Source organism: Lepisma saccharinum, chromosome 2, assembly GCF_977018435.1.
Source record: "Lepisma saccharinum chromosome 2, izLepSacc3.1, whole genome shotgun sequence".
In the NCBI taxonomy this organism is placed as follows: Eukaryota; Metazoa; Arthropoda; class Insecta; order Zygentoma; family Lepismatidae; genus Lepisma; species Lepisma saccharinum.
The window spans coordinates 118,525,981-118,652,757 of NC_139230.1; the positions used below are offsets into that span (position 1 = coordinate 118,525,981).

The 126,777-nt window shown below is 38.8% G+C and overlaps 1 protein-coding gene across 1 annotated transcript; it reads left to right on the top strand.

Annotated features, from left to right (window-relative positions):
* The first annotated feature begins 20,329 nt into the window (after positions 1–20,329).
* LOC145984479 (chymotrypsin-like protease CTRL-1) lies at positions 20,330–117,692 on the top strand. Its single transcript, XM_083118138.1, has 7 exons — positions 20,330–20,382; positions 60,281–60,356; positions 67,512–67,686; positions 104,742–104,917; positions 105,764–105,862; positions 113,909–114,045; positions 117,441–117,692. The coding sequence occupies exons 1-7, from the start codon at positions 20,335–20,337 to the stop codon at positions 117,606–117,608; spliced, it is 879 nt and encodes a 292-aa protein (XP_082974264.1). The 5' UTR covers positions 20,330–20,334; the 3' UTR covers positions 117,609–117,692.
* The last annotated feature ends 9,085 nt before the right edge of the window (positions 117,693–126,777 follow it).

Genomic DNA, 126,777 nt, shown 5'->3' on the forward strand with positions numbered 1-126,777 from the left:
AGTGGGATCAAACAGTACAACACATTGCCTAAAGAATTTGTGTGGGTTGACGATGTCAGGAAACTTATAGATTGGTTGCTAGTAATAGCTGGTGAAGAAAATGCCGGTAACCACAATTTTTACAATGAAAAAGTTGGAATTATGGACATGATAAGCACCAAATTGTCTAATTTTATAGTAAATGACAGTAAGGGGATTGGATATCTTATCAAAATTATTAATACTCTACCACCTAAATTTTGGAATATCTCTGAGGCTCGGGGGCTAGTTAATGACATTATAAACAAGTTGCCATTTGAGTTACACATACCAAGCTATCAGTATTGTGGTCCAGGTTCCAAACTAGACCATCGACTAAACAGAGGTGACCCTGGTGTTAATCCTCTAGATGCTGCTTGTAAAGACCATGACATAGCATACAACACACATACCGACCTTGACAAGCGACATGTGGCAGACAAAAAATTAGAAGAAACTGCTTTTGGTAGATTTGTAAGCAAAGATGCTTCTTTGGGTGAGAGAATAGCAGCATTGGGGACTACCATAGCCATGAACACCAAACAAAAATTGGGGTGGGGGTTGTAATACATTAACTAAAATAGCTACAATTTAATTGTGATAGTTAATCCCAGAATATGTATATAATAAACCAAAAATAAAGGCCAAGGGTGTTATGTATCAAATACCTTATGCAGGTCTTAAATCTCTTAAAACTATTGATAGTCTTCTAACCAAAAAGCAGCTCAAGAAAAAAAGTTCTTGTCTTGCCAAGGGACATGGTATGAAATTATTACTTAGTACTACACAATTAAAAAAATTACACCAATCTAGAAAAAAATCACATATAGGTGGATTCATATTTAGTATCCCAGCTATTTTAGCAGCTCTCGGCGCAGTTGGCAGCTTGGCTGGGGGATCAGCTGCTATAGCAAAAACAGTAATAGATGCCAAGAAGAATAAAGCAGAATTACATGAACAAAAGCGCCATAATCTGGCCATGGAGAAACAAGGCAAAGGTGTTAAGAAAGTTATGAATAAGTTAAAAAAAAACAAGAGCCACTTACCAACCAAGATATTGAAGCTTTAATAAAACCACTAGGCATCAAACATTTTAGAGGAGTATACATGTCTGATTCTTTACCAGAACAACCACTCAAAAAAGAGTGTGGCATAGTTAATTTGGATAAGTACAAAAATCAGGGCACTCACTGGATTTGCTATCTTAAATATTTAAACAATGAGGCATTTGTGTTTGATTCATTTGGAGGTGTTCCACCTGAGAATTTAGTAAAATATCTAAAATCAACTAATCTTTATTATAATAATACCCGTATTCAAAATTTCAAAGATATTAATTGTGGACATCTATGTTTATCTATTCTTAGATATCTGTCTCAAATAAATAAACCATCAATTGAAAATTTTCAAAAAGCTTTGTGGTATCTAAAACATCATGGGAGTATTCCATCTCACTAGCCAAAATTCAATATTGAAACTCAAATTACATGATGATATAGTTTATCCCAAAACAATAGCTCTTAGAGCATTCTATGGCATGTATTTGATCCCTTATATTACACACCACAACAACACAATCACAGTTGGTGACCAAAAAATTGTCATCACTCCAGGCCAGTATAATTTGTCTACTATTAATGCTCAGTTACCTAGAGGTATATTTTTAACTCAAAATTCTCTCACTCACAGAGTAGAAATTGTGTCTGCTACAGAAACAGTAGATCTGGGTACTATAAGAGAGCTATTAGGATTCGAGAACAACACAAAACTTGAACCAGACATTAAACACACTGCTATTAATATACCTAAATTCCTAGCCAACGAAACTTTGAATATTCACTGTAATATGGCCGAGGGTATGATCACCAAATCAAATGGCATAGGCACTCACAAACAAACTGGCATTATTGCAACATTCAAACCTAACTCTTGAATTTATGGAACCGATCATCTATACTCCATCACCAACATTATATTTTCCTGTGTGCCATAATAGAATAGATTATATTGAGTTGATGGTCACTAATGAAAAAGAAGAATTAGTTGATTTTTGCTGGAGCCACAACAACTGCTATCATAGAAATTAATATTTAAATAAAAATACATACAAAAAAAAAATAAAATAAAATGGAAAATATTGAGAGTTATGAGCTACAATCATTCCCCCCAAACCGGAGGACCTTTGCAAATTTAAATCAAGCCAACACAGAGATTGAGGTTGACCTTGATGTAGGAGATGGATTTATACACCCTCACAGAGCAGACCTCTATATCAAGTTTGATGTTGTAAAGCTCGATGGTACAGATTATCCGGCTAACTCAAATATAAGATTGGTAGACAATTTTGTGCCACATCTGTTCTCTGAAATTGAGATCAGAAAACATGGTGTTGTTATAAACAGGGTAGACTACCCTGGTATTACCTCTACAGCTTTGGCCACACTAAAATTATCTAAAACCGAGGCCTCATACTACAAAATAGGTGGATTTGAGGCTGGTGATAAGATAATATCTAAGAGTCACACAGTATTGTGTCCTATGCGCTCGTTGCCAGGATTCTTCTCAGATTACAAAGATATTATGTGGAAGGGTGGTTTAAGAATTACATTTCGAAGAGCTGCAAATGATAATAATGCTTTGATGAGGTACAGTTCATTAAACTCTACTGGGGCAGCTCTGCCTAATACCCTACCTGATGAAGGCAAATGCCTTATTCAGACTATGGAGCTAAGAATTCCAGTAGTTGAATATGAAGCTAGTTATGCTCTTAAATACAAAGCAGATATACTAAAAAATCCACAGGTGCCTTTACAATTTTATACATATCAATGTGTGCAGAAGCCTGCCACTGGTAGCTATTATGAATTTGATGCTACAAACTCATTCTCCAGTATACAATACGACATGAGAGATTTTGTGGTGATACTGTTTCAAACCGGAAGACACAATAATCAAGAAAAAAATTCAAGTAAGTTTGATAACTGCAACATCAAGAACATATATCTTAAAAATGGCAGAAATGAGGTATTCCCTAGAGAAAGTTATAATTTAAACATGTCCAAGGATGATTTCCTCAAATTATATGAAGCATTTACAGCATACAAAAGGGTCACAATTGGGAATACTGACATGTATTACTCACCAGATGAATTCAAAGCACAGAGACCCATGTTTGTCATCAACACCTCAAAAAGAAAACAAGTTGTGGTTAATGACAGGACAAACATTAAAATTATCTGTGAATTCCATGATACACTTCCTGATGATACCATATGTAGTGTTATTCTTATAGGTGAAAAATCATATGTTTATGATGTAAGAAATGAGAGAGTGACAGAGCAATTCTAGAAGAGTTTTGCATATTATATTTTCTTAGTATTAGATAAACAAGTTGTACCTGGTCTTAAATTAAAATATTTAGAATGTTACAAGTCAACATATTAATTCTCTGAACTTAAACCGGAAGTGGACCGGAAGTGGACCGGAAGTAGACCGGAAGTAGACCGGAAGTGGACCGGAAGTGGACCGGAAGTAAATATGTGTGGGTAAATATTTGTGGGTGTGTGTGGGTAGGTGTGTGTGGGTGTGTGTGGGTGTAGTTCTTAAGAGCATCTTGGATTAGTTTTAAGTATAGTTAAAACAATATTGAGAAAAGCCATATTTTTAACAAATTTATAAACAGCAATTTTAGCAAATTTAGGTTTAGCCACATCAATTTGAGAGGGGTCATCTTTTCTCGGAAGCTTTTTTTTACAAAAATCGTAGGTTTTACACAGTAGCAATGAAATTTTATAGACATTTTGCCTTAGTTTTAAGTATTTCTATTCAGTCAAAACACCTCTTCATTTATCGTCCCAGTTATAGTACCAATTACATTACTAACAAACCTTCCTCTTTCGATGCCCCTGACGCTGAATAAACACCAGGTGGTCCCGATCGAAACCAGACAGTTGAAAGTTCAAGTGGTAGTGCTTGTGAAAGTGCAAGTTGTAGTGGTATCGGTGAACTTGTAAGTAACAAATCATCCTGTTTCGGTGCTCCTGATGCTGAACAAACACCAGGTAAGCCTATTGACATATCAGTACATCCTTGTGATCCTGTGAATGCAATACCACATAACAGAACAGAATGTGATGTAAGCTTGAAATTAGGACCGTACCAACCAATCCTGGTGGTTTTCCCTAGAAGTAGAATAGATGGGAAAGAAAGGGCTTTTCAATCTAGGTGGTTTCACAGTTACAAATGCTTGGAATATAGTGTAGCTGTTGACTCTGCATTTTGTTTTTACTGCAGAGTTTTTGATTCAAACAATGCATCAGTGAGAGGGCACCTTGATCAAGTATTCATGACACGAGGTTTTAAAAACTGGCATAGAGCAAACGAATGTTTTCGAAGTCATGAAAAATCTAAAGGACACCAGAAAAGCTTAAGTTCCTGGTCAAACTACCATAAAAATAAACCAATTGACTTCCAATTAGATGAGTGTAAGTAGGCTTTTCTTTCAAAGCAAGAACAAACGAGACTGCAAAATGGACAAATCATGGAGACGCTAATAAACATAATTCTTTGTCTTATAAAAGGAGGCTGCCCATTGAGATGTCATACTGAGAATAAAGAAGCATACGACAGGGGTTTATTTCCAAATATGACCCCATTTTGAAAGAACACTTAGTGAACGGGCCAAAAGATTGCACTTACTTAAGTCCACAAATTCAGAATGATCTAATCCGTAGTTTGAAAAATGTACTTGTAAGGAAGCTGAAAATGTCATTACTTGGTACAAACGTGTCCATTATCGCTGATGAAACTAGTGATTGTGGTCATCATGAACAGATGTCTATAGTTTTTAGATTTTTTGATGTCATTAAGCAGTTACCTGTTGAGCATTTAGTGGCTCTTCGTAAGTTATTTTCTGTAGATGCACAGACAATTTTTAATACGTTAGCACTAGTAGTGTCAAAGTTTGGTGTTGATTATCAAAATGTTCTTTCAGTTTGCTTCGATGGAGCCTCAACAATGTCTGGGACACTATCTGGGGTGCAAATGAAGTGCAAAGAAAAGAACAGTTCAATAATGTACGTTCACTGTTATGCTCATTGTTTGAATCTTGTACTTGTGGACTCATTTAACTCTCGACCTGAAAATAGAGTAGTTTCAGATTTTTTCGGAACAATTCAATTCCTTTACTCTTTCATTGAAGGTAGTTCGACAAGGCATGCAGTTTTTGAAAGTGTATGCCTGGAAATTGGCCTAAGTTTAAGAACACTGAAGTCCTTGTCAACAACGAGATGGGCGTGCCGTGCTGAAGCTGTTTCTGCAGTGAAAAGGAAGAAATCACTCAAAACAGTCATCAGGGTGATGCGAGAGCTAAAGGGAATGGACTAAAACAACAAGTCAGATCGCTTGAGTTCGTCTTTTGTCTCACAATTCTGCATCCAGTCCTACAAATGATCGTGAAGGTTAGCAAGTTACTCCAAAGTTCAGATGTAAATCTACTTTCGGCTGTATCTAGCGCAGGGGCGGCGCGTGCCTTTCCAGTCAGGCAGGGCACATATTTCTTTTGGGTGGGGAGGGAGGCAGTTAACCTCTATATTCCTCTTTAAGGTTTTTGAGGGGAGTTTCTTGATATGGAGTAAGTAAATTGTTCGAACAATTTGGAATAAAATGTAACATTCTGATCAACATATCTCTCCAAAGAGCATTAAATACTCACTACGTAGGAGTACGAAAAATCAGCAACATATGGAACAAATTACATGAATAAAAAAAAACTCGAATACTGACGTCGGAACCCTATACGCTTGCGTTAACTAAACTTTTGGTAGATACTAGAATGATTAGGAAAATGTTACACTGCAGTTTCTCTTCCATTTTCAATGAATTGAAAGGCGTAGATATTAAAGTTTCTACATGATTCAATGTCATATTCACCAAGTATCCACTAATATCAATGACTAAGTAGGAAGATGATGCAGCGTTAAGTTCAGTTACAACACTTTACATTGGCCATGTAGCCCCAAAAAGTTCCTTTATACTTACGAAGATATTCTGCATGTCAAGTTGCTGGAACACAGACACAATTACACAAATAAATAAACACGTACAGTAACTATAAAATCGCGAAAAACTAATTATTTCATAAGCGACCAATACGCACAGACATGGACGTCCGCAGGATTTTTTCCAGGGAGGGGCAAGCAAGGCAATTTTTTCCAGGGGGGGGGGGCAAAGGACACATATTTTCCTCCAAAATAGTGATGCCCCCTCAAATAACACTGTTTCAGTCTGAAATTATCATGTTTCTTCAACGAATTTATAATAATTAACATAAATTACTGTGATTGAAATGAAATTATGTGTGAATTATATAATTTTTAGGTACACATTCATTTTCCAGGGGAAAACCGTGGCCCCCCCCTTGCCCCCCCTTCCGGACGCCCATGCACACAGACGGAACGCAACGCAAACTCACACACTAACTCTAATCCAAATCTGTATTACAATGGGAAGAAAGGAGCATCTTTTTGAAAATACGAGGGACTATAGGTGAGCCCAACTTAAGAGTTCAGTATGGGGCTTATGGCAACAGCGTTGACGCATGGTGCGCAGTACAAGAAAGCTCCAGCGCGCATCGAGCGTCTGCTGTAGTACATAACTAATTATAACTAATTAATATAACTATAATTTAACTATAAAAAAGTGCAGTCGCGTGGAATTATTATGCATTATTCTTTACCAGATTCACAACAATAAAACACTTAAATTGTGAAAATTCAAAGTGACGTAAACAAGTGCTGTGCAAATTGTAAGGCTCTTTTTTTTAGTTCCGATATCTTTTCTGTTATTGACGATCGTCTTATTAAAATTCTTAGTTTCACAACACTGATGTTCCGACATAATTTCTCAGGTTAAGATGAAATTAAACTTGCAATTTAATGTAATATCAGCACGTTCAGCATCAAATTCCCCATATATTTAAATGGGAGAACAATTGCCCATCAAATGAAAAGCGTGGGGTCACAACAGGAGGTGCTGGCACCTACAATAGTTTGCTTTGACCAGGAACGTACAAGAATGCATGACTTTGTGGGAAGCTGTTCATTCTTGCAGCTGTGGGACCCGAACCAACATGTGTCTCCAACGGGTATCAAACCCGCGACCCCTTGATTACGAGGCGACGACGTTACCACTGCTCCATCGGGGAGGCCTCTTTCACATTTTTCGGTGCACTGTCTCATTTGAAACGGAACACTGTTCATTATAATACCGGCATATACCAAAGAACCCCGGTCGTCGCATTTTAGTTAAGGGATTAGGGTTCCATACCCGGTGGAGGCATATAAAGGTTCGTATCTCACATAAAACCGTAAGTCCGTCCAGTCCCAATTAACATATCTGTGCAGAATAGTGAATTTAAAACTCAATTAATCAATTACTAGAGGTTTGAAATAGATGAAGTTCTGTTGTATTTGTGTGAACAATGATAACAGAAAGAAAGAGATAGACATTGGAAATATTCAATCTAATGTACTCTCGCTTTGTGTCCATCAGTTAACGTTATTGCCTTTCAAGCAACAAGTCCCGGATTAAATTTACTTAGGTATCTCATAAATCTATTCCCTATTTATGCATTTGCGTCAAACCTGGAAAAGAAATGCTCTATCATTTTATGTTCTTTTAATATAATGCTATGGAAGAGCAAGTGAACCGGGGGTATTCTCGCTAGATCCGCCAATGCATACAATATGCCTGTTTTAACAGAAAAATTCCCCAAAACGAGAAAGCGCACACACAAATAACAAATTTCTTGACCTGACCCCAAGACGGAAGCCTATTCACGAACTTTTGCCTGGCCATTCCCCACCCCCTTCCCTCTTCCCAACACGTGTTTGCAGCGAGTGGCAACAGGCGGACGGCTGTTATTTTTGCCTCCCGAAATCGCGCTTAACATAAGAAAGGAAAGCGCATTTTTTGAATGTTCTGAATTGTAATAGTAGGTATAGACCATCAAAACCTTACATTTCCTCTCCTTTTTGCATATTTATTATTTTCTATTCGCATGTTAAGGACTTTTGTTTCTGACAGAATGGGGGTGGGGATCTCAAAAGTAAAAGCCCAAAACAGCCCATACTGAACTCTTAACTTGGGCTCCTCTATAGTTTGTGCAATAAAAAGTGTTGTCAACTTTTCAGGTCGCCGGAACAAGCGCGAAGAAAAGCATTCGAGGGATTTTTTTCTATCTTATTGCTGCAAGCTGGAAGAACGAATGAACTGCCTGCCAAGCGTTGGAAACACTGAAAGGTGAACGAGGCAAACATGAATGGGCAGGGCACCTCGTTCACTGCCCAGAGACGGCTATGAATTTTGCGCTTTTCCATTGTGAGGGGACCGTCCCTTGCCTATGCTACAGCGCCTGTAAATGTTTGGATCAGTCAGTGACGTCACGTCTCCGGGCAGAGCTGAAATTGGAATCTCTCCAACAGGACGGAGAAATATATTAACCTCGCATAGGGTGCATACCCTGTAAGGCTGGTTGCATCAACGTAGGAGTTGAGGGAAAAAACAAAACAAATATTTACGCGTATATACCGATCGTCTCTTCAGATGAACTTTTTATGTTAAAATTGTTTTGGGGCAGTGCTTTAGTTGCCCTTTATGTAGCATCGCCACTGATCTAGCGTCAGATCGCTTCAAAATTCTGTGCAATCCATGAGAAATTCATCTCAATTCATGGATAGTCTGGAGATTTCAATTCCTCCAGTGAAGAGGCGCAAAATTGCAAAGACTCTTGACGAATTAGTCAGCTCGCAGTATTTGTACGAAACAAAGGAAGAGGAGATGAGAATTTCTTCTTATCTCTTTTAGACTCAGTTGTTTGTGGTATTGATGAGAGATTTCGTCAAGAAACTGTTGGGATCATCATTGCCATGGGAAATCTGGTTGACTTGAATGTAACGGATGAAGAAATAGCCGTCTTAGCTAGAACATTCAAATTGTCCGGCGACGAGTTGGCAGCAGAAATAAGACTTCTGAAAGGAAAATCCTATTTACCTAAGGGAAGTTGTTCTTCTGTTACGCTACAGGAGTGGTATGAGTGGTTGGAGAAAGAAGAGAGAAAGAAGATATTTACTGCATACTACTCTGTACTACAGCGCTTTTCTTCTATACCTGTCACAAGCAGCACGTGTGAGAGAGCTTTCTCCAAGCTTATCCAAGTTAAAACTAAATTAAGAGCAACTCAGAAGCAGGATAGATTGGAAGCCCTGCTCTTGCTATTAGTGGAACAGGAAAAGGCTTCGTCTATTTATGTAAATGAAGTTATTGATGAGTTTAAGAACATGTACCTTTTGACAGACGTCTCTTGCTATAGATGACGAGTATTTTGATGTATTTGTTTGTAACATTTATGAATTTTTTGTGTGTGTATAATTTCTATGCAATTTGATTATTTTTCTACTACATATATTCAGAAATTTTCAACACTGTCATTTAGTGAATTTATATTCCTTTACAAAGATCAGTGCAATTAAAGAGCCAAGTAATTGTATTGCAAAATATGCTATTGAAAAGGTACAAGACTTCATTTTTCTTTTGTGCACACCTAAATATAAAGTTCTAGCTACGCAAATACATCACGTACGAGAAGATCAAGTGTTATGTATATTATACAGTGATCAGAGGCAAGGCGTCCAGTCATCGGGAGATGCGGTGATGATAAGGCAAAATAATAAAATATATTGCACTTTAAATATTTTCGAGAAGTAAAAAATAAGTCAGAATATTCGCATATTTGTGCGAATTAGTGAAGTGACATCATGAAACAGCTACAAATACGCAAGAGATTCTCTAAGCTTAGTGCATCAGAACGAGAGCCATCATGCCCAACCGTCCCGCTATGTTTCCTATTGAGTGGAATGATATCAGGGGACCAACCTTATCGCAGAATTATTCGAATCCAAGGTCCATCGACCGCAAGTATCCCCCGTTCTTGTAGGTCTGGTCACAAGGGGCCCTTTTTTCAGCACCCCTGTTTACAACCACGGCAGTGTTTCTGTGAAGTCATCAAGATGAAATTTCTCGGAGTGTCTGCTATTTCCAGCTCTTGTTTTTAAGAGAAAAGACACGCATTGAAGAGCATCTCAACAAAACTTACCCAGAATACATGAAAGTAATGGTGCATAGAAAAAATATATGTGGGCAAAAAGAAAAAAAATACCCATTGTTAAAGGTACTTTCTACTGTTACGGCGGGCGCCCTACATGCTGACAAGGGAAGGGGGGAGGGGGACACCCAGCAGACCAATCGGAGAAGAGCGGTGGCGCCGAGAGTTACGACGCCGAGTGGAGGAAGTTCTGCCCACACATCGTTCTGCAACGTTTCTTATCGCGCTGCATTGGTCGCTTCCCCGCTTACATTACATGGCGTAGTGGTAACGTCTTTGCACTATAGTCAAAGGGGTTCCAGGTTCGATACCTAGGGAAACAACAACTCAAACTTTATGCATTACGTTTAATCGTGACTGCGTTAAATAAAAAAAGCCAACGATAGACTAAGTGGGAAGCGAACCCTCGACCCCTTGGTTACAAGACACCAAAGTCAGCCATCTTGTTTTCACCATGGACTTTCACGTATTTCTTCAATTGGGACTAGTTTTCATCAGGTGTACAGCTTCATTAGAAATTTAAACTGCAATGACACAAAGTTTCATTGTAAAGGATTGGAGAAAAGTAAAATTATTGATCATATTTTTAATACTGAGAATGTGATTGACCTTCAAAGTATAAAATGTCCAAAGATGCAAAAACTTAAAGTGTACCAGGGTGGGTGTTGCGTGTATCACACAAACAACAACTTTTCATCTGAAGCTGGTTGCGCTTTCAGGAATCTTCAACGACATATTTCATGGTACACTTCTGTTCACTAAAAGTGGCACACTCGTTTGAGTTGAAGTCCAGCTTCGTAGGCGATCGTGTATGGCAGTACAGCCGAAGTAAGTGTATGGAAAGCAGCAGTGTTGCTTACTATCAAACATCTTAACCACATGCAGAGATTTTTTTGTCACTCAGACTAAAAAAAAAGGATTAATGGAAAGATTGCAGCACAGCTTAAATATTAATTAACTGGACTGTCCACGTCTACAATGAAAGTAATGTAAATGCAAAAAATTCGTGAAAAATATATTTAAAAAATGCATTTTTGACTTTCGTGAAGAAGTGGTTATCACAATGCGTTAGAATGCCAAGGCCGCAGGTTCGAATTTGGCCTGAGCATGGGTGTTCTTTTTGAGTCTCTTTTCATCGTTGCGAGTAGCCGAAAATGGAACAAAAGCAACACTAAATAACGAAAAGAAACAAAAACGCAATTAGAATAAGCATGGCGGAAATAGTGCTGTTGTAATTCCTTAAAATGATTCAAAAAACGAAAGAAAAGAAATCTTTCGGAAAAAGTGTTATCCTAGCCCGGGAGATAGCTTGAAGAATATATAAGCTCTTTTTCCCATCCAATTTGGCAAACAGCATCGCAAAGTCTGCACTGAATATACGATGGGAAAAATAATAGAAATCCCAAAGCAAGAAGAGTTTATGTCACAGCCAGGGAGGCACATGAGAGGAGGTAACTCCCCCCCCCCCCACACACACACACATCAGTCATCCAGGCTATTAACAATAAGTCAATGGTTTTCCTCTCGTTTAACTTTAACAGTAAATGGAATTCTTGTAAAATAAAAAAATCTTGGACTTTCCTTTTTTACACGTGCACGTTGGTTTCGTAATGGAGCACAAAAATAGAATTATGACAATCCAGAATAATGACTAGTTAAAAAATAATATAATATATGTGCCGTTGGTTAATAAGATTCGTCGTCACATAGCAGAATCTGCTATATTGAGGGAAACTAGATGACTATGAACATTTACGGGTGGAAACACGAACCTTCCACAAAAGCACGACTTCCCAAAGTCTTCATTCATTTTCATGCACAAGCTTGACTTGTATTCTGTCAGCAATGTGCACAGCATACAAATGTGCAAAGCATTCTTGCCACTGATATTTTTTCTGTCAGATAACACATTAAAGACGTTAATACTCTATGGAAGCGAGATCATGCGAGCAAAGAAGCTGATAGGATGAAATCCCTGATTTTAATCCTTTCGCTCAATTCATTCACTGTTGCTTATCGTATTTTATACCCATGCATTAGAGACTCGTTCAGTTTTATTCGGAAATATTCATATTCTGATGGCGACTTTTTCCTATCTGTCTATTGCGTACTAAACATTTCATCATTTTCCGCCAGGGCCTCCCTGATGGCGCAGTGGTAGCGTCGTCGTCGCCTTGTAATCAAGGGGTCCCGGGTTCGATACTAGGTGGAGGCACATAGTGGTTCGGATCCCACTTTAAGCTGTATGTCCAGCCCCGATTAGCCATACTGTGCATAAAGTGGACCTAAAACACCAAATATGTCAGTCAATCAAAGTCATATTTCGGCAGAAAGAAAATGGTAGTGGCAACCTTGAATGTTATGCGGGGCTGCAAGCATACAAGATAAAATTTCTGTTTCTTGAGAGTTTGTAGATTTGAAATCAGACCTAAATGTACAAAATGTTATCAACAAAATCGTTCACGTTGATGTTCTGTACATAACGTGAAAGTTCGCAGGTCGTTCACGGCAAAATCTTGGTTACATGTATATCCACATACGTATATGTTATTTAAAATCTTTATTGATTGAAGTGGGTAGATGGTATCCCCTCAGGCTTGGAGACTTTATGCAAAGCATCCCCTCAGCTACCCCCAAAGTTTAAAAGTAACTTCTCCCACTAACAATTTTCACTTTGATTGTTGATCTTTACACATTGGTATTCTTAAAGTATGAACATCTCATACAGCATGGCATGTTGCAAGGTAATTCTTTTAGAGAACACAAATACAATGAAGAGAAATGAGAAAACAATCTACATTAACTCTTATGTGTAATTTACCTTGCTCCTTTTGCGTAACAAAGTTGTCAATCACATCCCCGAAATCGAATTTTTACGTCACATAACTATGGCCAGAGAGTATTGTTTTGGAAATAAATTCCAGTGAGTGGAGAGAAGTTTCAGTCACTGCTCTTGAAGCACCGAGATATTTGTATAAATTACACATGTAGTCACTCCAAATAAAAAATTAGCAATTAGAGAGGGGATGCGGTAATCAGGCACCCTTTAAATAATACCCTTGAGAAGCATTTTTACTTTTAAAAAAATAAATGCTGGACAAATAAAAACGGACATCTGAATTGCAATTACTTATGAATTAAGCTCTCAGTTAAATATTGAACAATTAAACATTCATTACTGAACATTTTCCATACTTTTCCGTTTATTATTTATTTACTTATTTATTTATTTACTCGTATATACTTAATTGGAACACCTAGTAGGCTCACAATCAATTTCATGAACTTTTGTTTTAATTTGTTGATTTTCAATTCCTGTTGATGTTATTTTGTTTATATGCTCTAATGTCTATAGAGCCATGCATTTTGGTTCATAGTAACCATAGTAACAGATATTATTGACATTGTCATTGTTGGCGTTTTTCTTGCAAGTGTATTGTAAGTTTGTAGCTTAAAAATGAGACGTGAAGAGGTAGTAAAAGCAGTAGCTCTTCGTGATGATGGTGTCTTACTGTGCGCTATATTGTTAGGGTGCTAAATATAGCACGAAGTACTACCCATGAAGTTCTCAGAAGGTATGATGCAACTGGTTCCTACGGTAGAAGACCGGGTTCCGGTCGGAAACGAAGCACAACGCGAAGATCGTTTCATGCGTATCGACTTCAAATATTGTGGCACAGAGTTTGAGAAATGTTCATAGAGCTGTGGTTTCTTCACGAACAGTTCGTAGAAGACTGAATGAAAGTGGTTTATCATCTTGGAAGTCGGCTACAGGTCCCAAGTTGTTAACACGTCACCGAAGCCAAGACTGGAATTTGCTACACAACACTCACATTGTAATGTGGAGCAGTGGGAAAAGGTTTTATTCTCCGATGAGTCAAAATTCAACCTACGTTCATCAGACGGGCGTGAACATGTGTATAGAAGACCTAATGAGCGTTATGAGCAATGTTGTTTCGTTGAAATAACACCCTTTGGAGGCGGTGGTGTCATGGTCTGGGGAGATATCTCTTTACAGGGACGTACAGAGTTGGTTCTTGTAGAGAATGTGGCAATGACAGCTCGCAGGTATATTACAGAATGTTTGGCAGATCATGTAGTACCATATGCACCATTCATAGGCCCGGAGTTTGTTTTTATACATGACAATGCGCGTCCTCACATTGCGAATATTGTCAAGGAGTACCTGGACGAAGTTGGGATTACGCGATTAGAATGACCACCACAAAGTCCGGACCTAAATCCGATAGAGCACGTCTGGGATCAACTGAAACGACATATCAAAAACCGCGCAATAGTTCCAGTACTCGTCCCTATTCATTTGTGTTTGCTGTTCCGGCTATTGACTGAAATCACTTTAGACACTCCCAATATTACTACTACTACTATTAAAATATGTCAATAACCTGACTACCCCTACAAGAATTTCTTTCGACGTCTATGACTATGTACTACACAAATGTACTACCGACCGAGAAAATGCATTGTAGTTTTTGAATACCCATTCGTGCAAAGGCACGAAATATGCCTAATGTGCACAATGCTAGTAATCATACACATAGCAATAAGACATATCTGACTACAGACAAGAAACCATGCGACTTGTGTTCATTTACCCCTCAACAAGCCTGTGTAGCGGAAACCGAAGAAATCGTAAGTTGCCGGTCACTTTCATGGAAAGTGCCTGCTTTTGTTCTTCCATTTTTTCTTTAACTTGTCACCTGTAAGCAACCTGTATTTTATGTACGTATTCTTCTGTATCTAATCTTTACAATGGTATAAGATACATATTACCATTTTCGTTGAATAACCCTGTCACTAAGAACAAAAGGTATCATATCCTTAGTGGTGCGTTTCCAATACTAACTGCATGGGGAAAGTACGGACAGCGCATTGTATATTGCCAGGTATAGCGTTGCTATGGCGACAGCGCCGGAAGTGACGTTCACTAGACCAGCCTATAGCGCCTTTCTTCAGTCTCTTCGTCTGTGTAATTTCTAGTAACTCGGATTTTAAATTAAGTTCGTAATGTTCACATTGTAGTAAAAAATGTTAGCAACCTGAAATTTTTGTATTTTCGATAGAATTTGCTCACCCAATTTTCAGAACTTCTCATCGGACGGAAATGTATGGGCGTTTACCGTGGAAAAATGTTGCCCCCCCCCCCAGCCCTCCGTTTGACAGATTGACCCTGACAAGTCTTGCGATGACTGCTTAAAAATGTCACGCTTAGCCACTGACAGTGGTAGCTAGCTGCAAAATTTATATCTGTAGTCTAGCTGTATCGGCGCTACATTTTTAAAATTGTAGCCGTAGCTTCACTATAAAATTCTTTTAGCTATAGTTCTTCTCGACGTTTTGAGGTAATGTTCTTTATGTGACAACGTCTACTATTACACCGTCCCACTTCCACTGAAATCGTGAAATCATAACCCGCTACGATCCCAGGGCGGTCCATGGTGAAATCGTATCGGGCTATGATGAAATCGTATCGGCCTATGGTGAAATGGTATCGGCCTATGGTGAGTTCGTATGGGGCTAAGGTGAAATCGTAACGGACTATGGTGAAATCGTAGCGGGATCTCGTGAAATGAACGTAGTTCAAGTTTCGGCCGCCGTAGCGCTGCTTGCATTCTGTGTTGCCATCGTCATTCATCCAGGAAATCTTAACTTCCAAAACATGGATCGTACAGTCAATGGCAAACATAATGGTACGCAAATTGTCCATAACTATTTTCATTGTTTTTTTTTCCACATCCTGTTTCGTTTTAAGGAATGGGATTCTGTTAATGCAAAGCATATGTTGTCCTCTGCCTATTGACTGATATTGATAGATTGAATAAAAATGATGGTGGACAATTCTCCTACTATTTCTTTTGCCGTTGATTGTACATGTTGCACACACACAATCCAAAATCATCTTACTTTGTGCGCAAATATTTCACTGGTTCAAAATGGCCATTTGTTGTTGGAAATTGCTCTATTTTCATTAAAGAATGGAAATAAACTTTCACAGATTATTTCACTCAAAACTTGCGAACGATCAAGCTGAATATTTTTCAGTACCGGGGAGGGGGGGATCAAAGTTCGTTTGGGTCCCCCTTATATGGGGCCCAATGTATAACTTTTAACATTACTTCATTTTGCAACAAAATTTTTATTTGTGTGAAATTAATTTAAGATTATTTGTTAGGTCCTCATTTCCTCAGACTCCGAATTCGAATTATTTATTTCATTTAAGATTTTTTTAAAAAATTCACACCAGAACTTTGCCTTCAAAGAGGTTCTACATTACACAGAATTCTCTTCTGGAATCAATCATGTGGCGTCTATCACTGAATTTTTAAAGTGCCAACATGTTTGTGCGTTTACTCTCAGTATTTCTTCTTTCGAACATTCAGTAAATTATGTAGTATGTTATGATTTAAACTTTTATAGGTATAGCATCCTCTTCTTGTGGTGGCCTTCCATCGAATATGAAACCTCTTTGCCTAACAGGATGCCTCGGCAGTTTCTAACCAAATTTAAGGACAATGCAGCAATATGGACTTGTTCTCTTCGCTCTTGAACTTGTGAAGAAAGAGAGCAACGGAACGACTTCTAGACTGTAGAAAGAAAACACGGTTCTTGGTCTGCAAATTGCTATGCTTGAATTGTAATATTTAATCACGAGCACCTTTTCAATCATAAAAATACTCATTCTAATATTTAGAAACTATGTGTATATAAATCTTATAATTTCAGTATTTTATTTCACTTCATAATTATTATTATGTTATTCATTGTTCCAGATTACTAAATATATATGTGTACTAAAGACAAAAGCAACAAACATTAGATACCTATGTTCAAAAATTTATACGTAAATTATTCTCATATACAGGGTGTGGCAAAACAACATCAACAACGCTAGTAGTATATATTGATTCCTTCTGCGGAAGACCTTGTCCAAGGCCAATCGATACCATAGCCTATTTTGGCCAAAATAAAGCTATATTTTCATATCGTCTGGTGGATTTAGCTAATTTCTAGGTGTAGCAAATTATCTAACCATGCTACGAATTCTAAAACCCTCGTACTAGGGTGATTAATACAAAATACTCGTATTAGGGTGATTAATATTAGTAGACTATTTTAGTCAAAATTAAGCTATAATTTTATATCTTCTGGTGGATTTAGCTAATTTCTAGGTGTAGCAAATTGTCTAACCATGCTACGAGTACTAAATTCTTGTACTAAGATTTTTGAATATCTAGCTTGTGAATTCTACCCTCAGAGTCATGTGACACTCTGTTGATTGGTTGAGAGTTATTTACTGCTTTGCTTATACCTAAGGTAGTTTCTTAAATATTATTTTGGTTACTAATACTTTTGTGGCATCCTATGTAAGAGACTAATTTATACTAGTCTAGTAAATTAAACAACTAAAATTGTTCTGTGACTCTTTCATTCTTCACATCACATCTTGTCTGCAATAAGAATAACACTACATAAAGTGTTGTCAGGCGGAGGCTCATAGAATTTACATACAATCTTGATATTAGTTCTGTCATTGACTACCACTTGTTTTCTTTTTCACGTGTTAACATTATATTTTTCAAAGCATTAATAGCCTTGCCTATCTTCTCCATTGCCAGTTCATCTTTGTCAAATTTTCCAGTACTCAGGTAATCTCTTGCCAAGAGACCTAATTCAATTTTTTCTGAATCTCCTACGTCCTTAGTAGGTGGTTGTTGGAATACTAGAGTAGTATGAATACTAGAAAATGGTGTAGGAGGAAAATCTGCATAATTTCTAGCAGCAAGTGGCACCAGCTCATTTATGAGATTCTTATTTTGTTCTGTGACACCCTTAATTTCTCTACCAAGACCACTGATAGCATCAATAATTGATTGACCTTGACGTATGTGTTGTTCATAGTATCATCTATCATCATATTTCCAGACGGGTCATTCCACATCAAATCAACGCAAAAAACTAAGATTTTGACACCCACCAACTCGGATTTCGATGAAATTTGGTATACATCTTTCCTTTACTGTTCAAAGAAACCCCCTAAATTTTTTTCAATCTATCTCAAACGGTTGTATCAGTAGTTTCATATCAAGAAAGACGACGAATTATGAAATTATAAATGTCTTCCAATACTGAAATAGGCCACTAGAAACAACGCAACTTGCGGCAGTTCCCACGAATAAAAATAAAAATTAATAACGTCCATTCTGAATAAAGGACAAACACAAAACACCATACATGACTATAATAATAATAAATTATTATTATTATATTTTTATATATTATATATATTCGGGCGTTTTAATTTGACTGTCATCAACAATATTTTGTCGCCCCCTTCCGCTCCATCAGTCACTTTTTCCTCGCGCCGTCACTGTAGCTATGTGACTGATAAAGGCCTCATTACAGTGTACTAGGGTGAGTTAAGAGTCCTTAACACCTCCTGTAAAATGTAATGGAGTTATGCTTGGAACAATGGATAATGGTAGAAACATGTTAGGCTCAGGCAGAAGCACAGTTGTGTGTGCCAAGCAGAGGTCCGCCAACTCAACTCAAACATTTTCAATACAAAACAGCCCCCTCCCCCACTAACCTAATCTCCGATACTGCTTCCTCGTGGTTTCCATAGCCTCCATATACGTATACAAAGATTCACGGCAATCCGTTGGTTCGAACGGGCTCCAGAGGGCTCTGAGTTGAGCTGTTGGCTGAGTCCACTTTATGCACGGATAGGCTAATCGGGACTGGACCTACAGTTTACAGTAGGATTGGAAACACTGTGGGCCTCGACCGGGTATCGAACCCGGGACAAGGAGGCGACGTTACCATTACGCCACCAGGGAAATTCCTGAGAGGGCTCTGAGTAGGGGAGTTTAAATTTTAACCACCACATTTGTATCTGGTAGTGAATATTTCAAATTTCTTCTTGTCAGAATTTGCTTCCCTATGGTCTCCATAGCATCTATACCAAGTTTCACCGCAATCGGATGCTTCAAACGGGCTCCAGAACTCGGAGATGGGGAATTTTAATTTTGATCACCAAGCAGGAATGAGTTGAGTTGGTGTTTTAAGTCCACTTTATGCACAGTAAGGTTAATCGGGACTGGACCTACAGTTTAAAGTGGGATCCGAACCACTATGTGCCTCCACCGGGTATCGAACCCGGGACCCCGCAAGCAGGAATGAATTATTTAATTAAAAATATGTAATTTATACATTTTACACAGTTAATATTAACCAATTCATACTATAAAGTAAGAAAATGATGAAGATGTAATATGTAATTGAGAGCTTCCGCGTAGTCAAATGGCTAGTGGTCTTCCCTTTAGTTCGAGCGGTCTCGGGTTCGATTTCGATGGAAGCCCCCAAAGTTTCGGTGTTGACCCAGGATTGTGTGGATATTTAAAGAGCTACTTGAAAAGTAGCAGCAGGCTCCGGTCTCGAAAGCCAGAAAACAGCGGCGTGGAACTCGACGTGCTGACTATGTATCACCCGATGGAGAAGCTACTTAATTTTCAGGTTCTGGCCCTTAGAGGGCTGTTGCGCCATGGAGAATATATGTTTGACTGAAAATGTAGTTATTACCATTTCATAATGCTTTATATTTGTTGTGGTCTGGATGTAAATTATGGGAGAAGCTGGTCTCATGATTTACTTGCGACAATACCATCGCACGATGTAGCAGCTGTAGTTGGAGAAATGCCATGAGCTAAATGCAAAGGAGGAAAATGTTCATAGACGGGAAGATATCATCAAGTAAACACTGCTGTTGTTCTTGAACTTGTAGGTGGAGGTGACTGTATGGAGATCACATTAGAGATTAGATCGTTACGTAGAATAGATAACATGAGCAACGAAAGTATTGCACAAAGTGGTAAACAGTATTTGGAATACCTACACTTTGTTAAGCTTGAAGCAAGAAAAACAAAAATGTTTTCATTGTAAATTCTTCCTGGATTAGGAGGCACGAGAAAACTTAGAATGAATTCATATTTGCTAATTCCCTTGAGTGACTCTAGCAGAGTTTTCCTTAAAGCTGTTATAATTTATAAATCATTACACATGTTTATCTCTGAGATGGTTAATATAAATAGGGACTTTCATTTAGAGAGGGGCCAGTCTTTGTATTTGAACTTACAATGAAGACATTTCTAAGCTTTGCACTGCTTTGCCTTGAGGCAATTCAGGTGAGTTGGTTTATTTTTTTATTTTTTTTTTGCCGTGTCACTCAAGAAAGTTTATGTACGTTCAGAGGCGTCGCCTGAAGGGGGTTCACGGAGCACACGAACCCCCAACCGAAAACGGAAAATTTTCAATTTGTTTTCTTTTCTGCAGAATAAAACACTACATTTCAATATACTTATTTTACAAAGCTGCTATTTTCGTTCATAAAGTCTTCACAATGCTTAAAATTTCCCAATTTCCTCCGACTGTTGACAAGAAAAGCTCAACAGGTTAGGCAGCGAGAGCCCGAGGCACCTCTGGCGCAGTGAACTCCCTCTGCTGTATTCTTCCCGTTTTCTATCTACCTCGACGGAAGAAGCCGAAAAAAGCAAGGGGGAAAACTGGGTATCGGAGCACGTGCCCTTCCGAAAGAACACTCAACTGATGGCAGCAACTTTCGGAGAATGCCGAAAGCGGCCGAGGTACGTACAAGGTATTTTATTTCTCGTTTCGCTTAGCTTCTGTATTGGAAAAAAGTAAGCAGTCGTCAATATATTATAATGTTTGCATGTATTGTTATAGTAATTCCTAAGATCTTCGATGTTTAAGCTTAATAGCCTATCTTTAATGTCCAATACATTTCTCCAAAAATTAAGGGCGGAAATTTCCTCAACAACGTTACAAATCCTTGTCCCGCACTCACAATTGTTGCTTAATCCTTCAGATAATGTAGTGAAATGAAAAAGAAAGAAGATGAAGACACTGCTAGTAGAAACTAATATTTATCCTGGCACACACGTAAGCGAGTATTTGAAAAGAAATTATAGCCTAATTGTTATAAACTCCTACAGGTAAATTTTAAAACAATAATTTTAAGTTTAGCGAAATGCTTGATTGATTGATTGATTTTCTTTATTGTATTTCGCTTTTTGTGCCACTCTCGGCTAATTTGCGAAGATAGGGATGAGTAATGATATGATGAATGGACACTCACAAACATCCATGCCAGGCCAGGATTCGAACCCAGGACTCCTGGCGTCGTAGCACGATGTGCTAACCACTCCGCCACGGGGGCCGGTTCACGAATTGCAATTCGCATCATGAAGTTTGAGCATTGCCAGAGACTTACTTACCAAGCTGCTGTGAAATTACAAATGGCTTTTGAAATTTAAAAGAAAGAAACCAAACATATTCGTCGATATCAGGGTTAGTGGAAATGGTGGAGGTTAATTCTTAGGAACAGGCAAAAATAATTTCCAATGAGGAGAGAAGTAAGGCATTTTAATAATTAAACGGAAAAAATGTATTGTATACCTTAATAATGTTTACTTGTTTTTGAGGGCATTGACGGACGAGGAGGAGGGTGTGTGTGTTAAGTGGAAACTATAATAATTCACAGTACATGAAAATTGGTTGCGTTTTGTAAATGGATTTTTGGTGGGCGTCGTGGCGGACTTGCTAGCACAGTACAAGGTTACAGGTTCTTATTCTTCATAAAACATGAATTATTATAATTTTTTATTACTTTATTGTTTTACTTTAGTTTATTATTTTTTCCTTGTACTCTAAAATTTATTAACGAAATATATTCTGACTTCACTAGAACAGTTCTGTACCGTTCAAATTTGTATAACTAAAATATAAATTATATTTATACAATTAAGGAGAAAAGGTTTATAAAAAGCAGAGGAATCCTTAACATTCGCAGAAAAGACGCCCAAGCTTTATTTTATTTATTATATATACATACATACATACATACATACATATATATATATATATATATATATATATATATATATATATATATATATATATATATATGTATGTATATATATACAGGGTGTCGCAAAACTCTTTCAACAACGCTTGGGTGCTGGTAGATATCATAAAAACAAGTAACTTTTCCCTATAAAGTTTACCTCAAAAGCGCTTAGTTTCTACGCTATAAGCGCTTAAAATCTATCCTGTACGTATGCAACCCAACACAGCAAACGCTTGCTCTGACATAACTACCAGGGGCGCGTGGCAGGGTTGCCATTAGCGTTCCTCGTTAAGAGAGACTACTTCAAAACAACAACCTGGGAGTCTTGCCTGAGCAAAATCCAAAATATTAATGATACTTGCGATGTTGTAAGAAGCATTGACAGTATTTATAAACGGACCAAGACAAATAATGGACAGCCTGAAATTCAAGATTACGAACTCATTCTAAAATATCTCCATAATTGATTGATTGATTTGGTTTATATTAATTTGCTTTTCTGCCACCTTTGGCTAATCGCGAAGATGAGGATGATAGCTATGATGAAATAACAAATGGCACCATTGTCTAGGCCAGGATTTAAACCCGAGACACCTGGCGGCTTGGCGATCTTTGCTAACAACATCACCACGGAGTGTTTCGTGTATCATGCAATATCAACAATTGCAAGGGACACGTAAGATACGGGAAATCCACTAACGAACAAATGTAAATAATGCGCAAATGTGCAATACGAGTGCCCTTTACAGTTCAGCGCTTGACATAAGTATGCATTTCTTGGCTTTGGTTCTTAATAAGCACTAGTTTTAATGTGTGAATTTTGTTCATGTCTACGCTACGATGCCAGGAGTCTTGGATTCGAATCCCGGTTTGGGTATGAATGTTTGTGAGTGTCCATTCATCAATTTCATCATATCATCACTCATCCCCGTCTTCGCAAATTAGCCAAAAGTGGCACAAAAAGTGAAGTAAAATAAAGCAAATCAATGAATCAATGAATCATTAAATTAAAAGAGCCTTGCAATTATTTCCTTATGATTAATTGATTGGGTGTTTTAAGTCCATTTTATGCACAGTAAGGCTAATTGGGACTGGAGCTACAGTTTAAAGTGGGATCCGAACCACTATGTGTCTCCACAGGGTATCGAACCCGGGACTCCTTGATTTCAAGTCGACGACGCTACCACTGCGCCATCGGGGATGCCTAATGAGACGAACACGATTAGCAATAACGGTAGCACAGAATAATTTTCAAATAAATTGTAATAACATTACAGTCTGCGTGTTCGAAACGAGGCAGCAAACACATCATGTTAACATTTGTTCGTTCGTGGATTTCCCCCATCTTACGTGTCCCATGCAATTGTTGATATTGCATGATACACGAAACACTCCGTGTTGATGTTGTTAGCAAAGATCGCTAAGGCACCAGGTGTCTCGGGTTTAAATCCTGGCATAGACAATGGTGTCATTTGTTATTTCATCATATCATCCTCATCTTCGCGATTAGCCAAAGGTGGCAGAAAAGCAAATTAAAATAAACCAAATCAATCGATCAATTATGGAGATATTTTAGAATGAGTACGTAATCTTGAATTTCAGTCTGCCCATTATTTATCTTGGTCAGTTTATAAATACTGTCAATGCTTCTTACAACATCGCAAGTATCATTAATGTTTTCGATTTTGCTCAGGCAAGACTCCCAGGTTGTTATTTTCAAGTCGTCTCTCTTAACGAGGAACGCTAGTGGCAACCCTGCCACGCGCCCCTGGTAGTTATGTCAGAGCAAGCGTTTGCTGTGTTGGGTTGCATACGTACAGGATAGATTTTAAGCGCTTATAGCGCAGAAACTAAGCGCTTTCGAGGTAAACTTTATAGGGAAAAGTTACTTGTTTTAATGATATCTACCAGCACCCAAGCGTTGTTGAAAGAGTTTTGCGACACCCTGTATATATATATATATATATATATATATATATATATATATATATATATAATAACCCATGGCGCAACAGCCCTCGAAGGGCCTTGGCCAACTCCCGACTGCCATGCTCCCTACCACAATCCTACCTAGAGGTGTGGAGTTCTTCAACCGGCATTGGGGGGTGACATGTGGTCAGCATGTGTTCTTTCTCAATTAGTGGTTGATGTATCAGTGATTCACATTTGGGAAGTCGTGGGTTAAAATTTTGTGGCTCGACATTCTGAGATTATCCGTGGCCTCCTTCAGTCACTCCCGGTGGATGGTGGGGTGATACATTTGATGAACACCTCTTACCACTTTCTAGGGCTTTCCTGCGTTCTGTCTTCTTCGGTCATAACGTCCAGATGAATGACGTAATCAAATCGATCAGCATAGGATTTAGTAGCCTTGTTTAAAACTTGGTAAGCAGTGATATGTTTTAGCTAGTATTGACGTAGAATAGTTGATAGTTGTTGGTAGTGTCAACTTGAAAAGTTTCAGCTCTTCGTGTTTATTAAATTTACTTACTATTTTTGTCCTCAGAAACTCTAGACAAATACGGAGATACTCTTGATACTTGGCTAGTGTAGGGCACTCTAAAAACGGAAGTCATAGCTTCGATTCTTGACTCAGATTTCGCCTTTTTGTATGCTCAATGAATCAGTTGTTCCAAATTTACCGTTTTCTTCTCTGTGATTGTGATCAACAAATTGATTCTCAATGTGTGTGTATCCCCCCGGTCTTGGGGAGGGGGTTAACATTTTATGTGAATTTAGGCTGGGTGTGAACAAGGGGGAGGGGGAGGTAAAATTTTCTCTGAATTTAGGCTGGGTGTGAACACCCAATGATTTACTCCACGGGACGCCACTGTGTACGTTAGTTAAAATATACGGTACGTCTTCTAGGGCAATACATTCCCTCATCTGTTACAAACAGTGCATGAATTATGCTTTTTGCTTTGGGGTGAGAGGAGCTGCCAATTGCTGAATTCAGGTGTAAACAGGAAATGCACATTTGCAAAAATCTCAGCTCTCTTTCTTGAAGATATATAAATGCATATTATTGTTATTATTGTCCTCCTCCGTGGCCGTGCGGTATAAGGCGCTGTGCTTTGGGCTCCGACTGCGGAATGGCATGGGTTCGGGTCCGCCTGGGTTCAGTCTCTGGGTTCTCGGCCTGTGTATGGGACCGGTGGCAACCCACCACCGTGAGGAAATTGGGGGAGCTAGGAGTGAGTAGCATAATGCTTGATTCACATCTACGCTCAAGCAACACTCAGGTCACTATTCCCTAACGCTCCGCTTAAAGTCAAAGGGTATCCACACCAGCGGTCAAGCTTTCGCTCCGGTCAAGGTACGATCAACGTGAGTCTGGTGTTGGTTTCTTCACCGAGCACACCGATTTTTCTGTATAAAAAGCCTGCCAATTGTGTTAAGTACAATGATTAAGATATTTTCAACGACGGACTTGTCTGTTACCACATTGGCATTAATAAGAAGAAAATAAAGGAGAAAGAGAATTGCGAAAACGGAGGTTGATTTATACGCGTATAGTTGATTTACTTCGCATTTCTACCAGTTTTGACTAATGGCGATGATGAGAATGTGTTGTGATATGACGAAATGGATGAAGGGACATCACAAAGAACACCCATGCCAAGGCCGGGATTCGAACCCGGGACCACTCGGCCACGGAGGTCGGCTATTAAAATGTACTACTGTTTATCGATATATTTTCGGTTTATTTGCAGCTACAATGTGCAAAACTGTAAATGTCAACAGTAGTAAACACTACTTTGTCGGTCTAGGTTTGGCATGAACATTTTTCGGCCTTATTGTTTCATATCGACATTGCTGGCCATTTCTTTTGTCAGAACGTTTCCGACACAACAAGTGACAGATAAACTTCAGGTTCTAAGCCTAGTTTCAAGGACCCAATTGTTACGCACATCGTGTGAAAAGTCGTCTTCCTTGACTTAAAAAAAGGAATAATTTTGCTTAGTATTCCGTAAACGAAGAACAAGTCCGTCTAGATATTAAGAATGATTTTTTTTCCTTGGCAGAAGATTGCCCAATAGACTACCTCCTTTCCTCTTGCACACACACACAAATGACAATATGACCGTCAACAGGTTAGTTTTTGGTCGTTACAACTAGTGCTTATGGAACATATTTGTGGTTAGCCCCTATTGAATTTTTTTCATTAGCTATAATTGTAATTTGGTTGTTTCGGTCAGTCTTTTCTTAAATTTCTTTTATTCGGGTTTATGAAACCACATATTTTGACCGATGTTTTACAAACCGAATTGAGAGGAAAATATTTTGGATTTTTTTTTGCACAATGCTCCATCAATCAATTTTATGTATACTCGCCTTTCTCCGAGTTTCAATAAAATAGAATAGAACAGAATGGTCTTTATTTAAGCAGGCGTGTTTCGGCCTCATGGACCGTTCTTACAACCAACCCTTGTCAGAGATACAATAAGTGAATATAAACAAAGAAAGAAAGAAAAAAAGACATATTGACCATGATAATACAATAAAGATAATATAAGGATTATACAATGATAAAATAATACATTGAATACATTTGTATAGAGTGGAGTAAAGATAAATAATAAGTCTTCAGTACTTGACTGTGTGTGCGAGGGGGGATAGGTTTGGTATGCACTATTATATGATGTATAAGTGCAGGTGCAATTGTTAACATATGAAGGTTACTGTAGTTGTTGGGACAATAGTAAGTTCTTTAGATTTTTCTTAAAACTTGGTGGCAAATAATGTTAGTCAATGGCGCAGGCAGTTTGTTCCATTCCCTGATCCCTGTAACAATGAAGGACTTGTTATAGTTATGTGGCGGATATATGTTTTTGGGGGGGGGGGTTGTGCGGATGTTATGTTCGACCGATGTTCTACGAGAACAGATCTTATCGGATAAGAATTTTGGGGAGCCACTCTTAAGTATTTTGTGCATCAAGGTAAGCATTAAGTATTTTCTTCTATTGTTAATGTTTAGCCAAGAAAGTTTCTTTAAATAGGAGGATACATGTTCTTTTCTTTTTAGGTTAAATATGAAACGTATACAACAGTTCTGAATTTTTTGATGTTTATAGTTTAGGCCCTGGGAGATATTACTGTACACTGGAGCGCAATAGTCTAATGCGGATAGGACGAGTGCTTGCATAACATTAACATTTAACATTAGCGTCCAGAGTATGTTTAAAGATACAAAGATTTAAGTTTCCCATACAGTTTTTCACAACAAATTCGACTTGTGCCTCCCAATTTAAGTGCCTATCGAACATAATCCCTAAGTTTTTGCTTGTATCCACTTTGCTTAGCGCTATACTGTCGAGAGTTGGAGGAGAACGCCCGTTTATATGAAGTTTTTGAAGGGTACCATGAGTTCCTATGATAATGAAGCAAGATCTTGTTGGATTTAATTGAAGGGAGTTTCTCCGTGACCAATTTATTATAGCATAAAGATCAAATTGAAATTTGGATATCGCATTCTCGTAGTTTTCTGTGTTACACTGAATATAGTGTTGTAATCCCGTCTTACCTGGGATCTGAGGTCACGGGGAAGTTTCAATAATACATTTAGGTAGAGCTTAATTGTACTAGTCAGCTAAACCTGCTCCGATTAAGAGGGTAGAGATATGGAATGTTGAATTTAAAGGTTATTTACGCTTGTCCATACTTGGTTGGCGAGTGATGTTCTTGTCCAGATGCTTCTTGAAGACCGAATTGTGACTGGTGCCAAGGTTCTATCCTGCGACCCTTGGCTCACCAAACCGAGCGAATCCTCGTGACTCGCTGCATGCTAGGCAGCCGTAACTCCGTGTTCCGTCGTCGTAGTTCTGTAGTTGTAATGTGTCGTAGAGTGTCCAATGAGAGCCAAAATCAAATGAGAGCGAGCTCAGGGAGGGAGTTTCCTTTTATAATCTTAGGCTTCGAAAGGTTGTTAAACCTTTCGAACACGCTAGATCTTGTTTAGATCCACGCGTTTGCCTTTCAGTAATTGTTTTCACGGAAGTTACAGAGTTAGCGCATTCTTGGGATCGCCCGCTGGTCGGACAATTCCAGGAAATAAACAAGCGTAAATATTACCATGACGAGGTTTTCTCGGTTTAATAATATCCATATCTCTACATTCCCCTTGTTAAGTTAATCGACCCACTCTTTGATGGTCGACCGTCTCCGGAGGAGGTTATATTTAAAAATTATCATTTATTAAATTTCCAAAACCGTAGAATACCAATACATCAAACTATTCACCATAAGATTCACATCACCACAAAAAAAAAAAAAAATATTGAGATCACCAAAATATTCATATCATCAAAAGATTCGTAGCACCAAACACCGTTGAGAGAGAAAAAAAAAATAAAACACGTAGAGAGAGAAAAAAATAAAACTGTAGGTCACAGCCTCTTGTGCACTCAAAGAGTAGGAGCACCAATAAACGATGTCTTGAGGCATAGATAAAAAAAAATAATCGTATAGGTTTAACACTTAACTAGTTTTGAATTAAACATGACAACACGATAACAGCTGGAAAAACACAGGTCATTATACAGTGAAGGAACGCCGCACAACACATGTGGGTTTGTTGACTGTTTGCGGAGTTCAAAGTACACACTGACAAATACACACGCATAATGTTGGGCGGAGCATGGAGCGATTGTCACCATGACAACGCCGTAGACTGCACGTCGCCACGTTCTCTGCAGCAGATGATAAAAACACTTAACAAAGACTCTTATCTCACACAGGGCGTGAAAATGTAAATCCACTAAAGAAACATCAGCATCCGTGATCACAAACCTGGCGACGTATATGACATTTTCGCATTATGTGAGCGTGACGTCATTTGAACGAGGCTGTACACTGCGGCCGATGAAAGGAATCATGCGTACTACTTGATGGCATGTAAACAATGTCAACACGCACTGAGTGGGAGGGGCTTTGTCGAAGGAAGCCTCCGTGACGTCATGGGAATGGTCGTCTGGAACTCAAGCGTACGATGTCGGTGCGGGCCAGGAGACGTCCTGAATAAAACGCTCCAGAGCTGGATCGCGGCAGGGAAGATGGAAAAATCAGCCAATCGGTCCAGACAGGATTGGGTCCTTTGGTGCTGGAAGTCCACAAAGATCGTCGTCCGTTCACTTCGATGAGCCAAGATCTCTCTCTCGGAAGCACAGGCAGGAGGTCGTCATGGTGAATCCATCCGGTAGCAATCGTGGCGATGAAAATGAAACAAGCGCAAGAAGGGAAAAATTAGGAAAATGTAAAAGGTAGTGGAGCAGAGTTTTAATAAATGATGGCGGGTATAAAGTCGACAGAAAAAGGACTTTCAGATGAAACTGGGGAATAATGTTGAGGGGGAGGGGAGGTAATATCTGATCGTAATGACGGCGAAGGGGCGTTTTTTACTTATATGACGCAGAGTTTTTAAGGGGACCTGTTTATGAATGACAGGTTTACATGAGGAAAGTTCGCCGGGGGGCAATTGGGAGGGGGAATAGGTGGAATAACCGGACTAGCCGGAATAGAGGCCGGGGGCCGCGGTGGATTCACTTGAGGTGCCGGAAGTCGACGTCCTTTCGGAAAAGTGGTGGTACATTGATTTGGAGTATTTATTTGTTTCGTACCAGAGGAGAAAGGGGAGTTCAGCGATAATAGAACGAACTAAGTGATTACGAGACATTTCCGTCTGTAATATGTGTAATTGTCGTGTATAAAAATAATTGCAAGAATTTTACGTGTATTGTGGGCAAAGGATTAAGCGCCTTCGATTCGCTGCTAACCAAAAAAAATTGAAAAATAAGTGAAAAAGAGTAAGTAATAGATTTATAGAAAGTTCATGGAAAAAGAGAGTAGGTTTTAATTTCATGGGATATGAGCTATACCATGTTGTATGCTATCAATAATTGAACTATAAAATTAAAAGAGAGAGTGGGAACATATGCCTATATTTATTATATGCTTTGTTAACATATTTAGTGCATTGCAGCTTTCAAAGAAGCAGTTCGCGTTACACCTAAGCGTAAATTTAAAAAATTGCTATGGCCAAAAAGCCAAAAGTTCAGCAAGTTCTACGCAGTTCATTTGTTCTTTAAATCGTTCATCTTGTTCTATCTTAGTTCTTTCTTTCTTTATTTCTTTGTACTTTTTTTCATTTGAACGTATATGTACCAGCAAATGGGAAAAAAATGTTTGCTAGTTAGAATCATAAACGCGCTAAGTACTTATTAGTCAAATCAGATAAGTGATATGTTCGGACTATTACTATGCGTATAATCGCATATTATAAAATAACATTAAAATATCAGGAGAAATTAATTATTAGGCAAGGGATTTATTATAAATGTTCCGACGATTGAGATAGCATTCTGTAATCCTGGGCTTGTTAAAATAAAAATGAGTTCGTTCTAATGCAGAACTGCAGTGCGAGCACGGGAAGTGAAGAAAGGGGGGGGGTGGATGAGCGTGGGAAAATGCTGGATCATGGGATGTTAGCATGTGCAATGTACGTAGCGAGGAGGCTAAAGAAAGTGACAACGGAGTGGAGTGTTAATGAATGTTAGTGGGGTTTTCATAGCACTAGTCGTAGCGGGCTTTAAGTCTAGAAACCGTAATAGTATCGTTTTTTTCTCTGCTTCTTCCGTCGATGAAAGTAACTTCATAGGAATTCTCGTTAACTTTTCGAAGAATAGTTCCTTTGTACTTATAAGAGGACGCAAAAGCTTTTAACACGCCTGGAGTCGGACTGGCATCTAGAATCCACACATGTTGGCCTGGTGAGTACTGTATTTGCCTGGAAGTGCGGTCTGTGTACTTTTGCTGCTGTTCGAAACGTTTGTGTAAATTGTCGTGAGCGGTCTTACGTATGGACGTCAGGAGTTCAAGTCTCTGTGCGTTAGTCTGGCAGATATTGTCAGGGTTCGAAGGAAGGACTGCGTCTGCTAGGATCCTTGGGTTGTAGCCAAAGAAAGTAAAATACGGGTTCTGGAGGGACCCAGAATGGATTGTAATGTTGTGGCTGAACGCCGCGCTAGCTAAATAATCACACCACGAAACCTTCTTCTCCAACACAAAAACTCTCATGACTTTCTTTAAATAGCTAAATGAACTCTCAACTAACCCATTCGTGAAATGTGCACAAGTATCTACATATTTTAGTTGTACGCCTGTAATATCAGCTAACTCCCGTAAAAGTAAACTTGAATTGGGTGTTGAGCGATCTAAATAGATCGTTTCCGGGAGGCCATGGACTAGAAAGACTTTCTCAACTAAAGCTGTTGCTATGTTTTGTGCATCATGATTAGCCAAAGGAGCTGTAATGACGTATCTAGTACAACTATCAACTACTGATAGAAAATATTTGTATTTGTGCGTTTTAGAAGAGACTAAAGGCCCACAGACGTCAATATGAATTCGTTGGAAAGGAATTTGGGCAGGTTGAAATGTTTGTAGAGTATGTGGTTTAGAACCTTGTGGTTTCTTTGAGATCTGGCAAGGGATGCAATGTCGAACCTTATCGTACACAAATTTCTTCATATTAGGGAAAAAGTAGCGCATAAGCAATAAATTATATGACTTTTGTGCGCCTTGGTGACTTCCATTCATTTTATGTGCATGAATAAGATTGAAAACTTGATTTCTTAATGCATGGGGAATACAAAGTCTATCCCGATAACCAGTTTTGATTTTATTAGTCCTGTATAAGACGCCATTTTTTAGTACATAAGAATACAAAAGTTTTTCTAGCTTAGGATTACTAGCTTGATCTTTGTTTTCTAAAACGTCAATAATGTCTCTTAAATAGGGGTTTTACGTTGTTCTGAGCTAATATCAAAATCTGCTGCTTGTGCATGAAATACTTGATGAAAGAACAAGGCATCATCATCATCATCATTTTTCTTGTAAGGATTAGTCTTTTCAATAGGTTTGTCTTTGGGAATTACAGGTGACTGAGGGTTTACTGTAGCATTGGGAAGGACTACTGCATGCTGAGTCATAAGGGAAGCAGATGGGGTAAAAAGTACAGGCTTAGGGGTGTTAGGTGTGGTAGTGCTAATTTTCAAATTGATATAAGTTTTGGATCGTGAACTTAACTGAATTGTGTTTGAAAGGGTAGCTTTCCCCGTATACACATTTGCATTTTTAATTTGGTTGAATATGTCGTGCGACACCTGGTGAGTTTTGTACTTTGACCTCAGAATACTGTAATTTGGAGTACGTCCTAAATGATGAAGAGTTATTGTGTTGTCTTTTAACGACATTTCGCACCTCTGCGTTCGCAAAATGTCATTTCCTAAAAGGCGATGGACATTTGTTGAATCTACAATTCTAAACGGGTGCGAATATTTATGCTTTCCAATTATGATAGGAAGAACTACAATTTCAGACACACTCAGTTTTGATCCGGACACACCTTGGATTGTGGACTTCACCTTGTAGGTTTTTCTTTCAGAAGGAAGGAGGTGGGAGGGGTAAATTGATATTTGGGAACCCACGTCGATAAGTAAATCTACTTCTTTCCCTTGTATGCTACTATTGATATAATATAAGCCATTTCTCTCAATGATAGGAACTTTGTCTAGTCTACTATTATCTTCGATTTCGTTCCTGCAAGTCGAAGATGATTTTAGTTTAAACTACTATATCTTTGTGGTTTGTAAAAGCAGTTATCGCTCACGTGATTATAGCACCACAGAACGTACAGGCCGATGTATTTGCATCGTCGCGATTACCCATATTTCGAGTCTGATCTCGACCTTGAAACCTATTATTGTTATTACTCCTAAATTGGCCTCGAGAGTTCGACCTAAAGTTTCCTCTTGGATTAGCTTTATAATTACCCCTGTAGGAAGGGGAGTTATTATTCCCCTTGTTGTGAACTCTATTCCTTCTGTCATGTGTGTTCAGATTAGCATTTTTCGCGAATTCCAGAACATTTGAGCAGAAATTAAAAAGGGAAGCTGTGTTCATTCGTTCCTGTGAATGTAGGGCCACGTTCGCCATCTGTGACGAAAGCTTATTTACCTCGTCACCAGGGGCAGTATTGGGAGCGAGTTCCACGATGGACACAGCTGGTGGTGCCATGCTGTGTGCAATTTCAGAACTTGGTCGGGACACCAGGACAGGCTCTGAAGCGGAAAACTGAGAAAGGAACCTGTGTCCTTGATACATTGTCTGGGAGGGAATGACGGGAACAGGAGTTGATTGCAGACTTTGGACTTGATGATCGGGTGGTGGGGGAAAAAGGATGGAATCTGGTTATATGCTACAAACTGCTGATGCGGGTTCTGCGGATTACTTGGTAGGGAGGAGTAGACCTGTGCATGAGAACAGCTGTGAAGTGGCGTCTGGGTCAATGTCTGATGCTGCAAGCTTGCTTGTGCTATTGCCTGGTCAATTTCAAACTTCTCCTCCATCATACGGGAATTAATAAATAACTGCTGGCGTTCGAAATTTTGTAGGTGGGCTATTAATTCCTCTGTTTTGGCAAAGTGCTCGTTAGTTAAACAACCAATGTACTTGGCTCGCAGTCCCGTGATTATATAGGATAGAGTTTGTTCTTCAGTGGCGTTCGGGAAATATTGCTGGACTAATGCCTTCTTAGCAATAACATAGGTGTGAATTGGTTCTGTAATTGATTGTCTTCCAGCTAAAATGATTTGAACGGGATCCGCTGATAGGTACGAGCCTCTAAATAAAGTACTTAGCTCATTTTTGATGTGTGTATATGTCAGGTCTACAAAGTTAGGTCGTTTCTGTATATCATGAAAATAAGTCAAAGCGGTGTCAGTCAAAAATAAAGGCAACATATCTTTACGTTTAGCTTCCGACCATCCCGCGGCGTGTGCTATATTTTGAAATTTGAGGAAAAAGGGGTCAACCTCTTTTGGGTCATTCCCGCTAAATGGCGTTGGATATAATGCAGTTGGGATTGGGGTGGCCATGTTAGTGGTGGGAATTTCTTCAGTAACGTTATCAGGGCTATTAGTATTGTTACAGGCAGTAGGAACGTTATCTGGACTGCTTGCTAAGGGTTGGGGTCGGTATCTGTTGGATGTTTCTAGTCCCAGTACAAATTGAGGGTAGTTTCTGTTAGCAGATCTTAACCGTGTTAGTGGAGTGGACTGGGGATAAAGGTCGTGAATTTATTGGGTTCGCCGTCATTGCAGTAGCTAACTCTATGATTTGGTCGAGGGAGGAATCTAGGTGTTCGTGCAATGCTATCTGTGACGTATTCATAAACTGAAGTTCGTCGTGCTGACCAAAGAACAAATGAAAGTATGGGTAAGCAGTTATTTATGTCATTAATATATCGTCTGTCAAATAAATATAAGCAATTGTTCTCATTCCTGTGTGAATGATCCTTGAATACGTACTGAATGAAAATTATGCAGAAAAACTAGATTTTGTGGGGGGAACTCGGCACAAAAAGAAAAGAGGGGTTGTATTCCATAGGGTAATATACAAAATTGTCACTGGGTCTGACGCATCTTAAGCGTACTGTGGGAGTATGAATTGGAATTACTAAAAATTTACTTTCAAAAATGCTCCCAAAGTGGGAGGGGGAGACTAATTTAATTTAAAGCAATTCGTACAGAAGGGTACTCAGTTGCAAAAAGGGCCTGAAGCACCTCCACCATGGTGTAATCCCGTCTTACCTGGGATCTGTGGTCACGGGGAAGTTTCAATAATACATTTAGGTAGAGCTTAATTGTACTAGTCAGCTAAACCTGCTCCGATTAAGAGGGTAGAGATATGGAATGTTGAATTTAAAGGTTATTTACGCTTGTCCATACCTGGTTGGCGAGTGATGTTCTTGTCCAGATGCTTCTTGAAGACCGAATTGTGACTGGTGCCAAGTTTCTATCCTGCGACCCTTGGCTCACCAAACCGAGCGATCCCGCGCGACTCGCTGCATGCTAGGCAGCCGTAACTCCGTGTTCCGTCGTCGTAGTTCTGTAGTTGTAATGTGTCGTAGAGTGTCCAATGAGAGCCAAAATCAAATGAGAGCGAGCTCAGGGAGGGAGCTTCCTTTTATAATCTTAGGCTTCGAAAGGTTGTTAAACCTTTCGAACACGCTAGATCTTGATTAGATCCACCCGTTTGCCTTTCAGTAATTGTTTTCACGGAAGTTACAAAGTTAGCGCATTCTTGGGATCGCCCGCTGGTCGGACAATTCCAGGAAATAAACAAGCGTAAATATTACCAATACAAGGTTTTCTCGGTTTAATAATCTCCATATCTCTACAATAGATTTGCGAGTCGTCAGCATACTGATGGTAGTGGCAATATTGGACAACTTCCTTTGAAATCAGCTTTCTAAATCATGTATAGTAGTGAACCTAATATACTTCCTTGAGGGACGCTTTGTTGAACAGCCAACCATTTAGAGTATCTTCCGGTTCCCGATATTTTACACGTTGTTTTCTGTTGCTGAGATATGGGCGAAACCAATTTAACGTGTTTCCGGTAACGCCATAGTGATACAGTTTGGCCAATTGCAATTCATGATTGATCGAGTCGAACGCTCTTGAATAGTCCAACAAGACTAAAAGTGTAACTTTATTTTCGTCTATTCCTTTACCTATATTGTCTACGATATCTACCAGCGCAGTGCAAGTACTATGAATTTTTCTAAAACCAGATTGAAAGTACGGTAGGAAAACTTGAATATGTGGAAGTATTTGTTCATAAATTAATTTTTCAAGTATTTTGGACATTGTGGATAGAATGCTCATAGGTCTTAGATCTTTAATTTCTGTGGGGTTGGATTTTTTAGGTATAGGTGTTACTTCGCATTTTTTCCACTCTTGAGGGAACTAACCTTTGGAAAGGGAAAGATTAATAATGTGTGTAAGGGCTTCTAAGCAAGAGGAGATGCAATATTGCAGAACAGTTAGGTTTATGCCATCATAACCGCACGCTTTTGATTTCATTTTGTCAATAATTTTACGTACTTGTATGTTACTTACTGAGGTAAAAAGGAACGTGTTATTATAGGGTTGCTGGAGATAAGTGTTAGTTTCATCAATCACGCTGCTTTCCTATCTGAGGGTGCATTTGGGTTAACAATAAACTCGTTTACTGCATCAGGCCGAAATGTATCTGAGGAGAGCGCATTACTCCTTTCATTTGGTAAAAGTCCCTGGCTTCTGAGGTAGGACCATAAGTTTTAAGCATTTTTTACATTCATATTTACCGTTTCGATATAGTGTTTAAATTTTGCGTTTCTGGCTGCTTTTTGGCTCTGTTTCTAAAGTATTTGTATGATAGGAGAGCGTATGGGTCTTCTGTATTTACGTATCTCAGATGAAAGTAGTCGCGCAACTCCCAGAATTCTCTTACTTTACTTGAAATCAAGGGAGCGGGAGGTTTGGTTACACCGTGTCCTCCCGTTTCGCCTTATTGCGTTTTCACCTCCCCCAATACAATTTCGCGTGATTTATGTGACACGAACTTTCAAAGGCGAAACGGGACATCACATTTCGCCTTATCCTGTTTCGCCTTACACACAAAAAGTTTCCCACCAGGGAATATTATCGACATGAATGGTCATTATTATTAATGTAATAAAACACCATGCTACATTGATATATATACTTTCTTTTATTATGTAAACGGATTTATATTAACTGTATTAGTAATTCTGGTACTATTTATCCTGACATTTGTATGAACAAATTTTAGGTTAGGTTAGGTTTGTGTGTAAGGCGAAACAGAATAAGGCGAAATGGGATGTCCCGTTTCGCCTTAGAAAGTTAGTGTCACATGTATCACGCGAAATTGTATTGGGGGGCGTTGAAAATGCAATAAGGCGAAACGGGCAGTAACTGGTTACACGAATTTTTCGCTGGGGGGCGTGCTTATCTGTTAACCTGATAATGTTATCATTCAAAGACTCCACCGCAGCATCTACGTCCTCGTTTCTTTTGATTTAACAACATTCCACATTTTTCGCGTCTTTTCGAAACTTGTCCAAGTCCATGGTTTTAAAATTTCTAATTTTGATAATTTTTTAAAATTGTTTTGGTGCGTACAGGTCGAATATGGAGTATGTTATGTGGTGATCTATAATTCCTGGTAACTCACTCTGCCAATTTGCTTTACAATTAAATCTTATGAAAAAACGATTAAATCAATTAATGATTTTGACGTCGCTGTCTCTCTGGTTGGTTTGGTAATTAATTGTTTCCCGTGAACTTCCTTGATTATACTCTGAAGAAGTCGAGTGCTACTTTCGTTTTTTCTTAACATGTTGATATTCCAGTGGCCTAACGCAATAAAGTAATCATAATTTAAGTATTGGTGTTGGAGGATATCAGGTACGTGCCTGATGTGAGTATACCTGACATTAAGAAGTTTATATGCTACTATAATTCCATTTTTTTCCTATTGATAGTTATTTCGATTACAAGGGACTCTACGCCGGTATAATTATTAACGAACCAGTCTAAAAATTTCCATTTAAGCGATTTAGATATGTATAAGCACACACCACTTCTAGATTTGTCTAATCTATCTTATCGAACTAATTTGTAATTTTCGATGTCTACCATATTACTAATATTCGGTTTTAACCAGCTTTCTGTAATGGCTATAAGGTGAAAGTTTAAGTCCGATATTATTTGTTTAAATTCGTCTATGGAGTTGAGTAAACCTTGAATATTTAGATTACATAATTTAAAGCCATTTTCAGATCTATTTATTTCAGCTTCGAGCTGTTCCTTTATGTTGTAATTGCTGTGGCGACTCTTCAAAGTAACTGGAGTGAATTCTAATTGGGAGTAACGTTTCTGCACCATTGGCTACATTGGTGGGGTCATTTTGATTTATCGTTTCCTCCACGCTTTACCAGACGGACAAGCTTCCTGAGGGTCGTCGTGCACAGGTGGTGCAACAATCGTTGTTCGAGATTCCATCCACTCGACGCCAATCTTTCTCACCACCCCCCTCCAAGCTGTAACCATGTGAGTTCATCTACCACAGCCAATATGTGTGTGTTGTGTATATATCACAAGAGAGGAACGATTCTCTCTTTACTTCAACCCGCTCATCTTCTACGCTCAAAACTGGGTTACGTATCCATCCTCTGCAACAGGCTGAAGACTGATACTCAACAGTAGGTTGAGCGTTACACACGTTCACATGAACGATCAAGCTTCGGCAAAGTCAAGCTCCGTCCACTCACGCTCCAGTTAAATATTATTTCCACCTGATCGTGACCGAAGGGCGAGCTGAGCGTGATCGAAGAGAACCTTGACCGGACCGCTAGGTGTGAATGCTTCTATTTCAAAATCATTCATCAATATTTGACCACCCCTTGATGGGAGCGCGATCTGAGCGATACTTGAGCGTAGATGTGAATCAAGCTGAATCCGGTCTCGGAAATCTCTTCTAACGGCTGAGGGTTCGAAGTGCTGAACCAACGTCACCCCATTACCGGTTGAAGAACTCCATATCTCTAGATAGGATTGTGGGAGGGAGACTGGCAGTCGGGAGAGGCCAAGGCCCTTCCAGGGCTGTCGAGCCACGGATTATTATTATTATTATTAGTGGTGGCGGTAGAACTAATAGTAGTAGTAACAATAAGTATCCCTTAAACATTCAAACTCACAATTTCCTCACACAAATATAGGTTTAACAGTCGATTAGAACTTTGGTATTTTTCATAAACTGTTACTGTATTAGCCATTACCTAGTTCCAGAAAAAAAATGGTTTTGTAGAACCAATGTTTAAGTTAACAGTTGTATCCTGATATTTCAATTACAAGATCAAGATTTTATTTTATAAACTCCGTTTTCTTGTGCAAGAACTGCGACGCTTCGAATGATGTAGATTCCTCGTCTTATGATTAAATCCAATAATAGACAACAATAACTAATACTTACAATACTGTTGAGTATTTCTTGACAATAAGTTCGGCATATACCGTAAGTTTTGCAAGTCAATTGTGTGGTGATGCGTATTTATGATGTTCTAAACCACGTAGCAATACTAGTTATTGCTATTATATACCCTGTATATATATACCACTGTGCCATCGTGAAGGTCATCTATATACAGGGTGTCCCACGAACGGCGCAACTGGGAATTAAGAGTGGCGTTACTTAGTAACCGAAACCTGTACATACATAAGTCATACACCAAATGTTAGCCCTGTCCAAGTAGATATTTTTAAACATAGAAACAACAAACGGGATGCAGTGTTGTTCATGCAGTGTTGCCAAATGTAAGTGAAAGTGTAAATTTATTTTTCCACAAAGCATGGAAAATTACATGTCAAACATTCAAACGGAAATTTGGACGTCAATTTCGACCTTGGGTAGGTGGACTAATTTGCCATCTATAGTTCAGAGAAGAAAACCGATCGTTTTCGCGTATAGCCAATCCTGAAATGCCTCGTAAAGGCGTACCGGTCCAAATAGGTGTTTTAAAAAAATTATGAGGTACAGTAGCAACACTGTTGATGTTTGAAGGCAACAAAAGGTGTGTTTAGTGATGGTCTATGACATGGAAATACTGAAAACAGGAAAAAAAGAAAATGAAAATTTAGTGATGGTCTATGACATGGAAATACTGGAAACAGAAAAAAAAGAAAATGGAAATTTTCTTTTTTTCCTGTTTCCAGTATTTCCATGTCATAGACCATTACTAAACACACCTTTTGTTGCCTTCAAACATCAACAGTGTTGCCACTGTACCTCATATTTTTTTTTAAAACACCCATTTGGACCGGTACGCCTTTACGAGGCATTTCAGGATTGGCTATACGCGAAAACGATCGGTTTTCTTCTCTGAACTATAGATGGCAAAATAGTCCACCTACCCAAGGTGGAAATTGACGTCCAAATTTCCGTACGAATATTTGACATGCAATTCTCCATGCTTCGTGGAAAAATAAATTTACACTTTCACTTACATTTGGCAACACTGCATGAACAACACTGCACCCCGTTTGTTGTTTCTATGTTTAAAAATATTTACTTGGACAGGGCTAACATTTGGTGTATGACTTATGTATGTACAGGTTTCGGTTACTAAGTAACGCCACTCTTAATTCCCAGTTGCGCCGTTCGTGGGACACACTGTATATATAGACTCCCCGATGGCACAGTGGTAGCGTCGCCAACTTGTAATAAAGAGGTCCCGGGTTCGAATTCCTGTGGAGGCACATAGTGGTTCGAAAACTGTAGGTCCAGTCCCGATTAGCATTAATGTGCATAAAGTGGACTTAAAACACCACGTCAGTCAACACACACACACACACACACACAGGTATATATATATATATACAGGGTGTCGCAAAACAACTTGGTTGCTAGTAGATATCATGAATACAAGTTACTTTTCCTAATAAACTATACCTAGAAAGAGCTTAGTTTCTGCGCCACAAGCGCTTAAAATATATCCTGTTTGTATACAACCCAACACAGCAAATGACCGCTCTGACATAACTTCCAGGGGTGCGCGGCAAGGTTGCCACTAGCGTCACTTGCCAGTCCTACCTGATCAAAATACAAAAGAATGATGATACTTCTGGTGTTGTAAGAGGTCTTTACAGTACTTACACACTTACCAAGGAATAGGATTTCGAATAAATTAGAACTGAAATTGAACAGTGCTTATTCTAAATAGTCTCCATGGATTTTCGACTGTCATGCAACATCAATAATCGCAAGACAGGCTTGTGACAGATGATGAAATCGACAAACGAAGAACAAATGCACTCTGCCTCGTTTCGAGCACACAGACCGTAACAAATTATTTGGAAATTATCCTTTGTAAATATGTAGCGTAATTTCTAATGGAGTTCGTCACATAATACGGGAGCAAGCCCCTTACTGAAAACAAAATAATGTTAATGGCTCTTGCAATAAAATGAAAAATGTCGTTTGAACACACATTAATTCAGAATGAAAAGGGATTAACTCCTCATTAAGAACTAACTCCATACTTATGCCAAGCTCTGAGCTGTATAAAATAATAGTTTTTAGAGAAAACTAATTTGGCATCATTGTGTTGAACGAAACATCTTATTAGCATGCAAGTAAACTATTTTGTGTACATTCAGATAAACAGGCTTCGGCGAAACGGGAGTAATTCGTACGGTACTAAGAAACCTGAGGATTTGTATCTACAGCTCTCACGTAAGAAACACAAGGCAAAGCGTTATGAGGCCAAAGTCTCAAAATAACCAACATACAATCCGTATTCTGGAAACTGTGGCAAGAAGGATTCAATAAACACGTATTGCCTACAAACTTCAGTGACAACTGATAATACATGTGAGGAAAATTATTTGGTGTTACAAAAAAGGTTTGAAGATTTTTTTTGTCCAATACCCAATGGAAGATACGAATTAAAACCTATGATACAACAAGTCTCTCGCGCTCTCTCTCTCTCTCTCTTTATCTATCTAGGCAAACTGGGTCATCTCAATTCTCAAATGCTCTGTTAATGACGTTATATCAAGATGTTTTTTTATGGAAACGAATTACGGCGAGTTCGGTGCCTGTCTGTGCAAGTTTATTCAACACTTCACGATATCGAATGATTTTGGTTCGTAAACAGAGATTATCTTAATTCATACTGCATTTACATGTGAGAATTAGTTTCCTTATTTTGTGTGTTTGTAGCTGATTCTTTTTTCATCGAACGAGAAAGATTGTTATGCAAAGGAAAACCGAGAACATGTCATAAATTGTCCATATTTTTCATTATGCATTGTAGTGAAAGGCTGACATTTTCTGAAGGTACCCAAGACGTACTTCTGATACCCGGGTCAGTTTCTAAGGAAATCCCAATGTATTTCTATTTTTCAAATTTTATTCAATTTTTCTGGCTTTCCAGGCAAGTCGCAACCATAACGATGAATGACCCAGTGACACATTTGTCCAGGCAGGAACTTAGATCCGAAACCTTTGGTAGCGAGATCGTGTTTCGATCATCTAAACGTAATCGCTTACTTCGTGGGGTTCTATGTTGTCTTTTGTTTTCTCATTGTGCATTCCAAGCACATTATACAGCTCGGCGCTTGACGTAGTATGAATAATTTGGTTTTACTCCCTAATAAGGATTGATTGATTGGTTTGGTTTATTATCCTTCGCATTTCTTCTACTTTTGGCTAATAGTGAAGATGAGGAAGACTGATGATATGATGCCTTTGATGAAGGATCACTCACAAAGAACATCCGTGTTCAGGCCAGGATTCGAACCCTGGGACCCTGGTGTTGTAACGCGCTGTGAGGACCACTCCACCATGGAGACCTGCTCTTAATGAGGAGTTGATCCATTTAGTAATTGTATTCTGAATTAATGTATGTTCGAACGACGTTTTTCATTTTACTGCAAGAACCATTAACATTATTTTGTTTTCAGTAAGGGGCTTGCTCCCGTATTATGTGACGGACTCAATTAGAAACTACGCTACATATTGCCAAAGGATAATTTCCAAATAATTTGTTACAGTCTGTGTGCTCGAAACGAGTCAAGTAGTTGTATTGACTGTATTATAAACTCGAGAAAGTATGAACCCCCCTCAAGCAGATTTGCTTACACTTAAAACAAGCTCAACATGCCCATATGAGCTTTTTGTTCAAGTGTGGAACCCCGTCTAATCCAAGATTTTTGTGAAAATGCCCTCAAATATTTCCTGAGAAAGTATGAACCCCCCTCAAGCAGATTTGGCCATACTTACAAAAATTGCATCAGCCGGATTTTTGTCCATAAATTTGTCAAAAATTGATATTTTTGGGTATACTTGAAATTAAGCTAAAACCCATACGTACATATACATATTTACTTCAGGTTTAAGTTTAATTGGATGCCAGGTTCAATTTTTTTATCTATATGCAGAGCCCCTCTAGAATGGCAATAACCTGGCACTGTGTTATGTATTGATTTTTGCTTCCCAAGTAATGAAGCTTTGCGTGCAAACAATTGCATCAGCCACTATTGTGAGAGTGGTTGAGAAAAACAGATGTGTTGTTACAGTGCTTCTCATACTTACAGGCCTGTTTGTTTTAATATCATATTTTTGGTATGTTGAACAATATTTTGCCTGACATCTAGCTTGTTTGTTGTAATCCACTCTTATTTAGGGTCAGGCTTATATCTGTCCCAGCCTGTTATACAAAAATCAATACATAACAAGGTTATTGCCATTCTAGACATGCATGTCCGTGCAGGTATTTGTGCTAGGTCAGTGTGAATGAATATTTATTCTCTTTTTCAACTTGTAGGCTATTGGTTTTACAACCTGTCATAAGATAAGCATAGAGTTTTTGATTTGGACCCCAAGAAATTTTATATAAATACCAAAGCCAAAAAATATTAACACACATACACATACACACACACACACACACACACACACAAAATATACAAAGCACAGTGCTGAACCCAGCTGATATTTTTTATCCAGCATAGAGTTTTGATTTGAAACCCAGGAAATTGTATATAATAAACAACAACAAAAATGCCAAGTCAAAAATATTGTAATCAATGCAATAAAAATATATCCAGCCCCAATTGGGCCAAGCACCAAAAGATTTGTAACCCGGACAAATACAGAACTCCCACAAAAATATGCCCCAAATGCCATAGAAAATATAGCATGGAATATTTCACATATAAACATAAAGGTACTTGCTCTGCACAGTCATCAACATTGCCCCCTCAACCATCTACATCTGGTCTGAAAAGGAAGCATGAAGCACCTGTTAATGCTAGAGCAGCAAAGCAGCCACGCTATGCACCACCTATCCATAGCAGTTTTAATGGCCAATTAAGAGATTATCGGTTTGTATCAGAGCCAAGATGTGGCATTGAGAATTTTTTGAACAATATAAATCCTGATCTGCAGGCAATTCTAAATGCACAAAATGGCTCTTATAAGCTGTCCCTCAAATTGTTTGCACAATATAAGAAGCCAAATGGCACAAAATTTACACAGCCCCACATAACAGAAACTGTACCTGTATATTCAAATGCAAATTCAGACAAAATAATAAGCAGTTTGATAGATCAATTGAATATTAAACACTCTGAATTTGCTGCAAAAGAGTCAGGATGGAGCCTATGTGGCTCTCCGCACAAGTTATATGTTAATATTTCTGAATTCAGCCCATTACAAGGTTCCACTTATGTGCCATTACCTGCTAATATCAAAAACAAAAGAGCCGTGGTCAATATTGAAAATACCGACCAGAAATGCTTTTTGTGGTGTATATTAGCTGCTTTGTTTCCAGCTTCAAGAAATCCTCAGAGAATAAATTATTACAAACAACATGAAAATGATTTTGATGAGGCAATGGAGGGTTTAGAATATCCAATGTCTGTTCAGAATATTGATAAATTTGAAAAAAAGGCCAGGAATATCAATGGCAAACAATTATCTATTAATGTATTTATTTGTTCCACTGGCCGTGGTAATTGCTTGATAGCACCTCTCAGAATCAGTACAATTGATGATGAATCTGCTGTTCCGATTGATCTGCTCTTAATTGAAGGGGATGGCACATATCATTACACTCTGATACATAATCTTGAAGCTTTAGTGAGAACACAACTAGACAAATCCAATACAATATTCAAGTTGTGCAGAAGATGCTTAACTGTATTTTATGGTCAAAAAATGGTAAAAGGGGTTCGTGAAGAGAGTGCAGAAATTGCAAAAAATAAGTTAATTGAGCATTTAAAATACTGTAAAAATCATAAACCTGTTCATATGGTGATGCCCAATCCAAGTGAAAATTGCAAATTCAAAAAGTTTGAAGCCTTGTCGGAACACCCAGCATATATTGTATGTGATTTTGAATCAAATCTCAAACCTCTTGCATTCTGCAATCCAGATCCTGAAGAATCTTCAATTACACCATACCAGCTACATGAACCTTCCAGTTTTTGTTATATAGTTATACGGGATGGTGTAGCTAGTGAGCCACACTTATACATGGGACCAAATGCCATCAAAGAATTTTCACATAGAATAGAAAATGAGTGCCGTGACATAGCATCTAACATCTTATTAAAATCAAAACCCATGTTGCCTTTAACAGAGAAACAGATTGAAGATTTCAACAATGCAGAAAAATGCCCGGTATGTGATTCTGAATTTTCAGATATAAATATCAAGGTGAAACACCATTCTCATACAGATGGTAAATTCTTAATAGCCCTATGTAATAGCTGTAATTTTAAGATCCAGAGACCAAAATTTGTCCCCATATTTTGCCATGGAGCATCCAATTATCATTTTCATCATCTGATCAGATACGAGGGGTTTGACAAGCAGAATTTAAATATTTTAGCTGAAAATGATGAAAAATATATTGCCATTACCAAAATAATTAAAGTTAATGGTGTTCCTATTCACATAAGATTTCTTGATTCTTACAGAATTTTATCTGCTAGCCTGGCTACACTGGCCACTCAATTATCTGATGATCAATTTAAAATTACAAGTGCCTTGTTTCCAAATCAGGACCTGAAATTAATTAGGCGGAAGGGTGTATATCCATATGACTATGTTACAGATTTTTCTAAATTTGATGAGTGTTCTCTGCCACCACAACAAGAGTTTTACAGCAAAATCAGAGGATCTGGAATCACTGATGAAGATTATCACCATGCCCAATTGATGTGGAACAATTTAAATTGCCAGACATTTGGTGATTATCACATGGCATATTTAAAACTTGATGTCACCCTCTTAGCTGATATATTGCAGGCATTCAGAAAATCTTCTATGCAAAATTATAAACTGGATCCAATATATTTTTTCAGTGCCCCAAGCCTAGCATGGTCTGCAATGTTTTTCAACACCAAAAAGCCATTGGATCTGATCCAAGATCAAGATACGTATCTATTTATGGAGCAATGTATAAGAGGAGGGATGGTGCAATGTTCCCAGAGATATGCCAGAGCAAATAACAAATATATTCCTGATTATGATCCAGCACGGCCATCAAATTATATAGTGTATGTAGATGCAAACAGCCTCTATGGTCATGCCATGATGCAAAAACTGCCATATGCAGGGCTTGAATGGGTTGAAGATTTCAATATTGAGGATCTACAGGACATTGATGACAGTGACTATGGCCTCTTCTTAGAGGTTGATCTGACAATTCCTGATGATTTGCACAACACATTTTCTGATCTGCCCCCAATTCCCGAGGTTCAGTGCTCCCCTGGCTCTAAACAGAAGAAGCTCATGATGACTCTAGAGCCGAAACAAGGCTATGTCATATATTACAAAAACCTCCAGTTCCTGATGAAACATGGTGTTCAAGTGACCAAAATTGGAAAAGTTTTGAGGTTCAGGCACTCAGAATGGTTGAAACCATACATTGATACAAACACAGAGCTTCGAACATCTGCAAAGAGCCAATTTGATAAGGGCTTGTTTAAATTGATGGTTAATTCTGTGTATGGCAAAACTATTGAAAATGTCAGAAAACATACCGATGTTAAAATAATTACTGACCCCAGCCTGAGCAAAAAATTGATTGCAAAGCCTAATTTCAATTCTAGAAGAATTTATGATGAAAATATGGCACTTTTCAACATGAAAAAAACAAAGATTAAGTTTGATAAACCTATTTATGTAGGGGCTGTGATATTGGAATTGGCCAAATTACATATGTTAACATTGTATTATGATGTGCTGAAACCTTTTTATGGTGATAATATAAAATTGATGTACATGGACACGGATAGTTTTATTCTTGATATTAAAACAGAAGATGTTTATCAAGATATGTCACAGCCTGAATTGTTTAAATATTTTGATACCAGTGAACATACAATAATTCAACCCCACAACAAAAAGGTGCCTGGCAAGTTAAAAGATGAGACACTTGGTGATGTTATTGTGAAATTTGCTGGGTTAAGTGCCAAGATGTATACTTTTGAAACATGTAATGGCGCTGTCGCCAAAAAGGCCAAGGGTATTGGCAAAGTGACTGTGGAAAAAGAGTTTGTATTTGAAGATTATAAAAATTGCCTCAAATCCCAGAATTTAATCAAAACATCAGAATCCAGAATTCAGAGTGTGGATCACTTATTGACTTCAAATATTGTAAGAAAAGTGGCTCTGGATCCACATGATGATAAGAGATGCATTTTATCATGTGGCATACATACTTTACCTTGGGGGCATTGTGATTTGAAAAATGGAAATCAATGCCCAATTACAGAGCATGATTTGAAATAAATAAACATGCCTATGAACTTATTTGGGTTCAAAAAACAGGCTATTATGGAGCTGCCAACACCACAACCCTCTTCTGATATGATATCTAAACTGAGTAGCTTGTTAATTATTCATCTGAACAGTATACTTACAGATGTTGATGATGAAACAGGCAAAATATTGTACATATTTAACAATAATTTAAATCATTACCAATTACCTGTAGGTGGGCAATTGCAATTTATTACAACCCCTGAGGGTGATGTCAAGATTTCAGTAGGGAGAAATATTTATAGAATTAAGCACTCAAACATGATTTCTGGCACTGTTTATACTGTTTCTGCTGGTGACTGCTTATATATTGAGGTCCCGGGATCATATGACAAGCTTATACCCTTTTTTATAGAATTAAGAATCAGATACTCTATAATAAATAACCACTAAAACAAAAATGCCTAATGATATATTTGGCCATACAAGACATGAAGATCACAGTGATGAGATTCTGATGCTTGATGTCAGAGTCAAGAAATTAAGAAGTGATTTACAAGCTTTGCAAACCACACTCAATGCCAGTCTTCAACTAGAAATTACAAATTTGCAATCACAATGCATGGACCCTCTTCTTAAAATTGACTCAGAACTCAAATTATTGCTTCAGAAATATACTGATCTGGAAACATTAGATAATTTTCAAAGTTTAGAAGAAGCTGTAGCAGCTCTTCAAGCCAAATTTAAGACCCAGGCTAACAACTCTGAGCAATTGAAACAACAATTAGAAGAGCAAATAAATAATGTCCAGACACAACTCCAAACAATTGTCAAAAGCATAAAATCACAAGAAGATTTTTATCTAGTGATTTCCACTCTAAAGGAACAGATTCAATCACTCCAAATACCTAATCTGGACCCCCTGAACAATACCATAGCCGAGGTTAAAGAAAAAATTGAGACACTTGAAAATTTTATGAACAACTTACCATCTTCTGATGCTTTGAATGCAATAACTCGGAGTGTAGCAAATATTAAGCTGCAACTTGAAACATATGAAGATTTTGGAAAAATTCAAAGTTCCATAACCCATCTTGAAGGTACAATAGCAGCAGTGCAAAATGATTTGGCAAATGTACTAGAATCCCGATTGCCTGGAATTGTAGATACCCTTGTTAGTGTCCAGGAACAGATCACAAAGCTTGAAAACCTCAACACTGAATCTGAACTATCTCATTTTCATCACTTGATCGATGATATCCAAACAAAGCTTGAAATTTTACAACAATCCACACCCTCTCAGGTAGATATAGCCCTGCTCCAAAATGCTATGCAAAATGTGGCTGATGCTTCTGAATTAAACAATGTAAAATTGGCACTTGAATCTTCGCAAAATACAGTATCAAATCTTCCCACATCACAGGAACTTAAAAATATTAAGAGAACTGTGAATCGCATATTGAAATCAGAAGATATCAAGAATATCCAGACAGAGATCAAACAACTTACTCAGACAGTGGCCACTCTACCAACTAATCAACATATTAATGAACTGCATGCCCTGTTTGAGGATATCAGAAGACAGGTCCATGATCTTACTGCTCAAAATTCAAAATTGGCAGTTGTTGAAAATTTGCAACAAATTGTAGCTAATATCAAGCAACAGCTAGGAACCATGGAATCCAATCAAGCAAATGCTCTATCTGTTTTTGCCACCCAGCTACAGGAAATTGTGCAACAATACAAAAAACTTGTTGTGGACATAAAAATTAAGCCAGGTCATGATGATGTTGTTAGGACCATCAATGAGCACCTTGAATCTGTAACAAGCAGATTGCTTACAGCAGAAAAAGAAATAACCGGCATAATTGAGAATCCAAAACATACAGTAATTCTTGAATTGTACAGCATCCCCAACAAAGAATATGATTCACCATTTACACCAGGTGGCAAAATATATATGCTGTCTCCTGCACAATTTTATTACCAGTTTTTTGTTGGAGGCACATTGAGACCAATCAAGATCAAATATTGGCTTCAACCACAGGCACACCACTACCCCACCTTATCAATAACAAATGCTGATAACAAAGTGAAAATCACCAGTGTAGAATTGGAGGATTTTACAGATCCCAATACATTAGAAACAGCCTATACTGAAGATGATGGCTCTCTGGAATTTAAAATACAAATAGGGGACAAATTATATTTAGAACATCCTGTAGTATCAGCTGCTGAACACCCCATAGTTGCAATATTCTTATTTTCAGATTATGTCTAGACAAATTATTGTTGATGAATTACACAGACAGGCCAGACATAATTTTAAGAGACTCCCAGTAGTCACAAAGGGCATAGATGATTTATGGCAGAGCGACTTGATTGAGATGGCAAGTGGACAGCTGAAAAACTTAGACAAAATCAACAAGGGCTACAAGTATCTACTCACTGTAATAGACACATTTTCAAAATTTGCCTGGGCTGTGCCACTCAAATCCAAGACTGGAAAATGTGTTACAGAAGCCATTAGTGGAAGATCACCGCGCTATTTGCAAACAGATAATGACAAAGAATTTTATAATTCTGTGTTCCAACAATTTATTAAAAGCCAGGCAATAAAACATTACTCGAGTTACAGTGACCTCAAGGCCTCAATTGTAGAGAGATTCAACAAAACCCTAAAAAATCTTATGTATAAACAATTTACCCTCCAAGGTAATTATAAATGGATTAATATTCTTCCAGAACTTCTACATAAATATAACAACTCGGTCCATTCCACAATCAACATGAAACCCTCTGAAGTAACTTCATCTGATGAGCAAAAATTGATCAGGACTGTTTATTATCCTAGATACCAGCCAACAACAAGAAAGGCAAAATACAAGGTGGGTGATCAAGTAAGAATCAGCAAATATAAGCACTTATTCAAAAGAGGCTTTACAAGAAACTGGAGCACTGAATTATTTACAGTGGTTCAAGTTAAACCCGGGACCCTTAACACATATATAATAAAAGATCATCGAGGAGAAATTCTCAAAGGCCGATTCTATGAACAAGAGCTCAGCAAAACTAAACAGCCTGACACATATCTCATAGAAAAAATAATCCGCAGAAAAGGCAACAAGTTATTTGTCAAATGGCTAGGACTTCCGGAACACAGCTGGATCGATCCAGACAAAATAATAATATGAACACCTGGGATGTTATAAAAAGGCTGCCAGAACCTGAACAGCAGAATAAGAGAAATGGCAACTTGCTGCCTGATAATATTAGGTGTCTTATTGTTGGGCCATCTGCTTGTGGTAAAACTACACTAATGGTTGATAATTTTTTATTGGCACCCAACTGGTTAGACTGGAAAAACAGGCACTTGTATATCTTCTCTAAGAGCTTGGAACAATTAAAATATCAGCAACTGATGAAGCTATATGATGGATTGGATATTGCCACTTTTGAACCAGATGTTAAGCCACTTCATGACTGTCTCGATAATTCTGTTGTTGTGTTTGATGATATTATACTGGATAATCAAAACAAGGTTAGAAATTTCTTTACACAGGGCCGACACAAAAACATTGATTGCTTCTACCTGGCACAGACTTTTTCTAAAATACCGAAGCAACTGATCCGAGACAACAGCAATTTTATATGTGTGTTTCATCAAGATCATACCAACCTCAAACACATACATGATGAATATGTAGGTGGGGACTTGAGCTACAATGATTTTTCTAAATTTTGCAGCAGGTGCTGGAACCAGGACAGTTATGGGTTTGTCACAATTGATATGACAAGAACACCCAATAGTGGCAAATACAGAAATAAAATCAACAATTTTCTAGACATTGAAATATAAATAAATAAACATGAAAAGGCCAATAATTGATGATCTTAAATTAAGAGATTATCTTGTAAAAAGATTTAAGGGATGGAAATCAGAGAACCGGGGAATTTATGAAAAACACAAACAAGCAGAACAGCCTGTAATTGATGCTATTAGTGAATTAGGTAAGAATATCAAAACTGTTACAGAGCAAAATCAAAATTTGATCACAGAGCTTGTACCTGTAGCTGCTAGGAACATATTAGATTATCCATTCACCCCACTTTCCAGTATTCATACACCTAGTCCTATTGCTCCTAGAAGAATTGAAGCTACTCAGGATCCTATTGAATTGGGTCTTCTTGCTCAAAAATATTTAACCACACCTAAAGACAACAAAGATGAGGTCTTTGGCTTATATGCTGACACAGAGCTTGATTTCAGTATCATACATAGAATTGGCAATTTCAGAGTAACATTTATGGGAAATGATATAATTGTTTATTCAGAATCTCGTCTCGGAGAAAAAGGTGCTTTTGTTAAGTACCCCGGAACACCTGGATTGTGGGAACTGATGACTAGGAAGAGGCCTGGCAGCTATAGAGATCAAGATTATGATTATTACAAAGAAATATTAATAAAATCAGATGCTCTATACGAGAACAATGATCCCACACAAAAAAGAGTCAAGTCGAGCAGTGGGGCAAAATACAATAATTTAATCAAGCCCATATGGTCACAAATTAAGACTGGCAGTGGAATCAAACAATACAACACCCTGCCTAAAGAATTTGTGTGGGTTGATGATGTCAGGAAACTTGTAGATAGGTTATTGGTGATAGCTGGGGAGGAAAATGCTGGCAACAACAATTTTTACAGTGAAAAGGTTGGAATTATGGACATGATAAGCACCAAATTGTCTAATTTTATAGTGAATGACACTAAGGGGATTGGATATCTTATAAAAATTATTAATACTCTACCACCTAAATTTTGGAATATTTCTGAGGGTCGGGGCCTGGTTAATGACATTATAAACAAGCTGCCATTTGAACTACACATTCCAGGCTATCAGTATTGTGGTCCAGGCACAAAATTGGACCATAGATTAAACAGAGGTGATCCTGGTGTAAATCCCCTAGATGCTGCTTGTAGAGACCATGACATAGCATACAACACACATTCTGATCTTGACAAGAGACATGTTGCAGACAAAAAATTAGAAGAGGCTGCATTTGGTAGATTTGTAAGCAAAGATGCTTCTTTGAGTGAAAAAATAGCAGCATTGGGAACCACCATAGCTATGAGCACCAAACAAAAACTGGGGTGGGGGCTGTGAATATGTATATAATAAACCTACAATGAAGGCCAAGGGTGTTATGTATCAAATACCTTATGCAGGTCTCAAATCTCTTAAAACTATTGATAGTCTTTTAACCAAAAAGCAGCGCAAGAAAAAAAGCTCTTGTATTGCCAAGGGACATGGTATGAAATTGTTGCTTAGTACCCCCCCAATTAAAAAAATTACAACAATCTAGAAAAAAATCACATGTGGGGGGTTTCATATTTACTATCCCGGCCATCTTAGCTGCTCTCGGGGCTGTTGGGAGCTTGGCTGGGGGATCAGCTGCCATAGCAAAAACAGTAATAGATGCCAAGAAAAATAAGGCAGAATTAGATGAGCAGAGGCGCCATAACCTGGCCATGGAGAAACAAGGCAAAGGTGTTAAGAGAGCCATGAATAAGTTTAAAAAAACAAGAGCCGCTTACAAACCAAGATATTGAAGCTTTAATCAAGCCACTGGGCATCAAAAATTTTAGAGGAGTGTACATGTCTGATTCTTTACCAGAACAACCACTCAACAAAGAGTGTGGCATTGTTAATTTGGATAAGTACAAAAATCAGGGCACTCACTGGATCTGTTATCTTAAATATTTAAACAATGAGGCATTTGTGTTTGATTCATTTGGAGGTGTTCCACCTGAAAATTTAATAAAATATCTAAAATCACCTAATCTTTATTACAATAATGCCCGTGTTCAAAACTTCAAAGATGTTAATTGTGGACATTTGTGTTTATCTGTTCTCAGATATATATGTCTCAAATAAATAAACCATCAATTGAAAATTTTCAAAAAGCCTTGTGGTATCTGAAACATCATGGGGCTATTCCATCTCACCAGCCAAAATTCAATATTGAAACTCAAATTGCATGATGACATAGTGTATCCCAAAACAATAGCTCTCAGAGCATTTTACGGCATGTACTTGATACCTAATATTACACACCACAACAATACAATTGCAGTAGGGGATCAAAAAATTGTCATCACTCCAGGGCAATATAATCTATCTACTCTAAATGCTCAATTACCCAGAGGTGTAGTGTTAAGTCAAAATTCTGTCACTCACAGAGTAGAGATTGTATCTGCTACAGAAACAGTGGATCTGGGTACTATAGGAGAGCTGTTAGGCTTTGAGAACAACACAAAACTTGAAGCGGCCATCAAACACACTGCTATGAATATACCCAAATTCTTAGCCATAGAGACTCTGAATATTCACTGTAATGTGGCTGAGGGTATGATCACCAAATCAAATGGCATAGGCACTCACAAACAAACCGGCATCATTGCAACATTCAAACCTAATTCTGAATTTATGGAGCCCATCATCTACAATCCATCCCCAACATTATATTTTCCTGTGTGCCATAACAGAATAGATTATATTGAATTGATGGTCACTAATGAAAAAGAAGAATTAGTTGATTTTGCTGGAGCCACAAAAACTGCAATCATAGAGATTAACATTTAAATAAAAATACATACAATGGAAAATATTGAGAGTTATGAGCTACAATCATTCTCCCCAAACAGGAGGACATTTGCAAATTTAAATCAACCCAACACAGAAATTGAAGTTGATCTTGATGTTGGGGATGGATTTATACACCCCCACAGAGCAGATCTATACATCAAATTTGATGTTGTAAAGCTCGATGGAACAGATTATCCGGCAAATTCAAATATAAGATTGGTAGACAATTTTGTGCCGCATCTGTTCTCTGAAATTGAGATCAGAAAGCATGGTGTTGTTATCAACAGAGTAGATTATCCCGGCATTACCTCCACAGCTTTGGCCACATTAAAATTATCCAAAACCGAGGCTTCTTACTACAAAATAGGTGGATTTGAGGCTGGTGATAAAATTATATCCAAGAACCACACAGTGCTGTTCCCCATGCGCCTGTTGCCAGGATTCTTCTCAGATTACAAAGATATTATGTGGAAGGGTGGTTTAAGAATCACATTTAGAAGAGCTGCCAATGATAATAATACTTTGATGAGGTACAGTACATTAAACTCTACAGGGGAAGCTATGCCTAATACCCTACCTGATGAGGGCAAGTGCATTATTCAGACTATGGAGCTAAGAATCCCGGTTGTTGAATATGAAGCCAGTTATGCTCTTAAATACAAAGCAGATATAGTAAAAAATCCACAGGTTCTTTTGCAATTTTATACATATCAATGTGTACAGAAGCCCGCAACTGGTTCTTATTATGAGTTTGATGCTACAAACTCATTCTCCAGTATTCAATATGACATGCCTGATTTTGTGGTGGTACTGTTTCAGACTGGGAGACACAATAATCAGGAAAAAAATTCAAGTAGATTTGATAACTGCAACATCAAGAACATATATCTTAAAAATGGCAGAAATGAGGTATTCCCTAGAGAAAATTACAATTTAGACATGTCCAAGAATGATTTCCTCAAATTATATGAGGCATTTACGGCATTCAAAAGGGTCACTACTGGCAATACTGACATGTATTACACACCAGATGAATTCAAAGCACAGAGACCCATGTTTGTCATCAACACTTCAAAAAGAAAACAAGTTGTGGTGAATGACAGGACAAACATTAAAATTATCTGTGAATTCCATGAGGCATTACCTGATGACACCATATGTAGTGTTATTCTCATAGGTGAAAAATCATATGTTTATGATGTAAGAAATGAGAGAGTCACGGAGCAATTCTAGAAGATATTTGCTTCTATTATCCTGTTGTACAACACACAAACCTCAACTGTATTATCAGCTAGCAGTGAATGTCTCATGTGTGGGCATATTATTTTGTTGTATGTATTTCAATCTTACACATTTTATCAGGACTCAAACCCAGAGCCCCTGATTACAAGGCAGCAATATTAACACTTCTCCATATGGAATATATCCACATTTTACTGGGTTCTGAGACCCTAATACAGACAAAATTGGATTTTGAACTGTCATAATATTCTCTAAGCCTTGCCTATGCTCGTATTATCAGAATAAGAATTGGTTTCACCAGGCAAGGCAGTTCATTGCTACTGTGTCAGAAAAAATATATCTCTATCTCAATAATCTTTGTTACATTTTCCCCTGTCGCACAGAAAATGTGTATCTTTATCTCAATAATCTTTGTTACATTTTCCCCTTTCGCACAGAAAAATCATTAATGCTCCCTTCTAGCTGTATAGATTATATCTCTTGCGTGCCGGCAAAACATGCAAACAATTAATTATGCTTACCCGCTCTTCTCCTATTGTATGGCTGAGCGGGTGGTTCCCAATAGAGAATAATTTTGCTCTGTTGAACAACACTTTTTACCAGGTTTCAGATCTGGGAGTTGTATATCAACTAGGAATAATTATTCTCAAAATCTCACGTGTGGAGATATTATTTTGCCACATGTATTTCAATCTATCAGGACTCAAACCCGAGCCTCTTGTTTACAAGGCAACAATATTAACATTTTGCCATCAGGGGAGGCTTTACATTTTTACCAGGATTCAAACCCGAGCCTCCCGATTACAAGACAATAAAAACCATACACCACACTCCACTAGGCCTCAGAACCCAGTAGCTATAAGCTTTATATTAATTCAAGATTCCTGGGATTTTGACAGAAAAACACACTATAAGCAATAAGATCATATGGGAACTTGGTATTGTTTTAAGTATGGCCAAATCTGCTTGAGGGGGGTTCATACTTTCTCAGGAAATATTTGAGGGCATTTTCACAAAAATCTTGGATTAGACGGGGTTCCACACTTGAACAAGAAGCTCATATGGGCATGTTGAGCTTGTTTTAAGTGTAAGCAAATCTGCTTGAGGGGGGTTCATACTTTCTCGAGTTTATAATACAGTCAATACAACTACTGAGTCACAGAGCATTTGTTCTTCGTTTGTCGATTTCTTCATCTGTTGCAAGCCTCTCTTGCAATTATTGATATTGCATGACAGTCGAAAATCCATGGAGACTATTTAGAATAAACACTCTTGAATTTCACTCATAATTTATTGGAAATCTTATGCCTTGGTAATTCTTTAAGTAATGTAAATACTTCTTACAACATCGGAAGTATCATTATTCTTTTGCGTTTTGATCAGGTAAGACTGGCAAGTAACCTTAGTGGCAACCCTGCTGTACACCCCTGGAAGTTATGTCAGAGCGGTCGTTTGCTGTGTTGGGTTGCATACACACAGGATATATTTTAAGCGCTGGTAGCGCAAAAACTAAACTCTTTCGAGGTGAAGTTTTTTAGGAAAAGTTACTTGTTTTTATTATATCTACCAGCACCCAAGTGTTGTTGAAGTTGTTTTGCGACACCCTGTACATACAGGGGATGGACAAAAATATGGAAACACCACGCCATCGGAACGGGTGGTATCGACGCAATTTTTCCACTTGAAATCGGACGCGGTGCGACATTCCTTTTTTTTGTGCCGTGAGGTTGAGGGTCTCATTTATCGCACAACACGTGAGCAACCTTGTGTTTTGACGTCACCGTAGAAAACTTTTTAATTTTAGGATAAATGCCTACGTTGTTATGTTAAGCTAGCTAGGTTTATTTCTCTTTGCCTAAATAATAATTTTTCATTGCATTTATGCTAATGGAACCTAACGTAACAGGCCTAACCTAACCTCGTAAGTATTCCTCGTCTGACGTCAGAGCACAAGGTTTCGGAAGTGAAGTGAAACATGGCAGACCCGAGATTAGGACCCTGTGGGACTGGCAGGAGTGGACAATTGCGCTGTAGATAGCGTGCAGTGCAGTTGATACTGAATCATGTCCGAGCTGACATGAGGCGTCTCTGTTATTAAAGTAGCCATGTTATTTGGCGTATCGAGAGAGACTCTATCCAAGATCATGATGACATAATAGTGTGTCCGGAAAGACATCATCAGATAAACACGTGCGTGGACGAAAATGTACACTGAGTGACACAGACAAAAGGACACTGAGAAGCATTGTGAATATGTTTTGCATGATGAATGGTTCAAGATACCATTATCCACCATCCAGGAGACTCAGGCCGTTTTGGAAGCTAAAGGCGGTCCTGCATCTTTTTAGCTACAGCATTCCGGCTTTTGTTCGCAGGTGTTTCCATATTTTTGTCCATCCCCTGTAGTGTGTCGGTCCCATGGGACTAACGGGGCGCCAACAGGAAAACATTCATTCAGTGCTCCACCGGCGATTGAAAAGCATCAACTAAATTTTCGAAAATACATTCTTTACTTTGAGCTTTATATTTGACATGCTTAGTTAGAAGTATTCTAAACAATACTGCCCAACACAATGTACTATAAACATATAATAATTTTTAATAATCGGCCACTTTCATCTTTTCTTTATGGGAATGTTTCTCTTTCCGACAACAAATAAGAAAAAAATATTTTCATTTTCGGTTCAGTGTGTTCGTTTTGAATGTTTTGCTGTCGACTTTACTTTGCCACTTGACTGGTGGCTGCAATGGCCTCCAGACGCTTGGATGAAAGGGAGATATGCCAATATCTTGATATGTCGGAAGAAGAGTTTGAGGACTCGGAAGATGATCCAATATTTTCTCCAAACAATACAGAAGATGATCTTACTACTTCTGATGAATCTGATTTTCAGCCACAAGATGTTTCTTCTAGCCAGGGTCCAAATGGAAATCCACCTAACATCAGTCAGTTTGTGACATCGTGTGGAATTGACTGTAACGTCGCAGGGATGCTTGTCCTTGGAAAGCCAGAAGAGTTTTACTCACTGATAGTTGATGACAATGTTTTCAGTATTATCGCAGAAGAAACAAATTTGTATGCAACACAGTGTCTAATGAGTGGCGAAAGTGATGTCCCACCATCTTCTAGACTACATGAATGGGTTCCAGTGACAGCTAATGAGATGAAGAAGTTTTTTGGATTAGTAGTATGGATGGGTATAGTACAAATGCCGCAGTTGTCTGACTAGTGGAGTCAAAATTGTTTATACAAGAACACTTTCGCAGCATCAGTTATGGGAAGAAATAGATTTGAGCTAACTTTGTGAGTGCTACATTTTTCCGATAATGCAAAATGTGCCCCTAGAGATAGATTACACAAAGTTCAATGTTTGGTTGACCATCTCAATTATAAGTTTCAGGAAGTATATGAACCCGGTGAGTTTGTCTGTGTTGATGAAACTCTTGTACGTACCCTTCCGTGGAAGGGTAATTATGCGTCAATACCTGAAACAGAAGAGACACAAGCACAGCATTAAATTATTCAAAGTATGTACTGGCAACGGCTACACTTACAATGTGAAAATATATTGTGGGAAAGAAATTGACGGAACGACAACTAAACCAGCTGATATTGTATTGTCACTGTGTGACAAACTACTAAATTCAGGTCGTACTGTCTATACCAAAAATTGGTACACAAGGGTAGATTTGGCAAATAAACTTGTGGATGTAAATACATATCTCGTAGGAACACTGCGTGCAAATAGAGGTCCCAAGGATAGCCTATTGTTGAAAAAAAAAACTGAAGAAAGGCGAGGTGATAACCACTACAAATGAGCGGGGAATCACCATATTGAAGTTGAAAGACAAGAGGAATGTGATTATGCTCTCTACAAAACATTCTCATAACATGATGGAAATTCAAACAAGGGGTGGCACAACACAAAAGCATGAAATGGTGTGTGATTATAATAAAGGTAAATCACCAGTTAATCTGTCTGATCAGATGGCTGCGTCCTCGTCCCCACTGCGAAAGACTGTGAAATGGTATCGCAAAGTAGCTATGGAACTTCTCCTGAACACCGCAATGGTAAATGCTTTTATTTTGTACAAAGAAGTTAAGGGTGACTCCATAAACATTGTGTTTTCAGAGGGAAAGTGGTCCTTTGGCTGACAAAAGAGGAAGGAACTACAACAGGTTCACCTGGTGAAGGAGGACCTCTGTAAAAATGATCCCATCACACAATACAAACGAAGGAAGGGCCAGTTCACAAAGGGCGCAAATTTTGCAAGTACTGCTATAAATTGGTCTCTGAAAAAGAAGGCCGAAAAACAGCAGCGAATAAAGTGAAGAAGGCTGTTACATTTTGTAAAGGGTGTGAAGGTAAACCACATATGTGTATTCCTCGCTTCAATAAAGTTCACGTGAAGTGATCACAGTTTTCAAGTGCTGACTGAAACTTTTCAAAAGTTTTGTGAAAACATTTGCAATGCAGTAGTGTAACTCATTTCTTTTACAAAAATATGAATATTATGTACTGTATGTGCTGTATTATAGCCTCAGTGTTGATGCACCAATACCACTGTCTAATTATATATACAAATACCACAAACAAATTAAAAATAAATAAATATATTAAAATGCTGTATTTAAATAATGAGCGAAATCAGGTTACTTACCCATAAGACGAGTTATTTTTTCTCTAACTTTATTTGGTGAGGATATTTTCAGAGTTGAAGTTTACATTTGGCGTAATGTAATGGGTTGGTATTTATTTGTTCCAGGTGATCTAACATGGCTCTAACCCTCCAACAACAGATCGAAATTGTTGTTATAAGTTATAGGACAGGAGGGCCAAAGGGTTAAATGAAAAGCAAGGAAGGAGAAATGAAACACTTACCAGACTGTGGAAGAAATTCGAATTTTGGCAGACTCTAGCGCTGTATTTTCAGTAGTATATACCTACTTGTATATATATGGCAAATGTAAAATTTAATATTAAAATAGTTTGGTCTAATAAAGTACACACATATTGCATTTTCAGGTTTCATTTGGTTGTTCAATGGCAGCAAAACCGTATCTAAAAGTCAACTATTTATTTTCAGGCATTGGGAATTCTCCGCACTCCTGAGGCATTCCCTATGGAATTGGTAGAACTACCCACGAATCTTACAACTGGAGGTAAACAAAAAATCTGATTTTTAATAGTAAGAACATCTGAGGGATAACAAGTCATGTTTCTTCACATAATTAAATTACATCTCAGAATAAATACTCTGAAAATAATAGCAACGAATAAATATTTGGGGAAATTTACTTTTAGTAATTTGCCCAAAATACAGTGTGTCCGAGAAAAAATATACCAATAAAGAATTTAAATAACTCAACAATCGTTAACGATAGAAATGTCAAATAACGTTTATTTGGAAGAGGGAAGAAAGGATTTTTTTTACCACCAGAAGGGAATAAATCGTAACATAATCAAGCGCATGCGCGGCTTTGTTCGTGAGTAGTCTGTACAATGGCGCCGTTTACTGTTCGTCAGAAAGTTGAGTGCTGCTTTTGGTTTGCAGAATTGAAGTCTCCTGTAACAATGCAAAGAAGATTCCGGCAACAATATGGATAGGAAGCACCAGAACGTCATTACATTGTTAAATGGCATAAACAATTGCTGGAAACAGGGTTGTTGTTGAGGAAGACAGGTAGTGGCCGGAAGCGTGTGAGCGAGGATAAAGTGGTTGCAGTTCAGGAAGATTTCCAGAGAAGCCTGCGTAAATCTGTGAGACGTGCTAGTTCTCAACTTCAAATTCCACGTTCTGCTGTGCATGATATCGTACATAAAAGGTTAAGGCTTAGAGCCTACAAGTTACAGCTTGTTCAGAAACTAAAGTGCAGTGATAAACCCGCTAGGTTTGATTATGCTAGTGAAGTGCTATCAAGCATTGATGATGACAATGAATTCCTGACACGCGTAACATTTTCAGATGAGAAGACCTTCCACATTTCCGGAAAAGTGCATAGGCATAACTGTAGAATATGGGGTGAGCAGAATCCCCATGCAGTTGTTGAACATGAACGCGACAGCCCCAAGTTGAATGTGTGGTGTGGTTTGACACGAGATTCCGTAATTGGACCCTTTTTCTTTGAGGACGCTACAGTTACAGGTGCAAGTTACCTGCAAATGTTGCAACAGTATGCTGTACCTCGTATACCTCATGGGTACATTTTCCAGCAGGATGCCCCCCCACCGCATTATGCCCGTTGTGTTACTAACTTCCTTAATAACAATTTCGCTGATAATTGGATTGGGAGGGGTGGATCCATTAAATGGCCACCACGGTCACCAGACTTGACTCTTTTGGACTTTTTCCTTTGGGGTTATGTGAAGACTATGGTTTACCAAACACCTGTGCAAGACCTCAATGATCTCCGTGAAAGAATTATCAATGCATGTGGCTCCGTCACTCATCAAATGTTGAAGAACGCTTGGATGGAGGTTGAGTACCGCCTTGATGTTTGTCGCGCCACCAAAGTAGCACACATTGATATCTACTAAGGTGATTTTTTTCTTGTTCTTTGGTTAAAAAAAATTATATGATTTTCTCTTCCAAATAAACGTTATTTGACATTTCTGTCGTTAACGATTGATGAGTTATTTAAATTATTTATTGGTATATTTTTTCTCGGACACTCTGCACATATATTTTTTTTATGAAAACGTGGATTATGTTTAATTACACTAGTTGGTAAATTTTACTAAAGCTCTTTGAAAGGTTCCCCCAGGTACCCATTTATTTTAGGCTGGGTGAGCCCCAGAGCCTCTGTATGCTGGGACAAGACCGGAAAAATTCCGACCTTAGATCACCCACCCCCGGAATGGAACTCGGGTCTCCCAGGTGGCAGTCAAACGCCCTACCAACTTTATTTTTAATACATTCATTTACACATATCAATGCACGCTTATCTCATAGTACCGACTAGACCACCACAGTTCTAATCAATCATGAATTACTTATATATTTAAATATATTACTTTTAAAATTCATAAAAAGTTAATAATCCAATTTCCCACTGACATTAGATCTTAATAAGTAGGTTAACGTAACATTTTCACTTTGGAACTGGAAATAATTGAGGTATTTTTTGAACACATATTTCGTGTTTAGCTAAGGGTGTGATTTTAATAAGAATTTTGAAGTTCAGGAAAAATTGACTGCATTCTTATGCTTCAACGAGTGTAACGATACTTCTATTCAAGAATTAAAAGCTACTGTAGTGGTAATCGTGCCATGCTTCCTCAAATAAAATTATACGTGTGAAACATGTACGTTTTGGTTGACTTTCGTTTTCCAGGAGGGGAAGTGTTCCCCTCTTGCCCTCACAACATTTATGGTGGGGGGTATATATCGACTTAGAAAAAATACGCAAAGACATCCCCCATTTGTCTCATTGTTTTCATGTTGAAACATAAAAGCACCCCAGGCCCGTAGCCAAGGGGGCCATGCCCTCCTCCCTTCGAGCAATGAAATATTTTGATGCAAACCTACAAAAATAAAATGCATAATTTTTTAAGATTTTGCAAGAATTTAGATTTTTGTCTTGTATAAATGAATGGGTTGCCTCTGGAGAGAGGCAGACTCGAGAAATCTGCAGTCTACTATATTTAGTAATTTTAATTTTATAACCATTTATGCGAAGCTACTAAATGTTCTAGTTTGATCGGGACAGTTCACCATATTTACTCCCTGTTTTGACTTTTTTCGAACTGCAGTCTTGATGAGAAAATGTCCTCTAGTTGTGATAAATTCACATTCAGACATGTTTTTCATTATAAGGTTTGATTTGATGTTTTAAGTCCACTTTGTTCACAGTAAGACTAATCGGGACTGCACCTACAGTTTAAAGTGGGATCCGAACCACTATATGCCTCCACGCTGCCAATGCGCCATCGGGGAGGCCCTCTTCATTATAAGGAAAATTCCATAGCTTTGGTGGTCACATTCAGGTTACGAATTCTCATGGCGGAAGGGGGATCTCCCACATTCCCACCAACGATCTTGTTCTATCAAAATTTTCCCCCAATTAAAATTTTCCGAGGGTAAGAGTTTGTGTTATAACAACAAAGGTAAGCAATTAGTTTGGACTTCAAACATACTTTACTAATAATAACATCATAAACACATACAAAGAAGGAATATCATAGAATGATGTCAGCCTATGTGTGAATGTTGTATACATCTGTTGCTCCCTCTCTCTCTTTCTCTCTCTCTCTAGGGCTGATAATAGCATGGGATAAAAACTTACTTTTACAGTCATAGATACGATTTTAAATTTTTATCAAGTTGGACTAGTAAGAAATGGAGCCGTAGCTGCGAAGGTGGTTATCATTGTCACCCTAGGCCTCTGGAACATAGAAATTAGACCAACCTGTTATTTCTCCTCCGTTTCTCACTTCCTTTCGTCGGGAATAAAACATGGCATTTACATGTTAATTTAATAGGAAACTAATGCCTTCTTAAAGTTTCTCATTTTCTTTGTCCCTTCACCTAGTTATCTTTAATTTGCATTCGATTTTGCAGCTGTGAATAATAACACACACTGCTTCAATGAAGATGGTGTGGGATGCACAACCGACTGTCCTTTTATTAGCCACATTTATTGAATGCTAAGTATTCTTTTCATCGGATTCAGCGGAAAAGAGAAGTACATAAAATTTCTACAATGTCTAAGTATGCCAGCAGCTACATGAGGGTGCAAATTCGGTGCAGAGGGTGTGAAAATCATTCTCGTCCTGGGCGCTGAAATCTCTAGCTTCAATTCTGATAAGGAAATATTTCCTTTCGAGAGACCATTTATAGATTTACACCATTATTAAAACGTAACACAATAAATTTATGAAAATTTAATTATTGTTTTAATAAAAAGAAATAATTATGTAATATCTAACAGTTATTAAAAACATTTATATATATATAAATATATTTCATGACATATATACGTATATATATATATATATATATATATATATATATATATATATATATATATATATATATATATACAGGGTGTCATTTTAATGGCGCCCACGGACCACAGATTCGTGTAGATGACATCAAAACAAACAACTTTTCTCAGTAACATTTTTCACGTTGGTGCTTCAATTCGACGCTACAGCCGTTCAAAAAAGACCGTTTTGCCGCCTGGATGCTGGCAACCCAACACAACATTTGATCGTATCTGTGACGTCATTTCCTGCGGCGAAACAGCTCACGGTAGGGTTGCAAGGAACACACAAGTTTTGTGAAAAATGACAAACTACCAACCACATTATTAGCTGTAAAACGAAGCGAGAAATGCGTCCAGTAAACCGAACATCATCGCCTACCAGCCAGAAGATCAGCAGTCATCTCAGGGGAAGGGGGAAGTGAACCAACGATATGAGAAATGGTAAAAACGTATTCAAAATGAAGAGTCAATATCGGATTTTGTCTCAGCCTACATGTCAAATATCAACAACAATAACTTTTATTGTACTTACAACTTACATGTGGCTGTTTACGCCCAACTACATGTCAAATATTTGCAAATCTCGTTGCAAGGTTGATAGCTACAGGTTTGTGTCCAGATGCCTTGTGGTACTTTGTGGTGATAACGGAAGTATCTGAGGTTCACGTTGTTACATTCCGGCTAAAACACGTACAACCACAGTAACAATCTAATGATGAATCAGTAGCGAATATACTGCCCTGTTCAGAGTTGCAAACTATTACATGTGTATCCGGTGCGTAGATAAACACAGTCGTCGGAGAGTTTGTTTTACTACTATTTATATCCCTGTATTTTGAACCATTTTTGTCACTTGCCTCATAATGCCCTGAATATACATTATATTATGTGTTGCTTACCTTTGGAATTTTAAGTTCTTTCATTTCTATTTTGTCATCTGTTCAGTGTGTCACAGACAACTAGTATCAGAAGGACGAAGTGGATAGACTAAATTGTAGATGCCAACTTGCTAACTAGATTTGCAAATATTTGACATCTAAGTTGAGACAAAATTCGATATGACCATTTCCATTTGAATTCTATTTCCTTTCTACCATTTTTAGCATCATTTGTTTACATCCTGTTAGGTTGCAGAACGTGTTTTCTCGTTTTCTTTTACGGTACATAATGTGGCTGATTGTAGCTATGTCATTTTTCACAGAATATGTGTGTTCCTGGCAACCCTGTAACGCATCGCTTCACGACGGGATATGACGTCACAAATGCAATCAAATGATGTGTGTGGTTGCCAGCATTCAGGCGGCAAAACGGGCTTTTTTGAACAACTGTAGCGCCGAAACGACGCACCAACGAGAAAAATGTTACTGAGAAAAGTTGTTTGTTTTGATGTCCTCTATACGTTTCCGTGGTCCGTGGGCGCCATTAAAATGACACCCTGTAAATATATATATATATATATATATAACCAAGGTTTTGGGCTTCCTCCCCACAAAGAAATTCTGGGTACGGATCTGCAGCATCCCCCCTCAGCTAGCCTTAAAGTTCAAGTAAAACAAAAACTCTACTTCGAGCATCACTATATTGCACTAAAACTTATTCAAAAATATTTTTTATGGATGAATCTTCATCTCGCATGCATGCAAAGCTGAAACTGTCAGTTTGGTGAATGAACCGTCTTCGAAACAGTAAAATAAGCATTCAAGTTGATTTTTCCTAGCACAAAAGCAAGAAAACAAATACTAATTTCGCACTTAAAAAATAGCAGAAATGGTGCTATTAGATCAATGTGATAGTTTTCGAGACTTTCTCTAGTACTCAGTACCAATATGGGCCCTTGAATCTGCCAATATATTTGAAAACTGTAGTTCAAAATTAATAAAGCACAAGATTTCTCCACATATATATTTTCTAATGTTGAACAAAGATGTGTTGGATGAATGAAAAAAAAAAGTTACGTTCATGTGCTGCTTGATTAGGTGTTTAGGGTATTCAATTTATAAACTGACCAGACATACTGGAATATATTAGCAATATAAACACCAAAAGCTACAATTAGGTTCATTGTGAATATAATACGCAGATATAGGCAAAACAGTAAAAGCAGTTCTTCGCAGAACTATGGATTAAAACTAAATAGAATGAAATAATTTTCTCGAACCTGAATGTAATCTAATCCCTGGTTCTATGTACTTGAAAACAGCCACCCCTGGTAGTGTAGTGGTTCTCGTACTTGCTTTGCATTCAAGAGGTCTCGGGTATGATCCGCGATGGAGGTACTGTACATTTCACAGTGATTCGGATCCCATTTTAAAGTATAGATCTTCTTCCGATTAGATTATAAGAACGTAAAGTGGACAGTAAAAAATGTAAAAATCTAAATTTTGATTGTCTTTCATTTGGGAGGAATGACTATTCTCCTGACAGCTTTCGATTACGTTACCACTGACAATATAGATGGAGCTTTCTGGAACGAGATGTATATCACTTTGGATCAGGGGTGCCCATCCACCTCCCCCCCCAAAGTCGTTCATCAAAATCTCCCACAAAGAATTGTTCATCATAACCCCCCTCCCCCCACACACACGCAAATATAGTTTGGATAAACACGCAGTAATTGACTTTTGTTTGAATGTCGATAATTTTATTTAATTTTTAAAATAATAAATTTTCCAACTACGTAAGTTTAGACAACGAAAACTGACAACGTTTTACAATTATCCAGTCAGTCGTAGCACGGGAACACCACAAAAAACACCAAACATTGTTAACTACTGGCCGAGATGCCAACAATCGAAAGGCGTATGACATTCGAAACCTTTCACTGGAGTTGAAATTAAAAGATTAGAGAAAGAAAAAAGTACGGCTCACTTTTATGTTTTCTAACATAAAACGTACAAAACCGCTCAGGCTCACTGCCGTTGTTAGTGTACTGAACCTTATTCTTAACAGGTTGTCTCCTTGATTAACCTTGTATTAATGCGAAAATCTCTTGTCCCTCTCCCCTCCCGTCTTCCGAACCGATTCTACAGGCATAAGAGGTGGTGTTTCATTTCAACCCCATCGCCGCGATCACCCACAGGTAGGAGAAAAACTGTGCATAATAACCATAACTAAAAATCAATAACAAGTCAATCAAACGAAACGATTCCCCCCCATTTTTGTGTGAAGATATATAGAATTGGTAGCTAAACCACAAAATTTTGTCCCCCCCCCCCCAATAAAGTTCCATGACGCAGGCGCGTCCGGAATCTCCAGGGCACCCCTGCTTTGGATATATTCAGATTTTTTAATTCAATGGAATACCCATAACATAACTTTTCTTTCTGGCAGAGGAAGGTGGTTTAGGGCATTTAACCCGCATCGCCGGTGGACAACTGGCTTCCCGGGGGCAGTTCCCTTGGATGGCGAGGCTTTGGCACAGCACTGGCGGAGGGTGGTGGTCTCTGTGTGGGGCCAGCCTCATCAACCAGCAGTGGATCTTAACAGCAGCCCACTGTGTCCACGGGTAAGTTCTTCAACTCATATTCCATGAACAGGTGCATGCATGATTGATTATATTAGATAATAAAATTTAAAATACACTTGTAACAATTATAAAATAAGTAAAGCAAACAGCTACTTTAATTCTACTAAAAATTGATTGATTGATTGATTTTGTTTTTTTAAGTCCACTTTATGCACAGTAAGGCTAATCGGGAGTGGACCTACAGTTTAAAGTGTTATCCGAACCACTATGTGCCTCCACCGGGTATCGAACCCGGTACCTCTTTATTACAAGGCAACGACGCTACCACTACGCCATCGGGGAGGCCCCATTCTACTAAAATTGTTTAAAAAATTAACAATTTAGAAATTTTTAGTTTTCCTCAGTCGGCAATAATAAGAGCAAGCAGATTCTGGTGTTTCCGCTGGAGAGCGCAGACAGACTGCATGGCGAATTTAGGTAAAAATGGCAAAATCAAAAATGGCAAGCCGAAAAAATGGAAAAGGGAAAAAATGGCAACAGAAGAAATGGAGAGAATAAAAATGGCAAATACAATAAGTAGGGGTAGTGCCCGGACTCACCAACATTAAGTGAGGATCGAAAAAACCTCAAAAACTCACTTTCTCACGACGTTCTACGCCTCATTTATTGCGATTATGATGTTTGCAGCGAAGAAAACAGCACCAAAACATCAAAAAACTCACTTCAATTCACTGAAGTGAGCCGCAGTGTTGCAAAACCTACGAAAATTTCATCAAAACCTCAAAACCTTATTTTCTCTCCACGTTCCGCGCTTTTATTCGTTGCGCTGACACAGCGTGATGAGTAAATAATGCACTCTCTTATTCTTGAAGGATAAATGCACCTTATCGTAATTTTCCAACTCCGGGACGAAATGTTTGTATATCGTGACCTTTGCAAACCTCATTTGGGGAACGATGTGCCACACACACACACGCGCGCGCGCGCTTGTATTGTGACTATTTTCTCTCCACGTTCCGCGATTTTATTCGTTGCGCTGACACAGCGTGAGGAGTAAATAATGTACTCTCTCTCATTCTTGAAGGATGAATGCACCTTATCGTAATTTTCCAAGTCCCGGTCAAATGTTTGTATATCGTGACCTTTGTAAACCTCATTTGGGGTTCAAAAATACCTCAAAAACTTATTTTTTCTCCACGTTCCGCGCTTTTATTTGTTGCGCTGACACAGCGTGATGAGTAAATAATGTACTCTCTCTCATCCTCGAAGGATGAATGCATCTTTTCGTAATTTTCCAAGTCCGGGGCCAAATGTTTGTATATCGTAACCTTTACAAACCTCATTTGGGGAACGATGTGCCACACACACACACGCGCGCGCGCTTGTAACGACAATTTTGTTCCCTCTCTCTCTGCGTGTGCTATCAACGCTAACACAATGACACAAATTCAACAAATAGGTAGGCCACGATCTTCCTCCTAAATCGCATTACATACATGTGGAAAAAAAAAAAAATTACCTATCATTACAAAAAAAAAACTTTGACCGTATTCTTAAATAACTAACAAGGACAATGAATCTTTTTGGCTTCCGTAAACAGATCAACATGGAGACTGCACCGCCAAATTTCAATAACCTCTTACCTTCCGTGTTATCTAAACTCAATGGTTTACTGATCGTTCACCTTAACAGCATATGGACGAAATTGGATGATGATGTGGGCAAGATGTTTTATGTTTTTAATAACAATTTACATTTCTACGAAATTCCGATCGACGGGAAACTTCAAATCACCGTGAATCCGGAAAACGCAGGCGAACTCAAAATTTCTACCGGCAAGAATATTTTTCGAATTAAGCACGACAAGATGCGTTCTAACATTACGTACGATGTTTCTTCAGGAGATTATTTTTACATGGAACTCCTCGGAGATTATGACAAACTTATTCCTCTCTTCGTAGAATTACGAATCGTCTATCCTATTATAAATAACCGTTAACCAAAAATGCCTAACGACATTTTCGGCAACACCAAGCATGTAGACCATGCAGAAGAGATTCTCATGTTGGACATTCGAGTTAAGAAGTTGAGGAGCGATTTGATTGCTTTGCAGGAGACCTTAAACAAAAGTTTAGAGTCGGAAATCGCTACGCTCCAAACGCAATGTCTCGACCCCATTCTGAAAATCGATTCCGAACTGAAGACGCTGATAAAAAATTATGTCGACGTACCTTCTTACGACAACGTTCAAAATATACAGTTGAGCGTGGATTCGCTTCAAAATGATTTGGCCAAATTACAGCAATTTCAATTGAAAAATGATGATTTGGAAAAATTGAAACTCGAAATCGAAGAACGAACTTCCGCAATAGAAAAGAATTTCTCTGAACTTCAAACCGTCGTGAAAGATATTGATGTAGAACGCTTGCATGTCGTCGTTTCCAAATTACAAGAAGAATTCACCGGCACGTTGGAAGAAATTAAATCCAAGTTGCAGACTTTGGAAGATACCATGACGAACCTACCATCGTCAGACGAACTGCAGGTCATCGGTAAAAGCGTCGCGAACATAAAAATTCAATTGGAGGCGTATCGAGATTTCGAACACATTCAAACCACCATCGCTACGCTTCAGGCGTCCTTGGAATTGATCAACGAAGAAATTAAAAATATTCACGCTGAAGCGAGAGCGTTGACGAGCATTCAAGACACGTTGAGCACGGTTCAGCAGAAGATCGAATATTTAGAAAATTTGAACGTCGAAACGAATCTCGCTCATTTTCATCGACAACATACAGGGTGACTTGGAATCGTTACGGACGAGCGTGCCTTCGAGCGAAGATTTGGAAAAATTAAAAACGGCGGTGACGGCACTATCCGATTCGAGCGACATCAAAAGTTCATTGAGCGATCTCGAGAGTAGGGTGGCCAATCTCACCACCTCCAAAGAATTGCACGCTTTGAAAAGAAACATATCTCGAATGCTGAAACGACTAGAAACGGAAACGGCGAACGTGGAACAGATTCGAGACGAAATTAGTTCGCTGGTGTCGACGCTGCCCACTTCGCAGAGCGTCACCGACCTTCACACACAGTTTACAGAGATGCGAAGCATCGTGAACGATCTTACCGAGAAGAGCTCGAAATTGAATCAAGTCGAGAATCTTCAGAACATTATCGTCAACATCAGAGATCAAGTTGGAGTGCTGGAATCCACGCAGGAATCGACGCTGGCCTCTTTCGGTGCCAAGTTGCAAGAACTCAACGAAAACTACAAGCAGTTGAACGTGGAAGTGAAAATCAAACCGTCGTTTCCTACCGTAACGGATACCATAATCGAGCATTTGCTGCCCATCGAAAATAAACTTGGACAAGTTCACAGTAATCTCGTCACCTTCGACACTAAATTCGCCAAATTGTTCACCTTGCAAGCCATCGAAATCAACAGCGTTCCCAATCAACAGAGAATCTCCACGTTCGTCGAAGGTAACAAACTGTACATGTTGCATCCTTATCATCCGTACTACAAGTTTCTCCTCGATGGGACAATTCAGATAAACGAATTTTCGTACTGGTCTCACGGCAGAAAAGCTAGCGTTCCCACCATGACCTTAATATCGAATCGTGGTGTCCAGAAAGCTGGAAACATTCCTCTGGCACGTTGGAACGAAACGCGCAACATATATGAAATACACGAAGACGAAGATCTCACCGTTTTCGACGTGAGTGCGGGCGATAAGCTGATCATTCAAAACACGAGCGAGGTGCCACCCTCTTTGAATCCCATCACACTGGTGCTTCTCTTGAAACGTAATCTCTAAACAAAAAAATGTCTAGGCAAGCCATCGTCGAAGAATTGCATAAACCTGCACGCCGCAACTACGAACGTTTGGCTGTGGTAACCAAGGGCATCGACGACCTCTGGGAAAGCGACCTCGTGGAGATGAGTAGCGGCAATTTGAAAAACGTACATAAATGGAACAAGGGCAACAAGTACCTCCTCACCGTCATAGACACATTTTCGAAATTCGCATGGGCTCTACCTTTGAAGGCGAAAACGGGATCGTGCGTCACGGAAGCATTCAAATTAATTTTTCGCGAAAGCGGCGGCAGACGACCTCGGTTTCTGCACACGGACAACGGTAAAGAATTTTACAACGCCGTATTCCAAAATTTTATTCAAAAACATGGCATTCGACATTATTCGACCTTCAGTCACATCAAAGCCAGCATCGTGGAAAGATTCAATCGAACCTTGAAAACACACATGTGGAAACGATTCACGCTTCGGGGAAATTACAAATGGGTCGACATCCTGCCGGAACTCGTCGACACCTATAATGATACGGTACACAGAACGATAGGCATGAAGCCAGCTGACGTTACGAAATCTGACGAGCAGCGTTTAATTTCTACAGTTTACTGTCCAAAGTACACACCCACGACAAAAAAAGCTAAATACAAAATTGGACACCGGGTGAGGATCAGCAAATTCAAACGCACATTCGAGAAGGGATTCACAAAAAATTGGAGCACGGAACTCTTTACGGTGGTTCGAGTTTTACCCGGAAACCGACACACGTATATAATAAAAGATAGTAGCGGCGAGATTTTGAAAGGAAGATTTTACGAAGAGGAACTCTCTAAAACGAAACACCCCGACACGTACCTCATCGAGAAAGTATTGCGTAGGAAAGGTGACAAACTGTTTGTCAAATGGCTGGGACTTCCGGAAAAGAGTTGGATCGACGCGAACGAAGTGATCTTGTGAGTACGTGGAACGTGGTGAAGCGTCTACCGGATCCGGAAAGTCAAACGAAGAAAAAGAGCGGTGAGTTGCTTCCCGACAGCATCCGCTGTCTGATCGTAGGTCCTTCGGGGTGTGGGAAAACGACACTGCTCGTGGACAATTTTCTCCTCGCACCGAATTGGTTAGATTGGAAGAACAGGCACCTGTACGTGTTCTCGAAAAGTTTGGAGCAATCCAAATACCAGCAACTGATGAAACTGTACGATGGTCTGGACATTGCAACGTTCGCATCGGAAATAAAACCACTCGACGATTGTCGTGAAAATTCAGTCGTTGTGTTCGACGACGCCATCCAGGAAAATCAAAATGAAATTCGCAACTTTTTCACGCAAGGTCGTCACAAAGGAATGGATTGCTTCAACCTAGCTCAAACGTTTTCCAAAATTCCAAAACAGTTAGTACGCGACAACGCTAATTTCATATGTTTGTTTCGTCAAGATCACACCAACCTCAAGCACGCGTACGATGACTACGTAGGCGGAGACATGAACTACAATCAATTTTCGGAACGCTGCTGCTCTACTTGCTGGAACGGTGACGATTTCGGATTCGCGACGATCGACATGACGAGGAAACCCAACGACGGAAAATACAGAAACAAAATCAACGACTTTCTAAACGTTGCAACGTTGTGAGAAACGACGTATATAAATAACGTCATGACGAAACGAAAAATCGAGGACGAAAATCTCAAGCTTCGCGATTACCTCGCGAAACGCTTCAAAGGTTGGAAATCCGAGAATCGCGGATTCTACGAAGAGAAGAAACGTCAGGATCAACCTGTGATCGATGCCATCAGCGGTCTAGGTAAAGAAATTAAAAGTGTCACGGAACAAAATAAAAATTTGATCAACGAACTAGTACCGCTCGCAGCTAAAAGTTACGCCGTACCCACGCCCATTTCGAGCATTCCTTCGACGCCGTTCGAACTGAAGGATGCACCGGCACGACGTCGAGCTATAGGTAGCACGTCGTCGTCTTCGGATAAAATCGAGTTGGGACCTTTGGCACGAGACTACCTGAGTACGGGGAAATTCGACAAGGATGAAGTGTTCGGATTGTATCCCAGCATGGAAACCAACGAAGGCGGTGGTGTGGTGTGGAAGATTGGGAAATCGAAGGTGACCTTCGAAGGCAACGACATTAAAGTTAATTTAGGCGACAAGGATAGTTGGACCAGGTATCCGGGTACGGTGGGACTGTGGGAACTCGTTGCCAAAAAGCAGCCGAAAGATTACACCGACGAAGATTACCAAAGTTACAAGGAAATTCTGATCATGACGGATGCCTTGTACCAGAACAACGACGCCTCGCAGAATAGGGTGAAATCGAGCACCGGCGAGAAGTACAGGAATCTCATCAAACCGATTTGGAACCAGGTCAAAACAGGCAGCGGCGTCAAACGCTACAACACGCTACCCAAAGAATTCGTTTGGGTGGACGACGTTAGGAAACTCGTGGACCGATTGTTGGTGATAGCCGGCGAAGAGAATGCAGGCAACCGTAATTTCTACAACGAGAAGGTTGGCATCGTGGACATGATCAGCACGAAACTTTCCAACTTCATCGTGAACGACGACAAGGGCATAGGTTACCTGATCAAAATCATCAACACGCTGCCTCCGAGATTCTGGAACGTGGCCGAGGGAAAAGGACTCGTGAACCACATGATCAACAAGTTACCTTTCGAGATGCATCTACCTGGCTACCAGTACTGCGGACCGGGTACCAAACTCGAGAAAAGATTGGAGAGAGGAGACAAGGGTGTGAATCCGTTGGACGCGGCATGCAAAGATCACGACATCGCCTACAACACCACGCAGACGGATCTGGATGCACGTCACGAAGCAGACAAAAAATTGGAACATGCAGCTTTCGAAAGGTTCGTGAGCAGAGACGCATCGTTGGGTGAACGGGTCGCCGCACTGGGTACCACCATCGCCATGAACACAAAACAAAAATTGGGGTGGGGTATATAAATAACATCCAGTAAAAAAAACAACATGGCTTGCATAACTGATTTGCCGCACGAACTACTATCTAAAATATTCAAAAAGGTAGTTAACGGAGATGTTAATAAACTTGTGATCATAGCTAAAACGACGCCGGCATTTCACATGGGATGCGAAATAGTTCTCAAGGACCATCTTCGGGAGATCAGCGGCCTGAGGCGCGGTGATCTCAACATTATGCTTTCGGCTGCAGGGGAAAAATTAAACGATAGGTTAGATGAATTGCACGAGGCAAGGCAGGGAAGAAGACGGTACACAGTAGATTGGCGCAAGTCTAAGCAGGAGACGGAAGATATCATTACGTACATCATCGCGTTTTCCGAAGCACGGACTTTCTTCCTCTGTTAAAAAAATAATAATATATATACGTGTCAAAAAAACTTGATATATAAATAACACACATCCTAAAAAAATAATCTTCGGTATATATAAATAACACACATAGTGAAAAAACAATTAAATTTCTCTCTAACACTCTGAAATTTTTCTCTTCGATATGACGACTGAAAAAATGAGTGATCTCCAAGCATTAAAACAAATGCTAAATTTGTCAGTCGAGTATGTAAAAATTCAGGAATTGGAAGTCGACAAACCTTACACGATAACTTCCGGTTCAATCGTTTCTACCCAGTATGGTCCCAAGGTACGCCTGTTGCTCAACGCACAATACAGTCTATTTTTACCAGATCGATACGCTAACATGTTATCCGACGAGAAGCTATCTATTTTAATCGAGAACAAAACTCGAATCGTGTACAAGGGGACAAAGGAACTTCTTGGCAAGAAAACGAAGCACGTAATAGAATTTGTGTAACGACTGCGAGGCCGTGAAAAAAAATCTCGGAACATTTATATATAAATAACATACCGTAAAAAACTACACGAGAAAAAATCTCAGAATATATATATAAATAACATACCGTAAAAATAACACATAGAGCATCAACATGAAGCCCAAGGGTGTCGTGTACCAGATACCATACTCCAATCTTAAAAATCTAGGTGCCCTCGATGGGTTACTCACCAAGAAACAACGCGAGAAGAAACGTTCTTGCTTGAGCAAAGGACACGAAATGAAATTACTTCTCAGCACACCCCAATTGAGACGCTTGCAGCGTTCGCGGAAACAGCAAAAGGTCGGAGGTTTCATATTCAGCATCCCGGCCATCCTGGCAGCATTGGGGGCTGTTGGAAGTTTGGCTGGCGGAAGTGCCGCCATCGCGAAAACCGTCATCGACTCGAAGAAGAACAAAGCGGAATTGGAAGAACAGAAACGTCACAACCTGGCCATGGAGAAGAAATGGGGCAAGGGCGTGATGAAAAAGTTTAAAAAAAGAAACAACAGCACTCACCAACCGAGACATTGAATCTCTTATCGGACCGTTACAAATCAAACACTTCAGAGGAGTTTTCATGTCCGACTAGTTACCTTCAAGCGTTAAAAGAAGAGAATGCGGAGTAGTCAACTTGGACGGTCAAGAAAATCCAGGCACGCATTGGATATGTTACCACAAAAATAATGATAAAGCATTTGTTTTCGATTCTTTCGGAGGTGTTCCACCTACAAATTTAATTCATTATCTGAAAACGAACAAAACCTCTATATACTACAACGACGAACGCATTCAAAATTTCGGAGACGTGAACTGCGGTCATCTCTGCCTCTCCGTACTCGCGTTTCTCTCTAAAATAAATAACCCTACGATCGAGGATTTCCAGAAAGCATTGTGGAACCTCAAACAGCATCACTAGGATGGGCGTGTTCCATTTCACGAGCGAATCTTCAATCTTGAAACTCACGCTGCACGACGACATCGTCTATCCTAAATCCGTGGCTCTGCGTGCATTCTACAGCATGTACCTCATACCTAACGTCACGCAGCACAAGAACAAAATTAGCGTCGGAAGCGAACACATCGTCGTCACGCCAGGCCAATACAATCTTTCCACTTTGCAAGCTCAATTACCCAAAGGCACATACCTTTCTCAAAATTCGGTCACGCACAGAGTGGAAATCCTATCCGCGACGGAGACCGTGGACCTGGGCACCATGGGAGAACTTTTAGGTTTCGAAAACAACCACGCAAAACTCGAAGCTGGCATCAAGCACACGGCAACCAACATTCCTAAATTCTTGGCCATAGAGACTCTGAACGTACACTGCAACGTGGCGGAAGGTATGATCACGAAATCTTCGGACGGATTATTAGGAAGTCACAAGCAGACGGGAATCATAGCCACTTTCAAACCAAGTTCCGAGTTCATGGAACCGATCATCTACACGCCCTCTTCGCCGATCTATTTTCCAGTATGTCGCAACCGCATAGACGACATAGAGTTGGTGGTGACGAACGAGAAAGGAGACGTGGTGGATTTCGCAGGTGCCACTACGACGGCCATCGTGGAGATCAACGTATAATAAATAACCATACATGTAAAATGGAGCAAATCGAAAGTTACGAATTGCAATATTTCCCTCCCAACCGTCGCACGTTCGCCAATCTCAACGAAGCGAACAGGGAGATCGAATACGACGTGGACGTAGGCGACGGGTTTGTTCATCCTCACAGAGCGGACCTCTACCTTCAATTCGACGTGGTGAAGAAGGAAAGCGGAGACGCGTTTCCCGCAGCAGCAAACTTGATACTCGTGGACAACTTCGTGCCTCACCTGTTCTCGCAGGTGGAGGTGAGGAAACACAACACCGTCATCGACAGAATAGATTATCCAGGCATCACGTCGACGGCAGTTGGAACGTTGAAATTATCCAAAACGGACGCAGCGTACTACCAGGCCGGGGGATTCGAAGCCGGGACCAAAATATCGACGAGAAGTCACACGGTGCTCTTTCCCATGCGTCTGCTGCCTGGTTTCTTCTCGGACTACAAGGAGATCATGTGGAAGGGAGGATTGCGCGTCACCTTTCGAAGAGCGGCCAACGACAACGACGCACTGATGCGATACGCTACTTTGGGTCCGGACGGCACCACACCGCTGCCCAACACTTTACCCGAAGCGGCCAAGTGCGTCATCCGGAGCATGGAATTGAGAATGCCGGTGGTGGAATACGAAACGAACTACGCCCTCAAGTACAAAGCGGAGATCTTGAAGAGTCCGCAGGTGCCGATTCACTTTCACGGTTACCAGTGCGTGCAGAAGATGGCGTCGGGAAGTCACATGGAATTCGACGTGACGACGCAGTTCAACAACATACAGTTCGACATGCCAGATTTCGTCGTTGTGCTCTTTCAGACCGGGCGCGATAACGATCAGGAAAAAGATTCCAGCAAGTTCGACGACTGCAAGATCAAAAACGTTTATCTGAAGAACGGTAGGAACGAAGTGTTCCCGCGCGAGAATTACAACCTCGACATGACCAAAAACGATTATCTCAAACTTTACGAAGCTTACACGGCTTACAAACGCGTGACCGAGGGAAGCGTGGACGTGTACTACGCGCCCAGCGAATTCAAAACACGCAGGCCGATGTTCGTCATTAACACATCTAAGAGAAAGCAGGTGGTGGTCAACGATCGAACCAACATCAAGGTCGTCTGCGAGTTCCACGACGCGCTGCCTGCCGATACTCTGTGCAGCGTCATCCTGATTGCAGAGAAGTCTTTTGTGTATGATGTCAAAAATGAAAGAGTGACCGAACAGTTTTAAGTACAAGAAAAAAAATCACATAATTCTCAAAAAATTATACTGACCGCAGGTTCAAATTTTAGATTAACCTGCAACGCAATGTTTAGGATGTACTGCGAGGAACACCTTCTTACATTTGTGAGAATAATCTGGAACAAAAAAATAATAATAAAAAAAATTAATTTTAATGCATTTTAGAAATAAATCACACTTGAACGCACAAAGGAACTTCCCCTTTGGCCCTGCGTGTGCCCCATATTCACCCCGTAGGGCGCGGCAAACCTCCAAACCTCCACCTGTTTTTTTTTTTTTTTGCATTTGAAGATAAACACTATTGTTCTAATATTTTGGCTATATTAAATTAGAACTTCTGTTACATAAATTGTTTTTTTTTTCATACATACATACATACATGCCATTTACCACATTCGAAACTAATTTTTAGACGATGGTGGCCCCATGGGAGCGTGTGAATCCCACATTTCAGAACGCACCTCTTGTCGTCGCGTGCGTCCAGGGCAACCTTTCTCACCTGGTTGGTTGTCAACACATGGTCGACGCTCTGGATGCGCTGCTCCACTCCTGCAATTGACGTCCTAGTTTGAAGGGTTTTGACGTAATCCTCGAACTTGAGGTACTCTTGGACGACCTGCCTGCCCACACCCTTAGCCTTTTTCGTGATGGATTCTTCTGCCCGAATAGCATAGGTTTTGGCGCAAAGACCGACATCCTCGAGAGTCACATCACCGTCCTCCTCGTCTTTGAGTTTGCCGGGCACCATCTTGTTGCGACCCGGGATGCCGTATCGGTTCGGCTGGGGATAGCCCGAGGTGTCGAAGAGGTCAACCAAAGATGGAACTGTGGCCATATCCTTGTACGCGTCGGTTGTGTGAACCTGGTATATTAAACTGTCCGTGTCTATGTAGAGAAGCGAGATGTTGTGGTCGTAGTGCGCACGTAATATGTCGTAGTACGTCTCGAACATGTGTAGCTTGCTCAGATCCAGAACCGCAGCTCCAACGTAGATGGGCTTGGTGAGCCTCACCTCACCTCGCTTCATGTGAATCAGAGCCACCTGCTCATTGTATATTGTTCGAGACTTGAACAATGGACTCGCGACAAGCTGACGACATCGCTCTTTCCTCGTCACCAATTTTATGTCCACGCGATTCCGTACATTCTCCATAGTTTTCCCGAACACCGCATTGTTCACTAACTTGAAGAAATCGCGATCGAAATCAGAAGTGGCGACTGTGCGATGTTTGGTGTTGAGCTCGATGTATGGCCTCAACCATGGAGAATGCTCGAACATCAAAACTCGATGTACTGTGCGGACGGTAACCCCCCGCTTCATCAGCCACCGGAGGTTTTGGTAGTGTAGGACATAACGCTCTTTGGGCTCGAAGTCCATGATGAGCTTTGCTTGGTTCGAGCCGGGCGGGCATTTGAATTCCGGGACTGGCGGAAGATCGCAGAACAAATCCTGCACCTTCTCGGAGAACTCGAGGTCCACCTCGGCAAAAAATCCGCGTTCCGAATCGTCGAAACCTTCAACGTCGAAGTTGGAGGGATCGGCCCACTCGAAGCCTCTAAATGGGAGTGGCTGCATCATGGAGTGGCCGTAGAGGTTGTTGACGTCCGTGTGCATGATGTAGCTGGACGGTTGCGAAGGGTCGTAACCGGTGGCCATGTGGTGATTGTTGGCGCGTGCGTATCGCTGCGACCCCTGGACCATTCCACCCCGCACGGCACGTTCTACAAACAGCATCATGTCCACGTCCGAAAGAAGCTCAAGCCTGATTTTCGTAAGAAGCATGGCCGACCAGGCCAGTCCGGGAAGACTGTAGAAGTATGCAGGGTCCAGCTTGTAGATGGTCTTCGCAGTTGCACGAAACGCCTGGAACACGTCGGCGAGGAGCGTCACATCAAGTTTGAGGTACGCATCGTGGTAGTCCCAGAGATTTTGGCAATCCAGCTCGCGCCACATGGACTGAGCATGGTTATAGTCATCCTCAGATATGTCCGAGCCTCGCAGCTTGCTATAGAAGTTTGCTCGAGGAGGTAGCGACGTCTCCGCGAACTTGGTAGGGTCCGTGACGTATTCGTAGGGATAGACCCCCTTACGCCTGAAGAGACCGGCGTCCAAGTTCGGAAAGTTTCCGGAGGTAATAAGCATTTGCTCGTCGCTAAGCTTCCCTGCGAGAGCATCGAGGCTTGCTGGGAGGAACCTCAGGGAGTCGAGGAAGCAAAGCTCGACGGTAGAGCGTGATCCCGGGATCGACACTCGTTTGCTCACACTGATGTAACGCTCCTCGTTCTGGGCGAGAACGTTGATTCCCTCGTTGTCGTATCCAAGATGCTTGATCAGGTGGTGAAAGTCGTACCCCGAGCCGTTGTGGAAGAAGATCGGAATAAATCGAGGGTCCCGGGCCATGAGGTTGCATCCGTTGCACCAAGGACCAACATACCTACCGTTAAAGTGATCATGGTGTTGGACTTTACGGTTGTTGGCGGTGTACTCCTTGACGCAGACAGGGCAAGCGATGGCTTCGTCGTGTCTACGTTGATCGTCGGGGGACAGTGGGAGCATAGACTTGGGGGCCAACAGTACCTTCCCTATCTCGATGGCCTCGACAACCATCCTCTCGAGGAAGTGTTTGGCTGCGTCGGGGCCACGGTACACGTAGGGCTCGGGGGCGATGTGTTGGTCTCGCCGCACCACAACGTAGGCGAAGCTGGATGCCTCGTGGAGTTGGTAAGGGGTGGTGGAGGAAACTTCGGGATCGGGATCGCAAGTGGACAGGGGTTTGAGGAAAGCCTCGAAGTCCGCGATGATGATAGCGGGGTGCTCCACCATGGCACCGTGCATGTGGAAACGCTCCACGGTGCCAGGTTTGGGTAAGACTGCCACAGCCGGTTCGTTGGCATTGCAATAAAGTTTGTGGCTGGCAAGCTTCTCGGCAGCGATGTTGGAGTCTCGAACATGTTGGTAATTGTGTTGATCCCGTCCGTCGAACATTGACAAGCACCTGCGACACACCTCGACGTGGTGACTATCACTGCTCCGTTGGCTCGAAACAAGTCTAGAGAGGGAGCGAATGAGGGTGTAATGGTGATGGGTCTCGTCCTTGATGAGTAGAAGGTGAATTTCCTGCGCACCATCGTCGTCTACATCGCTCACCCGGATGGGGTACACCACATTTTTGTCAGTGAGGCCGTAAACGTTGATGGCCAACCGAGGGTTGCGTGTACGGGCCTCGAACTTGCGAATGTCCGGGACCTCCACCGGGTAGTCGATCCCAGCCATAGCATCTTCCAGTTCCGACTCGTAGGGTAGGTAGTGGTTAACCCGACATGGTTGGTTTTTCCAGTGGACAGGGTGCAACACTGCCAGCACCGACCAGAGAAAGCACTTGGCGTCACTGTTCTGAATGTTCAGGACGGCCTTCTTTGCCGCGATGGAAGGTGGTAAGGGGACGTAGCTGGAGGCGGAGTGAGGCGTAAACTTGCAAAGTTTGACGCACAGTTCGTGAGGCCCCCCACACAGCGAATCCCCCGAGCCCTTAGCTTGATGTTCTTCTTGTTTAACCAGCAGCTCCTCGGCAAACTGGTTGTAGATGACCTCGAGGTTGTCGACATCCGCCAGATGCAGCGTCTTCGCCTTGGTGTTGTGGCAGAAGCTGTAAATTTCATCGGACGGCTTCTTGTACTGGCAACGTAGCGATGCGTAGAATTTGGTGGAGGAGTACGTAGCCAGTGCATTACAAAGAATGGAAATTATCTCTGCTCGCTTCTCCTTTAAAAAGCTACGAACGTCGCATAAGCCCTACGAAGTGAGGACAAAATCCTCCAACAAACGCTCGAAAGCAGATTGGTTCGCTTTCATCGCAGGCTTGACGCGTTTCGTGGGTGGTGCATTGATGGGGGCTGCTTCTGCCTTCCTCTTGGTGGAGGTCGAAGGCTGAGCCCCAGATGTACTTTCGCTTAGACAAGTAAGCTTATGCTTCTTGGCATACGCAATTGTGATGCGTTTATTGCATCCGGAACACAGTTCGGTGGCAGCCAAATGCTTGCCTGGCACGCAGGTGCGACAATGTCTTGCAAAATGTTTGCTTGATATGGTTGTTTTGCACACAGGGCAACTTTTCATGGCGCGCATTTTTTTTTGGGGGTATGTTTATTTATATGCGATCTGTTGGTGGTAGAGTGTTTACGAAAAAATGCCTTATGAGAAAAATTTTGTAAGCTAATTCTAATTAGTGTTAGTTTGAGGGGTTTATTTATGGGTGGTGTTGTCTTCCTCAAATATGTGTTTTAGTCAACCCTATAAAAAAATTTAAAAAAATATATAAGAAAAATATGATTGTAGATAGAAAAAGCACAATAAATATTGTATGCATGTGTAATTCTATTTAGCTTATTTTTGCTAGACACGAATCTTCTTCAGATTTTATTGCCTACTAGTATATTTTTCTACCAATCTAGTAGAGGTGTGAAACTAAGAAAATGTTCTTGTTTAAGCACTAATCATTATGTTTCCAATAGGACTCCTATGGGACGTAAAACCTTGTAACTTTGCTCTATGTATATACTAGTGCTTTTCCAACATATTCACAAAACCTTAGAACCTTCACAGACAAAAAAAAATAAAGTTTCCCCCTGTGTACATGTATAATTCGAATCCCACTGTAGGTCCAGTTTCGATTAGCCTTACTGTGCATAAAATAACAAATCCAACTTAGAGTATCAACACATTCAAAAAAATAAAGTTCCCCCTGTACACTTGTATAATTTTAAACTCCAAGTTCGATACCCGGCGGATCCCACTGTAGGTCCAGTTTCGGTTAGCCTTACTGTGCATAAAACAACAAATCCAACTTAGAACCTTCACAGACAAAAAAAATAAAGTTTCCCCTGTACACTTGTATAATTTTAAACTCCAAGTTCGATACCCGGCGGATCCCACGGTAGGTCCAGTTTCGATTAGCCTTACTGTGCATAAAATAACAAATCCAACTTAGAGTATCAACACATTCAAAAAAATAAAGTTCCCCCTGTACACTTGTATAATTTTAAACTCCAAGTTCGATACCCGGCGGATCCCACTGTAGGTCCAGTTTCGGTTAGCCTTACTGTGCATAAAACAACAAATCCAACTTAGAGTATCAACACATTCAAAAAATAAAGTTTCCCCTGTACATTTGTATAATTTTAATCTCCAAGTTCGATACCTGGCGGATCCCACTGTAGGTCCAGTTTCGGTTAGCCTTACTGTGCATAAAACAACAAATCTAACCCAGAGTACACGCGTCAATACCATCCACCATGAGTAAACTAACATGATCATAATCATCGTCCCTCCCCTCCCTCCGATTATTACCTCGCTTTTATGTTATTCGCGATGAAGAATAGTTTTTTTCAAGCGCACGTTATGTATGCTCATATTTTTTTTTGTTTATCGTAAATTTCGATGTTTAATCAAAACAACACTTTCTGTTCACTAACGCCACTCGTAATTATTATTATTATTAACACACACACACATGCAAAAAAAAATAACAAGAAACAAAACTTACCTACAAAAAACTGCTAGCAATTTAACACTCACAAATGGTAGTATAATCGCGCACAGTCGCAAAAACTTCACTGTTCTGTCCAGAAGCTTCCACAGAAACGAAAGTCATCTCCCCCTCTCTCCACCCCCTCTCTCTTCTCTCCACTCGTCGTCGCATCCGGTTGCGGTGACAATATAAGCAAAAACTAGGTCGTGTCAGTATTGCCAACTCACTAGGCCTCTGAGTTTAGGGCGACCCGAATTGTGCTGCCAGAGCGTGTTGCGCGCGGACCAGGTTCGAGGGCACAAACTCAACTGGCATCTCTCGCATTACTATTTCAGCGAAGCGTTGCAGAACAAGCAATGTTTGTGTTTCCCACGGCAGCATCTCGAGTATCATCACAAGCTGGTCGGGGGTTACGTACACCGTAACCCTCACATGAACGTGGCACTCAAAAACAGAACGGAGGATGAGATTATTTTGACATTGGACTTTACATCACTCTACCCGAGCATCATGGAGGCAGCTGGCCTCTCCCCTTTCAACGTGAACTTGGGAATGGCGCGAATTCCACGCCGGCGGAACGTCCGTTCCGCCCGGTACGGAAGTTGATGTTTATCGCGGCGTCACGAATCCCACACCGGCTGCACGGAAGCTGATCTTCACGTGTATTTCTCACAGGACACGCTAAACGCCACGTGCATCCGTAAGATCATGGCCTTGTGTAAAAAATCAAAAAATTTAAAAACAATAAAATTTTACCACCGGGCAAACTGCTCGAAATGGACGCCAAACACAACACGGCTAAATTAATGATGAATAGTATGCACGGGTAAATGTACAAATTGAAAGACATCCCCGAAGAGATTCGCCCCCACGTCAATCAATTTTACGTTCGAAGGCCGTACGGGAAAACCTTTACTTTTTTGGTTGGGCACCACGCACTCCTGGCGGGGTTACGGGGGCCAGGAATCCTAAAAAACAACAATTATTATTATTTTGTTTGTTTGCTTGCGTCACAATACAAACGCGCGCGCGCGTGTGTGTGTGTGTGTGTATGTGTGTGTGTGGCACATCGTTCCCCCGAGAGAGGTTTACAAAAGTCACGATATACAAACATTGCCGGAGTTGGAAAATTACGATATGGCGCATTCGCTCACCACTGTTGCCAGCCGTAGGTCTCTCTCTCTCTCTAGCCCCTTGCCAAGTAAAAAAAAAGTGTAGGTAGGAGGTGGCAACACTGCGAGAAAATAAAGCTCATGCCTTACAAGAGAAAACCATTAAGGCAATCTTCACTTGATGACGTTGAACCCGTGCAGTGTTGCCATCCACCCATCTCTCTCTTTTACGGCAGTGCGTGTTTGTTGCCGGCTCTCCTTGCCCAGTGTGTGTAGGTTGGCAAAAATTGCTTTATGCACTGTAAGGCAAGCCTCAAGCAAAGTTGCCAGCTCCTTGCTTTAGGTTAGGTTAGGCCAAGAAAAAAAAAGCTGTAGGTAGGCTGTCGGTTGTTTAACTCTTCCCTCTCTCTCTCTCCTCTCTCTCTCTCCTCTCTCTTTTTTTGTAAAAAGCTATGGCAAAAGCACCAGTAGGTTGGCAACCTTGCTTTATGCACTGTAAGACAAGCCTCAAGCAAGGTTGCCAGCTCCTTGCTTTAGGTTAGGTTAGACCAAGAAAAAAAAACCTTGGTGATTTTTTTCGAGTAAGGTGTTGGCAACACTGCGAGAAAATGAGGCTTATGCCTTACAAGAGCAAACCATTAAGAAGCCTCAAGCAAGGTTGCCAGCTTCTTGCTTTAGGTTAGGTTAGACCAAAAAAACCTTGGTGATTTTTTTTTTCGAGTGAGGAGTTGGCAACACTGCGAGAAAATGTGGCTCATGCCTTACAAGAGAAATCCATTAAGGCGAGCCCCATTTTCGGTCCGTGAACTGGGCTTCTACTACTACTACAATATATTATGATTTTACATGAAAATTGAGAAATTTTATGTCTTGCATTTCACAGTTTGAAATTAGAAGTTAATATAATTGATACGGTCCAGGTATTATGAGATGGCTGCAAGGTATGGTCTTCACGGCCAGAAGAAGATAAATAATAAGCAGATGTATTCTGTGTAATTCTGGCTGTATCATGATTCAATGTACTTGAATGTTTCGGACATAACGTCCAGTTTATATTAAATATGTTAATTGTCACCGTCTGGTTATTATCTTGTGCTACGTAGCATTAATCCACATTAGCAAGTCCTTCACTCCGAACCTATCAATTTGTATTTGCCACTGCATAAATATTTTATTTGTAATTTTTTTTAGATATCTAGACTGTCTTGTCTTGTCTCGTCTCGTGTCTCATCTTTCTTTTTGAATTTCAAAAGGCCTGTTCCGTTGTGTCTCATTTCGTTAGGAACGCTCCAGGTTACGCATGTCTTTTATTTATCATAATTGCAAAGTTAATCCGTGGGAGCTGATCAGTTTTTGCATTACCAGCTGTGCGTGTGTGTAGTTAAAATGTGGGATAGTGTTCCATTTAAAATATGTGTTATTTATTGTTATGGGGAATTGGAAAAATGGTTTTCGTATTTGAAACTGAACCCCTCCCCTCCTCCATGAGAAATTATTAGTAATTTGTCTCCTCCCTACAGTAATACCTTCCGCCTCCACTGATTAACATAAATGCATGAAGACTTATATTATGTACCAACTATAAGCATAAATATAACACATTTATGTCTTCATATGTTTATTTTATTCGAATTAATGATCACCAGTTGTATGCAAATGTTTGCAACAAATTTTCCGGCAGAAAGTAACTGTAAAGGTAATTTAAAGTTACTTTTCAAGCACCAGTAACTGTAACTGAGTTACTTTTCAAAATGAGTAACCGTAATTGTAACTCTGTTACTTTTTGAAGCAAGTAACTGTAACTGTAACTTTAAAAAGTAACTTTCCAGACACTGGATTATGAGCAGGTTGCCCCTAAAGGAAACCTGTCTTTGAAATCATCTCCTATTGTTTCCATCGAATGCGTTTTCCTACCTGTGTCCTTTTCTCCGAACAAAACATCCATATCATGGAGGCAAAAATAGCTCTCATATAACTTTCCTTGCCCAGATGGGTAACGTTGAAGCAGCCATTCTTGCTCGCGTATGATTTGCATTTGTTTGATGTACACTTCAGGAAAGGAATTCTCTGCCATTCGAGTAGATGTTTTCGATATGTGCACCATGCTGTAAGAGTATTTCTTAGGAATTATTGCCCCATAGAGGAACGATTAAAAACGAGCTGGAAAACAGAAGAAAATCATTTTGAGATAATCACATTTCTAACAAATATAACTCTCACTTCACATTATGTACTATAGAGATATTTTAAGTTCAGTGGATTTTTTGTAGATTACAATTTTTTTATTAATAAAATTAATGACTTTCTCAATTCTTGATCATGAAAAATTTACAATACTCGCCCAGCAGAGAACAGTCTCGCTGTACATGTGTCAAGTTTTATTATTGGTATTAATAGAAAGACTTGAATTACGAGCGTATTAGAAGTCAAGGACACAGAATAAATTCCTCTCCGAGAAACTGACCTGGCATTTCGTTGAATTACATTCAGTCGTGTATATTGATATTCACTGAGTCTTCAGTTACAATAAAGTGAGCTGACCAAACGTTCTAAATTGTTATGCTCAACAATGCTGCAACAACAATAATAATCGAATTAGCGCGGTGATTGTGATTGGAATGACCGGTAACACTTCCACGAAAGTCACGCCATGCCACAGTATATTATAAAAATATATTAGTCGACAAAAATCTCGAACATTTCAGTACAATATTTGAGGCAATATTTTTTATGTTTTTAACGTTGGCATCAGAAAACTAGTTAATCAAAATTTAGATTATCTTCAAAGTGTACATAATCGGAATGATCTCATATTAGGATTACGTACCACTTAAGAAAACTAAATCATGCAAGATTCCTTCTTGGTTCGACTTTGAACTCTTACTTGCCCTGGGAAACCGTAAAACCGTTTCTCTGGAAACAATTTCCTAACGAGTACACTCGAAAAACCTTCACAGATTTAAGACGCCACTGTAAAAATCTGCAAGAAAAATAAATATAGTGAATACATCGGCGCTATCGCAAACAACATCAAATCAAATCCCAAACGTTTTTAGTCACTCATCAACTCTAGGAGGAAAAATTCCCGAATACCTTTCGAAGTTAAGCATGACTCATCACACGCAGAGGGCCCTGACAGAGCTATCTTTAACTCCTTTTTCTCTAAAAAATATAGTGTCAAATACACCGGATTCTTCTCTTCCTAATCTCGCTCCAGTTTGCTGTCACTCTCTGACATCTCTCTCCACGTCTCCGGGAGAAGTTCTAAGCATCCTTTCTTTTTTGCCTGAAAATCGCGCAAATGGTCCTGACGAAATCCCTTCTATTTTCCTCAAAAACACTGCTTCTTCTCTCGCTATTCCCTTCTTTATTTTATTAAACAGTTGCTTCAATGAGGCAACATTTCCGGATTCATGGAAAAAGGCTAATGTGCTACCATTATATAAATCTGGCAACAGAGATGCTGTTGCTTCTTTGCATTTCCCTGTTATCACCACTTTCTATCGCCTGTGAAAAAATAATAAAGGACCGACTTTACAAATTCAGCTCTCCATACATAAATACAGCACAGCACGGCTTCTTACCAGGCAGCTCCTGCTTAACTAACTTGAGCATCGTATTATCTGACGCTATCAACTGTATATCTGAAAACTCTCAACTGGATGTAATTTATCTTGATTTCTCCAAAGCCTTCGACTCTATAAACCACAACTACGTCCTACATAAATTATCTCATCGTTTTAATATTCATGAGAAATTTCTCTCCCTGCTCAAACACTACATCCGAAACAGACAACAAAAGGTTGTACTTTCTGGAACATCTTCTTCATATCGAAGTGTATCTTCTGGTGTTCCCTAAGGCAGTGTTCTTTTACATCTTCTCTTCATCCTCTACCTTGATGATCTTCCAGAATATCTCTCTGACTCTTGTAAAAACCTTCTTTTGTTCGCCGATGATTGCAAAATATACAGTAAAATATCAAATTTAAATGACATGGCACTTTTGCAAAAGAACTTAGATTCCCTAATAAAGTGGTGTGAAATATGGAACCTGAAACTTAATCCTCAGAAATGTGCCACCATGACCTTCTCCTTCTCCTTCTGCTGCACAGAAGGACTTATGCGTCATATTTGATGAGAACCTCTTCTTTTCTGATCACATCTCTGCAGTCACTAAGGGTTCCATGCGTATGCTGGGTATCCTCTATCGTTTTACTGAAATAAACAACCTGTCTGCTCTCGGCACGTTTTACAAATTTTTCGTTTTACCTAAACTTGAATACTGTTCTCCGATCTGGTCTATGGCATGCCCCTCAAAATTAGATAGATTAAATTCTGTTCTAAATTTCTTCCTGGCCATTGTTCGCCACCGAATTCCATCTACAAGTAGTGTAATTGGCTATATAACTGGGGCGATAAATGATGAGGTGTTTTGACTGAATAGAAATATTTAAAACTAAGGCAAAATGTCTATAAAATTTTATTGTTACTGTGTAAAACCTACGATTTTTGTAAAAAAAAGCTTCCGAGAAAAGATGACCCCCTCAAATTGATGTGGCTAAACCTGAATTTGCTAAAATTGCTGTTTATAAATTTGTTAAAAATATGGCTTTTCTCAATATTGTTTTAACTACACTTAAAATTAATCCAAGATGCTCTTAAGAGTTTTTTGATTATACAGTAGTACACTGTAATATAATGTTAAATACTTATTCAAAATATTTTTGTACTATTATGTTAATATGTTAACCTGGAATATTTTAATTCAAGACCAGGCACAACTTGTATATCTAATACTAAGACAATGTAATATGCAGAGGTTTTCTAGAATTGCTCTGTGACTCTTTCATTTCTTACATCATAAACATATGATTTTTCACCTATAAGAATAACACTACATATGGTGTCAGCAGGAAGTGTATCATGGAATTCACAGATAATTTTAATGTTTGTCCTGTCATTAACCACAACTTGTTTTCTTTTTGAGGTGTTGATGACAAACATGGGTCTCTGTGTTTTGAATTCATCTGGTGAGTAATACATGTCAGTATTCCCAATTGTGACCCTTTTGAATGCTGTAAATGCTTCATATAATTTGAGGAAATCATCCTTGGACATGTTTAAATTATAACTTTCTCTAGGGAACACCTCATTTATGCCATTTTTAAGATAAATGTTCTTGATGTTGCAGTTATCAAATTTACTTGAATTTTTTTCTTGATTATTGTGTCTTCCAGTTTGAAACAGTACCACCACAAAATCTGGCATGTCATATTGTATACTGGAGAATGAGTTTGTAGCATCAAATTCATAATAGCTACCAGTGGCAGGCTTCTGCACACATTGATATGTATAAAATTGTAAAGGCACCTGTGGATTTTTTAGTATATCTGCTTTGTATTTAAGAGCATAACTAGCTTCATATTCAACTACTGGAATTCTTAGCTCCATAGTCTGAATAAGGCATTTGCCTTCATCAGGTAGGGTATTAGGCAGAGCTGCCCCAGTAGAGTTTAATGAACTATACCTCAGCAAAGCATTATTATCATTGGCAGCTCTTCTAAATGTAATTCTTAAACCACCCTTCCACATAATTTCTTTGTAATCTGAGAAGAATCCTGGCAATAGGCGCATAGGAAACAATACTGTGTGACTCTTAGATATTATCTTATCACCAGCTTCAAATCCACCTATTTTGTAGTATGAGGCCTCGGTCTTGGATAATTTTAGTGTGGCCAAAGCTGTAGAGGTAATACCAGGGTAATCTACTCTGTTTATAACAACACCATGTTTTCTGATCTCAATTTCAGAGAACAGATGTGGCACAAAATTGTCTACCAATCTTATATTTGTGTTAGCTGGATAATCTGTACCATCGAGTTTTACAACATCAAATTTAATATAAAGGTCTGCTCTGTGAGGGTGTATAAATCCATCTCCTACATCAAGGTCAACCTCAATCTCTGTGTTGGCTTGATTTAAATTTGCAAAGGTCCTCCGGTTTGGGGGGAATGATTGTAGCTCATAACTCTCAATATTTTCCATTTTATTTATTTATTTATTTATTTTTGTATGTATTTTTATTTAAATATTAATTTCTATGATAGCAGTTGTTGAGGCTCCAACAAAATCAACTAATTCTTCTTTTTCATTAGTGACCATCAACTCAATGTAGTCGATTCTATTATGGCACACAGGAAAATATAATATTGGTGATGGAGTATAGATGATCGGTTCCATAAATTCAGAGTTAGGTTTGAATGTTGCAATAATGCCAGTTTGTTTGGGAGTGCCTATGCCATTTGATTTGGTGATCATACCCTCGGCCACATTACAGTGAATATTCAAAGTTTCTATGGCTAGGAATTTAGGTATATTAATAGCAGTGTGTTTGATGGCTGGTTCAAGTTTTGTGTTGTTCTCGAATCCTAATAGCTCTCCTATAGTACCCAGATCTACTGTTTCTGTAGCAGACACAATTTCTACTCCGTGAGTAACAGAATCTTGAGTTAACAATATACCTCTAGGTAACTGAACATTTAAAGTAGACAAATTATACTGGCCTGGAGTAATAACAATTTTTTGGTCACCAACTGTGATTGTGTTGTTGTGGTGTGTAATATTAGGGATCAAATACATGCCATAGAATGCTCTAAGAGCTATTGTTTTGGGATAAACTATATCATCATGTTGTTTGAGTTTCAATATTGAATTTTGGCTGGCATACTCCCATGATGTTTTAGATACCACAAAGCTTTTTGAAAATTTTCAATTGATGGTTTATTTATTTGAGAAAGATATCTAAGAATAGATAAACATAGATGTTTACAATTAACATCTTTGAAATTTTGAATACGGGTATTATTATAATAAAGATTAGTTGATTTTAGATATTTTACTAAATTCTCAGGTGGAATACCTCCAAATGAATCAAACACAAATGCCTCATTGTTTAAATATTTAAGATAACAAATCCAGTGAGTGCCCTGATTTTTGTACTTATCCAAATTAACTATGCCACACTCTTTTTTGAGTGGTTGTTCTGGTAAAGAATCAGACATGTATACTCCTCTAAAATTTTTGATGCCTAGTGGTTTTATTAAAGCTTTAATATCTTGGTTGGTAAGCGGCTCTTGTTTTTTTTAACTTATTCATAACTTTCTTAACACCTTTGCCTTGTTTTTCCATGGCCAGATTATGGCGCTTTTGTTCATCTAATTCTGCCTTATTTTTCTTGGCATCTATTACTGTTTTTGCTATGGCAGCTGATCCCCCAGCCAAGCTCCCCACAGCCCCCAAAGCTGCTAAAATAGCTGGGATACTAAATATGAATCCACCTATATGTGATTTTTTTCTAGATTGCTGTAATTTTTTTTAATTGGGGGTACTAAGTAATAATTTCATATCATGTCCCTTGGCAAGACAAGAGCTTTCTTTCTTGCGCTGCTTTTTGGTTAGAAGACTATCAATAGTTTTAAGAGATTTAAGACCTGCATAAGGTATCTGATACATAACACCCTTGGCCTTCATTTTTGGTTTATTATATACATATTCTTGGATTAACTATCACAATTAAATTGTAGCTAATTTAGTTAATTTATTACAAACCCCACCCCAATTTTTGTTTGGTGTTCATAGCTGTAGTGGTCCCCAATGCTGCTATTCTCTCACCCAAAGAATCATCTTTGCTTACAAATCTACCAAAAGCAGCTTCTTCTAAATTTTTGTCTGCTACATGTCGCTTGTCAAGGTCGGTATGTGGGTTGTATGCTATGTCATGGTCTCTACAAGCAGCATCTAGGGGATTAACACCAGGGTCTCCTCTGTTTAATCTATGGTCTAGTTTGGTACCTGCATCACAATACTGATAGCCTGGTATGTGTAGCTCAAATGGCAACTTGTTTATGATGTCATTAACCAGCCCCCGACCCTCAGAGATATTCCAAAATTTAGGTGGTAGAGTATTAATAATTTTTATAAGATATCCAATGCCCTTAGTGTCATTCACTATAAAATTAGACAATTTGGTGCTTATCATGTCCATAATTCCAACTTTTTCATTGTAAAAATTGTGGTTGCCAGCATTTTCTTCACCAGCTATCACCAGCAACCTATCTACAAGTTTCCTGACATCGTCAACCCAGACAAATTCTTTAGGCAATGTGTTGTACTGTTTGATCCCACTACCTGTTTTGATTTGTGACCATATGGGTTTGATTAAGTTGTTGTATTTTGCTCCACTGCTATACTTGACTCTTTTTTGTGTGGGATCATTGTTCTGGTATAGAGCATCTGATTTTATTAATATTTCTTTGTAATGCTCATAATCTTGATCTGTATAGTTGCCAGGTCTCTTCCTAGTCATCAATTCCCATAATCCAGGTGTTCCAGGATACTTAACAAAACCACCTCTTTCTCCAAGATGGGATTCTGAATATACTATCAAATCATCTCCCATAAATGTTACCCTAAAATTGCCAATTCCATGTATGATGCTACCATCAACCTCTGTGTCGGCATATAAACCAAAAACCTCATCTTTGTTGTCTTTAGATGTGCTTAAATATTTTTGAGCAAGAAGACCCAATTCAACTATAACTCCATTAAGCCTTGTTTCCATGATTATGAAAAACTAAATATGCTGACCAAGGCAGTAATTTATTTTATTAAAAAACATAAACTAACGTAACGTTTCAACCTTCTAGCAAGGTCTTCTTCAGACTCTGTATCAAGTACAAAAGTAACCAGATACAACAAGAAGGGTAATATATATACACAAACATTACTCCCTCCAGACTATTTAGAAAGTTGTTTGGAACTTTCTAGCAGATGACTTTCACTTTCCAACTTTACTTTCACCTAAAAGGCTAAACACAATTACTTCCATATAGAATGTGGTTGGACTTTTTAATCTCAAGCTCTTTTCCCTTCATTTTTCTTCCTTCTCCTCTCCTCTTTTTCTCTTATCCTTTCCACTCTTTCCAACATCTTCTTCCATTCTTTGTTTAACTTCAGTCCCCCATTCCAGTTCATTGTGTCTTCTTCGCCTTTCTTCTCTATTTCCTTGGCTTCCTTCCATTTTCTCACTTGCATTCTCTTCTCCCTTCCTATCTGCTTAGCCTCATCCTACTCTATGTCATGTCCTGTTTCTCTCGTGTGTTTAAATATTGCATTTCTCTCTTTCTCTTAAGTCGTACATCATCCCTATGTTGTTTCAACCTGTCTTTCAGCCTTTTCTTCGTTTCTCCTATGTACACACTCTGACATTCTTTACATTTTACTTCGTAGATAATCCCTTCTTCCAACCACATTCTATATGGAAGTAATTGTGTTTAGCCTTTTAGGTGAAAGTAAAGTTGGAAAGTGAAAGTCATCTGCTAGAAAGTTCCAAACAACTTTCTAAATAGTCTGGAGGGAGTAATGTTTGTGTATATATATTACCCTTCTTGTTGTATCTGGTTACTTTTGTACTTGATACAGAGTCTGAAGAAGACCTTGCTAGAAGGTTGAAACGTTACGTTAGTTTATGTTTTTTAATAAAATAAATTACTGCCTTGGTCAGCATATTTAGTTTTTCAGACCCAATTCAATAGGATCCTGAGTAGCTTCAATTCTTCGAGGAGCAACAGGACTAGGTGTATGAATACTAGAAAGTGGGGTGATTGGATAATCTAATATGTTCCTAGCAGCTACAGGTACAAGCTCTGTAATCAAATTTTGATTTTGCTCTGTAACAGTTTTAATATTTTACCTAGTTCACTAATAGCATCAATAATCGGCTGTTCTGTGCGCTTGTGTTGGTCATAGGTTCTCTACTTTCCACCCCTTAAATCTTTTTACAAGATAGTCTCTTAGTTTTAAAATCATCAATAATTGGTCTTTTCATGGTTATTTATATATGTTTCAATGTCTAGAAAATTGTTAATTTTATTTCTATATTTACCACTATTAGGTTTTCTTGTCATATCAATTGTGACAAACCCATAACTATCCTGGTTCCAGCACCTACTGCAAAACTTAGAAAAATTATTGTAGCTCAAGTGACCACCTACATATTCATCATGTATGTGTTTGAGGTTAGTATGGTCTTGATGAAACACACATACAAAATTGCTGTTGTCTCTTATTAGTTGTTTTGTTATTTTAGAAAAAGTCTGTGCCAGGTAGAAGCAACCTATGTTTTTGTGTCGGCCCTGTGTAAAAATATTTCTAACCTTGTTTTGGTTTTCCAGTATAATATCATCAAATACAACATCAGAGTTATCGAGACATTCATGAAGTGGTTTAACATCTGATTCAAAAGTGGCTATATCCAGTCCATCATATATCTTCATCAACTGCTGATATTTTAATTGTTCTAAGCTCTTAGAGAATATATGCAAGTGCCTGTTTTTCCAGTCTAACCAGTTGGGTGCCAATAAAAAAATTATCAATCATTAGTGTAGTTTTACCACAAGTCGATGGTCCAACAATAAGACATCTAATATTATCAGGCAGCAGCTTTCCATTTCTCTTATTCTGCTGTTCAGGATCTGGTAGTCTTTTTATAACATCCCAGGTGTTCATAGTATCACTTTGTCTGCCTCGATCCAGCTGTGTTCTGGGAGACCTAGCCATTTGACCAGTATTTTGTTGCTTTTTTTGCGAATGATTTTTTCTATAACACATGTGTCTCTCTGCTTAGTTTTGTTGAGTTCTTCTTCATAAAAGCTGCCTTTGAGAATTTCACCTCGGTGATCTTTTATTATATATGTATTACGAGCCCCAGGTTTAACTTGAACCACTGTAAATAATTCAGTACTCCAATTTCTGGTAAAACCTCTTTTGAATAAGTGCATATACTTACTAATTCTTACTTGATCACCAACTTTGTATTTAGGTTTTTTTTGTTGTTGGTTGGTATCTAGGATAGTAAACAGTACTGATCAATTTCTGCTCATCAGATGAAGTTACCTCAGAGGGTTTCATGTTGATTGTAGTATGAACTGAATTATTATATTTATCTAAAAGTTCTGGTAGAATTTATAATTACCTTGAAGGGTAAATTGTTTATACATATGATTTTTTAGAGTTCTGTTGAATCTTTCTACAATAGAAGCTTTGAGATCACTGTAACTCGAGTAATGTTTTATTGAATGGTTTTTAATAAATTGTTGGAACACCAAATTATAGAATTCTTTGCCATTATCTGTTTGTAGATAGCGTGGTGATCTTCCACTCTGATTAATAATTCTCCTAAAAGCTTCTGTAACACATTTTCCAGTCTTAGATTTGAGCGGCATAGCCCAGGCAAATTTTGAAAATGTATCTATGACAGTAAGTATATACTTGTATCCTTTGTTGACCTTGTCTAAATTTTTCAGCCTTCCCCCATGAGGGGCCATCTCAACCAAGTCAGACTGCCATAAATCATCTATGCCTTTTGTGACTACTGGTAGTCGCTTATAGTTATGTCTGGCTGGTTTGTGTAATTCATCAACAATAATTTGTCTAGACATAGTATGTAAACAAGAATATTGCAACTATAGGGTGTTCAGCAGCTGATACTACAGGATTTTCTAAATATAATTTGTCTCCTATTTGTATATTAAATTCCAGAGAACCATCATCTTCAGCATAAGATGTTTCTAATGTATTGGGATCTGTAAAATCCTCTAACTCTATATTGGTGATTTTTGGTTTGTTGTCAGCATTAGTTATTGATAAAGTAGGGTAGTGATGTGCCTGTGGTTGTAACCAATATTTGATCTTGATTGGTCTAAGTGTGCCTCCAACAAAAAACTGGTAATAAAATTGTGCAGGGGACAGCTTATACATTTTACCACCTGGTGTAAATGGTGAGTCATATTCTTTGTTGGGGATACTATACAATTCAAGGATTATTGTATGCTTAGGATTCTCGATTAGACCAGTTATTTCTTTTTCTGCTGTAAGCAATCTACTTGTTACAGATTCAAGATGCTCATTGATAGTCCTAACAACATCATCGTGGCCTGGCTTGATTTTTATGTCCACAGCAAGTTTTTTGTATTGTTGGACAATCTCTTGAAGCTGGGCGGCAAAAATAGACAGAGTATTTGCTTGGTTGGATTTCATGGTCCCTAGCTGTTGCTTGATATTTGCTACAATTTGCTGTAGATTTTCAACAGTAGCTAATTTTGAATTTTGAGCAGTAAGATCATGAACTTGTCTTCTAATATCCTCAAACAAAGCATAAAGTTCATTAATATGTTGATTAGTTGGTAGAGTGGCCACTGTTTGAGTAATCTGTTTGATCTCTGTCTGGATATTCTTGATATCTTCTGATTTCAATATGCGATTCACAGCTCTCTTAATATTTTTAAGTTCCTGAGATGTAGGCAGATTTGCTACAGTATTCTGCAAAGATTCAAGTGCTAATTTCACACTATTTAATTCACTAGCGTCAGCCACACTACACGTAGCATCTTGGAGCAGGTCTGCCTGAGTAGGTGTCGATTGTTGTAAAATTTCAAGTCTTGTTTGGATATCATCGATCAAGTGATGAAAATGAGATAGCTGAGATTCGGTGTTGAGGTTTTCAAGTTTTGTGATCTGTTGCTGGACACTGACAAGGGTGTCTACAATACCAGGCAAGCGGGATTCAAGAGTTTCTTGTACATTTTTCAGATCATTTTGTACTGCTGCTATGGTATCCTCAAGGTGAGTTATGGTACTCTGAATTTTTCCAAAATCTTCATATGTCTCAAGTTGCAGTTTGATGTTAGCTACACTATGAGTTATAGCACTCAAGCATCAGAAGATGGTAAGTTGTTCATAAAATTTTCAAGTGTCTCAATTTTTTCTTTAGATAAAAAAGTTTAGATATTATATCAGGAGAGGGTGCTGGTGTCGGCAGGTCCATAATAGCTTTTTTTAACCCAAATAAATTCATCGGAATGTTTATTTATTTCAAATCATGCTCTGTAATTGGGCATTGATTACCACTTCTCAAGTCACAATGACCCCACGGTACAGTATGTATGCCACATGATAAAATACATCTCTTATCGTCATGTGGGTCTAGAGCTACTTTTCTTACAATATTGCTAGTTAACAAGTGATCCACACTCTGAATTCTATTTTCTGATGTTTTGATTAACCTCTGTGACTTGAGACAATTTTTATAATCTTCAAATTCAAGCTCATTGTCTACAGTATCTCTACCAATGCCCTTAGCTTTTTTGGCAACAGCACCACTACATGTTTTAAAACTATACATTTTAGCTCTTAACCCAGCAAATTCTACAATAACATCGCCAAGTGTCTCATCTTTTAACTTGCCAGGCACCTTTTTATTGTGGGGTTGAATTTTTGAATGTTCACTGGTATCAAAATATTTAATTAATTCAGAATATGATATATCTTTATAAACATCTTCTGTTTGAATATCAAGAATAAAACTATCTGTATCCATATACATTAATTTTATGCTATTACCATAAAAAGGTTTCAACACATCATAATATAATTTTAACATATGCAATTCTGCCAATTCTAATATCACCGCCCCTACATAAATAGGTTTATCAAACTTAATTTTTGTTTTTTTCATAATAAAAAGTGCCATATTGTCATCATAAATTCTTCTATAATTAAAATTCGGCTTTGCCAGTAATTTTTTGCTCCGGCTGGGGTCGGTAACTAATTTAACATCACTATGCTTTCTAACATTTTCTATAGTTTTGCCATATACTGAATTTACCATTAATTTAAGCAAATTTTATCAAATTTGCTTACTGCAGATGTTCGAAGTTCGGTATTCATATCAATATATGATTTCAACCATCTTGAGTGCCTGAATCTTAAAACTTTGCCAACCTTGGTCACTTTAACACCATGATGCATCAAAAACTGAAGATTTTTGTAATATATTACATAATCTTGTTTTTATTCCAAAGTCATCATTAGCTTTTTTTGTTTAGAATTAGGTGAACACTTAAATTCAGAAATTGGGGGCAAATCAGAAAATTTGTTGTGTAAATCTTCAGGAATTATCAGATCAACTTCTAAGAACAAGCCATAGTTAATATCATCAAAATCCTGAAGATCCCCAATACTAAAATTTTCAACCCACTCAAGCCCTGCATATGGCAATTTATCCATCATAGCATACCCATATAAACTGTTAGCATCAACATAAAGTATATAATTTGATGGCAACTCTGGATCATAATCAGAAATGTATTTATTATTAGCTCTGGCATATCTCTGAGAACATTGTACCATGCCTCATATTATACATTGCTCCATAAAAAGATACATATCTTGACCTTGGATTAAATTCAATTCCATTTTAGTATTCAAAAACATTGCAGACCATGCTAGGCGTGGAGCACTATGAAAATAAATTGGATCTAGCCTATAATTTTCTATTGAAGATTTTCTAAATGCCTGAAGTATATCGGCTAAAAGAGTTACATCAAGTTTTAAATATGCCTTATGATAATCACCAAATGTCTGGCATTTTAAATTAGTCCACATCAACTGAGCATGGTGATAATCTTCATCAGTGATTTCGGTGGCCCTGAGTTTACTATAGAATGCTTTTTGTGGTGGCAAAGCACACTCATCAAATTTAGAAAAATCTGTAACATAGTCATATGGGTATACACCTTTTCGCCTAATTAATTTCAAGTCCTGATTTGGAAACGTTGTCACAAGTAATTTTAAATTGATCATCAGATAATTGACTGGCCAGAGTAGCCAAGCTAGCCGACAAAATTCTGTATGAATCAAGAAATCTTAAGTGAATAGGAACACCATTAACTTTAATTATCTTGCTAATAGCTATATATTTCTCATCATTTTCTGCTAAAATATTTAAATTCTGCTTGTCAAACCCCTCGTACCTGATCAGATGATGAAAATCATAATTAGATGCACCATGGCAAAATATCGGGACAAATTTTGGTCTCTGGATCTTAATATTACAGTTTTTACACAGAGCCATTAAGAATTTACCATTTGTATGGGAATGGTGTTTCACCTTGATATTTGTATCTGAAAATTCACAATCACATACCGGACATTTTTTTGTATTTTTGAAATTTTCAATTTGTTCTTCTGTTAAAAGTATCATAGGTCTTGATTTTAATAAGATATTAGATGCTATATCATGGCACTCATTTTCTATTCTATGTGCAAATTCTTTGATAGCCTTTGGTCCCATGTATAATTGTGGTTCACTAGCTACACCATCCCGTATAATTATATAACAAAAACTAGAAGGTTCATGTAACTGGTATGATGTAATTGAAGATTCATCAGGATCTGGGTTGCAGAACGCAAGGGGTTTGAGGTTTGATTCAAAATCACAAACTATATATGCTGGGTGTTCCAACAAAGCTTCAAATTTTTTAAATTTGGCATTTTCACTTGGATTAGGCATCACCATATGAACAGGTTTATGATTTCCACAATATTTTAAATGTTCAACTAATTTGTTTTTAGCAATTTCTGTGTTACGTTCACGAACCCCATTTACCATTTTTCTACCATCAAATACAGTTAAACATCTTCGGCACAACTTAAATATTGTATTAGATTTATTTACTTGTTTTATTACTAAAGTTTCAAGATTATGTATTAAAGTGTAATGGTATGTGCTATCCCCCTCAATTAAAAGCAAATCAATCGGAACAGCAAAATCATCATCAACTGTACTAAGTCTGAGAGGTTCTATCAAGCAATTCCCAGCACCAGTAGAACAAATAAATACATTAATATATAATGGTTTACCATTGATATCTCTGGCCTTTTTTTCAAATTTATGAATATTTTGAATAGACATTGGATATTCTAAGCCCTCCATTGCATCATTAAAATCATTTTCATGTTGTTTATAATAACTTATTCTTTCTGGATTATTTAAAACTGGATACAAAGCAGCTAAAATACACCACAGAAAACATTTCTCATCATTATTTTCTATGTTAACCACAGCTTTTTTGTTTTTAATATTGGCAGGTAATGGCAGATATGTCGAACCTTGTAGTGGGTTAAATTTAGAAATATTAATATATAACTTGTGTGGACTTCCACATAAACTCCATCCTGATTCTTTTGCAGAAAATTCAGAGTGTTTAATAATTAATTGCTCTATCAAACTGCTTATTATTTTGTTTAAATTTGTATTTGAATATATAGCTACAGTTTCTGTTATGTGGGGGTGTGTAAATTTTGTTCCATTTAATTTCTTATATTGTATAAATAATTTGAAAGATAATTTATAAGAGCTCTTTTGTTTATTTAGAATATCCTGCACATCAGAATTTATATTATTAAAAAAATTCTTAATATCACATTTTGACTCTGATATAAAACGGTAATCCTTTAGTTGACTATTAAAAGTACTATGAATAGGTGCATTGCAGAGCTGCTTTGCTGGTTTATAATTAATAGGTGTTTCAAGTTTTCTTTTTAGACCAGATGAAGATGTAGATGGTTGTGCAGAACAATTATTTTTATGTTTATATAAGAATTATTCCAGACTATATTTTCTATGACATTTTGGGCATATTTTTGTGGGAGTTCTATATTTGTCTGGATTACAATTCTTTTGGTGCTTAGCCCAATTAGAGCTAGAAATATTCGTATTGCATTGATCACAATATTTTTGATTTGGCATTTTTGTTATTAGTTATAAAATTTCTTGGGGTTTAAATTAAAACTCTATATTTAATATAAATTATGAATTAGGTTCAGCAGTGTATTTTGTATAATTATTGTATATATTTAATATGTTAATATTATTAATTTTTATCCTAGGTTTATTATATCAAATTTCTTGGGATTCAAATCAAAATTTTATACTTAATAAAACTATGCCAAATTGTAATGCCAATATAGCTTACATGCACGAAGGTGGAATAAGTATTGATCGACAGAACAGCATTGACCTACTTAAAGACTAACCTGCCTCAATAGCGTGTGCAGACATGCATAGAAAGGCAACGACCCAATAGCATGTGTTATGTATTGATCTTGTAAAACACACGGAAACAAATTGCAACAGCTGCAAGCCAAAACTCTAAATATAAACTAATTACAGCTGGATGTAAGAAATATCAAACTCTTTTATATAAAATATAAGATTCTTGTTCAGTATACTAGAAATATGTTTAATATAAATAATAAAAAAATCAGTATATCAAACCAAACAGAGCTATAATATGAGGAGCACTGGAACAACACCTCTATACTCTTCAACTATTCTCACAATATTAACTGATCTGTAATGCAAGAACTCTTTAAATAGCCTAATCGCGAATCGCATCTGAAACAGTGAACCAATCAGAAGACACCCATTACATCATAACCAACCAATCAGAAAACAACACACGTCTAATAATTTGTTGCATAATATTGAATAATAATTTGTTGCACAACATGATGCAATAGAAGTAGACCAGAAGTAGACTTGTATATATATGTATGGGTAAATATATATAGGTATAGGTGTGTGTGGGAGGGTATAGATAGATGTGTGTGGGTGTGTGTAGGTAGGTGTAGCTCTTAAGAGCATCTTGGATTACTTTTAAGTGTAGTTAAAACAATATTGAGAAAAACCATATTTTTAACAAATTTATAAACAGCAATTTTAGCAAATTCAGGTTTAGCCACATCAATTTGAGGGGGTCATCTTTTCTCGGAAGCTTTTTTTTTACAAAAATCGTAGGTTTTACACAGTAACAATAAAATTTTATAGACATTTTGCCTTAGTTTTAAATATTTCTATTCAGTCAAAACACTTATCATCTATCGCCCCAGTAATATAGCCAATTACACTACTTCTACAAAACATTTAAAAAAGTCCATCCTTCTGAAAATGCTAAATATCCATACCCCTCATGATAGACACATACTTCCACACCATATTTTTCTCCATAAAATAATCAATGGGAACATAAGAAGTGATCACCTTCTTCAAGAAATTCACTTTCGAGTACCGTCCCGCACCACAAGGAGCACTCAGCTTTTCACGTATCAGAAACCCAGATTAAGCCTAATACAACGTTCTCTCTTCCACAGACTACCTGGCCAATACAACACCCTACCAAACCAAGTTAATATTTTTGTAAACCAGTCACGTTTTAAAAAGCTACTGTGTAACAATATGTAATCCACTTTATCTCATATGTATGTATGCACAAACGCGAAGTATGAAGGGGAAAAATTTGGTATTTTAGTTTATGTTATTATTATTTATTGTTACTTCCATTGTTATTTTTTGTTATTTCCATTGTTATTACATTCCAATGTAAAATGGCCAAAGCTGTATTTGGAATTCTCTGGTAAATAAATAAAATAAAATAAATAAATAAATATTCAGTTGATGTGGTATACGATAGTAAAGCCTGCCAAGTGTGTGCCGAGAGCGTGAAATGGTCAATATTAGATCTCGTCAGAAATAGTGTCGGATTCGAGTCCGGTTCTCTGTATGAGTGTTATTTATCAGCATGTCTTCATCAATTTACTAATCGTTACTTATCCTCATCGTCACAATAAACCAAAATCGGCAGAAATGCAACGTAATATAGTAAAAATGAAAACACAAATAATGGTCTCCTCGATGAAGTAGTTATAACGCTGTTCACTTGTAATCAATTGGTTCAGTGTTCGGTTTCTTTTGGAGGGATATAGCTAATCTAGTGTTTCGGATCTCACATTCAACCGTAAGTTCAGTTCCAATTAGCCTTTTTGAGAATTAAATGAGCTTAATCAAACAAACAAAGAAAATAAACCAAGAAAAACAAACAATTAAAACAACGTTACATCCAGCCCAAATTTATCTCTGTGATAATGATGTAATATGGCCAGGTCTCGAAATGAACAGGTGTGGATCGGATCGGCGTTTTTTCAGTAAATTTGGATTTTCAGTATGAACTAAACTGTTAATACTCTTTAATAGTAGATATTATTATTTATATTAGCTTCCCCTCTACGTGGAGATTTGTTGATGCCAAATGGACTTAAAAGAGTATGATATGATATGTCGCCTTCTCTTTTGTCCCTTGTCGTTCTCTTTTTTACTTTTTATTTGTTAACTAATATTATTTGTCGTGTCTTGTTAATTCGCGTGTTGTGATAGAGATATTATCCTACACGAGATCTTTACACAAATTTGGGTTCTCTTTCCAAGGTCACTAATTTTTCTTTCACACTTTCGAATATTATGTGTTCCCTGATTTATGGTATAAAGTGGGATAGGCATCCAAAATCAAACGTAAGATCAAATCGTTCTTGCAGCATGCTTTTTATAGTTCTTATACTAAGCTGAGCAGATATTTTGTTGACGTTCTAAAGAATAAATCCAATACTTCATCATACCCAAAATAGTAATATAGAAATGGCTTTCAGTTGAACAAATTAATTATTTTAATAAATATTAAGACAAAGTATTGACAATATCAACATTGGAGTTTAAAAAATCCTGCTGGGAGAGTTGACTACCATTCAAGATTTCTATCTGTTTAAATTTTAAAATGGGAAGAAAAGGCTTGTATCCAGTGTATTTTATATTATGTGATATTTTTGTAAATATTTTCATATTAACTATTATTAATTGTAATGCAGCGCGTCATTTTTCTAGTTAATCTTGTCTTAGTAGTAGCCAGAGACAAAAAAAATAGAAAATGAAAGACAACACCAGGTTAACGAAGGTTTCATGAAAATTTCCATTTCGAGTGTATGGCCACTCGAGACTCAGTTTATGGAGATCATGTACGGTCATAGTAGTATCATTATCACCTTTACCTCCAAGTTTCTTGAGCTATCGAACCAAGAGTTCTTTGCTGTAATAAAGTTTTTCACACTAAATTTAAAGACACTGACTGTCTTATTTACTTGAGACTAATGCGTTCAGCAAGAAATTTAATAAAATTTAAATGCGTAACGAAAATGATTGATAATAATTATTTGTCTTTATATTTAGGGGAGAAAATAGGTTTAGAATAATCCTAGGAGCACTGAATCCTCAGAATACCAATGAACCAGGGCGACTGGAGCTGACAACAACCAGCGCAGCTATTGAACATCCCAATTACAATCCACCATCCTTAGGGTATGACATTGCGCTCCTTAAATTGCCACAGCCCGTTCAATACACAGGTAATGGCTTTTCTATTTTTTTTGGAATTTTTACTTTATATATTATATTTTGTTTATTAATAACGACTCTCTATGAACACGATTAGTATTGATTTGGTTTTCAGATAAATTTTACAAACACTGTTGATTCCTGTTTGTTCGTAACGTAATTAATTACGTAACTTTTCTTCCACCATAAGTTGATAATGATGATAAGAATGAATAATGATATAATGAAATGGAGATAAAAGGACAGACAAAATTCATACTCATGAACAGGAATTAGCATTTATCCAGTGTATCTTGACAAAGTGAAAGGAAGCAAATGAGGTTATCATTCTATAATGAACCAATAATAAAACATTTTCTAAATTAGAGTGTGATTTTATTTTGTTAGTAAATCATGATAATGACATTTTACCAAATTTCCTTCAATGCCAACACAAATTATATTACACGTAAATAAAAGTTTACAGTTCTGTAATTTTTTTCAAAATAACAAAATTAAATTTGTCCCACTTATTAACAGCAAATTAATAAAATACTTTTAATATTAATCTCACTGCGAAAAATAATAACTACATACCTAGGTATATCGACTGGAAAAAATGATACCAGAGAAATTACTTTATTGTGCATAAACAACAAAATAAATCTTGATTACAGCTGCAGTTTTCACAATTTCTGAGGTATTGTTAAGGTATTCTAAAACTTTGTAACTTTCTGTTCCTATAACAGTGTATAACTACATATATCATTTCCATCTAGTATGGAACTTCATGAATTATTTTTGTTTTTTTTGAAGAAAACATGTATCGGTTGAAAATACAAAATATGATTCCAAATATAATTACCTTCATTTCACAGCCACTATTCAACCAATTGGTCTGCCTTATCGTTCACAAGCAGGAAACTCATTTGCAGGAAGAATAGGAACACTATCTGGATGGGGAGGCGATGGCGACAGTGAGTAATTAATATAGTTAATTGTAAATTGATTGAAATATTAACATAAATGGAGGGTGTCTTCCGTGTCAAGTCAACATTTTATAAACAACCAGAAGTATTACGGATAAAATAGGCGAGGTGGAAGAGTACCAAGTATCACTTTGTTGGGTGAATCTCTTACACGATGAATGAATGGCCGATTGAAGATTAATTAAGGGTGTTTGCACATTTCTTTCATGTGTGTAGTTTTCCTTGGGCATATGGTGGGTTCGGTCTACCTTTTTCCGAATTTCAAAAATATAGAGCTAAATAGTTGCATTACGTGATAAAAATCTTACATAAAATAATTGAGCACTCTAAGTTAAATTTTCATAAGCGCACATTGGCCCCAAAATATAATAGAGACAGATATTTACACTTCTTAACATCTCATTTTAGTCGGGTAAAAAAATGGTTTTGTTTTTTATTTCTTAAATTTATTGTTTACAACAACGTATAAAAAATGCGAGGGCATCAGATTTCGTCCATTATCGAGTGAGGGCAAAAAGGGCCCGAATCCGCTATGGTGAAAGTAGAAATTTTTATCTAAAATGACCAGAAATGCAATACCAAGTATCCTCAGGGAATATTGGTGGGACGGGAGATTTCGGACCGAAGCGACACATGTCACTTGGGAACTAGCTAACCAACATCAACGTTTCACACCTTAGCAGCATGATAGGCTGAACAAGTCTGCGTTCGAATGGTAAAATCCTCAAGCGACACGTGTCGCCTTTCGCTCCTATGTGAAATCTCCCGGAAACGATTTTCCATGCCACTGTAAAACAGTGAGTGTTAATAACCAAAATATTTTTTTTTTCAACATGTATTGTATTTTTGTTATTTTACGTCTCATTCCTTACACTTTTGGCAAATTTTGACGATAAGAGATGAAGTTAATGAAGGGGTACTCACAAAGAACTTCTCTATCCAGGGGACTTAAACCCCGGAACTTCGGGGCTGAGTTCGAAAGTCGACCGCCTAATGAGCTTTTTTTTTTTTTTTTATTTGAAACTATTACATATTATTGTACATGTTTACATTTTTGTCATTATAAAGTTAACATTACATTTAGGAAATTTGCATATAACATATCTCTTTTACAACGAGGGATCATTTGGTATTCCTGGTGCAGGTGATTGATAAATTGGATGTGAAAATCTTGTTGCCTATATATGGATACAAAAAGGGCATATTGGCCTAAGAGCCATTGTACACTGTGGCGTTTTGTTCTTGGATAATATGCAAAGGAAGGATACAAAAGAATATCTACTGAAATGTTACGTTCTGATGTACGACAAATTGTACTCACAAGTTTTTTGATATATAACCATGATTTTTGGATTATTTGACATTCACTAAGCTTATGCACTAAATTATCTTGTACATTACATGTAGCACATATTGGAGTATTTACTAATTTTATATCATAAAGTTTAACTCCAGTAATGAATATTTGGTGTACAATTATATACCAAGCTGATCTGACTCTTAACGTAAGGTGGCGGGCCTGTATATTATTCCATACTTCCCGCCAATTGACTCTTGGATTCCGATCTACAATTTTACACTGTTTTTGTGATAGTGAACACAGTCTTCTATATATTTTTGACGTCTCTTGCGTTGGAAGGATTGGAGATTGTATTAAAGCGTAACTGATATCCACTATTGTATTCTTAAAATACCATAATCTGTCTGGAAGTCTTGTAACATCAATGGGGGCCGCTAATTGAATGTTGTCCAAGGCGTGTCTCAGAACTTTACTAGTGAGGCTGTTTGGGTGTTGAATCAGTGTCGTTACATCAGCTTGTATACGTAGAGCCTGGCTTTTATATTCCACGTTTACAAGGTTCATTCCCCCTTCTGCATAGGGTAAACAAAGCGTTGCGTGATTTACCCTCAAGATTTGACCGTTCCAGACAAACCAGTTCACAGCACTCTTGAGCTTAAAAATATCCAGTTGCCTCAACGGGAGGATTTTTGCTACATACCACACCTTGGAGAGAGCGTACACCTGTACAAACGTCACTCTTGGCTGTATACTAATTATTCGAAATTTATTCATTTGTAGAACTGCTTTAACACCATTTATCACTCTGTCATAGTTTAACTGGATCATTCGTTGAAGGGAGCGTGCGAAAATTATTCCAAGTATTTTTATCGATGGAACAACATGAAATTCTCCGCTCTGAGGGTAAGTTATATCCGGGTTTAAATGCATAAGAGTTGATTTTTTCTGATTTACTGTGAGCCCTGAAAGGGGACCAAATTCCTGTAATACTTTAGACGTCGCAGCAATATCAGACTGCGTATTTATTAATATATTGACATCATCAGCATAAGCCAACACCTTTGTGTTTATAGATTGTATGGTGATGCCTTGTACTTGCTTTTCTAATGCAGAAAGGAGGGGTCTCAATGAGATACAGAAAGCTATCATCGATAATGGGTCACCTTGTCTTACTCCCTTGTGAATAGGAAGTTCTCTTGTCATAAATCCATTTATTTGTATTTTGGATGTTGCGTTACTATAAAGGCTTTTAAATGCTGACAAAAAATGTCCACGTATACCGTACTTTTGAAGCACATTAAATATATAATCATGGTGTACCGAGTCAAATGCTCGTTGAAAATCTATTGCTAATATAGCATTATCATGGTTATTGCTATTGACTCTATAACAAGTAAGCACTTCACGAAGCGTTTGTAAGACATTTGTAATTTTCTTGTTCATACCAAAAACATATTGTGTATCTCCAACTAGTTTTTCTACATAAGGCATAAGTCTGCCTAGCATACAGCGAGAGAATATTTTATAATCAGTACATAAGAGGGTAATGGGTCTATATTGACCAACTTCAGTGGGTTTCACACATTTTGGTATTAAAACTATAATCCCAGTATTCGAGGATTTTCCCATTTTATACCTTCGGAACACTGCATTTATCCATTCAGTTAGTGTTTTTCCCATCAACGTCCAAAATGTTTGGTAGAGTTTGTTTGGTATCCCATCCAGACCAGGTGCAGAAAACGGCTTCCCTGACTTAACCGCACGGAATACTTCTTCGCTTGTGTAGTCGTTATTTAATTGCTCACGTTCCTCATCGTCAAGGACCTCGGACAAGGATTCCAATTTATTCGTCAAATCTACATTATGTGTTATTGGTTGGGAAAATTGATTCTCAAAATAGTTGTAAAATCTGTTACGTATTTCCGGGGCTGTTGTTATTTTAATTTCAGAATTGTCGTTTATTTCGCTAATAAATTGTCTTTTCGCATTGTGTCTTTCTTGCAGCACATGGCTTATAGATGCAACCTCCTCTTTATCAAAGTGGGGGAGTCTGCTGCGAATTTTTACACCTTGTCGTCTTTCAGTTGTCATCCTCAGCAGTACAGCTTGTACACGTTTTACCTCTGTTTGCACTTGTTTCCCTTCAGTGGCTTCATGAATAAGTTCACGCAGCACACGGTAATAAAAATTATATTTATTATTCCAGTCACTAGAACGTTCCTTACAATAACTAAGACAAAACCGTTTTATGCCCGGTTTAAGAATTTCATCCCACCAGCGAATTATATCACTTTGTCTGGTACGGTGTGCTTCCCATACATTCCATTGGTCCTGAAAGGCTTGTTGGAAATTTGCATCTGTAAGGATAGAAGCATTTAATTTCCAGTAGCCATACCCTCTCGGTACTATTGGTATATCCACATTTATCGCCATGATTACGGCACTATGGTCTGAAAAACAGGTGGGTGTTATACTAAGCGACTTGATTTGTTGGCGTAAATGTGGTGTTACATAAAATCGATCTAAACGGGAAGCACAATTATTACGAATGTACGTGTACCCTTTCTGTCCAAAATATTTGACATTCCATACATCTGTAAAATTAAACCCATTTACTAATTTTTGCAAAGAATTGGAGGTATTAAAGCCAGGTCTTTGGTCCTGCGGATGCAGGACACAATTGAAATCGCCCGCGCAAATGATATGTTCTCTTGTACCCTGCATTTCAGTAGCGACATCCGTCGCAAAAAACGCATCCCTCTGTTTCCTAAATTGTGTCCCTGAAGGTGCATATAAATTATATACCCAAACATTAGCTATTTTTGCTGAGATAATTCTACCATTGGGATGGCACATCACATTTGTAATCGGAACGGTGTTACGTACTAACAGGGCTGTTCCCGTCGCTTGAAAGGTCGCATTATTATAGACTAATATGTTTGGGGGGAGGTTAAATGCTGTTATTCCACATTCTTGAAGAAGTGCTATGTCTAAAGATGATTGTAGGAAAAAATCTCCTAGCGCCTCCTGTTTAGTGAAAGATCGCATTTTGTTAACATTGATCGTAGCTAAACGGAGAGTAGTCATCATATATACAACTAACAGAAATTTAAGAACTAGGATTACCCAACACTGTGAATTATACATTTTGCCCAGGGGACACTAACATTCGTACACTGTTTTTCCACTCACTTTCATGCACACGAAACGTAAACCTTGCATATGTGCACGGTACCTCGTGTAAACACGTGACCAAGCATCATATACCTTTACTCATTTTACACATGCTATTTCTGACTTTCATTTTTACTTGCACCCACACATTCACTAGACACACTAGGGGAAACACTGAATTTGGATCCGATCACAGGTTGTAAATCAACACTCGGGGCCAAATTTGTCACACTTTGGGATCTCGTTATACGCACTGGGGAGGGGGCTATTGCCTGCTGCTTCACGTTCTTCTTGTGGTGGGGGTCAGGTGCCACATTTTGTTGTACTTTTTTCTTCTTCAACTGCTTCTGTTCCTGGAGTCTCTTCACATTTGATTTTCTTTTGGCATTGTCCTTAGTTCCTGTTGTGGTTTCACCAAGCTGAACCTTGTTTTGTTGATCTTCCAGTGTATGGGATCCTCCTGCTTCGTACATGTCAGTCTCCATTTGAAGATTACTCGTAGTGTCAGACTCGCGCATCGCTTGATCAGTTGTTGCCAGACTGTCAGTCACCAACACGTTATCCCGTACGTCACTGTGGAGGTTGTCTAAAGATGCCACCTCTTCCGCCCACGATGTGCTGTGGATAGACGCAGGTAGAGGTGTTTCCTTCGTAGGGTCCATTTTGTGTTCTAAAACATCAGCTTTTTTCGGCTCTATTTGCAGATTTTTATCGCGTTCATTGTTCACACTTTTTTCGTGCAACTGCATTGGAATTGGCAACACTGTAAATTGTGTGTCAGCCTTTATATCCGTCTCGTGCGCTGAACGTTGGCTAGGTGGTCTATGTACCTTTGCTGCATATGACTGCTTAGGCTGGATATCTACAGGAGTAGCACATGCTCCGGTATTATCTTGCATCACTCGCTCACCCATAGCACCACGTCGGTGTGGACAAAACCGTGCTGTGTGTTGAGTGTCTTCACATATTTTACAGGTAGGTTTCTGTCCATAATATGTTACCCAATATTGCATGCCCTGTATTGATACATAGGACGGGATTGGCTTATTCAGAACCATTCTCACCACCTTAATGCCTGTACGAGTTTTATAAATATGCTCATCCGAATATCGCTCGTCCACCGGAGGGGTCTTAATTTCACCATACTGCGCAAGCACTGTACGGATATGACTATCGGTTATTTCCATTGGTATAACATGTAGTCTCACTAGTGTAGTTGTCCTATCAGCCCAATCTAATCTAATTTCATGTTCATCATCCTCATCACAATACACTAACTTCCCTTCAAATTTATTAATTAACTGTTCGCCTAATAGACGCGTCACTAGCTTAATATATACGCACTTACGGTATTGGTCCAGTTCAATACTTAATACCTAGTCTTCAGTCAATGCAAGAGTATCCCGTATCCAACGATGAAGCATCAGCGATGATGGGCACTTCTTCACACTTGAAAACCATAACTTTAGCGTATTTACACGACGGATTTCCATTTTCCTTCAATTTAACAACTTTACGTGACTTGAAAATTTACGCGTTTCGCGTCGTCTAGCACGCCAGAGTCCCGATGACTCACCGGTTCACGAGCAGAGGCACGGCGATGTTGCTCGCACGGGCACTTCCGCGGAACTCCAAACTCGGCTGCCGAGCCCGTGAGACTTCGTGTAACAGAAGTGTAACCACTATTTCTGCTGGTAATGCGGAATTGTTGTTCTACTACACCATCCTTGGTGTATTGTTACACCATTGTCTTTCAGCAGAACATATGTGAGGCATAGGCGTGTAAACGGGGGCCAAAAGTCCCTCCTAATCGTAGACGACGTAGATTTTTTTCTACGGAGGAGCAAGAAAGGTATTTTTCCACGATGTAAACGAGGTATATTACACTTGAATTTGAAATTATCGCGTTCCTGCATAGCCATAATAATAATTAATATAAATTACTGCGAATGAAATCATAAGTGTAAAATATGTACTTTTAGGTTGACATTCGTTTTCTAATTAGGAGGTGTGGCCATCCTTGATCAATAATCAATAAGGATCAATAATCACCGTTCCTGCACCCAAAACTCCGATTTCACAGTTGCCATCCACACCAACAGCCATAACACCACCTTCAATAACTGTTTCCGTGTTGCCATCATCCATCTTTTACCCCCCCCCCCCCCACTCTGACACATCTTTCCGCAGGCGATGGGAAAGGGCCTATATAGCAGGCAGGCATGCATGCCACTATACTCCCTGGACTCAACCTAGCCAACCAGTAACCCTTTCCTCTCCTTCCCGAAACTACCCACCCACCCTACAGTAAACACTGGTTAAAGTACTTTTTGTTCTCTATCAACTGTCTCTGGCAACACTGACCGTAGAGACGCTACGGTCAGTTTTCTGTGCCTCTACTCTATGTGACGCAGATCTATCTATCTTCTACGTTGAAAATGCGACTTATATCGCGAAATATAGAAGTATTTCTCTTCGTGTGCTAAGTGTTTACTGTCTCCTTCATCATTTGTATTTATCCACCCTTTTGGCACCTTTTCATTGCCTGTTGCTATAATTTCACATGTGATCCTATTCCGCACACACACACACATACACACAAACATGAAATGAGGTTATTCTTTCCGACTGAATCATCATCAAAGTTTTTGCCCCCTCCTAATCAGAGGGTCTGCGCACGCCTATGGTCTGAAGGTGTAGAACATTCGAATTCAGTGTTGTATGGCACTTTTTGTGGTGGTTAACACATTGCCACCACCATTTTGATCTCGACATGGTTGCAAATTTCTTCAAGTGGTGTAGTAAGGAAGATACGGCTCTGCTAGAGAATGGCTCATCCTGATCGATCTTTCATTTTATTGAATTGCCTCCCCGTTCAGTAGAACAAATATAGACTTGCCTTTTTCTTTGCATTTTCTATTCCGATTGGCTAACAATTAGAAATATGTGGACAACACAAGGCATCTAAATATGAGGGGATTACTGTAAGATAAAAATGAATAAATGGTATAAGAAGTGGTGCGAATTGAGCGAAAATTCTCACACTTTATGTAGACTAACCAATATAGCCTACTATATTATTCGTTAAAACTCAACATTAGAATAGAAATACTGAACTATATGATGACAAAATCCATGAAATGCTCCAATAATAATAATAATAATAATAATAATAATAATAATAAATAATTAATTTTGTACATAACATAAGCGAAATTGTACAATTAAGATACTAAATTAACAGCGTAGCACAGTGATTTTATATCGTAAACACAACTCAAATGTGGCCAAAGATAATCTGTTTGTTAATATACCACAGCTTTGTTTCAAAAGGACGATTAATTTAGGAGGTGTTTTTTTCTAAATAATTACAACCTACCTTTGTAATAAAGTTTAGAGTGAAGTTTTTCATTCAATTGTTTGTCAAAAACAGGCGAATGGCTCCAAATACACCTAGTATTTTATTAGACATCTTGCATTTGCATGATAGAAAATACTTTAAAATATCTGTTCTATTGTGGGGATTTATTTTTAACATCATCTTGTTATTCGTTTTCTAGATGACAGCTCTAACAACGACTATCTGAAATATGCACAGCTAACCGTGTTGTCCAATGCTCAGTGCCGGTCTAGAGGATGGTCTATGATAGACGAGCAGCTGTGCTCTGACGGAGGTGCTGGACGCAGTTCTTGCGGTGTAAGTCATCCAAAAATATGCAGGGTGTACCTTTCGAAATGTCCCCCTCTCAAAATGTCCCCCTATAAACATGAAGAAAATGTAGGTTCTTTATTTTTTAATGATTTGGTTAATTTAACTAATTTAACTAATTTTGGCTAATCGCGAAGATGAGGATGATTGATGATGTGATGAGATTGATGAATGGACACTCACAAAGAACACCAATGCGCAGACCTGGAAAATGTAGGTTCGACTAGGACTCTAAACCAGACCTCTTACTTACCGTGCCATTTAAAAAAGAATCTATATTAGCCTACCGAATCAGCAATTACTTGGCCTGATTTTTTAGCTTCCGCTGATTTAATACATGAATTTCTCTCGACCAGCTAGTGAGACTGCAACAGAATCTGTTCCCTTTGAATTACGGATGCGTGCGCAGACTGAAAATTACATTATGTCATGGCAAACAAAGGGGATGTATTAATTCAGAAACTTAGCAATGAGTCATTGTATCAGACACCGATGTTCGAGTCGGGAGTGCTTTTCTCGTTAAGTTTCTACGTCAGTTCATCTCCTGTGTTCCAAAACATGATGCATTTCTCCATTTTAATTTGATGTTTGAGGGAAAACTGCTGATTCGAAGATACAGAAAATCAGCCAAAATATGATGGTGTTTCATCATATCTACGTGTGTTCTTGTAGAGGCACGGATAATTTTTAACCCAATAGTCACTTTCAAAACAGGTGATTTTGTTGCATGGATAGGATGGAAGAATGATAATTTTTCCTGGCATCTAAGAACCCAACTTTGAAATAAACTTAAAATGTTCAATGAACGTGGTACTTTGGTAATTTTCTGACTGATTCAAAATGTTAGTACTTATATATTTTCCCTATATTTTAAAATGTATTACTATCCGATGAAAGTGCATGTAATGTTTTATACTTTTTTAAAACAAATATCGAATTAGTCAATTAATAGAGAAATGAATTAAGAAAAACCCAGAGTGGTCCAATTTCGGCAACCTTCTCCTATATTTTCCTTAATATATTTCTTTCAAATATCATCAGCTTCCTCTTTGAGCACCCAGGTTTCACAGCCATATGTAACAACAGGTCTTATTATGGATTGGTACAATTTTAATTTTGTTTTCCTGGAAACTAGTTTAGATTAGAATATTTTCTTCTTTGAATAGTATACTCTGTTTCCGCTGATAATTTTCAGAGATCCTGTTCTTTAGAAGAATTGCAAAGATTTTGTATGTGACATTTAGAAGCGTAATTGGTCTGTAGTTACTACACTGCAACCTGTCTCTTTTTATAAAAATTGGGCAGATGATACCATGTAACCATTCCTGTGGCATTTCTTCTTTATCCCATAGTATGTTGAGTATTAATTTGTAAATTTTGTTCCTTAGCATGTATCCTCCATGTCTTATTAGTTCCGCTGGTATATTATCTGAACCGGTGACTTATTCATTTTTAAGGATTTTGTGATTTTATTTACTTCATCATACGTTGGAACAGGTATTTCAGTGTCTTCCTCTGGTGTCTGATGTAATTCATCTTCAGACAAAAAGTTATTACAATTCAGTACATCCTGAAAATACTCTTTCTAACGGAGTAGTACTTTTTTTTTTCAGACATTTCTTCTCCCGACGCATCTTTAAATGCTGTAGTTCCATCAGTGTAGTTCCCTACATGCGATTTTACAGCCTTAAAAAAAAAATCTGGAGTAATTTCTTGTATGCAATTCCTACACTTCTTTAATCTTGTCATTTAGCCATTCTTTTTTCTTCTTTTTGCATACATTGTTAGCAATTTTTCTTTTATTCTCATAATCTTCTCGGTTTGCCCTAGTTTGTCTATGTAGACATTATTGTCTTGCAGCATTTTCCTGATACATTACCATTTTTGCATTAATTATCCTGCCATTCATTCCTTCGTTTACAATCTTGTGTTTGTATTGCATCGGTTGCTGTTTTCATAACGGCTTCTTTGATTTGTCAGAAATATCTTCCAAACTTTGACTCAGTTGTTTCCTGAACTACTTTACTTTGCATTTTCTTCTATTCCATTTTATTTATTGTCCTGGGTTCCTTTCTCGTACAGGTATTAACTTTTGTTTGATTACTACCTTGACCAAAAATGGTCTGAATCACAGTTCAGACCTCTCATTGGTTTTACATCCTGTATAATTTATTTTTTCGATTCATTTACTAGAACGTGGTCTATTTCGTTGATAGTTCTTCCATCTGGGGACACCCAGGTGTCTTTGTGTATCTTTTTATGTTGGAGCCGTGTACTCATTATAGACATATTGTTTGCAATAGCATGGCTACATACTAATTCTCCATTGATATTGGATGTCTCATGTAATGTATGTTTACCTGATACTTCATTAAATGCATCCTCTTTTCATTTAAATCTCCCAACAGGACTATCAGGTCATGTCTTGAAGTTTTGTTTTGCACTCTTTGTAGTTCTTCATAAAACCTTTCTTTGATGTCATCTTCCTTCTGTCGGAGAATTCACGTTTATAAAAGTTACATTACAAAACCTTACTTTCACTAGAAGTTTGGAGATTCTCTCACTACCCGGTTCAAATCCTAATACATGCTTTGCAATTTCTTTTTTTACTAGGAATCCTGTTGTTTTGTAGATTGTTTACAACTGTAATACACAGAGCATTTATCTTTTTTGATTTCTCCTTGCCCTTTCCATCTTACTTCTTATAATGCAACTATCTGCAACTTTGTTGTTAGGACTTGATCAGCTATTTCTTGCATTTTTGCAGGTTTTAACATAGTCATAATGTTCCATGTTCCTACACAGATTGTATCTTTCTTGTTCCTTTTCTTAGACCTAGGTCGTTTTCCATTAATCCATCCGGCATTCTGTAATTGAGCTTTTTTAACGAGAGGTTATTTATGTGAGACCAGGTTGCCGGCCTAGTGCTCAACCCCTATTTCTATGGAGGACCAGGATTTTCTGTTGGGGTTTACTCCCTTAGCTGATGTCACCCACTTTAGGTGCTGGATACTTGCCCTCATCCTCCTCTGTCTGCTACAGATTTCGCTGCATTGGCCAGGGGTCACGCGGCTAAACAGATTTCGAGGACGTGGAGGTAGGATTTGTTGGTGGCATTGGCAGATGTTATACCAAATGGCGTTTCTCAGTATTTACAGAATGCCCATATCAGCATCTGAACACTCCCTGAGACTATACCAACCTTTGACCCCCATTATTATTACATATGTTCCTAGTAATTTGCAGTAGATAAAGTAAGAAATCTCCAAACAATAAATTACAAGACGCCACACTACCACGCTGCTCGTAACTTATTTACATATGTCAAACATTAATAACTATTATGTCAAACACTAATAACTATTTTTCTATTTCGTCTTTAGGGAGACAGTGGTAGTCCATTATTTGTACAAGACGGAGGACGTACTATTCAAATTGGGGTTCACTCGTGGGGCAGTGGAAGCTGCCCTTCCACAATGCCGTCTGGATGCACGAGAGTTACTCCTTTCATAGACTGGATTTCTAAGGTGACTGGAATTCAATTTCTGTAAAGTGAAAACTAAGAATGGAGGACGGGATAGAAATCTCTGAATCTCTTTCTATTAGACACCTTATATTCCCACAGTGAAACTTGTAAGACCAATCAATGTTTTTAATTTGTATGTTCACATTTAGTAACTTACAAACGTGTTGTTATGTACATGAATTTTCAATTGTAAAATTTTGCAATTAGTTATTAAATAAGTAAACGACTATGGTTGTATTTTCTTCAGGATTTTCTAAGGATCTTCTATTAGCCTAGCGTTCCTACATGCTCAATGTTCGAATTGAAGAAAATGCAGAGAGAGGGAAGTTTTAGTCTCTTATTTTTCCATTTTGAGATTTTTAAGTGACACTTCAATACATACATACACACGTACACTGGCTTCAACAAGTACTCTGGCAGATTGTTTCTTTATACATCATATTTGCAGAAGATACAATTCAAACTACATGTGTATCGATATACGCTGTATAAAACACACCTTATTACTAACTTCGTTGACCCTGTACGTGTGTGTGTGTGTGTGTGTGTGTGTGCGTGTGTGTGAGTTCGCAAATCCGTTGTTCCGAGGTGCCCCATGAGATTAAACACCAACGTTCCGAGGTAAAAAATTTAACCGAGGTAAAAATGACGGTACCTCGGAAAGCTCTCCCAATTTTTTGGACTCTACGACCTGTAAATAGCCCAGAAAATTGTTTCCAGCGAAAAGTTATTTTTACCTCGGATATGCTACACACAAACCACGATACACAAACTTGAGGGTCGGGACGGGGGGGTATGTGGCGCTAGTGTAGCTTTTTTTGACAATTTCGCGATACACAAATGACGGTTATGGTCGTTAGAATTCGTTGCAGATGGCGGGCTCCCATACACAGCGTCAGATGCACTTACTTTCCGAGGTTCGTGCGCATGCGTGTACGGTCGACAAGGACTGAAGGAGAGGGAAATCAGCTAACGGTCCCCAACCACGTGTCTTAGCTTCTAGTTCCAGGCGCAAGAGGGCAGACTCGTCGACAAACCACGGCGGGCATAGCCAGGGGGTTAAAGAGAAACACAGAGCAATGATAGGTGCTGTCGACTGATACACTGGCGGATTTAGCGGGATATAGGGGCACATAACAATGACTGAGTATTATGAAGAATGATAATATCAATAACGAAAAAATACATTTTGTTAGCAACATTAAATTGAAAAATCGTATAAATGAAATATTAGTGATAGTGGTAAACGTTACGTCGTTGCCTTGTAATCAAGAGCTCCCAGATTCGATACCCGGGGTGGGTGGGAGGGCACATACTTGTTCGGATCCCAAATAAAAATGTAGGTTCAGTCCCGATTAACCTATCTTTGTATAAATGAACTTAACAACTCAAAAATCATTCACGGATAGTATGAAGAATGTTAATAGTATGGGGAAAATAAAACTTGGTTTGATTTGGTTTGATTTGGTGTTTTAAGTCCACTTTATGCACAGTAAGGCTAATCGGGACTGGACCTACAGTTTAAAGTGGGATCCAGGGAAAATAAAACTATAATACATATTAAATATTACACATATTCATTCGTTCGAGCTAAATATTCCACATTTTTCAATGATAAGATTGTCTTTCTTCTCTTGGATAGGTACTAACATCCAAACTTGTCTCCCGATGTACTTTTCTTACCCGTGCCGTACGAGAAACTTACTTCCCTGTGCGGGGGGCGGGGTTCATAGGCCCACATATAATAATTTATTAATTTTTTTTACTGTTCTTTCTTCATTTTTTGGAAATTCAACACCACTTGCCGGACTCTTTGGCCGAGTGGTTAGCACATCGCGCTGCAAAGCCAAGGGTCCCGGGTTCGATTCCCGCTCGGGCTTGGTTGTTTGTGAATGTCCATTAATCAATTTCATCATTTCATCACTCATCCCCATCTTTGCAAATTAGCCAAGAGGTACAAAACGCGAAGGAAAATAAAATAAATCAAATCAGAAAAATCTTTGTCGTTATCACAGACCCAAACAGCACAGGTGACGTCACAGAAAGCACAGCGCGTCCCGTATAGCGTTTAGGCTTTATTCACATCTGCGCTCAAGCAACACTCGGGTCATTCATTCTTCCCTAAAGCTCCGCTCACAGTCGGAGGGTATCCACACTAGCGGTCACGCTTCGCTCCGTCAAGATACGATCAACGTGTCTGGTGTTGGTTTCCTCCAGACAGAGTACACGGATTTTTCTGTATGAAAAGCCTGTCTATTGTGCTAACTACAATGATTAAGATATTTTCAACAACGGACTTGGCTGTTGCAGCACTGGCGTTAATTAGAAGAAATTGACAAAGAAGAAAAGTAATTGTGAAAGCGGGGATTCATTGACTTGGTTGATTTACTTCGTTTTTATGCCAGTTTTGACTAATCTGGAGGATGAGAATGAATGGTAATACGATTAAATTGATGAAAGAGCATCACAATGAACATCCATGCCCAGGCCGGGATTCGAACCTGGTGGCGTAGCACGCTCTGCTAACCACTCTGACAGGAGGTCGGTTATCATAAATATAATGTTATACTTTTGGTTAGAAATCGGCAAACGTTTATTTGCAAGTACAATGTGCAAAACTGTAAATGTCAGCAATGGTAACACTACTTTGTCGATCTAGGTTCGACATAAAAAATTTCGGGCTCATTGTTTCACATCGACATTGTGTAACGACCCTGTTTGGTCGCCATTTAATTCTTATTAGACCTTGCGTGGTCACTATATTATTTTTAATCTGATGAAAGAGTTAAGCGGAATGTCCCTGCGAGGCGTACGCTTTTAGTTTAAATGTATTCAGTAAACGTTAACGGTTCCACCTCTACGTTTACGAGCTTCACTCATTATTAGACCCTGCGTGGTCGCTATATTCTTTTTAATGTTATCAATTATTGTCATTTACATCGTTCAACGTGTTCTTTAGAATAGCAGAGTCCTGCGAGGCTCATTATTAATTGTATTATCTGAATGCACACAGTTTTAGTTTATATTGTCACGTGCATCTAGTGATTTTCTCACTAGTGATTTCTCAATGTCAAAACCTTGATATTTCTCAGTACGAAGGTTGCAATATGTAAAAAAATGAGTTAGCAACGCGTACTTGTAGTAAAAATGTTCACCACCCATGCGCCACCGCGAGTATAAAACCCAGCACAGCGAGACCGGAGCTCAGTTGGCTCCCGGATGTCAACTGGCAAACATCCTGGGAAAAACCGGCCATCCAGCCAGAAGCCTAGCAGCCATCCCAGAAGGAAGGAAGGACGAGAGGAGGAAGAAAGAAGAAGAAGAGCCTAGCAGCAACCTAACTACCCGGTCTAGGTGCCAGGTTCTACCTGCCTGGCTTGTCTAGGAGCACCTAGACCTCCTTCCTAACCTGCCGCCCTTTTACAGGAGACACCGGTCGGCTTGCCGATTCCTAGCTAACGCCGGGGGTGTCGCGGCATCCTTAAATCCTTTACCCTGCGCCCGCTTGTCGGAGGTGCCGGCTGGCTACGGCCAGTTCCTAGCTTTGGTTGGGGGCACCGCGCACATACTACTTTCTCTTACAGGGGAGTCCGTGACGTCAGCAGAGAACAGCGCCCTAAATAAAATTAGGTCCCTATACTCCCCCTGGCGCCTCACTGCGAGGAATAAATTGAATGGTCCCTTCCCCCCTTTTTGAATCCAGAAGTGGTGAATGCACGTGTATGGTAAATGTAAATGCACTTGAGTGATAAAGGTTAAAGACTAGTGTGCTAACAGACTTTCTTACGATAAGTTTATAATAAACATATATATATATATATATATAAAGCTGTTGTTCACGTTTTACCCAGCAAGCCCTGAGATATCTAGAATCTGTGTTCAACGACTGGTAAGAAGTTAGCATTTATGGGTAGACTTTTGCCGTCCTCCTAATTGAAGTGTTTAGAGTGTGGTGGGACGTTGCAAAAGAATTTGGCGCCACAACGTGGGGCCCGACAGAACAGTGCAATTAAGTGAAGCCAACCGAACCGTGCATTAAAAGGACTGTCCAGTGAAAGTGAAAGTGTGGACTGTTTAAACATGGACCAAGAATTTACTGGTATGAACCTGAGAAGTAGAGGGAGGAAGACCATGGATTCAGAGTCTGGATATGGTTGCTGTGAAGAACTGGGAGAAGAGGCAGCACATTTCCAGTGTTGCCAGTGCCAACGCCAAATTCACTGGAGCTGTGATGGAAAAGATGTGGCTACCTTCCCTGCTGTAGGAGTTAAATGCCAGACGTGTGAATCTGCTCCGCAGACTCAAGTAGCGGAGACCGCAATACAAGAACCAAGTCCGCTGACCAACCCTCCATCAGACCATTGGTTATTGGAATGGCTGACGAAAGATAGGGAAGACAGAAAGAAGGAGAGACTTGAAGAAGAAATACGCCGAGAGAAGGAGAGACTTGAAGAAGAAATACGCCGAGAGAAAGAGAGACTTGAAGACGAAGAGCGCAGAAAGAAAGAGAAACAGGAGGAAGAGAAAGTGCGCAAAAGAGAGGCAGTTCAGGCTGAAAAGCTGAGAAAAAAGGAACTGATAGAACTTAGATCCCTAATAGAGTTTCATGAAGAGAAAAGAGAGCTAGAAAAACGGGAAATTGAAGAGAAAAGGGAAAAGGACTTTGAAACTCTCCGAGCTTTAATTGAGAGTCAAGAGGAATTAAGAAAAAAAGAAAAAGAGGAAGAAGAAGAGAAGCGTAGGAATGAACTGCAAGCCCTCTTTGCACAGCAGAGGACTGACATAGAAGGTCTTAAGGCCGGAGTAGAAAGTATCCAAATTACTTCTCAGCAAGATATAGTAAAGGTTGAGGAAAGATTAAAAGAGGCTATTCAGGAAAAACTAGAACCATTATCTCAGTGGCGCGGACAAGTAGAGATTACAGTGGAGTCCATTGAGAAAGCTGTTCAAAACTTGGGTGACAAGACCGAATCCATCGAGAAAGTTGTGCAGGAACAGAAGGAAGTGATGGAGTCAATGACCTCAACTCTGCGGAAGGACGTAGAGCAGGCAGCTGAAGAGAAGGTGAATTCTCTTAGGGTTGAGACAAGGAAGCTTGAAGTGTCTCTGCGAAGAGAAATACAAGATCAGACAGGAACATTTGTTCAGAGGGTAAGCGAACTTCAAGATCAGTTCCAAAGATTGAATGTTCAGCCAGAACACACTCCAGATGTTCATTCTAGCCCTTTTACTCCGGATAGAGATCTGAATCCGGATGCTACTCCTTATGAGCCGCCCAGGGTAGCTGAGAAACCTCTATTTGCTGCCAACAGAATGAAGGCTGATGGAAGAAAGAGGCCTCGATACGATGATACTTCAGATGGATCGCCACCTAGGAGGAGGCCAGATTTTAAGATGCCTAGAATGGCGGATATCGCCCACATTCCTAAATTTAAAGGCGACATTGAAGCTCAGTCAGCTGAAAAATATCTTCGGGAGCTCAACGTCAGCTTTGAACTTATGCAGGTACCCGAACATTATAGGCTAGAGTTGCTTCCTAGAGTTTTCACTGATAAAGCTGAACACTGGCTGGCAGGAAATATTGATAGTTTCGTGAATTATGCTGACTTTTGCGCCAGGTTCAAAGAAGAATTCGCTTCTGAGAAGGCTAGACAACGGCAGCTAACAGCTGTGAGGAACAGGAGATATTCCAGACTTGTCCACGAAAGTATGGAGAGCTTTGCCTGGAGTGTTTATGCGGCCTATAGAAACCTAAGTGATAACTTTAATGAGGGAGAAGTACTTAATTTGATCATCGGACAACTTCCTTATAGAATGCGAAACCTTTGTTTAGCACATGCGCCTAGAACGGTAGATGACCTAACTCATTTCCTAAAGGATTTTGAAATCTATGATGAGCCAGATGCATGGAGGAACAAAGATGAAACGAAGGGAAAAGAACAGAATCCCTCAAGGAACTATAAAGTCCGGAACATAGAAACGAGGTCAGAAAGTAATTATCAGCGCCCTCAACGTTTCACTAATGAAAGAGGAGGCAGGCGTGATTTTAGAAGAAACTCTTTCCGACCTTACCAAAACCAAAGACGTAGATCTCCTGACCCAAGAAGGATCCGTGAGGGTAGAAGTAGCCCTAGTCCTCCGAGACGACGATTTACAGGTGAGCAGAATGAGATTTGCGGACCTCCATCTCCTAGACAAAACATTACATCGGAGCAGGAGGAGGCCGTAGAAACAGCGCGGGAGTTTCATCAAAATCAAAGGTCCCAGTCTAGCCAGACAAACTAGGACCTTGTCTAAATGCTTCGTTCCTGTTTAGGCAAGGGACTTCGATGGAGCGGCCCAAATTAATAGATAAAGGTGTCCAAGAGTTACTAGTAAATTTCCAGCTAACAGAAACTGAAGAGACCAATTTACAAAAGGAATTGAAGTCTGCAAGGGAATCTAAAATTAGATACAGATCTCCAGTGGTGCAAGCTAAATTAATGGACTTTACAGTAACCTGTGTGATTGATACTGGAAGTGAATGCTCGATCCTTAATTATTCCATCTGGACTAAGTTAGTAGATAAGATACCTGGCATACAGATCCAGAAAGTTCCAGGGGTGCGATTGGTAGATTTCTCTGGAAGTCATAAGAAGCGTGTCATCGGAAGTAGACGTGTGGGACTGGAGATCGGAATTGTGAAATATATTGTTACAGATCTTCTTTTAGTCATGAAATTCATCGAGCAGCACGATGTAGAGATGCGATTCAGAAGAAGCTCAGTGAAGTTATTTTTCTGGAGAACTCCTGATCATGAGGAAGGGAATCCTCTGAATATTGAAGCAGTGCGGTACATCCACATGGCCCAGGAAGAGGATGTTGAGATGTATAAATCCGCGGACCTACGACGGAAAGTAGAGTCAGTAGATATTTTGACTGGTTCCCAAACACAGGAGTCGAGAAGTGTGCTGGACTGTACTCTGAAGAGAATCCCTGAGAAGCTCGTGCCAGTGAAGGAAGATAAGTGTGAGATGTTGCAGTGTACCGAAACTGTTCTTTACACGCCGTATTCTGTGCCACTTTTCCTGATGGAAGTTCTGGAGAATGAACTATATCTGTGGAAGACTTGGAACATTATCCGACCATCACGGTATCTATTTGTGAGTGTATTGGTTATCAGCTGGCTAGTTACTTTGTTCTACATTCTGTGTCAGATATTACAATGTATTGTTCTTGGGTCATTAATCCATGTATTCATGCCTAACGAAGTCCTTCATCATTACAACTGGTCTTTCAACGAAGCAGACCGCAAATCTCCAACTGGAATCAAAAGTTGTTTCTAGCCAAGTCCAACGAGCGCACTAGAAATATCAAACGAAAATTTAAGACTAAAGGCCATGCGCTCGAGCTGCACGAAGACGACTTGGTTCTTGTTCGAAATCATAAACTTAGTTCGAGGAAGAATAGAACAATAGCTAAGCTCTTCGAAGTGTATATTGGACCTTATTTAGCCACTGATCTTCGGAACAACACAGCAATGTTAGTTCACCCCAGGACCAGGCAACCCGTCGACCGAGTCAACTTCGACAACCTTCGCCTCTACAGGTGTTCATCGGAGCGAAGAAGAGAAGTGATAGGGGAAGAAGATGACCTAGCGACTAATGTGTAGGAGAAACAGACTCTTTCACTGTCATTTTTTCTATTGAATTTGAAATCAATGTTTCATGAAAATTTTTCATAAATTGTAAGATTTAAATTTCTTCAAAATTTTCGCCCGAGGAAGGGGCATATGTAACGACCCTGTTTGGTCGCCATTTAATTCTTATTAGACCTTGCGTGGTCACTATATTATTTTTAATCTGATGAAAGAGTTAAGCGGAATGTCCCTGCGAGGCGTACGCTTTTAGTTTAAATGTATTCAGTAAACGTTAACGGTTCCACCTCTACGTTTACGAGCTTCACTCATTATTAGACCCTGCGTGGTCGCTATATTCTTTTTAATGTTATCAATTATTGTCATTTACATCGTTCAACGTGTTCTTTAGAATAGCAGAGTCCTGCGAGGCTCATTATTAATTGTATTATCTGAATGCACACAGTTTTAGTTTATATTGTCACGTGCATCTAGTGATTTTCTCACTAGTGATTTCTCAATGTCAAAACCTTGATATTTCTCAGTACGAAGGTTGCAATATGTAAAAAAATGAGTTAGCAACGCGTACTTGTAGTAAAAATGTTCACCACCCATGCGCCACCGCGAGTATAAAACCCAGCACAGCGAGACCGGAGCTCAGTTGGCTCCCGGATGTCAACTGGCAAACATCCTGGGAAAAACCGGCCATCCAGCCAGAAGCCTAGCAGCCATCCCAGAAGGAAGGAAGGACGAGAGGAGGAAGAAAGAAGAAGAAGAGCCTAGCAGCAACCTAACTACCCGGTCTAGGTGCCAGGTTCTACCTGCCTGGCTTGTCTAGGAGCACCTAGACCTCCTTCCTAACCTGCCGCCCTTTTACAGGAGACACCGGTCGGCTTGCCGATTCCTAGCTAACGCCGGGGGTGTCGCGGCATCCTTAAATCCTTTACCCTGCGCCCGCTTGTCGGAGGTGCCGGCTGGCTACGGCCAGTTCCTAGCTTTGGTTGGGGGCACCGCGCACATACTACTTTCTCTTACAGGGGAGTCCGTGACGTCAGCAGAGAACAGCGCCCTAAATAAAATTAGGTCCCTATACTCCCCCTGGCGCCTCACTGCGAGGAATAAATTGAATGGTCCCTTCCCCCCTTTTTGAATCCAGAAGTGGTGAATGCACGTGTATGGTAAATGTAAATGCACTTGAGTGATAAAGGTTAAAGACTAGTGTGCTAACAGACTTTCTTACGATAAGTTTATAATAAACATATATATATATATATATAAAGCTGTTGTTCACGTTTTACCCAGCAAGCCCTGAGATATCTAGAATCTGTGTTCAACGACTGGTAAGAAGTTAGCATTTATGGGTAGACTTTTGCCGTCCTCCTAATTGAAGTGTTTAGAGTGTGGTGGGACGTTGCAATTGTTGACCATCTCTTTTATTAGAAAGTTTCCCACACAACACATGACAAATATACAGCAGGCTGTAAGCCTAGCTTCAAGGACCCGATTGTTACGCGCATCGTGTGGAACGTGGCTTTCCTCAACTTTTTTTTTTTTTTTAAAAAAAAAAATAGGGAGTAAT

Coding starts and splice junctions, on each gene's coding strand:
- LOC145984479 (XM_083118138.1), top strand. CDS start 20,335: ATGAAGACATTTCTAAGCTTTGCACTGCTTTGCCTTGAGGCAATTCAG. Junction 20,383..60,280: donor TTTGCCTTGAGGCAATTCAG/GTGAGTTGGTTT, acceptor ATTTATTTTCAG/GCATTGGGAATTCTCCGCAC. Junction 114,046..117,440: donor CTGGACGCAGTTCTTGCGGT/GTAAGTCATCCA, acceptor TTTCGTCTTTAG/GGAGACAGTGGTAGTCCATT.